The following is a 144179-nucleotide window of genomic DNA, read 5'->3' as shown; positions in this document are numbered from 1 at the left end:
GGTTCATGGCCTGAGGTTTTCCTCTATTGCCTCCCTATGGTGTTCCCGAGCTTCTTCAAGCCTCTGGTTCAGCTCCTTTTGTGCAATCTTTAGTGGTTCTTGTTAGTTGTCACCTCCTTTGTGATGGAAGCTTTCCCAGCTGGCCAGCAGACTCGGCCGTATTCTGGCTGAGTGTCGACTTGCTCGGCTGTGTTCCGGCTCGATGCGGCCAGGTGTGAGACAGATGTAGTTGTTACAGACATGGCCCTTATCTGGCTCCGACATGGCCACCGGGTTTATTGCCAACTGCACTAAAACAGGTTCTGACCCGTTGATGGCTGCCAGACATGGACCGAATCTGGCATTATAGCAACGGGCCTAATCTGGTTGAGACATGGCAGCCGGTTTATCGGCCACCAGCTCTGAAACTGGTTCTTTGTAAGTAAAAGAAGTGTGTTTTTGTGACCTGGAGAGAGCAGATGAGGCAGAACGGCCTGAAACAAAATGCTTTGGTGTAAAGTAACAACGGGGCCGCAGTCACTTTAGGACATTTCGGTCCTCCGTTAGATTTATTTACAGTGTCATTGTAAAGGCTCTTTCAGTTCTCCTGATAATAAACTGTTTACTGAGGCTCTATGTTGTATTCCAGCGTGTACAGTTTACCTCCATTTTAAAACCCACAATTCCTCCACTCCACAATTTAGCTCCCTTTACTAAACTGCCCCTATTCCCTTGATGTGGCATTGATCTGTCTTCTCACAGCATTGTCTCTGCTAGTCTGACCAGCACCAATATTGCATCAGGTTCCTCAGAGTCTTCCAGTCATCCATAGAAAAGTAATACACATCTGGCCTGTCTTCATATCTCGGAGAGGATAGTCACACAGCGGCCAATCTCACCCTACACCTTTATTTTCTACACCAGGGGACAGAAGAAATCAAATCATAGTATTTGGTTGTTTAAAATTTTTTATTAATCACCATTTTGCATTATTAATCACCTCTAACATGAATTAGTCATCCCTGGTAATTAGTGTTTGGTCCTTCAAGAGAGAAGGTGAATATTTACTAACCGGAACTTAAATTGAATTATCTCTCAAACCTCCGAGCAATCTGACGCACCTGAACCGTGTAGGTCACGTTTTGGGCCAGATTGGACCAGATTCTGTCCCAAACGCCATCTTTTGGTTGTTCCCTTCCCTTCTCAGTCTCTCTCCTTATTATGCTGGTTTATCACATAGCAATCTAGGGTAGTTTACGATATTAAATTAAACAAGGAGGACTTAGCCGTGCAGCGGCCATGATGCCCTTTGGGAAATATAGTAAGAGATGGAAGGCGTTTATGGAGGATGATATCTTCTGTGCAGGCAGCTCATTGACCTCAAGCCTTTAGCTAGCCCATTAGCATTTCAGCTATTACTGACCCATAGTTGTGCTTTTGTTTGACCAACCTTCTATTAATGAACTCTCAAACTCAAAACCCACAGTAACAAAGAATGGAATCTGATTAACGCAAAATGATAATGGTGTTTTATTCGAGCCATCTAAAACAATAGAGCTACCAATGGCACGGCCTATTTCTGGAACGTCTGAGCCGTCAAACAATGTCCAATGTATTAACCCCAGCCTGCCATCTTTGACCTCACACTAATTGAGGAAATGTAATTTCACCATTAATTTAAGTAAAGCAAATCTTCTCAATTTGTCTTGTTGTCCATTGTCTTACTGTCTGATGTTACGCACTAACCGCCAAGTCAAATTCCTTGTATGTGTAACATATTTTGGTAATAAATGTTCCTGATTTCTGATTGGTAGACCACACATTTGCATGCCAAACGATTTAAAGGATATATTTCTTTAAAATAAAAAAAGAACCGTCTTATGTAAGCGCTCTTTGAAGTAATGCCCCATAATAATTTAATAAGGCATCACTAATGTACTCTAATTTGTTCTAATTTAATTATACTATGCGATTTGATGAAAGCAGATGTGCAGAGAAATAATACCCTTTTATACCAGCCAATAATTATGGTTTGCAAAGAAATTAGATCTGCAGTATCAGAAAAGAAGTAATTGTTTTATTTTGTGCTGCAGTTTAAATGATGTTTTTGTTAAATATATCCACAGTGGTTAAACCTCATTGCACTGGAAATAATAGATGTGCACTCAGCTATATTGTTTATGGTATGGTTTGACCAATCAGATCTCATCGATGAGTTTCACCAAGAGACAGACATCCTGCGCAGAACCTGCAGTAGCACTGAAGGCCGCGGATCAGTCTTTTGTTAGCCTGACCTCCCTCCTCTGGCAGATGGTGATGCACAGAAATCCATTACTTCTGCCAATTGATTGAACCGAGCAATCAAAGATCAGTGTTGTGGCAGAGGGAGCCGGACGGCTCCGCTGCAAAGGCGCAAGCAGAGGTGTCAGCTGCTGGCCTACTAATCCCCCCGCGTTGTGAGTAATGGCCATGAAAGCAATCTGAGGTTAAATGCATCATCTCTACGGACCCTCAATCAACCTGACTCGCTGTCATGGGACTGAAATGCATGCCAACGGGAAATATGACACTATTTTAATAAACAGAGGGTTCCACGGCTGCAGAAGATAATAATTACACACCCGTATAAAGGCCCATTGCGGTTCATCCATTGACACGTACGTTTCACATATTTGGAGGTGCATAGTTACAATGCTTCACTAGTTTACAGAGCATTACAATGCCGGCCTTCTGCCAATGGGCCGTCCCCCCACGTGCAGCTCCCCTCCTTGAGCTGAAAAAAGATAATATTAGATTATAAAAATTATCAATATTTATAAAAAAAATGTGCAACATACAATTTAGCCAATCAGCGTCCTTGAATAGGGGTTGCAGGTCAAGGCCGGTATCGACAGGTGGATGACATAAAGAGCACAGATTTTATCGCCATTCAAGCAGACGAGACGACCGACAGTGTACAGTACATATTATATCATATTGATTATCATTTGATATACAGTATTATATTATACTCAATTGCTTGTATGGCTGACAAAAGTAAGTTTGTCAAAGTTGTTTTTTTCATATTGAAATAAACATTAAATATTGAACTGCAAAGTAGTTTATTAATTAATTAATTGTTTTGCATTAAATCAACTTGGGATGTTTGCTGAAAATGATTCAATTACCCGACCTAGAACCTTTTCCACTGCCTACTGACAAACATTTTCCACTTCAGTCAGCTTTAAATTCATGACCCACATGATATCAACTGTATAATGCTGGCAGAAGAAAAGAAATGCCTCACTTGCATCCCATTGAAAATACATTAATCAGATAGTTTCATGTAGTTTTTCCCATTCAAGCCACAAGCGAACATCCTCCACTTTTGATTATGAAAGGAAGCAGGGAAATTTCCCTGGTTTGCTTTACAAATCTGGGAGATTTGGCGGTGTTTGTGTTGCAGTTTTGTGTGAAGTGACACTGTATTGGTAAAACGATGGTAAATTAGGGTTGTAGCTGGTTGTCGACATCATCGGCACAACATTTTATCTCATACTATTTTTTGTCCAGAAATGGGTTTGGATTCTGGGAATGCACAATGCTCAATAGAGATGAAATCCAGCCAATCAGACCAGTTAGATGTAGAGATACCACGATGACTCCGCCCCCTTACGGTCAGAAAGAACACTGGGCAGAAAACAGACGCACGAGCGAGGAGGTTCAAGTTCCGCCAGTAAGCAAATCGCTCGCGCGAGACGGACGTTTGTTGTGCGAGACGGACGTTGTTGTGCGAGAGGGACGTTTGTTGTGCGGGAGGGACGTTGTTGTACGTGAGGGACCTTGTTGTGCGAGACGGACGTTTGTAGTGGGAATGTTTGATTTGCGCGCACATGGACCTGATTTGCGCTCTCGGATCAATTTGCCTTCATAGAAAACTGAAAATGGACAACAACCTCGAGGCCGGAAAAACCCCCGTAGAGGACACGCTTCATTTTTGGTAAAGCAAAACAACCAACAATGTCCCATTAATCCCATTAAATCGGATGATGATTTATGTTTCTACACATCTAAAGTATGCAATATTTGTCACTTTGCTCCAACATCTCTGGAACTGAAATAGTGATTTCTTCTCAGCGAGAACATTACTCAATTTGATTTTAGGATTGCTCCGTCAGATATCGCCTGGCTTTCCTCAGTCGCTCACATAGAATACTGATTGCTCTGCAGACACTTTAGCTATTTACCTTAAACAATGAATACATGAATACATTTCCACAAACCGAGTCACTGCTTGCAAGAATTCGGAAGACTTTTACAGCTCAATAGAGAATACTGCAATCAAAAATATTACTGTTTCATTAGAAGCACTATCATCTCATGGCCATGATGTTCAAAGGAGTGTCTTCAATTCAATATATATAAATATATATATATAAAATAAATGTTTGGAAAACACTTGTGACGGTATCCTGGTCAACATAGTTGAATGATAACAACCTGTGACACACAGATTGTGTTGTAGTTTTTATGTCTCCCTGTCGTGATTCCTACAACTTCATCATAAACGTTTGTTTCTGTGGGTTTCCTGCTGAAATGACTGGTGGTATTTCATGAGGACAGTCTGGAGTTGCCATAGTTGTCTTGATGTCCTCCCACACTACTCGCCATGCACAATTACTGTGTTTTACGAACGTCCTGTAGTTTTACATCGGTGCCACACTCTTTTCCATCTCTTAACTATTCCTTTAACTGGACTCCAAGAGAGGTTCTTTGGGGGTGTTTGAGAATGAATGAGATCACTGTACGGTACTGGACCTGCCAGCCATGCTTGTGCTAATAGCGTCAGTACACCATTTGTTTGCAATGACAATGCATACACTAATGTTTAGCAGATTTTATATTTACCAGGTTTAACTTTTTAGTTCAGCCTTTTAGCATACTGACTTTTGGTAATTAGCATTAAGCTGATCAGGGAAAATCCTTAGTTTTGTAGGTATTTGGTGAAACTAAAGAACTTCTGTTTTTAGCCTCACGCAAAAACATGATCATCAAAGTCAGGTATTAATAATTCAATCCAGATCTGTTGGATGAAAGATAAACCAAGTAGTAGTAGTGGTAGTAGTAATAGTAGTAGTAGGAGAGTAAGTACTAGTGTTATGGATTGTTGAATTGAAAAAGAAAGCAAATGCCAAAAGGAGAATCTTACTCTCAGTGAGACTCAATCATGATGAAATAATAACATGCCAACAATATGGTGCTGTACACCTCATTCAGGTTAACCAACCCAATTGGCCCCTCCAGTCCAATTTGGAGAGCTATGAAATTAATTACAATTGCTCTGATAATGACTACAAGCTATTTTCTCAAATGTTTATATAGCTATATTGAATTTATTCTCTGAAGGAAGTCTGTAGCCCGTGGCTGCTCACTAAATCAACTTCACTAACTCATTACCAACAGTCACAGTGTTCTGTGCCAACAGCAATTAAGAGACAACTGAAAGGAGAGGTGTCCTTTGGCCTCTGTTCTGCCAGGAGACTGAAAGGCTTTACTAGATTTAGCGGAATGATGACATAGCAATGAGGATTAAAGACTGAACTAAATCGTTTCTTTGTGCTTGAGGCTGTGCAGCATGCTGCCTAAATCACGACCAGGTATATAAGGCGCCTCTTAAGATTCAGTTTGTGAGGTTTCAGGACTGAGACTCAGGCGCAGTGCAATAACACAACCAATATTTCTTTTTGCAGGTTGTCTGGTCTTGACTGACAATATACTGTTCCTTTGCACAAGTAGTTTGAGGAGGATAGGTGTGTGGTAAGAAAATACATCAGGAAGTAACACTATATGATGTTTCTGTGAGTTGTCACATTATTCAAATTTTTATGCTCTAAAAGAATTTGCTTTTTGATTAACAATAATGTATTGATGACCCAGAGGTAGAGAAAAAACATAGATGGTGTGAAAGGTCAAAAAGGTTTCCTGACGCGCAGAAGACTGGTTAAAATTCATACAATCCTTTGTCTTTTTTTTATTCCTCGTTCAGCCGGTAGGTCAGAGGAGACACAAAATACATCACTAATTATGTCAGGGTTTTAATCCAACTATCTCCTCTGTCTTTAGTATAAACTTTTCTACTCATGAAGCCAATCCTCCATAGTCATAACCGTACCTTTTTATATATCTTTTTTACTTAACTCCAGCAAAATGATAATTAAATTGTAACGGTGGGCCTTTGTCCCCCTTTAAGAAGCCTTTATCTTCCTAAATGACTGGCAGTTGATTATGAAAAACCCAACATTTTTCTATATTTTTCTCCTACGTGAAAGCGGTCCACCCACACAGTCGACTTTTGTGCGCGCTATTGTTATGGCTCCATTGTTAATAATTTTAGAATTAACTGGCTGTAATGACTAGAGACTGGATCCCCTGCTGAGCCAGATTGTGCTGTTGAATGGGGAGCTGAAAGAGTAATTTATGGATGGATGTGTGTGAAGGGCTGGAAAAACTGAGACTGTAGCTTTCGAGGACGAACATGCCTCATTATTCGTTACTGCCAAAGAAGACCGCCTAATAAAAACGTTTGTCCCGTGTTAGTTAGATTTTTTAATACAAGGCAGACATCATCTGGTTAAACAGTGGCCACAACGGACCAGCAGGTGAAAAGCTAGCTTTTGACATAGAAACTGACCCAGGTTCTGTTGGACCTCCCTGGAATAAATGGTATAAATGGTATATGTATACATCTGCAGAAAAATGGTACAAGAACCAGAAGAAAATCTGGAAGGTTTTCACTCTACCACACACTACACTACCATTCCACATACAACAGAAGGTTGAGGATGACATTTAAGAGATGACCATCTCCACCATCGGTCTCACCTATTGCACCTCCCAAGCCTACGGACCCTGATATGTTCCAAGTTAGCACAGCTATAGAAAGGGAACTCCCACCATTGACGATGTGATACATAAGTTAAACGGAGCAACTGGGTTTTCCAAACTGCATTTGAGAGCTGGATACCACCAGCTAGAGATTCCTCCAGGCAGCAGGTACATCAATACCTTGGGTTGAGGTACTACAAGATACTGAGTTTTGGTCTATCTTCTGCCACTGAGGTATATTTAAAATGTTATATGACCGACACTGCAGTATCTCCCCGGTGTGAAAAAACTTGAGCGACAACATCATTGCCTACAGAGCCTCCCCGCCCGACCATGACAACAACCTCCGAGCACTGTTTCACAGACTCTAACAAAGCGGTCTCACACTCACACACTTGGGAAAAATGTGGCTTCAGCAAGTCAAGGCTTGAGTTCTTTGAGGTGTTTCTGCGGATACCAAGAAAGTCATTGCAGTTCAGCACGCTGCAGACCCCCAGAACTCAGTGGAAATCCGCAGTCTGCTGGGGATGGCTGAATAATGCTCTAGGTTCATCAAAGACTTCTCCTCCATCTCAGAACTGCTGCGCAAAAAAGATGGGGCTCCAGCCCTACAACTTCAAGGTGGAATACAGAAAGGGAGCTGACAACCCAGCTAACTATATGTCTCGTAATCCCAAGTTGTCTCAGACAGGTGACAGTACTCGTGCAAGTCAAGCCACACCTAGAGCCATGACACTCAGAGATCAAGGCAGATCTTCGGACTATGACTGCTATTTAGTACAAAATCATGACACCGTTTGGTGGTCCGATGTGAGTAGAACTTCCACAACAAGTCGCTGTATCTTCTAGGCTTGATGGAGAGAAAAAACAATGGCGGAAAGTTGATCAGTTTCAGGGCGATAAACCACGCCTCTCTCTGTCGCGTCAGGCGCGAATACGCGATACACGCACATTGACCACAAACGAGAGTCCTGCGGCGCGTTTAGAGCGTTTGAGGCAACGCAAAAAATGTAACGCTAAAGGCTAAAGCCAAAATGAAATCTCATGCAGACTCTCATGCTAATGCTACACTCTGCTCCAGGTGACATTGTGCTTCATTGTCAATCCAAGCACAACAAGCTCACCACATCATAAAACGATAAGCCATACCCCATAAAGCTCCCAAGAATGCTTAGATTTAACAAATATCTGGCGTCCACAGAGTAACCTGTAGTCCTGTACTTACTGCACAAAAAAGACACGTATTATGGGATGTGTGTCTGGATGTTCATACTATAGCTTCCCTAGCGGAGACGCTCTTTTAAGTACATTGTAAAAAAAAACAACGTAATAAGGTCTAAGGACTGACAGCAGTGGCTGCCAAACAAAAAACATAAAATCAAGGTAAAATAACATCATTCAAAAGTGTGAAAACCATAAATGAAAAGGAATTTTCCTTAACAATTTTACAGAGAAACACATTTATTTCATAGATTTTTTATCGGAATTTAGTATTACGGTTAAACACTTAATAAAAGGTATATCACCAAAGGTTTTGCAGTAAAACACTATTATTTTACTGATTTGTCCTGTAACACATTGTCAATTCTCATGAAAGATAAGCTTTTCATAAATCTACAAGATTTTCAATGTTTCAATTAAACTAGGGGTTGGAAGCTTCCATCCATTGTCAAACCGCTTATCCTGCACACAGGGTCGCGGGAGGGCCAGAGTCCATCCCAGCCAACTTCAGGTGAGAGACGGGGTACCACCTTGGATTGGTTGCCAGCCAATCGCAGGGCTGACAAAGAGACAAAAAACCATTCACACTCACATCCACACATCTACAGGCAATTTAGAGTCACTAATTAACCTGATCACCAGAGCATGTATTTGGACTGTGGGAGGAAGCCAGAGTGCCCGGAGAGAACCCACGCAGACATGGGGAGAACATACCGACTCCACACAGAAAGGCCACCGGGAGGAGTCAAACCCAGGACCAGGCTGTGAGGCTACAGGGCTAACCACCACACACATACTGTATATATATACACACACACACACAATCCACACTATACCCTCTATTAAAGGTGTTTCATTGTAATACTACTGGAAAAATCTATGAAATAAATGTGTTTCTCTGTAAAATTGTTAAGGACAATTCCTGTAAATGTATGGTTCCCACACTTCATTCGAATTAAGTTATTTCACCTTAATTTTACGTTTTTTGTTTCGCAGCCGCTGCTGCCAGTCATTTGATCCTTATTTTACATGATTTGAATGTAATTTAAGAAAACAGTAAAATGTTCTAGAATAATTACAGTATTTTTTTCGTAAAAAATGAGAAAAAAAGAGATTTTTCATGTTAGCATAATACCTAAAATTAAAGTTGGACTGTTATTTTACAGATAATATCTTTATTTTTACAGAGATTTGTGAATAATAAAAAAAAAACCCAGAAAAAACCCTGTAAAATACGTTATTTTCCGTAAAAATCTTTTTTCACAGTCTAAAGTTACAAAGGGTTTTATGAATAAGCAGTTTATTTATTGTAATTCTGCAACAAATGGTTATACAAAAAAATTCCAGTTGTAGTCATCTGATGTCAGATAATGTCACGTGAAATATACAGTGGGAGAGCAGTGTTTTCCCGCACACTGGAGAGCTAGTAACGCTAGCAGCACTGCTAACAGCCGATTAACTGAGGCTCTTTTCATTATATTATGATGAGTTCAGGCTATCTTTAGTGAAAATAAGTATTGGGCCAAGGCAGATTATGAGGGTGTCATGATGTGTTCAAGTGTCTTGTGAAATGTATTTTTGGTTAAAAGCTTTAATAAATCCAGTTATTTGAAGGGGATGTTTTCACATAAATTAACATTGATTTTGTAGATGATGTTTGACCTGTTTACTCCACCTCTAAGCAGCTTTCATTACATCATTAAAAGTACTTTGTTTTGTTTTGTAGAAAACCTACGATGGCTAAATAAAAGGATAACATTCAGACAGCGTTCTAGGCAAAACTAAAATAAATTTGACCAGCTGTAAAATCAAAAAACAAAGCGATTGTATCTGCCAATATGGATCTATAAAAGTTATATTTGCTCCCTTTTTGTTCTGTGGTAATCTGATTGGTTACTTACTTAAAAAACTGTTTTCTGCCTTGCATCACACAATGTTAAGACAAGTTTGTGATTTTGGGCTTTACAAAACCAACGTAATTGAATAGAATAAGCTTATTTCTTCAACATATAATAACAATGTCCGTTTCAAATGATGTTTTATTCAAGGTTTGGCCTCTGCTTGGGCAGCACCAGTGGGAAGTTCATCAGGGTTGAAGCAAATGTCACTGTTGCCCATCCACAACACCCACAAAGGGTATAGAAAGGTTAGCTGTACTGAAAAACAAAATTGTATTAAGTTGAATGCAACTAGACAAGCTGTATTTTAGGTTTATCCAATGTGTGCCTTCTGTACTCCTCCTTTACCCTTTTCCCTCTTTGCTGCAGCATTATCCTCCATAATGAGCTTGTGGACAGGGGAAGAGAAATGATTCTTGAAATTATTATTATTATTGAACATAACAGCATTTTCTACTTTGATCACCAAGTAGTGTGTGGAGCACTGGAACAAGACACTCCCTGTCTTCATTGAATCTTTGCTCTCATTTCCCTCCTTTAATGTCTCCCTCCTCTATCAGCTTGGGGGTTGCTTCATGAGATGCAGTTAATGAAGACATTTCTTTTCCTGCCAGAAGCCTGGTAAACTTTTGTTAATCGCATCTCGATCGGCTTTCATTCTTTACTATCCCAACTCCTGATGAATATTTAACGCCTCTTTTAAAGCCACAGAAAAATAGAGCTTCAACCGAAATGAATCTGAACTACTTTTCTGGCCCAACAGCAAAAATCCTCCAATTTTATTCCTTTGCATTCCACACCATCTTGTTCTACTTATTCACAGGCAAGCCAGCAGTCGCACAGCCCTCGCTTTCACACACCCTCATAAGTGGCCACGTCTTCAGAAACCGTAAGTGAGATGCAACATTGTCAAAGCTTGGTGTAAGGTGCTGTGATCTAACGTGGAGGCTGTCGTGGGCGCTTATGTAAGCAGCTTTCTCAGGGACTGATAGCAATCCAACACCCCCAGCAGGGGAGAGGTGCTGTATGTTTGTGTGTGCCAGGTGAAGGCTTTGGGGTGAAACACGCATCCAGTTTGCTAATAGAAGCTTTGAATGCTGCATTTCAAGCTCAGAAATGAGCAAATTACAACATTACATGTGTGGCTATGAATTAAAGAGTAGTTTGTTTGAATGCGCTCAGAGCTGCCGGACTCATGAGCTCAATATATCGGCTGCCTAGAAGAGAGCGACGTGTCTCCCGCAGTCTTTTTGCTGGAATTTGGTTCTGAAAGACAAATCACCTTGCGTTGGCTCTGTGTATATTGTGAACACTTGACACTTTGCAGCTGACATTTTAGTGGGATGAGTCAATATCATTGACTTCAAGAGGCGCTGATTTATCAAGGCCAGTAGGGCTGCGGCTGGCTTGGTTCTTGTAGAACCAGTTACCTTGTGCTGAAATCTGACTGTGCTTCCCCTTCGTAGTGCGCCATCATAGTATAAACTATATGGGTTTAGGGGTAGCAGTGTAAAAGCACAGTCTCTTTTCCAATTATAGCGCATAAGCAATGCTGTTTACACTTTATCTGCTATCTAGATTCTATATTTTTTGGCCCAGCTTTAAACGTCTTATCTCTTAATGTTTCCGACATTGAGAGACAATTTTAAACCTTTCGATTTCCCTCCTCTCTCTTTCTGCATTACAAGAAAATTGCGCATCGAAATAACTGACTACTTTAGTTGGCAACGGTGAAATGAGACAATTATTTTGTCGTGCATCACTGAGGAAAATGCTTCTTCCAGGAGAACTCCTTAGCCTCACGCGTTTACTGCACACACAATAAATATACAGCATAATGAGTCAGGAGAGCTAATGCTTGGGCGTCGAGGCTTCTCGTCTCATTTCAGTTCTAAATAACCACACAGAGACATTTCGCCTTAACAAGAGCAAAGAAGATCCCACTGTTACAGTTCAGGGTTTAGTCTTGAGTTCACTTTGTCCACCAAGACCAACACTACAGGAGGACATCTGCATCGTCCTCATCATCCCCCCTCACCAGGCATACGGACAAAACCCCTGATGCAGGAGGTGACAGAGGGTCCTCTGGAGGAAACACTGCATAAAATGTCAGCCTGGCATTAAATATCTGATGGATTTATCATACCATCAATAATTATTGACTAAAGAATAAATGCTCACGGTCTCTGTGTAGGAATTTCCACTAGTCCTGCTTATCATATAGTAAGTTAATGTCATGGGTGCAATGAGTGCTGATTTAACTTCTTTATGAGGTCTAAACAACAGTATTACATCTAGAAAAGGTTATCAAAATATATGAGTCAGTCAGTCTTAATATCACAACTGCCAATATTAAAATAAAATGAATGTGTTAATCTGATTTACAGTTGAGATTTTTATATTATTAAAATGGAAAATATTAAATAAATCAATCATTGCTTTTTTGTTTTAGAGATATAAAAACAAAGACAGCAAGTTTACAAATCATCACACAGCAAATATGTGATTTATATAATGTTAACGCAATTTGATTTTAATAGAGATAATAAAAATAAATTAAAAAGAAGCAAACTGGAATGCAGAAAACCCAGTATATTATAATATATAATATTAGGAAGCAATCATGTTCTTTATGCCTTGTAATCCCTGTAAAGTGTTTGCTGATAATCGCTCACATTGGCTGCAGGTCATTCCGGGCTGCATGTGGGCTTTGTGGCTTATAAATTCAACTTTTTGTTCATATGAAAGCAGATTTTTAAGCTGTGATTTTAATGTACAAAATATATTCTTGTTTATCTGAAAATAAACAGTGCAAACTACAGTGGATGGAATAAAACATTGCAATGTTCATCTGTGTGCCCTCACTCTGCTGCTACTGATACAACGTGTACTTTAGCATCCTGATACTGACCTGCGATCTGTTTGTGAATTTCTCTCAAAGGGGATTTCCTGTAAATCTGCAGCTGCTATCAGTGCGCTGATGTGTAAACATCTGCAATTCATGCTCATGCGTGTATCTACCACAGCACTGCCTATACTTATCATGAATGTACTCCAAACTATAAAGGTTTATACGGTCTCTGGGTTTGAACTGGTGTGCGTTTTGTTCAGAGCTCTAGCTGGGTAACGCATCCCTGGGGCTTTGTGTAGACGTGTGGGAGGCAGCAGCAATGAAAAGCTTATAGTAAATCAATGGTGATGGATCAAAGTGCTGCATGGCTGGAGTCCTGCGGCATCAGGGTGCAGGAAAAACCTGGGACTTTTCCCCCTTCTTCTCCTCTCCCCTTACTCCAAAACTGCCTGGTTTATCTTCATATTCAAACTCCTCTGACTTATCCCAAACATTTGGAGGCATAGTGTGTGTGTATCTGTGTGTGTGTGTGTGTGTGTGTGTGTGTGTGTGTGTGTGTGTGTGTGTGTGTGTGTGTGTGTGTGTCTGGGGATAGACCCAGAGGGGGACTAGATGCTTTGTGTCAGGTGGCATCAGCCAAAAATATAAAACAATCAATATCCAAACACTAAAAGTCTCTTTCCCAGCAACCTGCTGCAATCTATTGCTGACACATGGGCAATATTTGACTCATAAAATACGTATCATTCATAAACCCAGCGATTGTCAAATATTTAATTGTCATAATTTCCCATTTTCATTTAATATAACAATAACTACAGGTTTCCCTTTGACTGTATTTTTCACTTTTATTACAAATTGAAACAATCTAATAAATAACAACTTGATCCTGTTTTCTTTCTACTGTGTATTTGCCCTTTGACATTTAGCCCTCCTATCTGTGTGATGACAGGTGTCATGCTACACAAAAATAACTGCTAAGTAAAAACGGATTGTTCAGACGAGAGTTGCAGATTTGCTAAGAAATAACACTTGTTGCAATTGGCTCATTCAAAAATACATCCCCATCATGTTCTGATTGCAGTGGCATACAAATCCCCATCTTTATTTTACACAAACACAAAAAGAAATGTGCAAAGAAAACGACAGCAGGCAGCTGTCGTCACATCGATCGATCGATTGGCTCTTATGGAAGAATGAATTACACTATGTCACACACACAAGAGAGCCCCATGCAGAGGACGTTTCCTGGATGATTGAAGCTCTCACTGGTTTTCAGAGCAGTCTCAACGGGTTGACGGATGCGCAGGTTGTGGAGCAGCCCGGTGATGGTCTACTGCCATAGTGAATAGTTCTCAATTCAGTTACACACACACACTTTATTTCCAATCCATTTTGGTTTTTCCAGTGTTGCTGGAGCTTTGTAAGAAACAACGGTCCGACCCTAACCCTTCACAGTGTATCGTCCTCAGCCTAGATGACGCCGTTTGAAGCTTGTTGGACAGTCCACTGAAACAAAGCCTATCTGCTTCTGTTCTAATCAGTGATGTGTAGGTGTGGGAATGGCTTTAAGGAAACGGTGTAAAGAAATGTACCAGAGTTTTGCATTCAAGCAAAAATCCCATTTCATGAGTAGAATGAGTAGCCTTTAATTAATGAAAACCACGCACACCAGGACATACTGACATACCGCCTGCTTGTTTTGTCAGGCCCACATTGATGTTTTTTCATCGTGCCTTGAAAGCAAACTTGTCCCATTTCACTCCTGTTGTAATCCCTGCCCTTTGAAATGTATGTTCTGAAATGTTTCACTGAAGCTTTTTCTGTGTTACCCGTTTCATTAAAATGACTGTCCTGACTTCTATGGTGTGCACAGTCTTCGACTGTATCCGTCTCAATGGAGAGGAGGGCTGGTCTCTAAAGGCATGGATAAAGGCAGTTTTGATGATGTTACTTTTTCTATTTTAAGAAGACATCAGATAAATCTGTGCTTATCCTTGCTTAAGATATACGGACCCTCCTCTTCCTCCTCTACCTCTTCCTCGTCTTCCGCATCCTCTCAAAAGAAGTCTGCTTTTCAACAGCCCACAAATGGACTCGGTTGGTATGCCATTCAACTGTTTGGTGAAATGGCTTTTTTCATTCCTACATCCCATTGAAATGCCCAACTCTTCCACTGTTGATTTTCAGAACAGATTATTACCTTTGAAGCCAGATTGCCTTTGGCTTTGTAGCGAGAGAACAGAGTGATGCCAGATGAGCTCTGTTGGAACGTCATAAAGCATTACTTGAATAAAATGGTCTGTTATTGCCTTTTAGCAAACGGGTCACCATAGACCACGGAGGGTTCACTGTCTATCATGCTTCAAAATGAACGGCAAATGAAGTCCATCTCGACCTCCAGCCCTTTTCTGAGACTATCGCGGCACATTTGTTAAGCGACAGAGGCAGCGACATGTCAAGAAACCACTTGGCCTTTGGTGGCTTGGGGTTGAGATAAAGAGCAATACTCACTGGCAATATAGACAGAAACAGTTTGCACTGGGATTTTATGCACTTATGTGAACAAGGGAAGCTTTAAATCAGCTCCAGTGATTATTGGACGTATCTATTAATGAACAATGACAATATTTTCAGTAGTTCATTGAAAATATTAAGTTTATCAATTTAAAACGTATTCGTTCATTGGTCTTAGCTCATTAGCAGACATGAGCTGTAGAACTATAGAAGATGTGATGACCTCAAACTAAAGGCCGCCAAACTGACCAAAACTGAGCAAAATTCAACTTCCACAAGCTAAATGATTATACATATATATATATATATATATATATACACACACACACACACACACACACACATTAGAGTCTTGGCTACAATATGCACTAATCTGTTTGAAAATACCCCAAACACGACTCCCAAGAAATTATAAAATATGATATGCAAACTAGTCCAGATGTGGAAATATGTACTTCTATGCACAGCGCCGTCTCGGCTTGGGTGTCACTGCCATTTCCTTTGGGGGCCTGTGTGGGTCTTGTGGTCGGGGGCTGTCTTGTGATCACTGGCTTATGTAGCGGATTCTCTCCCTTTGACTGATATTTCCCAAACAATATTTCTCCTCTTGTCTGCCCTCTCTGCCCCCCCCCCCCCCCCCCCTGCCTTTTTAATGTAGAAAGTGTGACCACCCGTGAGACATCGAGGCAACATTCCAGAATTAATAAGTCATTTTGGGAAAAGGGTTAAACGCAATAAAAGCTTCCTCACGCTCTGGGTTTTTGGTCCCCGGGTCCTTGTCTTGTGTGGACAGAGGAAAAAGTGTAAACTTTAGTGTAAAGTGCAAACTTCTTGATGACTATTTTGTGTTGGTCCATTACATAAAGCCCCAACGAAATAAATGTGAGGTTTGGGGTTCCACCATGATAAAATGCAGAAAAGTCCAAGGGGAGTGAATACTTATGCAAGGCACTCTCTGTATATTTGAGAAGGATTTATCTGAGCAAGGATTTACATTTTTAGAAAGGAACAGCCATGCAAAGTCGCTAAATAAAACATGACATTCACCCTGAAATTGAACTTTTTTCAACACTTTTTTCAAGCGTTTGTTTCAGGAACAGCAACTAATGAAGCTTTTGCATCTCAAAATGCTGTTCATTTCACATATTCAGGATACACTCTCTTATTACCATGAATTCTCCCCTTTGAATCATCTCTTTTGTAATAATCACTGTGAAGCTTTTACATGAACCAGAGGAAGTCAGTGAAGCAACACACAGATGACACATCCCATCCATCTCCATAACTTGAGTGAATATTGGAAGCTGTGATTTGTGGGCCTCTCGCACCTCATTCCTTTCTGTGACAGATGTAAATGGATGTTTCAGCAGTTGGCTCTAATGCATTTTTAAACAGGCACAGCAGCAGAGTGCAAATGGAAGTGTTTGTTTACCCACTTTTAGCAGAGCTGTAGCTCCGGCTACTCAAGTGTAAATAAAGAGGCTGTCAGTTGCCGCTCTCGCTCCCGTCTCACGGTCGCTGACTGTTGCCTCGGCCTGTTCCCACGTTAAGCACAGTGCTCTCGCTTCAGCGAACTAGTAGATACCAACTGTCTAGAGCGGCCGTCCTGGTGATGGTAGAGCTCTCGCTACCACGGACTGTTCGCCCGGACTGCTGCCACACTAGTAGGGTGATTTCAAGATTAGTGAGTGTCCTGGTGAAAGTGCTCTTGCTCCCCTCTCATTATTGCGGACCATTTTCTTACCTTATCCCTGCGTCAGCACTATCTATAGGGGCCATGCTGGTGACGGCAGAGCTCTCGCTCCCCTGTCACCATCCTCGACTGCGTCTCTCGACTACTTCTCAGCCGTAGAGTTTAGTGGAGCCTGCTCAGATTGACACTTTAACTAAGGGGACTGAATTCCCCCAGTACCATGAATATGCTTCATTTTTCCTGCTGTGAGGCTTCCCACCAGGAGGACGATGGCCATGACTTGCCTCACGTCGTACGGTCCGCTTGGCCTGCTACGGACACCTGATGGGTGATGCCAACTTCCTCCCATTGGGGCCGCTGAATCCAACCCATCCCACCCGCTTCAAACACTGGTCAAGAGAAGGCCCCCACCACCCCACAAGAACGCTAGGAGCAGTGGGCTGCCTCCGAGAGTAGATCTGCTGACAGTTAGCTTCTCCTTACCCTCCCCCCTAAAGCGGGGAACTGCATCTTCTGAGCCACAGTGGACCTGGTGTCCAGAGTAGGACACAGTCTTTGTGGCAGCATCAACCAATCTCTTTCCCCGTTCCTTAGCTCAGAATTCTTCGGAGGAGGCCGTTCACAGCTGGTTGGAGTCGGTCCTTCGCATGGCACTGGCACGCCTGCAGTTGAATGTATGGCCGCTTGAACCTCCACCTGCTGGTACCGTTTGTGGCTCCCACTCCCGCTGTCTTTTAATTACACCTTCGGAGGAAACTGCAAACATGCTAGAGAGACACCAGGACTCTCTCCGGTCTCCCATTGGATGGCAAAACCGTTGCGGCCAAATTTGGCCTTGCCTATGTCACTGCCCCTGGCGGCCAGTAGGGATGAAATAGAACAGAAGTTATGTGTTTAACTACAGTTCTATGTATTCTGGATGACCTCCATAGTTCTGGGTCACTCAGAATCCTGTGAACTCACCAGTGTCACAGGAGAACAAGTATTAAGACCCAAATGTAACTACAGGGGCCAGTATCGGGCTACCAAATGTATTCGCTGCCCCAAAAAGATAATTCAACCCGTGAGTCGACGTCAAAGGCAAGTGGAGTACCGGAACTCTACAGGCGGAGAAAGACAAAGTCAGTAACGCACAAGGTCAGGCAGCGGACCGACCGGGGAAGAAGACCAAACACACAACCCCGACAAAGCCTGCAGGGCCGGGGTTGATATACAGCCATTGACGGGTCCCCATTGGCCTCAGCTGTGTACTGCCAGGGGGTGTGGCAATGGGTGGCGTCTGGAGGTGGGACCAAGAACACACCCACAACAAGCACATGGCAAAACAAGGGGGATGACAGACACATGGGGGAAAAGCCGAGGCAAAAGACAGAGATCCTGACAGAACAGAACTGATCTCAGGGCGACACCCGAACTCATAGACTGTCAAGGTTCATGTTATACAATATATAACAACCAGACGGAAGATATCCAGTGTAAAACACGACCTCTGGCAGGCATCCAGCACTGATAGAACCGTAGTTAATTACCTCACTTTTGTTTTAAAGGTTGATAGTTATTTGTCAAGCAATACCTATAGTCTATGGTTCTGAACCAAAGCGGAAGGGAGAAGTTAACGTCCCCCAGGGTGCATCTGAATTTAAAAAACATTGAATCAGTTACCTTTAAATTCGGTTTTTGAGTCCTGGATCAACTTTTTGCGGGAAAAATGAGCTTCTTACTTGTTTCTGGCAAAATCTCTACTTGGACTTTACATGAGTCTCCGTGTGCAGTTCATGAGGATTTCACTGCTCTTAAAGATATTTGTTTGTTGTAAAGTTGATAAATGTAAATGTATTTAATTGTCTTTCATTTGGATGTTTACTTGGTTTGTTAAGCTGAATATTTATATTATTTCATGATGAATGTACTTTTTGTGGGGGTTTTCCCCTGTGTGTCCCGGGACATGATGTAACTATTGTTAGCAGACCTGTTTTTTCTCTGTAAGGTTTTTACTGGATTCTCTTTGATTTTAACAGGTTTTGCAGGGTGACTTTCACTCATCCAAAAACATCTCATCTCGTATCATTTCCATTTGCTTTATTGGATTCAATATTAAATTAAAGGGATATTTCACCCACTAATTACTTGAGCAACCGAATGCTAATGTGGCCACGTGACCTGTGTACACTATAATATGTATTTTAAAATGCACAAAATTCTCTACATGAATGTGTTCTATAACTGATATGAAAAGCGTATCTCACACTGTGGACAGTCTGTATTTGATCTGAAACAGAGCTTCCCTCGTGGACACTGATGGGATCCGTCATTGCTTTTTGTCATTGCAGGTACTCATCAGCACAACTATGACCATGTGGCTCTAGGTAGCCCTACACGCACACCTAAGAATGGTAAGATAAACTAGAATTCACTGCTGTGTTCAGAGATGAAAGCTGGACAAGAGCGTTAAGTTCAGTTTATTGGATGACATGGATGTGTGAAATGGCGCTTGACACTGTCCTCCTTTGAATTCGTCGTACCACAAATTCCATTCTCTCATTAGAAAATAAGACTTTTTGTTGAAAATTGAATTGCAGCAGTGTTACTTCCTTCTGTAAGCGGGATCAGACCGGAGTTGCTGGCTTTCTCTTTGTATGAAGGGAATACAATTGCCGTCGAGGTCGTTCAGTCCTCAGTGCTCATCACCGTCAATGGTTCCGTATTACTGATGTCATGCAGCTGTTAGTTTGAGCGCGCCTGAGGTCTGAGACTGGCAGATGTGAAGCGTAGAGGTTGAATAAGGATGCAAGGTGATGGCTGGAGAGATGAAAGGAAAGAAAAGACGCCATAAGCTGAATATACACAGCTTTCTGTAGTTATGGAATCACTCTGATCTTGGCATTTGATTTATATTCTGTTTGTTTCACCTCCAAATTAAAAAAAAGGACTTGCTTGCGCTCAGACATTCAGGGACTCAGCTTGAATGAATGGCCCCTGTTTGTGTGGTCCAAAAACACACACACACACAAGTGCGGCGAGACGGGACTGTGTAGGTTCTGTGGTCGTCATCATCAACGTGTTTCTAAAATCTTTTTTTTTCCACTTGGGTTGGTAGCTCACCGATCGTTGAGACGTGGTAAGTCGTACATACAACTAATGTAAAAGATCATTCATCTTATTCCAGCACACATTGTGTACTGCACCCCAAAACAACCCCTTTGTTTGTGGCTTCCTGTCTTATAATATAATCGCTGTGTTTTCAGACCTGATTTAAGTAGCTTTTGCTCATGATTCCTTGTTTTAAAAAGAAAGTAATGTTAATTTGTCATATGGGGAAAAAAATGGCCGAATCTTTGTCACCCATGAAAGTACATTTAGATTTTTATGTGAAAGATGTATGAAAATCTACTTTGTATTCTACTACAGTTTTCTTATTGCAAACAAATCCCAGAAAAAAGAACAAGCAGCTGACTAAACAAACGATAGTAAATGTGGGTCGGCGGTAGAGAAGAGCTCCTACTGACCGAGGCCGCCGACCGGCGCTCCACAGGTCTGCGCTTCGTGTCGGTTGACTCGGGACGCTGAAGACGTCCGGCTTTCAAATGGACTTTTTTCCATTAGACTTACCTAGCAGCTGTGTGTGTTAATAATGAAGTTATCTGGATCTGAAACTAGATCAGACCATATTGTTGTTTTTGTAATTACACATTTGACCCTATTGAGAATCTTACAATCGTTTATTGAGCTAAAGGACATTTCTAATGAAAACAGGAATAATTCAAACCTCATGCAGATATTGTGGTATTGAAAGAAGATACGTGGGTTGTCGAGGACAACAAAACCAAACTTTTAAAGGTTATTCCTCTAACAAAGGTCACTTTCCTTGATCGGCTAAAGAAGTAAACTCCTCTTGTCAGTCATGACAAACATTAACTGGTCGGAGCGACTCCACCAGAGCACAAGTCAACATTCCCACAGAAAGCAGAATGACAGAAGAGGTGTTTATGGGACTTATTGTGGGAGCGATAGGAACGCGCCCCCCAGTACCAGCTACCAGCAATATTTGTTACTGACTTCAGTGAATCGGCCATTTAGCTCTTTTCATTGTATTAGTTTGCAATAAGAAAATAAGTGCGAAACCCAAAGACTTCTTGAGTCAGGTCTGTGTGAACTGAAGCAGTGGAACGTGTGTCTGGTTGAGATAACAGCATGCCACAGTATGATGCCCTTACTGATGCAGCGCGGCAGACAGTCCAGTCGCTGAGGACCCCCAGCTGTCTCCTGCTTCCCTTCCCTGACCCTCCCTTAACGTTTCTCCCTTGTTTCATTCCTATATTCTTACTTAAATTATACTTCACTCTTCCTTTTTACGTCCATATTTTCTCCTCCTTCTCGTACTTCTCTCCGTCCAGTTACTAAACTCGTATCGCTCCATAGGAGGCCGGTGTGTTGCCACAATGTACAGTGCTGCTGTGTGTCAGACCCACAGAAGCGAGGACAAAATGAGAGAGGGGAATACTGGATGGACCAGAGAGAAGTGAGGAGCGGAGGAATGGCTGGCAGCCTGGTACGACTGATAAGATGGATGGAGCAGGGAAGGCAGCAGTGAATGAGCATGTCGCTGGATGTGAGAGATAAAGCAGAATAAAACAGGGCTTCGGTCCAGTCATCCCCGTGCATTCAACTGGCATCGTATCGCATCAGCTCACCGACGGACCATTGCACAGATCACGTCCCAGCAGCAGGGTCACCGGCTGTCTGCTGTGTCGTCCTGTTTTTGTCCTTTTTTGAACCACTGTTTCCTTCCGTCAAAACACAGCGTCACCTTTCACGTCTGTCCAACAACAACGTTTCATTTTGAATTTAGTTTTAGGGTAAAAGGATGTTTGTTCTTATACAAACGTTGGCAGGCTTCTCGTTTTTTACTTCTGCTTGTCAAAAAGACAAACGCATGTTCTCACTCTGAACTTGTTAAAACCAAACCTGAACCATGTTACTCCCTGCGAGTTAATATTGAAAATAAATTGTATTATAATTAAGGGGGTGCTTGCAAATGGGCAAAACTGGCACTGTGGATAATTAAAGTGTCATAGATGTAAGTGCAGAGTCACTGCCCAAACTACCGTGTCTGACAAGCTACGGGTGAGGCAAATCATTGTTATCTAATTAGAAATAAAATCTCATTCATGGTGACATATAACTCGTCCAAACAACTGGAACCGGAAACAGCTGGCCGGTCTAAAATAGTCCTTTTAAGTTCATTTTTGGGTTCTTCTGCTGCTTCACTTGAATGACACAATAACAACAGTTTCTCCATCCAAAACGTTTCCACGTATTCTGCTAATATGAGTTACATTGTTAGTGAGGAGAAAAGCCAGAAGACCAGGGAGACATTTCAGTGCTGCACAACCTGGACTGAGAAATCTGAACAGCGATGAATATTTCCTTTCATTCCAATAATAAACATTAATACTATAAGGATTCAACTTGTCGTGAGCCTAACATCCTTTTAGAAGATAAAGCAGTCATGTTTTATATCTCAGTGGGATTTGTTAAGTTGATTGAAATCATCTAAATGATCCATCATGGGAAATTCAAACAAGCCTTCTAAACAATGTTATGTTGCTCATGTGAATTTCTCCTCAGGTTGTTACAACACTAGAAACACGACGAGGACTAAACTCTTTAAACCTGAGTTCTCATTACATTCTGACCTCAGTATTTAAAATCATTTCTATCCCAGAAACTTTGTTTTACCTGAGATTTATTCAGATCTCTGCAGGAATTATTTTCCAGCACTAAAGCTCCAGCTGCGATTCGTACCCTCTCTACCTCAACAGGTGGTCTTCGATAGCGGAGAGGGGGGTGCTGGGTCAAGGGAAGCCAGCCTTCCCATTTTCTCTCTTCCCTCTTCTGTGTCTGTATGTGTATGTATGTGTCTCCAGAAAACAATCGGATAAGCGGCATCCTGACCTCACAGACGGAGCCCTACGACTTGTCTTTCTCACGCTCCTTCCAGAGCCTGTCACACCTGCCTCCCTCCTATGAGGCAGCCGTCAAAGCCGACCTCAACCGGTTCTCGTCTCTGAAGAAACTCAGTAGGTCCACGTTAACTGCACTGATGCAATATTAGGCTCCCTGCCCTGATGCCCTGATGCCCTGACGCCCTGCATGACAAACGCCCCGCATTGAGTCTGCTTTCCTGACTCCTGACTGAGACTCTCTGAGCGGCTCGGACGTGTCTCAGGTCTGAAAAGGATTTGCTAGCAGGACGATAAACAGTCCTCATGTACGTTCTTGGGTAGATTGAAGCAGTTCAATCAGTCAGTCAGGGGAAGGAGAGGGCCTAGAATCAGATTCAGGAAACACCTTCATGTCCAGGAACGATGACCATTGATGTCCCACCTTCTGTCCACCTAACGGTCCTCTCGGACTCTATAGGAACATTTAGCCGCTTCTGGCCCGGCTTGGTATTGATTTAGTGGTACTTTCAACCCATGATCTTATCAGAGTGAAACGCATATATTCCTTCAGGTTTGTGTAATTTCATCATGACTGCATGTCAATGCCGACATTGACATGCAGTCAAAATGAAGGAAGACGATCTACAACTTTCACTCGTAGCTGCCAGGCGCCATTTTGATCTAAATGTCAAAACCGGTTTGTACGATGCAGAGTTGTTATTGGTCCTCAGCCGCATTGGTAAAAAATACATTCAAACATTACCGTCATTTTGTGGGAACAATTAATATATCAGTTTAGGCAGCAAAATGAATCAAATCAACGAAATTGTCATAAACTCAATCCCAAAGAAGAGACAGCAAATAGCTAAACGGCAATGCAGTATCTTTTCGTTACTAAACTAAAGTCTGCAGAGGAGAAAAATGTTTAGCTTCTTGCAGCAAAGGCCTGTATACATCACAAGATACACACCATGGTAATATAGTGGATTAGTTTGCATTTCGCCCAAATCCTTAAAACTGTTTTGCTCGAGAAAGGAGCATTTATTTTTAATTATCTCTAATAATGAATCCATTTGCAGAAAGCAGCCATGGTTCGCTGCTGAGGGGGATTTTGGCTGAGTGTAATCTTGACCGGTGGCGTGAACGCTGCAGCACCCATTATTGAAAATGACAAGCTCAGTCATCCACTCATTTTTAGAGGTGGAGAGTTCTGCCTTACAGCCTTATTCCCTCCAAATAAATTTCACCTTGACTTTGTACGATGGTCAAACATTGATGATCGTGTTCAGAAAGAAATAATTTTTTTACGTATTCATAACAATGGAATTCTGAATATGCGTCACTGTGTGTGGTTTTGTACTCAACAGTGTTTGTGCATGTGTTTGTGTTGTTGCATGCACTCAATGTTACTTTCACTCCTACACACTATTGTCTCTGTAAATGTGCTGCTGTCTTTGGGATCTGCTTCTAAATGCATGTTGAATTTGTTGGTACAAAAGAATGTAACAATAAATCATTATCAAGAACGTTAAGACATGTCTGTTTGTGTGGGTTAGGGTTAGTGTACCAATAAGAGTTAAACAATAGAATGAGCTTTCTAGCATATAGATATGAAGTGTCTGTGTCCTTACGATATCATGTTTATAGACGTGACCTTTGAAAAGTTTGCCTCCACAGCAGGAGCCGCCTGTAGAATCCTAAATGTAGCCTGGATGTGTTGATGTGATGTGCCTAGCATGTAATACAATCCGACTGTTCCTCTGTCGCTCTGTTTTCTACTTCCCTTTGTGAGCCTGGGCAGGTGCAAGATGGGTCTGCCAACATTATTCTCTGCATTGTGCGCAATGTTCTCCAATCCCACTTTATCCAACTTCTCCCCTTGCATTCTAAATCCACCAGCGCTTTCTCTCGCTTTCACTCCCACAATCTCTTCTTCACGTCTTGCTTCTGTTTTTTATTCATATCACTCTGCAGCAGATAAAGAAGTCGACGACTACTACACTCGTAAGCGACACCTACCCGATCTAGCAGCAAGAGGAACTCTTCCGTTGCATGTTCTCAAAATTGGTCAAGACCAGGTGGGTAAATAAATGCTTCAGTTAGGTGTGTAAGCCTGAAAAAGTTCATGTTCTTTGCTTTTTACATTCACATTCATCATGTAGCTGACGCTTTTATCCAAAGCCATTTACAATAAGTGCATTCAATCAAGAGGGAGCCGAACCAAAACAGCAAGAATTAAGTTGCGTGCGTTTTCAGTTTGCTTTGGAAGCTCTCTGAGCTTTGTGCTTTCCAGACGTCAGTGGGGAGCCCATTCCTCCATTTTGGAAGGCAGGACAGCAAACATACTGTTTTTTTTTTGAGTGTCCCTATGAGGGACCAACAAGCAGGTGCAAAGCAGAGTGAGTGGGCAGGGGACGTAAGGTTTGACCATGTTCTGGATGGAGTTTGGACCTGATCTCTTTGCCGCACAGTGCGTGAGTACCAATGTTTTGAGGCGGTTGCGGGCAGCCACTGCAGCCAGTGAGGCGAGCGGAGGAGGCCCCTAGTGTGCCAGTGTGGGTGAATTTAGCTGCTACATTGGGGATGAGCTGCAGAGGTCCGATGGCTCCCTCCTAGTACTTCTGAATAACCCCGTATTGCTCTTTTTCTCAGCAGCCCTGGGAGCAGCAGCAGCAGCTCCAGAGTCAGCCCCCCCAGGCCTCCATCTCCCACGTCGCTCCCCAGTCACAACCCTCACAGCAACAGTCTCAGCAAAGGCAGAGGCCCCGTCGCGTGCAGAGGGCCATGTCTCAGGACCGCGTCCTGTCCCCACAACGAGCCCCTGAGCAGGATTACAGCATGTCTTCTAATGGTATGTCACCATACGGAGGGAGGATCCTCTCAGACGAACAGCTCCTGTCTGCTGAACGTCTTCGATCACAGGAGCGTCTTCTACCACAGGACCGCCACACCTCCCAAGATCGACTGTACACCAAGGACCGCATATACTCCAAGGACCGGCTCATATCACAGGATCATCTACACTCAAAAGACCGTCACTACTCTCAAGACCGCCTCTATTCACAAGACCGCCTCTACTCACAAGATCGTCTCCTATCCCAGGATCCTCTTCTCTCACCAGACAAGCTCATGATGTCGCTGAAGCGCGGCATGGTGAGCAGCATCTCTGGTGGGTTTCGTGGCAGCGATAAGTCAATATCACGCGCCATCTCGCACACAGACGTGTTCGTACCCACCACACCTCTCATGGATCGCTACAAGATGACCAAAATGCACTCCCACCCCAGTGCCTCTAACAATGGCGGAGGTAGCGGAGCACCGGAAGCAGGAACCACTGGGCACTCCAACACTTTAGGCATGAACCAGACAGCAACAAAGAGGCAAGCGTTTGCCTCGAGACGGACTCACACGATGGAACAGCTCCACTACGTTCCACCACACCACCAGCAACAGCAGCACCCTCAGCACTACCGCACAGGTAGTAAGACGGAGGTCACTGTGTAGGGGCAGCAAAAGGGGGTTTTGGTTGATAGAGGTAAGTGGGAACACTGGCCTTAGAGTAGGATCGTGGAATTATCAATGACGTTGACTGCTCCGGTTTAAAACTGCTCCGGTAGAGTCACAGATTCCAGAACCAAGAACATTCACTAGCTTACAGTGAGAACCACAAAGACGCACCACACTGTACACTGCAAACACCGGCCCAGTTAGATCTGAAGCCAGGGAGGGTCATAGATGAGGGGGCAGGGGGGGGGGTTCTGTTGTTATCCAGCTAGTCTATTTCAACACTGTCTTGATTACCCTATTCATCCATAGGCTACGCCCTAATCTTGTGTATGTTTTAGTGAGGAAACACTAACCGTGTCTGTTAAAGCTTTTACCGCCACACTTTGTCCAAAAAATCTCTCCTGTGACCTTTTCTGGCAAATCCTAATGGGCTTTTGCATGGTCAAATAAACGTGACTCCTCCGTGACTTCTGTTGTGCAACACAACGTTACCACCGAGATGAAGCCGGTTGACCCTGTAATAACTTTATAAATATATAAATACATGAATAAGAAAAGAACCATTTGTACACCCTGTCCTATGCATAGCTGTTGTGAATCTCAATGAGAAAACGTTAAATGGATGTTATTAGCACTTCTTTTTGGTGCCTCAGACAGATGTTCCATTTCTAAAAATCAATTGGGTTTTTTGGGGTTACAAAGCACAACCAATAGAAATGTTCTGTTCTGTTTATGGTTCCCTTTTGAATAGTGACCACTAGCTTGTTTTGTTCAATAGCAGTTTTTTTTGCTTCCAGTAGATTGTAAATAAGCTATTATAGAAGCAGTATTATGGACAAGTATATGCTGGATGGACTTTGTATTAGACTGTCTGTATCCATAGATTCTTATAAAACAACTATAAATCACTTTGTGAGTTCAGAATAGAAACCCACTTAACCCAGTATTTGACAGGATAAATGAATACTATACTGTGTCAAAACTATTTGTAGGAAGAGAAGCAAATGAATGTGTTGTTGATAGCACTGTTCCTATTTGGGTGTACACTGTGGTCCATTGACATCGAAGAAGTTTAACATGGAAATGATTCATGTAAATGAATTATAATGCCTGTTACAGTAGGGTCAAATAAACCAACCATATTTTTTTAAACATTACACATTGTTCCTTGAAAGATGTCTGTGTCTCTTTTTCGTTCAAAAGACTGATACACTACGATGTGTTGCTATAGTGACATTTAGGTTTTGAAGTGGCGGGTAAAATAAACCCACTTACCACTGTCCCATTGGTACAATAAAGACACACAAGCAACCTTGGTCGACAAAAATGGGACTTGTATACGTCATAGAAACATTTTTGTCATTGTTTTGAGTAACCAAAGTTAACTGTTGGTTGGATATAAGATCCAAAGCGTTAAAATAGACTGATTTGACACCTGCAGAAATATAAGCAGACAACGATGGGAGAGAAGAATCCCTAACGTGAATTATGTAATGAGAATGGACTATGGAGAGGAGGAGAGAGGAGATCAGGGCACCGTGGGAAGTCCAAAGGCACTGTACCGCTATCGCTACGTCACTAAGGGATGGTTCAGGGCTCATCTGAGCCAGCCCTAACAAAAAAAAGGAAAGTAGTGTTGGGGCCCGGATTGCATCGCCTCCTCATCATGCTTCTCTGCTAAGACACCAACACGTTATTATTGAGCAAACATCCTCAAATGTCCTAGGGGTAGCTACACACAGCTAACGTTACTATTTATTTACCCTCCATTTTTTCGGATTCGCAACTGCTTACAGGACGTCCGTGACGAGAGGGGCACCTGCTCAATCCCAGTAGGCGTATGCACCATGCCGTCACGCCATTTTTTTGCTAGATTTGAAACGTTTCAATTCTTTCTTTCTTTTTTATTTAGCGTTTGGCCACTTAATGCGGATCAGAATAACTTTGCCTGAATTTATGTGAATTTGCCAGGAATTCTAAGTGACAGATATGCTGCGCTATTGCAAATTCGCGTCACTCCAGTCTCATCACATCGGAGCATAATCTTTGCATGTAATCCTGTGGCGCGAATAATTCGCGTAGCAATTCTATGCAAAGATAACTCCATCCTGTGGGTCATTGCAATACCATATTTACCAAAACAATGCCTGTAAAATAATGTATTGTTGACATGTTGAGAGCCGTTGAGAGGCAATCACAATGAGCCAATCAGATTATCACTGCCTCTCATATTGGTCTGCCTCAGAAAGTTGTGTAATAACCGGTCCCCCCGCCACAGGACTTCACAGCCACAATTTTGAATGACAGTTTCACCATGTGTGCCACCAGTGTGGGGAAGAACTTCAGTTTGACAACTGAATTAATTTGTTTGATTTTCAGATATTCTTGAAATTAATCCAAAAACAAGAGTGCAAACGACAATTCTCAGAGCAACGGCACCTACAATTGCACTCCTCCACAATCACACAAGAAAAAAGCAGCATATGTTTTGGTTTCCAATTTACACTGATCCTCGAGCTCATCAGCATTTATATGAATATATGAGTCTGCAATCAAAAAGAATCTATAGATGGGAGAGTAGCTGATGCATGAGAGGTAAGATGGTTACAGTAGACACGTTGTTCTCCCCTACAGCTTGATGCTGCTTCCTCCTGGCGCCTTAAAACCAAACCAAATGTAAAGCGTTTATAATCACCCGCTGGGGGGGTCCAGTGCGGCCTGCCGGATGACTTTGCTATTGTGAGAATTACAGAAAGACATACATTGTATTTCTATAAAAGTAGCTGCTATTCCTAAAAAGTCCCTCTGTGAGTGAGTGCATGCGTTAGACCCAGAGGTGTCAAAAGTATTCACATTCATTACTCAAGTAGAGGTACAGATACTAGAAACGTCTCTCCGCCATGTTGGATGTTTTGAGGGGGTTAGTATTCTATTCTTACAAGTTAACATAGATTTCTCGTTAAAAACGCAATCATAACACGTTTATTTGACATGGTTAGACTTCACAAAGTGTGTTTACGGGTCGCAGGTCCCCGTTCACTTTGAACAGGGTGACGTCATCAGTTTATTTAGTATGTATCACTACGAATTTGTATCTTCAAGATTTTCGTATACATTTTTACGAACAGGTTTTGGAGATCAGGCTGCCAACGCAGTGCCGGCAGGTCCCCTGCTGTGTTGCTGACTGTGCCCCCCCCCCCCCCCCCCCATCCGCGCAGAACCCCCCTTATGAGTTTGGAGTTTGACTCCCCTCAGTTAACGGTATAACTAAGAGCCGTTTGTTCTCACGTCTTATGAGTATTTGAAACAAGACATTGGTTACAAACGTCCCATGGGACGTGACAAGTGATTTTATAAACTAAGATGTATGGTATATATTATAAAATAACACTTCTACCTGTAGAAATTCAAGTTAATTCTATTATTAATGACTCCTAAATGGCTGACCGGAACCTCTTGTTAGTGAGACACATGCTGACCATGAGCAAATTATCAATTGCTGGCTTGGAATTTCATTTTTTACATTACATGTCATTTAGCTGACGCTTTTATCCAAAGCGACTTACAAAAAGTGCATTTCAACCATAAGGTACAAACTCAGAAGAACAAGAAACAAGTGCAATTTCCTCAAATAAGCCAATTTACAACTTGCTGTAGATAAGAACCATTATAAGTCCAATGTAAGTGCTACAGTTAGTTAGTGTGTTAGTGGAGGTAGAGTCTGAAGAGGTGTGTCTTTAGTCTGAAGATGTGAAGGCTCTCTGTGGTCCTGATGTCTTCAGAGACCTCCTTCCACCATTTAGGAGCAGGACAGCAAAGAGTGGAGATCTAGTCGAGTGTTTTGCTCTCAGTGAGGAGGAACAAGCAGTTTATCACATGCAGAGCGGAGAGTGCGGGTCGGGATGTCGGGTTGGACCAGGTCCTGGATGTAAGCTGGACCCCATCCATTCACAGCACGGTACGTGAGCGCCAGTGTTTAGAACTGGATGAGCCACCGGTACCAGTGAAGAGAGCGGAGGAGTGGAGGAGTGTGGGAGAACTTAGGAAGGTTAAAGACCAGTGGAGCTGCTGCATTCTGGATGAGCTGCAGAGGTGGAATGGTGGTAGCAGGAGACCTGCAGGAGAGAGTTACAGTAGTCCAGGAGGGAGACGACAAGAGCCTGAATCAGTACCTGCGCTGCCTTCTGAGTGAGAAGAGGACGTATTGAACATGATTAGCTTTAACAGATTGAAAATTCAAAATGAATGAATACAATGAATGAGTACAACTTTACTAGTCAGAGAAGATCCCAGTCTGTTGGTACACAAGAACCAGCTTAATTGTGGATGCAAATAATCATTGGCAGAGTGAGACTAAGCCCCTGCCATGTACACAGTAGGTGCTTTTGCTGTGACTAGTTTCTGACAGCTGTCCAATCTCCCACCGGTTTATCTCCCTGCATGCAGGACCCAACCCCACTTATTTGGGATAATCCACAGATTGTAGGCAGCTAACAGGCATTTGTTTTACGACAGATGCTATATCCAGATAAACATTTAATTAGCAACTCATCAGCTCTGTCAAAGCTAATTACCCCAGTCTCGAACAAGAACTGCTGCTCTCACATTTGTTCTGCACAGCAGCCAACTGTCCTGGCTGCAGCGGGACATGAGGCGCCGGCTGCACAGAGAACAGGCCCTCATAGTGTCCCACAAATGAATGCTGACTTTGAGTCACAGCGGTGAACGGGTTGGACAGAAATACAGGCTGATACAACATTGGGCTATCTATTCCATGTTTGCGCCTGTTTTGACAATGACTGCCACTGAGGTGTCTGGGCAGCACATTGGGTTGTCACGACAGTACGTTTGTCAGTGCTCACAGGGATTGCCATCTGAATTTTTGGAGGCTTGGAGGACATATTGTTAGGCGGTCGAGTGATTTCTGGCTAGTAGAGTGCAAAAACAGCACTGCAGTGACTGCTATCAATGTAAGATTCACCTGGGAGGTAGAAAAAAGTCACATCAATTTGTTATAGCAGTTCATCTTCCAGCTATCCAGGTAGATAATCACTGTGTGGGTTTATTAAGTATCTAGAACAACTTGATGTGGTGGATTGCACATGAAGACACAACAAAAAGTGGGATTTCCAGGAATTATCTGCATGGCTATTAATTACTGTTAATTACTGCCATAATGTATGTACATTTGCCAACGCAGCGTTATCAGGAAGCCGTGATACTGCAGTTCATCGGGTAGTCAGCGCCTTTCTCCGCCCACTGTACTGCACATTCTGAGCATTTAAACACGCATTTGAATCTGCCTCCACTTTCGTCTTGACCTTCCTGTGAATGCAAGACACAAAAAAAACACTAGAACTGTAGTTTGTCTGTTATTAGTTGTTGTATTAGTATGTTAATAACTGCAGCATGAAGTATACACAATTTATAGACATTTAAGTAATTGAATTACTGTACATATAACATCCTGCCAAAATAAAGTTAAAGCCTGAGGGAACGGTCTTAATCCTTCCTTGATGAATTTATTACATGTCATGTCTTCATTTTCATGTTTGATTTTGAATTCATACAAACTGAGTTAAACATAATGTTGGAAAGTTCAAATGAACTGTGGTGATTAAGAAAGTAAAACTATTATCTAATAGATAATGATGATATTATGCATGTTATGTTATTTTTATATGAAAAGCCACATAAGGCTGGACCCCCCCCCCCGCAAGATTGGAAAGGCTGAGGTCCATCAGGACTAAGACCTCCCGCCACATGAACAGTTTCTTCCCGTCGGCAGTCGGGCTCATCAACAGAGCCGGTCCCCCACTGCCTGACTATAACACTCCACCGGTCACTCCCCCTCATACTGCACATGTCACTTTAACTGTAATTCATCACTTTGTCACTTGTTCTCTAGTGCACTTATGCTTAATATTTTTAAACTTTTTTAATATTTTGAATTTTTAACTCTAACTTTATTCCCTTGTTTTATACTAACCCTTAGCCTTATTCTACTAACTCATTGCATTAGCATTTCATTTTGCCTTATTTTATTACTTGTGCACTGCTGTCTTGTTGTCTATTGTTACACTGTCTACTGTCACGCACCATCCGCCAAGACAAATTCCTTGTAGGTTTGACATATTTTGGTAATAAATGTTTCCTGATCCTGATCCTGGAGAACAGAACCATTATTGATGGTCATATAAGACTGGACAAGGGGATGAAATAATATACTATTCATACCGTAATTCACTTTGTAATTGTATTGCTTCTGTTACTTTTTAAATTCTTCATCATTTTTAAACTGGAGCCAGTTGACTCTTTTTGCTTCTCGTCCCACGGTGATGGTGAGAGGAGCATTCCTTGAACGAGGCTTGTCATTGCTTTCTAGGAATAAAAGATTTGACCTGATAGTGGAGGTAAATGAAATAGTCATGGAGAGTTGCAGGGCCAGAATATGAGGCTGTGTCGGATTACTATGCTGGTGTAACATGAAAAGCCTGATTCATATGAGCTCTTCAAAGCAATTAATGACGGGTTAAGGCTGACTGCTGCAGATCTCTGAAAGAAACACGTGTGTTGGGCAATCCATTGGTCTTTTTCGTAGCTAATACAAGTGTGCAACTGAGCAGAGGATGCTGGAGTCGAATGGGTGGAGGAAATCTTTCAAAGGGTTCGTCCTCAGAATGAAAAGAAGGTACCTTTAATCGTCTGCTTGGGTGAGACGTCAGGGTGTTGCTAGGTTACGGGTCAGTGCCGAGAAGCTTATTATGTGAGTGCTGTAGAGATCCCCTGGTTCCTTAGCATGCAGAGAACTACTTTCAGCGAGATTAGATAATGTGATTCAGTATTTCCCATACCGTTGAGCAAGGGGGCGCCGCGTCTCCCCCAAGAACGTCTGCATCTTTTTTTTTTCACGTCAAAAATTTTCCACTCTTATCTAACGGGATTAATAATTACGCTTGCCATCCCTACAAATACAATGGATTATTGCTGAGACCGGCAGGTTCCCGTACTATAATGTAATATCAAGCCACACAGGTTTCCATGGATCACGGTTCCATCTGGACCCTGTTCCTGCCTCCTGCTGTGGCCCTGCTGACACCTGCTGCTGCCATCATCATCATCATCATTGTTATTTTAAATATTAATCACATTACTATTATTGTCATCATACACCAACATTACCCTTTGCTAAAGTCTTTGTGCTCCACAGGCTTCTGTGGATGTGGTGGTTCTATCTGATGGTGGTTCTATCGGATGGTGGTTCTATCGGATGGTGGTTCTATCGGATGGTGGTTCTATCGGATGGTGGTTCTATCGGATGGTGGTTCTATCTGATGGTGGTTCTATCGGATGGTGGTTCTATCGGATGGTGGTTCTATCGGATGGTGGTTCTATCTGATGGTGGTTCTATCGGATGGTGGTCCTGTCGTACACCTGGCTTACTACTCGCAATATTTTAATTATTTGTGTCATAGGAATTGAATGTATTGTACATCTTTTACATTGTTTGTGCATTGAGTTTTTCATGTGCTGATGTGAGGGTTTCGGGACAGAGGATGTCGCATGTGTACAGATTGTAAAACCTGCTGAGGCAAATTTGTAATTTCTGATTTTGGGCTTTACAAAATAAAATTAATTGAATAATGTTAGTCTGCCGCAAGCTGTAAGTGATAAGCTGTAGCAAGTTCTGTTGTAACATGCTAATCAAAAGTTAGTTTACATTGTTGATTTTCCTTGGCTGTTCCGCCCTGACACTTTTGGTTTTGGGGGATTGTGGGAAAACAGATGGCAGAAGTTAAATAAAACAGTTGCTTCTCACATCTCCTGTGTGTTCAAGAACACGACATGGTCTCAGAAGTGCTGTTCAACCAACTCAGGATTGAAGACCATCTACGTAGCCGACTCAATTGAGTGACGAGCAAAGCAGGGAAGGAGCTAGAGCTAACAGAATGGCTAACACACCGCTGCTAAGGTTAGCATACAGCCACCGGAGCCCTTTGATACGTTTTTTTTTTACTGATAACTGTCAAGAAGCCATCTTGTGTGTCTCTCAAACATTCCTTCGTCTGCAGATGAGGTTGGAGGGTTTTGGGGGGAAAGCGTCAAAGTTGAGCGTCATCCCTCGCTCTACACGTGTTGGCTTCTGTTCTGTTAAAAGTGAAGATCTTTCCTGGACCGGTCAGAAAAAAATCAGGTGTGCTAATTTTCCTTTTAATCCTGTGACCTGAGAGCAATACAAAGTTGGTAGCAGGATCACAAATATATGTAATTTCAGCAGATTAAATCAACAGCCTTTGGCGGATACAGAAGCTGCTTTGATTACATTTGTGAAGAATCAGACTTGAGTTGTAAATCCACCGACGTTATCATTTTAAACTGTAAATGGCCTGTAAGAACGCCAGTCATACGGCAACAGTATCTAACTACGGGAGTCAGAGCTTAATAACGCTTACGCTAATTTTGCAGTATATGATATAATTTGTGGTCCCACTCCTTTTCCATCATCGTCTGCCTCCTGATTATGTAGTTAGATCTGTAATAGCACAACGAAACACCAAGTTACTAATGTTTCATGTTACCACTGTCATTGGTCATTAACGTTATGTATGTATATATATATATGTTATGTATATATATACTAATGTTATGTTAACTTAAGTTATACTTAAAAGGTTTCTTTACCAATATTAGTAGGTTAATGTAATGAAACATCTGTTGTGTTAATAGTTCAATAGTATGAACACAAATCAATCCTGGAGACATATCGTCTGTTAAATTTAACTTTACCTTGGCTCGGAAAGATTAACTCAAGCTGTGACGTTCAGGAAGTGTCAATCATATCTTCACTCAAATAACTTAGACAATAAGCATTATTCATTTTTATAAGTTATATAATTTATATCGCCTTTAAAGGCATATTAATGTTTATGGATTGCGACTTATTGTATTCATTCACTTATCCAATACTTCATGAGAAATACTGTATTATGCTATTAAATTGCAGTAGTTTGCTGTTAGTTAAATGTCAGCATTAACTGTTAATTTAAAGGAAAGGGATGAACATTTGACTTTACGTTAGTAATTATGAAGTATCACTTAAATCACTTTGTAATACTTAACCCATTACAACATTGAAGCACCCCTTCTGCACGGCAGGCAAGAATACAATCTTTAATGATCATGTGTACACAAGCAGATTCTATTTCTACATAATGGCCTCACCATGCATCATTTCTTTCCTCCTCCTTCTTCCTCTTCTCCTCACCTCTGTCTCTCTGTCATTGTTAAGGCTCTCCAAAAAGTAGAAAAAGGAGACGCTGGGGAACGTGTGCTGAGACAGACAGAAAGAAGAAGAAAGACACAGCTGGCTTACTGTGGGCGTTTGGATACACTGTGGTGTTGCCTGGTTAAATCTGACTCACTACAGAGGGTGTGATTTCAAATGGGGAGGAGGAAAGGAGTGAAGTGGACGGAGAGGGAGAGACTAAGAGGACGCAGCACTGGGAGACTGGAAACGGGAGTTAGGGGACTGACTGCATGTGTCGAAAATGAACAAACTCTGGACGAACAGAGGGGATCAGGCAAACGAGTAGTAGCGGTGACCAAACGAACAACAGCGCTGAATGCCGTCGGCGCAAAACAAATCAATATAAACAAACAGCGAGCCTCTCGTCTGTCAGAAGCGAGGGAACCGTCATAACTATTCCATACATCCTTGGTCATTACCGTTAGCCAGGGTTGCTTTTAAATACAATGTGTCCGTTAGTAAGCAAGGAATGCTAATTACCATTAGCATTAGTTTTTGTTAGCTGCCGTGGTCGACCGTGCCTGCGTGACGTTATTTTTTTAATCAATGGCAGTGTCGATGCCAAGGCAGTGCCAGTGCATTCTCTGCCATTTTAAATGTCTAAAGTATTACACTGCATGCATTTCATTAAACGGCCTAATTTGTAATAATAATACATTTTATTTATAATGCACTCTTCATCAGCATATCTCAGAGTTCAACATAAATGGCAATAACATAGGTAATACATAAAATAATAATTCAAACTAGTAAAAAAATTAAGTAAAAGCTAGTAAAAACATGGAGCTTCATGTAGGGGACCCAGAAGAGCGAGGTGCTTGCAGATCTAAGGGTGCGGGTGGAGATTTGGGGAGTGAGTAGTTCTTGTAGATAGGGAGGTGCATGTCCATATATGCATTCATGAGTGAGTAGTAGAATTTTGTAGTCAGTCCGGAAAGAGACAGGAAGCCAGTGTAGTGAGTGTAGGACGGGTGTTATGTGTTCATATTTCCGGACTCCCATCAGGATCCTGTCAGCGCTGTTTTGGATGAATAGTCATTTCAGGATATTCTTCCCAGTGATTACAGTTAAAAGTGAATTACAGTAGTCCAGTCTTGAGGAGATACAGGCATGGACAAGCTTCTCTGCATCTGACAGGGTAAACGTGGGGCGGAGTTTGGAGATGTTTTTGGACAGGTATTTTACATAGTCATTAAAGGTCAGGTGAGGGTCAAACCTAACTCCCAGATTGGTAACTGTGGAGAGAGGTATGACCTGACTGTCAAAGGTGAGATGGATAATGGAGGATGACTGAACCTGGTGTGGAGTGCCAACAAGAAGGGCTTCGGTTTTGGATTAGCGGTTTAGCTAGAGAAAGTTGTCGTGCCTTTATCTCCCCAAGACAGGCGATGAGACATGACATGGCAGCAGAGGGGCTCGGGACAGTCTTGATGTAGAGCTGTGTGTCGTCAGCATAACAGTGAAAGGACCTTCCATGTTTGCTGATGACACGGCCAAGGGGGAGCATGTTGGTGATAAAGAAGTTGGGGCCAAGGACGGACCCTTGCGGAACACCACAGGAGACAGGGAGCAGTCTGGACTGCATCTTCCCAGTAAGACCTATTCAGTTCGGCCAGAAAAGTAGGACTGAAACCACTAAAGTCTGATTGTCCAATGGTGGTGTGGAGGCACTCTAGGAGGATAGTGTGATCCACTGTATCAAATGCAGCAGTCAGGTCCAGGAGGATGAGAATTGAGGGTGACCCAGCCTCAGCTGTCATCAGCAGGTCATTCGTCACCCTGAGCAAAGCTGTTTCCGTGCTGTGAGCTGAAAGGAATCCTGACTGAATTTTTTCAAACAAGTTGTTGTGCTTGAGGTAGCCCTAAAGTTGAGAACCTCATCTAGCACCTGGTACAGGAAGGGAAGGTTGGAGATCTGTATTGTGGTCTGTTGTTGGCTAGAACCTCCGGTCCAGGGTGGGCTTCTTGAGGAAAGGACGGATGACAGCAACTTTGAGAGCTCTGAAACACTGCTCAGGGATGCATTTTACAGTTCTACTAATTCATCCATTGATGCAGAGGCTGGGCAGGTGATGAGCTCGAGGTTCATAGTCATAGCAGCGGAGTCTATGCTTTTCCAGTTCCGAAAAGACATTTGGCGCTTAGGTCTAACAGTAGGCAGCATGAGAGTCATGGCCATTGAGACAACCTTGTGGTCGGACACACCAAGATCATAAACCTGTAGGTTACTGATGGGAGCCGAGTCAGTGATAACCAGATCCCGAATGTGCCCATTGGTGTGAGTAGAAACCTCAAGCAAAATGACAGGAGGGGTTGTTGACATTAATATTTAAATCACCAGAAAATGACAATATTAGTGGACATAGTGCAGAGTGAAGTAAGGAGATCACTTACCTCAGGTAGAAGAGATGGGTTTGGCTTTGGAGGACGGTATATGACAAGCACTGTCACGCAGTACGGAGATTTGCATTTGGAGGCCAGGTATTCCATAAAGGATCAGGCATTTGCAGAGGAGAACGTTTTAGTTCAACATGATGGCTGGTCCACCACCACGACCAGAGCTGCGGGCTTTCTCCATGTAGTTATAGCCAGGGGGACATGCCTCATTAAGCACAGAGTAGTCCCCTGGTTTTTGCCAGGTTTCTGTTAGGCACATGCAGTGGCGTTTGCCAACGACCACAGGGACAAGCACAGCTTCAGCCGGGGCAGCAATCCTAAATGAATCCGACTGTATTCCAACTGAGGGAAGTAGGAAAAGGTCACATTCCAACTCAAGGAGCAATGGCAATACGTAAAAACGGGGTTGAAAAAATAATAGCTATAAAAGCCATATAAATCACACAAGCACAAAGTGTCAAGAGGAGAGGCAGCCAACGTACCCTATTAGCCGGGTTGTCAGTCTGTTCATAATATTCTGCAGTGCCAAAGATGAAGAAGATTTTTCTATTGCCAAGTATTATTTTACACATACAGGAAATTGTTCTCTGATTTAACCCATCTCACACAGTGTGACCAGTGGGCTGTGAACGCGTCCAGGTTGGGTGTCTTGCTCAGTCGCACACACTCCAATTAATGCGCCACAGTCAACCCAAGATGGTGCCTTTCCTACAGTGGGTGAAAATGAAACTCTTAAAAATGTGATCTTTTTATCATGCCTTAGAAGTGGAGGTACTGGTTTGGATAGAATGTGTGAAATAGTTACATTGTATTGTCTCCTATTCCGGAACCAGCTGCAACTCACTGGATAATGCTAGAATTTCTCCACAAAAAAATACGTCTACAAACTAGTCATGGATGCTTTCAGTTTCATTTCATGAAAATATAGAATCACTGTATGGCAAAACCCAATATGTAAGCACCTCATGAGTAAGGCACAAGATCTTATGCTGGCACAGTTTGGGAATAAATCTGTGCTGAGAGGACCTACTTACCTTCACAACGTCATCGTCAACATCACTTTTGGTTCCATTTACGTGTCTCACTTTTCGCTATAGGTTGGTCCCTATTGAGTCAACATCAAATGCTTCAGTTTGGATTCTTGTATCCAAAAGGGATTAGGAAAAGTTCTTGTACAGATTTATATGCCTAAATATGACAATTCTGGTTTGTACAAATTCAATCAAACACACCAGCAGTGGTCCTTTAAAACAAGGCTAGAGAATATTGCTGTCCTGTCAATAGATCTCAGAGATTAAAGTAGCAGTTAACTCAGATATAATCTGGATTATTTTATATTCAATTGAGTTAATCCTGTATATGTGTGAGATTCACCAAAGTAATCATTTTTATTTTGGGATAGTACCAATTCTCTGAGAGGGATAGAATTATTGTTATTTTCAACCACAGCACAATAAATGTATGAGTCTGAAACTGGCACAATGTTTTCTCTTCATTCCACTACTGGAAACACAGCCAATCCTTTACTCCCTGTTACCCACCCACACGCCCAACTCACATCTGCTGCAGATCGGAACTCTAATGAGCGCATGTTTCCAGTTTCCAGAGGTTTTCTTGAGGCCACTGGTTTAACAGTAGACATAGAATCTTCCTATTTCCCATTTTTTGATTATGAAACAAAGTCATAACGTACAAGCATGTCCAAACTTTTGACCGGTACTCTACATGTGTCCTTTTACATGTCCCTTGAACATGTGCCTTGCAGGTCCGGCCAGTCCTAAAATGTCTGCATTCTGAAATGCAAGCTGTAAACAAGAAAGAAGGTTTTCTGTACATTTACAGTGTTTACGTCTTGTTTTATTTGCGATACAACTTTATCTAACAACAGCACACGAAAAGATGAGTAATAGTAATAGTAAGATTACACTGACTGCATTGAGTAAGGATGCATCTTAATTTATCTGGAAGACTGCATTATTTCTTGTTTCAAAAATTGCATTGTCTCCCTTTTGGAATATTTGGTCCAAAGTGAATTGAACCATTGACCCTGTTGGCACCATCAACACAACAACTCCTGCTAGATCTGCAGCAGCAAAGCCACCCCAGCTAAAGTCCACTTGGAATGATTTTCTTTGGTCTTTAGGTTGAAGGTCCATACATAGGTGGCCCCTCGCTGGCGGGTTTTATAGACAGGACACTGGTACGAATTCCTGATGTCCTGTTTGTCCACAGGAATAGCCTTGATGAAGATGACCGGCACGGTTGGAGAGAGCTCTTTCAGGCGGGCTTCAACAATCATGCCAGTCTGAAAGAAAAAGAAGGTTTGGAGAAGACAGGAGAGGGAAGGGGAAGGTAGGAAGGGTGTTTGGGGATGAGAAGCCGGTCAGCCACAGAGAGAAGTTAGAAATGAGTTTGGTGGGCATGTAGATCCTCATGCCGGCGCTACTTGCTGTTGACGTAAATATTCAACAATGTTCTTTGGTTGAAGAAAAAGTAGACTATCTTGGTTGGCGCAAACATTGTTAGACATCCAGTTTGCATGAAACAATATTGAGAACCACATGAAGTTGTGAAAGTCAGCAGAGTTTGAATCAAAGTCATGCTGCCCTGCCGTCTATAAACACAATGAAACAGAGCGGTCTGTCTCATTAATTAATCGTCCTTTTGTGCCTGACAAACATGCACAGTGACTCTCGGAAAGGAATGTGAATCCGGTTGACTTTGGAAAGGACAAAGCCCCATTTTCCTCTACATTCACTATAAAACTTTAAAGACCCCTTAAACGTTATGTCTGTGATGCTGCGTTCACAAGAAAAAAGGGAATTCTCGCCACTCGCACTCGAGCAAACCATTTGGAAATAACTGATATTCATTGTAAATTTGATTAACAACACTATATACACTCTGACATCTATATTACAGTTGTGTGATGTCACATTATACTGAGAAAATAATAAGAAAATAATTTATTGGTGACACCTCATGAACACACAAGTGTCCCCTGGATCCCCGTGTCTGCATTTCTACCATATTCATTCAGCACACAATGTCTGGACTGGACCCGTCTGGACCCGCGACCCTTAACCAATTGAGAATTGATAATTATTCAATTTTGACGGGATCGCTTCTATTTTGACTGCAGCAACTTTTGTAGACTTTACTGCACTTGTTCAGCGGTCCAAGAAACACACTGACCAATTACATGAGATGCAAACCACGTCACATAATGCTACTCTGGTAATACTAGTTAAATATCAAATATGTGTATTTTGGCAAGCATTGCTGCTGGATTGAGACGTTAACAGACGGAAGAGCAAGAAGAGTTAGATTAGTAAGTGAGTCAGAGAAGGCATCTCACATGCTGTTCTCCAAGAGAACACATGAAATGATGATTATGATGTCAACTGAGAAGAGAGTCGAGCTGAAACAACTGTTCATTCCGAGGTTCACCCTTAAAGGCCGAGCCAGTACCAGGTTCCAACCAAATGTTCTGTAATCATGAACAAGTTTAATAAGAACTGAATTTAAAGCTGCAGGACAGCTAAGTTAAATGTAACATTTGTAACACAGCAAAATGCTTTTCATATAATACAAAATGACTTTCTGTCTATGAAATGACAGTGAGTTGTTCATACAAATGTTAATACAACTTCAGTATAGATGGGACAAAATCAAAGCACAAGTAGGCCATTGGTCCAGACCCATGCACGGGAAAATTCCCTGGGCCTCGTTGAGTTTAGCTGTCTTTTGTGTGTGAAACCCCTCTAAATGCCACCTGTATTATTATAGACAATGTGGTTTATCATAAATCTTTGACTTGTATTGCTGCATAGGGCTATATCCTGAAGGAGGAGGAAGAGGAAGAGGGGGAGAAAGAAACAGAGAAACTCTCCAACTTAAACATTCAAGTGCACACTCACTCCCAATTAAGAAGTCTAAAGGGATGCTCCTTGAAAGATGGGTGCATATACAGTAGCTGTATGTATGCAGATAGATACAGCACTGGGAAGCTGGGAATGCACTGAATTCTGAGTGCAGAAAATGTAGCCACAAGGGGAATGTGGAGGCTCCTCAGGTGTCAAATATCAAAGTTTATTTACTTTACTCAGTTTAATGTGAGCTCACCTTGTGTACATAATTTAATCTGTCATCCATCATTGCAAGTAGTGTATAAAGGAGGACTTCTGGGTGAGCAGTATTTTATTTTCTTTCTTCCCTTAGATGTTACAATCAGCTATTGACCCCTGCTGTGACAGTCAGCTGAACAAAGTGATAGGGTAATAATAGATGTACCTGTGTGTCCCAGCGTGCACCCTCCATGTAGAGTCCGTGAATGTAGGCCCCTTCCCGGGGCGGTAAAGAGAAGTCCTCGCGGTTCTTCTTGGTGACATCACACTGCAGACACATCCTGTCTAGTGGCCACTCGTTCCTGTCATTCAAACACAGGCTGTGTCACACCAAGTTGTTTCTTTTCCATTTATACCCTCAAAGTTGTCATGTAAAACAACCCTACCTTCTAGCCATGGCCTGCATGATGGCTGTGAGGAAGGACTGTGGGTTGAAGAAGCCAGCCAGCCACACCACAGAAGGTAGGACAAAGTCCGTTGACCAGGCCTCCAGCTCCTTGATCCGGGCCAGCAGGTCAGTAAACCACAGGGCCATGCCAGACATGGAGGGGTAAGCCCGCTTCGTCCAACTCAACGGCACCATGTTGAGGAAGATAGCATTCTGAAGGCTCTCCATATCACTGGTCATGGTTAACTCTCCCTGAAGGGTGGGGGCCACAGGAAAAACTGATTTTGAACAACTGAAACCACCCATTTTTGTGGTTAAAATGCTATGATGGCCAGTCGGCAATTAATGGGCGGTCCATAGCACCGGGTCAATTGAGTTCACTACTACTTTCAGTTAATGCAGTGGTTCCCAAACCTTTTCTGTTGAGCCCCCATTTGAAGATATAGGAACAGGGTAGGCCCTGCACCCCAAATGGGTCATACCTTCTTTGTTGGGAATTAATTGTACTATAAACTAAAAAATATTTGTATTTGGTATTTTGTTTTTAAGTGCTGTATTTACGGGGATGTCAACCGGTCATTTCATGTTCAGCATTTAGGCCGTCACCATCTTGGGTTTGGTCTGCAGCTATTTTTATAACCAGTGATCAGAAGTGACTGTATTTGGACTGTAGTAGATTGATGTAGAGAATATTATAAATGGCTCTTTTAGCATCACAAGCCCTTAATAAGCCCTAAGGAGTCGCCCCCTGATGATTAATAGAGAAAATATATTTTTAAGGCACTTCCTCATTTGCAGACTTTTGAAGCCTGCTGCTGACAGATGCTGCATCTTTTGTAAATCAAGTCCTTTATAGGAAGGAAACAAGAGTGGAATGCCTCACTTTCCGTTATCTCAAGAGGTAAACTTTGGATTTAAAACCACCAGACACAGGTGTCGAATTCACAAACAAGGGCTAGCTTAGCAGATAAACACGCTATAAGAGCAATGAGAGAACACTGGGGTCCTTTACCCACTGATACTGGAGCTGAAATATTGGTGTTATATATATATACGTGTGACAATCATAGAAATTCTTTATGATGCTGATAAGATACATGTACTCTTTCTGCATCTGTGTACAAAGAACCCTGATCCCGATCTCAGCATTCTTTAGCACCGTATGGCACTATTCTTCTGGACTAGTACTGTACTTTTATAGTACATCGATTTTTGTCTTAATGCAGCATTGGAAAAGGTCATTTTTTTAACAACTTGATTTACAGGTGGTGTATTCCAGACGTTCTCAACATATCAGAGGTGTCATGAGATGATGAAATGGGAAGGAACAAAGACTTCTATTTGGCGGAGTAGTAGTGGATTCTTTGCCTCCTCACCTTGAGTCCCAGACTGAGTTCGCAGAGCGAGCGTCTGATCTCTTGTGTAAGGAGATTCATGCGCTCGCACTCCTGCAGCGCCACCACCTGGTAGGGAGTCCTCTCTTCTGCCTTCTCCAGCAGCTCAGCCATGTTGAAGTCCTCTGGGAGCTTCTCCAGTATATCCTCCAGCACTGCACGCACCTTGATGTGTCAATGAGTAAGTGAATTAGTCAGAACAATATAGTTTTGTCCATCTTAGTTACAATAAAAGAGGACAAGAAGTAAAAGAGATGAGAGACTGGGGCGTTTGTCAGATAAACACAGTAGTGCAAACCATCACAGCCTGAGAAAATGTTACGGTTTGAAAGATCGTTTCATAAATATTCATGAGGATATATTTTAAAAGACAGCTGTTTGCTTTCAATAGCAGTCTAATTCCTCCGGAAAATCAATGCTGACATCATATTGTTGAGGGTAAGTGATGAAAGCTAATGCCTGTGTCAACACTTTTCCAAAGCAACAAGCATGGCAGTCAGTGAATTAGGTGCCCAGCAAACAATATGAGGTCATCATAGCTATGGAGTTCAAATATCTGATGTGTCGTTTGCAGCCGGTGAACACGCTGAATACTGAGTGAGCTTTGTTGGTAAGCCGTGCATTGGTTGTCATCTGTTAAGACAAGAGCATCCAGCCTTCTTAGCCAGTAAGGTCAAACATCAGAACCACAAGTTGACACACCCACAAAGACAGGTGGGATGTCGGTCACTAGACTAGAGTGGTGGACGTTTAGTAAATCAGGCTCATTTTCAAGAGGATTTTTAAGTTGAAGTCTGACCAAACCTACCAGGGAATTGTGAAACGCCTTCTTAGAGTCGATCAAACTAACTGAAGCAGCGTTCAGCTTAAGTCTTGCTTAACCCTCTATGGCAATGGCTCCCAACATTTTTCTGTCAGGGCCCCTTTGAGGATATAGGGACACCAAGAACTCTGGGGGTCATCCAGGATTCATAGAACCGTAGTTACATACATAACTATTTTTCTATTTCATCCTTACTAACGACAGAGGGAATGCTTCACACTGGATGACTTATATCAACAGTGACAAAGAATAAGAAGTACCTATCTCGTACTTTGGCCAAAAAAACCCTCCCAAGTGGGTGAGGGGTAGCAACGTCCATTACATTACATTACATGTCATTTAGCTGACGCTTTTATCCAAAGCGACTTACAATAAGTGCATTTCAACCGTAAAGATACAAACTCAGAAGAAGAAAGTGCAATTTGTTCAAATAAGCCGATTTACAACTTGCTATAGATTATTAGTACAATTTAAGTGCAACACCAGTTCCAGTCTGAAGAGGTGTGTCTTTAGTCCGAAGATGTGAAGGCTCTCTGTGATCCTGATGTCTTCAGAGACCTCCTTCCACCATTTAGGAGAAGGACAGCAAAGAGTGGAGATCTAGTCGAGTGTTTTGCTCTCAGTGAGGAGGAACAAGCAGTTTGGCAGAGCGGAGTTGGGATGTAGGGTTTGACCATGTCTTCGATATGACAGTTTACACACACGTGTGCAATCCTCTTTGTTTACCCATCCATGGTTTCACTAGTTATACCATTTTTAACATCATATTGCAATGCTCAGAGCCATGACCTCTCCCAGTAAGTGGAAAGCTGACTGACTGAAAGTGATTACATAGGTGTTCGCAATCATCTACAGGTGTAATGTTTGGCTGTCCACATGCTTTAGAACATGTAGTGTAGAATAAATAATAACCTTTTCCTCACGTGTGGGGGCGCCCCCCTCACCGACTCCTCCGTCTCTGGGCTGCATCTCCAGCACTGTGCGAAAGAGCTGCTCAGAGGTCTGTGTGAGGAAGCCAATCTCAGCATTGGGATGAAGGCCGTACAGGTGGGGTGACTCGGCAGGAAGGCTTTGATCAATGTACTGGAGCAGAAGAACATCAGAGATGGGAACTGTGTAAAACCTTTGTGTCATCACAAATCCCAACCCCCATTCATGGAAGGAATTTCTGCCCCGCATCAAATGCAGGATTTACCAATATGAAGTCAATTAAGTATTAAGTATAAGTATTTACTTTTTCATTAGAGAAATGTAAATCGACATTTCACATAAACAGGGATAACATTCAAAAATGTGGCTTTAAGATTATTATGCACGGACACTTTGTTGGGTACAACTGTTCAATTAACAAAAATGGCTAATCAGCCAATCACAAGGACTCAATGCATTTAATGCACATGTAGACGTGGGCAAGACAACTTCTTGCAAAGTTCAAAGCCAGCGTCAGAAGGGGGAGAAGGAGATTTAAGTGACCCTGAACTCGGCATAGTTGTTGGTACAAGACCGGCTGATGCGAGTATATCACAAACTGGGATTTCCATGCACATCTCTAGGGTTCACAGAGAATGGTCCAAAAAGAGAAAATATCCAGTGATTGGTGTGGACGAAAATGTAAGACGTCAGACTGGTTTGAGATGATGGAAAAGCAACGGAAAGTCAAATAACCACTCGTTACAACAAAGGAATGCATGATACCATCTCTGAATGCACATCACCTGATACCTTGAAGAACAGACTAGCAGACCCTCGCAGACAGCCCTGTTCATAGGCCAAATCTTTTTGATGAATAACTTTGACAAAAGAAACACTCAGATTTAAAACTGAAATGACCCCTTCATTCGTTGTTGACTTATATACGTAGTTATTCCCATTATACATATTATCTGAATGAAAGTCAGCAGAAGACCACAGCAGGTGCCAAGAACAGGAAACTTCGGCCATAATGTACGTGCATTTGCAAACGTAACGTTGTCAGCGCCACAGCCAACCCGCAGAAAGCGCACGCTGTGATACTTCAGTTTACGACCTGCAGCTCATCGGGCAAGCAGCGCCTTTTCTCGCCCACTACACTACTACAATATACCACTATACTGGTATGCCACCAAGAATGAGGGCGGTTCTGAAGTCAAAAGGGCTTCCAACCGTTTACTAGCAAGGTGGCAATTACTGCCGGACAAACATGTTTCACTTTCTTCTAATGTTCTGCTGACAAAGGACTGGAAGAAGAATGGAACCATATAAACGAGATATTTCTGGATGAGTTTCAAACACCAGATCATTGATGGACTGTTAATAACCATAAAAGGGAAACATTTTCCATCTGCTGGTTCATAATGAGTATCAACATGCTTTCAAGTTCATAGAGATGAAAGTGGAAGCAGAAGTGAAAAAGGCTCCTCTTTGTGGGAAACCTACACCGTATAGCAAGCTTCCTTTAATCATAATATCCGGATTATATTGGCAGAAAACACTTTGTTGTTTGAACCTTTTTCAGGTTATTTGATCTCTTCTGTACTTGCTGTCTATCTTTTGCAGATTGTATACACCTGTATTTTTTGGAAAGAGGAGTAAAACTGCTGATTCACCTTCCTACTGTGCCTCTCCCCAAAATCTCAACTTGTATTTATACTGTAAGTTTGCTCAGATGGTTTATGGGAGGCAATGGCCTGGCAGACAGCCCTGTTCATAGGCCAAATCTTTTTTATGAATAACTTTGACAAAAGAAACACTCCAGATTTAAAACCGAAATCACCTCAAAGCGCTTGACCTAGGCTTCTTTATTTGTTGTTGACTTATATACGTAGTTATTCTCATTATACATATTATCTGAATGAATGTTGACAGAACAACCTTCCTCATTTCTGAATACATCCATTCAGTATGTCTGTGTTTAATGATCCATAACAACATACAACAAACATTGAGGGTGAATCAATGACCTGATAATACATGAAAGTATGGCCAGGCCTGGGAAACTAACCTGATGACAATTTTAATTTGAAGCTTTTCAATGTTTAACCACCAGGCCAGCTGGGTTTGCCTTACCTGGTGGTAGCCGTTGTAGTCCATGTTTCCAGGTAAAGGGAAGCCAGGTGCCAGGTGCAGCTCTCCCTCCATCATCTCACACCTGATAAATTCCTCCAGATAGGTCCGACACAAACGGCGGTCCCAGCCGTCCGTAATGTGACCCCCGTACATAATCTCGCCAAACAAGTAGCGCAGGTCATCGTATGGCACCTGGAAATCAGAACGGGGTTTCTGCTTTGCAAGAAAGTGGCTTGTGGTGTTTCCATTTAAGATTTAAGAATGTTGATCCTTATAATCTACTGCCCAGAAGTAAAGGAAAAACAGTCTACCTTACCTTAGTATTGGCCTCCAAGTAATTGTAGAGGACATTGATGGAAATGATGAGGTCTCCAGTGTTAAAAGGGTAAGATCTGTTCCAGCCCTGAGGACCAAACTTCCTTCTCTCTGCCACCACCGCGTGGAAGTAGCACAGGGCAAACAAGATGCTCTTAAACTCATTCTCCCGCGCACACATCTCCAGTGTGTCCTGGAACACGAAAGATAAAGAGCCTTCTGAAGTGTACAACTGCATTAAGGAGCTGTTACAGGTTAAACGTTGTGGCAGGCAAACCAGTGAACGTTTTTATTTTGCCTAATCCCCAGTTCTGCAACACACTGACAGACACTACGATGGCTATAAGCCGGAAAACAAGATTCCCTTTTAATTGTCAGAAGATGTCAGGTGCCGTCAGTTTCTGTCTCCTTGGCTCAACATTCCAGAAAAAGAAATGTAAATGGCAACTGTTAAATAAGCAGGCCAGTAACTCCTATGGTAATACAATATCCTAAATTATTCTAGCATTTATCATAAGTGCCATGGTAAATACCCTCTCAGTATCGTTGGGGGGGGCTGACTCCTATGATGCACACAAAAGTCCAGTGAAGTCGGACTACTACACCTCCCCCCCCCCACACACACACACAGATTTAGTTAGTATTCTCCTCGGTACTCTAATGCTCAACCCAGCTGAAATGCATAGCCTCCCTACCCTACTCCTTTGGACCGAAGACAAAAGGCATCCAGTGAGACTGTAGAGACAAGGACACACACACATGTATGTGCATGTGCTGAAAAACCCACCTCAAAATCCCTCAAGAGTGGGAAAGATGAAAATCGCGATACGCATGAGTCTGCCACTCAGTTTTTTGAAAATCCTTTAAAGCTTTTTTTGTTGTAGAAATGTTTCTTTAATAAAAACATTGTGCCAGACTTTAACTTTATCTCTCCCAGACTCCGTTGTAGATATTCTCGGGGTAAAAATGCGCAGTACAGCTGTTTGCTCTCAGTGAAAAGGCCAAGAGGAAAGTTGTGGTTTCTATGGCTTAGCGCTGCCTTTAGCCGTGCAGAGTAAGATGCATTGGCAGCGAACCTCTGAGGTAATGGTCAGGCTTGGATAGAGAGAAGAACTAGACTTAACACTTTCTCCAATAACAGAACCAAAAAGTGTCAAACAGACTTTGTTGTGATCTCAACCCCATGTAAGCTATCAACATCTCCCTGCACAACGCAACCATGCACAGGTATGATGACCTTCACATCACTCCTCTGGGGGCCACAGGCAATTCCACAGTGAGTGAAAGGTGACTCTCCCATCTGCTCGCTCCTACATTTCTTGAAATTGGCTACTTGATGAGAAATCTGAAGTAAAAATTGCCACAAGTTGCTTCAACTGCCACTCATGACAAAAATGAAAATAAGTCCTTGAAGTATTCAAAGTCGTCTCATACTGAAGATTTATCAAATGTGCACTGTAAGTGCTAATGGAATCAGTGAGCATCAGTTGTGACCTTGTGCTACTCTAGTGGGTGTAACTTAACAGTCCATTTAATACAATTATTGCAGATTTTAGTACTATCCCTCCAGAGAGGTCTATCAGATACAACTGGAGATTAAGACTGAATAGATTTAAAAAGGACATATTCATGTGTGGGAAGTCATAATATAATTGGGGGACCTTTACAATCAAATAGCCACTTTTAGACTGGTGTATAGGTACCTAGTATAATTTGGAATTGGAATGTAGTTATGAATCACTTGTCAGTAGCATGTTAAAGTTGTATCCCTCTGAGGTGGGGCTATTTTTAAAGCTATTTATAAATGTCTTTGGCCATTGGGTACATGGTTCTAATTGTTTCCTTTATCACTGTGTTACCTGGGTAAAGTTGTCCAGGGCCTTGTGCAGGTTGGCATGCATGCCAGTAGGCGGTTCATTGGTGATCTTGATGGAGTTCTCCAGAATGCCCTGCGGTATGATGTGGCCCTCGGGGGTGGAGGAGGGTTCTGCGCTGACAAACACCCTGAAGTTATCGTGGCTTCCTTCTGCGTGATGCTCAAGAAGTTTCTCTAATGAACCCAGCCAGCGAGCCACCAAGTGGATATTCTACAGGAAGCAGGATCAACAAGTAAGGGTTAAGTAGGAAAATGGCACATTATCAGTAGGCAACAGGCTAGTCGTGAGGCAAAATTAATTTCCCTAATCTACTACCAGATAAAGTTTTGTGTTTGATATCTGTGAAAGTCTGAGCTTCACTGGATAACACATACACAATAGCTTAATAGGACATTTAATGCTGGAATTGTCCATATTGTTGAAATCGTGAAATGACAACTAGCCAAAAGGAGCAATTAAAATGTTGCATAGTCTTCTTTCTCTTCCGTGACTTTGATGTGGAACCAAATTAAATGGTACATAGCACTTGAAACATAAGCGTCCGTTCGCCGACGTTACTTCAGCTTTTCTGTCCATTCATCTCTCAGTGCTTTGTGAGCCGTGGAGCGGACTAGTACTACCTCACAAGCTTGGATGAGCTCAATTTTCCATCTTAACTGTCCTTACACTTACAGGATGTCCTGTGAATGATAGGGAGTCAGCCCCCATCCCACACACACACACACACACACACACAGATCTCAACATGCAGCAGTGCCCATTCCCTAAATCTAATTACAGCACTAATAACTCAAGTCATTAATTCCTAAGCCTCTTTACTTTCTCATTTCCCTTTGCTCTCCATATTTAATCTTTAAGCTGGTCTTCTTTCCAAATGACGGGACATGTCAGGGAGAGAAACGTCAATTTTCGGGAGAGTTGTTGAAAAAAATGAAAGAGAAAAGTTGTTCACTCTTTGAGAGACGTTTGGGGGGAGCATGAAGCTGAGAAAAGGATGACTTAGTTTCCCTTGAAGCTTTAGAGACAAGTGGATGGAATACAAATTAAAAGTCTCAATTGAAGAGGGTTTCATCAAGCCAGTGAAGCCAAATCCAGGTCAAAAGTTTGGTTTATTTAAAAAACAAATTTTAGTCTCAAACAAAATACGAAAAATACGACAATGTATTCAAAATAAAAATAAGCGTATGAAAAGTATTTTGAATATAGTTTTGACTAGGTAAAGATTGAAAAGTATTTTATTAAATAAATAAGTCAAAACTATATTTAACCCGAAAACATTGTTGTATTTTGTTATTTTGTTCAAGAATTTGTTTTTCAAATGATGACAAAACCTTTAACCTGGATTTGGCTCCATAGTGCAAGCCTTCCTCTTGGCAAATCAATACTTAATTATAATATCAGGATCAGGATCAGGAAACATTTATTTGCCAAAATATGTCAAACATACAAGGAATTTGTCTTGGCGGTTAGTGCGCAACAGTAGACAGACAAGACAACAGTGCACAAGTAATAAAATAAAGTAGAATGAAATGCTAATGCAATGGGTTAGTAGAATAAGGCTAAGGCTATGGGTTGGTATAAAACAAGGGAATAAAGTTAAAAATTTTAAAGTTAAATATTAAAAAGTTAAAAAGAAAAATATTAAGCATAAAGTGCACTAACGAACAAGTAACAGACAAGTGACAAAGTGACGATAATTATAATATATATAACATAATTATTATATTAATTAATTAAGAGAGCCAACAGAGAAAGTCTGAGACTACCGCGAAACATGTGACCGTAATCACACTTTTTAAGTCAGTCTCGTCGACAACAGCCTTCCAGCCCCTCTGATGTCATGCACATCAATATGAAAACAAGCACAGCACTGAGGACAGCTCCACAGCTGGGAGGGAGGCCATGCAGGGGAGGAGCAGTCAGACTCTAGACTGATACGGGAAGCACACAGGACTCAGTGTGAGTCTGAGGGCCTAATGTTATGACACTCAAACGCACACTTGTTTGAAAGGATCCTGATGCCAATAATTGTGATGTAGCGAGGAGTTTAACAACTGCAGGAATGGAGTGTGAACGCTGAGTCAGAGATGCAACATCATCTTAGATTTCTTCCAGTAACTGTAATACTGCTTTATCAGTAAATCGTAATGATTTCCTGTTCACTCAACTGAAAGGGTGTGATCCTTGTGGCAAAAGGCTTTCAGCTTGTCACATGGGCCTATGTGGCCGTCCGGCTCTGATGAAAGTCATTTCACCAGGAGGCATATGAGGAAACCTGCATTCTGGTTTACACCTACATTTAAGAGGTGGACAATTTCCACAGCATAACAGAGGCATGTTTCCACGGGCGGTTTCTGTTCATACCGCAGAATACATAATTAAGCGCACTTTACTTTACCCCATCCCCTCCCTCCTGTGAATGCCATGCCAATTTGCCATCTGCGCTTTTACCTCAGTGCAGCTTGTTTGTACGTACCTCGCCATGCTTTTACGTGCACATTGGGAAACAAATACGCCTGAAGTGGGCGCAAAAGCGATTTACAAAAATAATTCTGGCTTCTATGATTTCAACTCCATTACAAAGACCATCAGATTTTTCCTGAATAGGATATATTCTTTGTCTGCAAGACAAGTCACGCTAATTTCTTACAGGGCGGATGTGAGTATCTGTTGTGGCTTCTAACCAAACAAACATTCAGTTTTGCACGGTTGCAAGGTGGATAGATGCTATAATGAAAAGGTAAGGAGGCGAGGGAGGGGTGGTATGTCCGGTATGTGGAATGAAGAACATATAATATAACAATATGACACCCACCCTCCCTCATTTTTCTCTCCCTGCCTGGCCAGTACCATGGGGGTGGCTCAAGCGGGCAGACGAAGAGACAGCTGATGATAGAGCGAGTGGGAGGTTGGTTGCCAGGGAGACAAGGCCTTTTTAAGCCTATTGATTAAGATTATTATGCAAAGGTAATTAAACAACTGCTTGTCTTTGCTGTTCTGGGTCTGGAGCAAAGAGTGATGGTCTCCAAACTTTTGGAGGGGAGTGGAGAAAACTACCAGCTGTGTGAATTCAATGAAACGGGTGTCCTGACGTGCCCGCTGTACGGTTCACATCTGTCGATACATCCCATTAGAATTCCACCAAGGTTTTCACTTAAAATGCAAACACTGGCCTTGCCCTCCAGATAAAACAGACACCGCGTAGATATACTACTGTATAATTCCCTTTCAGTTAAGACATCTTCGCAGGACACTTAATTCACTTTTTCATGCAGACAAACCTAGGAGGAAAGTCATCATCACATGGAGTGTGCCATGAAGAACAATGTTACAATATACCACATTCACAACATGCAATCCTTCGCACAAAATATGCCCGATATTCATTCTGCTTACTGTGATTTAGATAAACTCTTTATGTCAGGGTCTGTATGCCAATTTTGATTGCAACAGTATAATATTTTTTATGAATTGTCACCTTTTGTCGGAGAAGTAGAGGCAATAAAGATTGAACAGTTCAGTGTCAGAATGTTTAACAATCATACTCATCACAAATTAATTTTAGCGTTGCACTAACTGCAATTGGATCTTCTCTATATTAATGTTCTGGTGAAAACAAATAGGGTGTTGTTAGTGAATAGTAGATTTATTTGATGTGTGTAAGATAAACAGCAATGTTTACTGTGAATTATACTTGTTGTAGTTATAATGTGAGCTACTTTGGACAGTGTTTGCAAGCTGCATGTGTACCGTCATACTGTACCTGTAATATCACCCAGTGGCCGTTTGTAGCTGCCAATTTGAGGGCTTGTTCAGCTATAACCTCCTGGCCCTGACCCAAAGAAACATTATGGAAGTTCTTGTTGTCAAATGTGAAACCCAGCCTTTTCCCTGAAAGAAACAACAACAGAGGTATGAGTAGATGTATCAATAGCATCAGCTCTATCTGGACGGGGTAGTATTACTAAAGTAAGGCTTTTCTCGATTGAAAATGTGTGTTTCTCTTCTCTGGACCAGCTTCAGTCAGTTAGTTTGAGTGATGGTTCATTTAAGTAAGTAAGTGCCTGCCCTTTTCCAAGTAATCTCCAATGATAGCCTCTCAGATGGTTTTGTGTTACTAAGCGGCGGGTCAGTATATTGTTATAGCAATGCATTGAGAGTTACTTTGTGATTCATACCCCTATCATCATTTGTTACTTCCTCGCTGAAAGTTCTACAAAGCATTATAAAAGCCCCATATTTGGGGTGCCTGGTACAACTTTTCACTCTCACATCTACGGGCAATTTAGAGTCCCCAATTAACCTGATCCCCAGCGCATGTCTTTGGACTGTGGGAGGAAGCCGGAGAACCCGGAGAGAACCCACGCAGACAACATGTTCATGTTTCATGTCTTGTACGTTAAAAACGTCTCATTACATTACAGGTCATTTAGCTGACACTTTTATCCAAAGCGACTTACATTGCATTTTTTAACCCATGGCTTTTTTACATTTTTATCCTGGGGAGCCATTAGGGGTTAGGTGTCTTCCTCACTAACACTTCGACATGGGGCAGCCGGGGCTCGAACCACCAACCTTGCGGTTACCGGTGCACCCTCTCCCCTGCGCCACGACGACCCCGCTTGAGTGAAATGAACTTCCTTATTATTCTCCCGTGACTATGAAATGGGAGTCTCTCTTACATGGCTTTGCCCCCCCCTACACTCACCATATACAGATACACCCAAACACCAGCTAGCAGCATGAAGCAAATGCTCAAGATGCACTGTGGTCGCTGCACTGATCCACACAGATCTGTACATCCGTCCCAGCCTCAAGACACAAGATCGAAATGGATTGAATTTATATTGAAGGTAATGTTCTGGAAAGAATAGGCAAAAGTCTGTTGGTATGCGTAAACCATTTTGATTTGGACTGTTTTACCAATCTGGGCCAATAAGCGGGATGGATACTATCTATCCGTCACAGCACAGACGAGGTATACTATTTTGCACCAACACCAATACCTCCATTTTCCGCATGCATGCCATGCAAGGCCCGAACCACGGAGGAGTGTGGATGGTGGAGGAGACAGGAGGGAGGGGACAGGGGCGAGAGGTTAGCTTATTAGCATTAAGACCTCAAACGGCCCGTTATGAGCAGAGCTGTTTTAGACAGTCTGAGAAGGATGCCGTTAATAATGATCCTTGTGGTATTTTGACCAAATTATATTTAAGACATTTCATTCAGACCACAAAGAACCATATAAATGTGTGGTAAGAGGGCATGATATGGCTCCTTCAAGTAAAAAAATAAATAATTTAGTTTAGACTGATTTGATGGACTGATCTAAACTGTAACCTGGAACCTGGTAATCAGGGAGGTTTGAAAATCCAATGGAACATAATACGAATTACAAACCCAATTGTCTACACTGGAAATGCCCCTCTTTGTGGTTCCATGGTGTGACAGCGGCACCGAGTACAAACACTGTTGAAATCTCTTTGTTCCAGTAAACTGGTACAGTAGCTGCTGTCTGTATATCTGACTTCTAAATACTCTCAGACTTAATTATCTGGGAGCAGATTCAGACGTGTCAGGCGGTAATGGAGTAAAAAAACATGGAATTTCTGGCATATGTGGTAGGAAATCAAAACTGTGTGTCCTGCTGCCTTCTGCATTTTTCATACTGTGCAGGTAAGTACCTCTAAAACTATTGACATTTACTTTCTGCTGCTCCTAATACATCAGTGGAGTCGTATTATATATTTGTGACCTTCAGTATAATAGCTTCAATCTACACAGAGTCTGTCGTCCATTGGCAGTGATGGCTGATATCACAGCACAGACATATAACGGATGGGTTCGGAGGAATGCTGGTCTGACTGATAATCAAAGATAAAATGACTTAATACTTGATACTTGACTTAAATAGCCTATTCCACAGAAATCCTGCAAGTTCTCAAGACATGAAGAAAAGACCGATAATTTGGCAATACGTATGCTCTGATAAAAGTCCAGAACACGCTGTGAGGCAGCACTTGTCAGCTAATTAAACATCAAACGGCCGAGCGCCTTACCATGTTTCTCCACATCCTTCAAAGGGTCAACTCCAGGGGAGAGAATGAAGAACATGGGCGTGGCTGGACCTGACTCTTCAAAGGATGCTGCGAAGTCGAGTGATCTGCCAATCACATATTTGCTTCCCAGTTTCTCCTCTACAAAGTCTCTGTGGAGAGAATAAGACTCAGTTCTAAACACCTTATTTTATTATCTGAACAACAAGCTGAATGAGTTGAAGGGTGGGAATCTTCTGTAGTGCACTGCAGACAACGGTTTACAGAACAAAATATAACCTGTGGGTGGTTTTAACCTCTCCTAAATCCTTTAGAACATCATGGATTAGAACAGTTAAATCAAAATTACACCAACTTTAAACTTCATTTTAAAATGCTGTTAGCTATAACGGAGATGGATACTAAGACGAAGATAATAGTCTTTTATGCACAAGTCAAACCACAAATATACAGGTAAATGATATAGAGGTCTGCTGCCAAACCAACATAGTGTTAGTCTTTGCTGCTGAGCGTGTAGTGCACAGAGACTTCATCAGAGCATTTTAGTGGAATAGCTTCCTGTCATGGGACTGTGCATAGCTAATAATAGAGTGAACCAAAATGGTAAAGGTGGGAGTAATAAAACCAAAACAATGTACTAGACCAATCTCTTTTTGGTGTAATATTCAAATATGATGTCCAAGTAGGGATTACATGTTATTACCAGGTGAAAATGCTATTTCATTTCAGTATAATTGTTTTCCAAGACATCAGGTCGATAGCTAATGATAAGGCTCATGAGGCGGGATTTTTAGAATTGTGTAATTTCTCTCTACTAAGCAACGGACCGACCGTAGCAGCAGTGAGCACAGGAGTCCTGCCAGCTCGAACAATAGGAAATAATGTTTAACCTTTCGCAGCAACGGCTCCAGCGCTCACCTGACAGCGTACGTCATGCGGTCAGGCCTCAGGGCCCTCATCATGCACAGTCTCTGGAGGGAGGTTTTGTTCTTCCACTCCTGTGGAAATTTCTCCTTTTCTGGACATTCGGACTCCACAAACTTTTTCCAGCGTTTGGCTGAGCCCTCAATGTCTCGGTCCAGGTTCTTGAACTCCTCCATGGAACACAGTGACTGGCAGTTGGGGAAAGAAAGTGCTGTGATCAGTGAGAAGCATTTTGTAGTTTGATCACCTCAGAGATTTTTTCCAATACACAGCAAAATGACAAACTTTGTTTGCAAGACTGGGTAGAAAAACAGTGACAAAAAGAAGTTATCTTTCCTTACGCCAATACAAATGATATTCATTCAAACAGAAATGCTGAGCAAACACGATCCCATTCATGATGGAAGGAGGGTGGGGGGTATGGGTGGTGGGGGAGGACTTAATATGCATCCGTTGCAGAACCAGTAGGGGCTTCATTGTAAGGCCGCATCTGAATGACACCTTATCTCATCTGTGGCGAACAGCAGAGTCACTTAGTGCAGATGCACACACACTGACAAGTGTAGACACACACGCACACAGGCCCTCATGCACGTACATTTGCAAACGTGACGTTCTCAGCGTCACAGCCGGCGTGCAGAGAGCGCTCGCTGTGACGTCATATTTACAAACCTGCAGCTCATCAGGTGATCAGCGCCTTTCTCCTCCCACTACGCCGCACAGCGCGAGCATTTAAACGCGGCGTGAACGGACCTCCTTCTCTTTCTATCACGGATCAGAGAGAAGTCCATGTGTTATTTGCGTGGTGGGAGACGTGTGCGCTGTAGCAAAGCGTTGTGTACTTGTGCTGAGTGCAGACTGAGATATTCCCCCTCCTGATGCTGTGACTGTCTGAAATGATCCTGGTCCAATCATTGGAATGTGGCTGCAGCGATGGAATGTGGACGCTGAGTAGGAGATGCAATGTCACCTTTGATTTCTTCCAGTAACTGTAATGTTGCTGCTTCATCTGTAACGCGTCTTCAGCTCGTCTCCTCGGCCTCTGTGGCTCTGATGACTGCTGTCATTTCACCAGGAGGCAAATGGGAGGAAATCCCCCATTCTGGTCTACACCTGCTTTTACAAGGCCGATCATTCTCACCGCCAAACGGAGGCGCTTTTCCCCCGCGTTCCCTGGAGATACATAATTAGGTGCACTTTATGCATCCTTTTTATTTTTTATGGGAAAGTCCAACTTTCCTCTTGACCCTCCTATGAATGCATATTCAGGACACGGAAAAGCTCAATTTGGCATTTTTAGTTTTCCGTGACAGGCAGGTGAGGTGAATTCAACTCAGCGAGGAGAATACTGTTGTGTAGATTTATTGAGGGGCCCCTTTGAATGTTCAAACACACGTGGAAAAGGAGCAAAGCCAAGCTCAGAGAACCAGCTGCTGTCACATAGGAGGTCGGTCTACAGAGAAAGCTTTAGGATATTTACATAACCCCGGTCTTGCAAGTGGAACGAATGAGTGTCTTACATGGGGAACGCCTGTGGGGTGACCTCATCAGACGCTCCTAGCTCACTCAGCCAATCATCAGTGTCAAGGAAACTGGAGACCCTCCCTAAAGACATTTCACTGTCAATCATCCAAAAAGCTCTTCTCATTATGAGCAGAAGTCCCAAACCATCTCTGTTACCAACTACATTTCCAGAAACTACATAAACTGACACTCGGGGGGGGTGGGCTCATTCATGCTACTCAAAGTAACAGGTTTACGCAAATAACCTAAACCAGCATCTGCTTTGTGGGTCAGATACTGAACCGTTGTTCCGTAGGCTGTGGCTGTGCCTGCATTGTATGAATGGGTGTTAACGGGTAAATAAAGCACTTTGAGTCGTTTGAGGGTAGAAAAAATAAATACAAGTACAGCTTGTTTACTAATTTCTCAAAATAATTAATATTTGAATCTTTCTTGATGGTGACACTTTATATCTAGACCAGATGGACTGAAAAAAAACAGTATAATGTACAATATAGATGACTAAATAGGACAGGAGGAGCCAATAGGACGACTATTTAACTATTATAGAAAAAGTTAAATAGTCGTCCTATTGGCTCCCTATTGGATTCAACAAATAAAAGGACATTTCTTCATGGCAGTAAGGTATTCTTTATCGCATATGCTGCTGTCATTTTGATTGTTCATTTGCTTTGAGCTCAATTTGACATACTGAATACCAGTCAGTTGCCTATTGTTGTAAAATTGTGAAGAAACTATGAAGGATATTTAACACTAAATAGCTTAAACAATTAATACAATCCTTTCAATTTGACAACAATACATTTAACTAGTGGGAAAAACTCATCCACCTCTGCCTCTCTGTACCTTAATCCCTCCCCAAGACGGGCTGGATAAGAAATCCACTGGTGACATTACATCTGGTTTTACTGGGTATCTCAGAAGAAAGTCCAGCTCTTCAGGATTTATTTCTTTATTCATCAGCAGGACCTGGGGACACGACAAACAGGAATGTCTTTGAATTGTTGGATTTTTAGCACAACAGTCATTTTCCACTAGATGAGATCCAACATGGCGGCTGGTCTCAGGAGCAACTCATTCAAGGGCCAACTCTCAACACAAAACCATCCCTCCTTACCTGGAAGGCGAGTTGAGTGATGTACGTGAGCTTATCACATTCAAACAGGCCTCTGATGGTGTACTGGAAGGCCGAGTAAGTGATGCTCTCAATCAGGTTGGACACTTTGCGCTTAAGATCCTCGTCTGGCTCGGCCATCAGAACCGCTTTATGGAAAACCACACTGAACGACTGAGGAGCAAAAGAGCGGCTCAGTATCTGACCAGTACCAATGGAACAATCTTGTTGACAGAACAGTCACTACAAACATATGATCAAACAATATTCACCAATCGCTGGTTCCTATTGGTCTTTGATTATGAATCAGACATTAATATGTGGTTTGGTAAAGAAATGCAGAACTCAATGCTACTTATAGAAAGCCCATCAATGTCAAGCAAGTCAACTTCAATTCAGTTGATTTGATTTTTTCTTGAATGTGTTATTGTGCTACATTGTTGAACACGGGCGTCTCGGGCCAGTCGCAGCGCGCCCTGCAAAGAGGTTCTCTCACTGGGTCAGCAAGTTCTGATTGACCGAGCCTCTTAACCTGTTCATAATAAACGACACTGACTGTGGGACAGTGTGTTTTTTTCCAAGATCGTATACATTGTGTTTTTGTTGGGTAATATCTGAGCAGCCACCTACGGATTTGGGAGTGATAGCGAACCGTATGTCAGGCAGCCTCCTCACAGCCCTTGCTGGCTGACAATTTGATGAAATGGCACTTTCTTGTTTCTTGTTCTTCTGAGTTTTGTATCCCTATGGTTGAATGGACTTATTGAAAGTCGCTTTGGATAAAAGCGTCAGCTAAATGACATGTAATGTGATATGAAAGACTTTACACTGCCCATTCCCACATTAGGGAGCCTCAGACACAATGACAGCAGGGCACAGTGAGCAAATGGAAGAACGAGGGGAGGAACAGTGACTTTAGGAAACGCAGCATTTTAAGAGGCATGTTACCTTGAGAGAGAACTGGTACATGGGGTGGATTTGGTTGAGGTCGTTCATTATGAAGTACAATAAGGAAGCCCGTGCAGCTGCCGGTCGGTAGTGCTCCCGAGCCTCGTTAATTTTGGCCTCTGTCACCTTGGCTTCTTTTACCTACAGTAAAGACAGTACACACACTCATGACATGACACTCACACATATCTGCAGAGATATGCATACACTCAGGGTTCAGCAATCAGCTACAAATTAAATTGTGCAGAATTCAATACAGTGAAGCTTTTCCAATTTCACGGTTCCAGACAAAACACGACAGTTGTTTGGCCAGACAGTAAATTACCTGATGTTTCCATTGACTTATATTAGGAAAGAGAAGTTGATTTTAAGGTAAATCAAATGATCAATGGCCCTTAAATGCTCCTTTTTTGTTTCCAATTGTGACATACAATTATACAATTATGCACCAGAACCAGATACCATGTGTTTAGTGTTTGTAGCGAAATGATAATTTGCATAATGATGCACACTTTACGCATCTACTGCCATCTTTTTATGGGAAACTGCCACTTTCCCCTTAACCTTCCTCTGAATGCATTTGCATGACACGGAAAGCGCAATGTGCCTTTTTCAGTTTCCGCGACAGGCAGTCGGTGCTTTCACTTCAGTGCAGCATGTTTGTGCAAACCTCACCATATGCTTTCACGCGAACGTTGCGAAACAAAGACACCTGAAGTGGGCGCAAAAGTGTTCGTACACGAGACCCTGATTGTCCGAATATGGTCTTGCGCATAGCACTACGCCAGTTGCCGTTCACTGAGACCCATGTCTTCACTCTACTGGTGTGCTGCTGTCTGGTAACAAACTCATTAAGCGGTGAAGCAGCATGACCGGGTATGCATTTAAAAATAAGCTTTAAGCTGGACTATAAAGCTTTCAAAGCTGAACATATTGTGTTTTTGCAAGATCAGCAGCCTTTGCTAGATGTTTTGGCTGATGTACAAATAACTGTATCATCGGCATAGATTAGATAACACTTGGGTAGGTTGTTGATGTACATGCTAAATAGCAGGGGTGTCAACAGTAATGCATTAATCTATGAGATTGATGAGAACGTAGTTAACGTTCGTTTGTTTACTTCTCGTCCCGGAGGTAAACCGGAAGTGGACCGCGGAAACGAAACGGCCGCTAGCTGAAGTTTGTTACATCTAGATGGAGAGACGTCCTATTATGATCTGATAGGCCTGAGATCAGGCAGGGCTAAAAGAAACTAATTGTTGCTTTACAATGTGGAAGATCCCTGGAAGATGTTGGACTGAAGGGACACCTCCAACGCTGTATCCTGTTCTCTTTAACATTCAAGGCCTTAGCTAGCACATATCTGTCGTAGATGTCAATACAGTATAAAAGCTGTGGACAAGGGACAATTCAAATAATTCCTAAATCCCTCCTAAACACAAAATGATGCCAGTGCTCCGCCCCGCCCATGTACGTATATATATTTGTTCATGTATAGGCGCTTTCCTTTTGAATCGAGGGATGTGAGAATAAAAGAAAGAATAGGACCTTCTCTTGGATTTCAGCTGCAGTGCGTTTGGTCTTCTCCAGATTTTCCACCACCTCTGTGTCACCCAGGAACTTTCCTGAAGCTGAGGACAAACGGGAGAGCAGGTTGTCCTCCAGCGTCTTCAGAGTGATCTTGAAACCATTTTGCTGCTTGGTCAGGTCTGACTAATAAACACACAAACACACAAAAACATCAGTCACGTGCTTGTTGCAGGGTTCCTTTTTGCCTCCTCATAATTGGAGGCGGTGGGAGATGTTCAAGGTATGCGTCAATACAGGGACACTGAAGGGCGTCTCAAAGGCAGAACTAATCAATATGCTTTGGAGGGATTAGCCAGCTTCCGTCTGGTTGCGAACATCAAGCTGCTGGGTCTCCTAAGCCTGGATGTGATGAGACAGTGGATTACAGCAGCAGCGCAATCAGCTTTGATGGTGAACGCACACATCATCACCCTCTTTTAGGATTCAATTACGACGGAATATCAAGTGTCCAATTAATAACCAGTACAAACCATTATAGAACCATCAGCCATACGCACAGCTGATATTTCTGTCTTTCTTTGCCTGACAAAAGCAGAAGTGCATGACAGAAACTTTCCCTTTTCAAAGTCTGCAAACCGGTGAAGGTTACTTCTCTTCATGGCTTCATTACAGTGTGTCGTAGGTCCTCGTTTCTGCTTGATGCTGACTCGGCTTTATTGCACTTTACCTACATAGAGGCCTCTGTGACCTATGACCCTCTGTGACTGTTGTGAGATCTACCAACTTGAATGTTGCCGCTGACCCGTTACAGCGGAGGCTTTTTTCAGTGGCAGAGTGCTGGGGCAGTTTGGGCGAAGCATAATGTTTCCATGAAAAATGACTTGAGAGAAGAGAAAAGTGTTTAGCAATAGTTTTAAACCAGAATGGACTCATTTCTGTTCACACTTTCCCTGGGAGCGCTAAACATTCTACTATCTTTACATAATACTTAATAATACTAAGTTAATTACATTATTTATTATTAGAGTTGCAGTCATACATATATGTTCACTTTGTTACGTGACGTGAAAAGAGATTGTCAAAGAGTTTTTGAATCGTACTGAATTCATTTAATTCGTCAGTCGTGTGTTGATTAAATGCAGATGTTAATACGACTCCATCCCTCTATTTAATAACTCAAAATGGTAACATTATAATCTGGATCTTGGATTCTAGAAATGTTCTCTAACTGGGTCTACAAAGAAATTCACTTTTAGTTGAATACCCCTGGTTTAGGTGATCAGACTGCTTGATTGCTCCCTTTATGACAGTAGTTCCCATTGCAGTGAACTTAAAGCTAATTAAGCATCTGCCTTGTTATGTTGTACGTGCTCGGAATTTTACGCCGTTAACACCTCTGCGGTTTTGCCTAAACCGAACAGGAGAAAGAAAGCATGGCCTTTTGAAGAAAGACCCGACGTACGTCATGGTGCAGAGAGAAAAATCCCAGACTGGTGGACGTTTGGCTGTGTGAGTCAACTGTGACCTTCTACTTGCCCACACTCCGTGCTCCTGGGGGGAAAAGCTACGCACACTAAAACATTCCGACTGGACGCCGTAATGAGGCCGTCTTAAACGATTAGCTTTCCTCTGGCAAATTGTACTTGTAATTACCCTTGCTTGGGAAAAACAAACAATTAACCAGACAGCAGAACACTCTAATTGGAATTAAAATGAGATATTACATCCATCATTTTTTAGGCAAATGATTACTGAGTTCCACAGAGCAGCCCTGTCAAGGTAATTTGGGAAGTGGAGCATCTTGGTTCTCATTAATCCTGAAGGTCGGGTAAGCAAAGAAGAAACAGAAGGATGTAGCGTGCACACTCATATGTGCAAAGGGAGGAAGATGTTGTGGTAAGAGGTTGGGGGCCTGTCCCCCCCCTGCTCTCTCCATAAAGGGGAGTTGACTTCTTAAACCCGGCCTTCATCTTACAGCTGAGTAGCAACGCTAACCTCATTAAAAGGTATAATGACAGCGAGTCATTCCAAGAATAGAAACAGGAATATATTCTTCTGATCGTATCAGTGTGGGTTGTTTACTGGCAACAAAAGCCGCCCTCCACCACACAAACACACACATCCCACATTCAACTTTCAGTCTTAATTAACTCATGTTTTATCCTCTCCCACTTCTGGTAAAATGCTAATTAAACAAGCTTCATTATATCACAATTTACAATTTGCTGAACATGAGGCCTCCATTTATCGGTCGATTTGTCGGTCTGAGTAGCGCCTACTCAGGCCATGTGCAAACCAGGACCCATCTGGAAAACCATCCAAATGCAAATATTGTTGTGTGAGAGTAAGTGTGTCTGTCCCGTTATCACATTATCCTCCACTTGTGAGTACAGAGGGACTTCTGATGGTCCTTTCCCCGTGACTCACAAGACACACATTTAAGGAACAGTGTCTCAGCTTGTTGTCTAATGGCTGCGGTACAGTTGCACCACCAGCTAATCCATTTCAAACAGCCGACATGAAAAGCACAGATTGTCAAAGAGACGAGCGTGAAGCATCATTAGACGCTGGAGCTTTGATCCAAGAGAATTTTCACATAATGAGGAACATTTACATTCAAACTATACTGGATCTCCTAACTATGTGCTGCTCGTTAGCGCTCGACAGCCGGCTGCACTGCACACAGTTTACCCCCAAACACTGACCAGCATGACAGCTTACAGCTGGTGACAGGTCCTCCTCCCCGCCGATGGTCCTCACAGCGAAGACAGTCATTATATTCAAAAGGGAAACACGCGTCAAAAAGCCTTTGTTTGTGCAGAGGATGTATGAACATAAGTGAACGATTAAACAAGAAGATGAAACTCCTTTGAGGACAGGATGAAGACACAATTACACATTCCTGGAGTTTGATGATGGATGGTGTCAGTATCCAGGGCAACTGTGACATAATGGTGAATTGTTTGTTTGAAATGCTCATACTTTATCTTTTCGTATTATCAAACAATATTGAAGATGTTAATGCTTCAAACTTCAAAAATGATCACTGTTGGATTTCCTATTTGTTACGTTTGACGTGCACAGGCTTTGACTATCTGAATAATGTATTTTCGGTACAATAAAGGGGAACCGCTGTGAGTGCTATGATGTGTAAAAATCAGTTTAGATCTTACTGGTGAAGAAATATATCAATATTACACACAATAAAATCTCTAATCCCTAACAGCCCTATAGATTCTAAAAAACATAGAGATACCGGCTAAATGTCTTCTACATGTTAGCCCAGTGTGTGGACAGTATATATCAACAGTTTGATAGTGAGGATAAACCACTCTAGTTCATCCTGACTCACTCACTCACGGCCCAGAAAGGGAAGCAGTCAAAATGTGGATTTTTTTCTAATGGTACGTTCACACGGAATGCATCGTGTGCGGGGGGCACATGAGATAGTGACAGGGGCACATGACAGGGGCACATGAGATAGTGACAGGGGCACATAACAGGGGCACTTGAGATAGTGACAGACTTCCAGTCTGCCACCATTGTGCCCCTCCCAAAGAGCAACACTGTCCTGCCTGAATGACTATCGTCCCATTGCACTCACCCCAAGTGTTTCGAGGGGATAGTCATGGCCCACGTCAAGACGATGATCCCAGACAATGTGGACCTGCTGCAGTTTGCATATCGTCAGAAAGGGTCGACTGATGACAAAGTGAACAGCGCCTTCCACACAACCCTCACGCACTTAGAGGGCAAGGACACCTCCGCAAGACTCCTCTTCATAGACTTCACCTCAGCTTTTAATACATCCCACAAATCTGAGTAAAACCTCTCTGACACCTGCTCTGTGCAACTGGGTTCTGAACATCAGGTCAGGTAGACCCCAATCAGTCAGAGTTGGCAAGCGCACCTCTGTGTCCCTGTGCACACCGAGTGTGAGCACGGGGACCCCCCAAGGCTGTGTATGAGTCCCCTGCAGTACACCCTCTTACAAGACAACTGGGTGGCCTCCCGGGGAAACACCAGTATCAGCAGAGATCGGTGTGTGCTGTTCTGAAAAGGGAAGGTGCCTGCGAGAGGGGATCAATCTGCCCTATGAACAGGGAGTGTGTCGTACTGAGAAGGGAACCCGCCACCTGCCACTTTTCGCTCTCGCCATCACTCGAAGGTGCCGCACAAGGTGGAAAGGGCGAAAACAAATTTCTTGGAACTCACATCGGCGAGGACCTCACCTGGTCTCACAACACACTACAGATTCCTAAGGAGGAAAGGAAATTTGGCAGCCTCACGAGAATTCTCAGCAACTACAGAGATACGGTGGAGAGCGTCCTCATCACATCCATCACCGTGTGGTACACTGCACTGCCCAGGACAGGAAGGCTCCCCAGTGTGTGATAAAAAACAGCACAGTTCATCCCAGGAGCAGCCTTCCGTTCACTACAGGACATTTACACCACCAGGGTCTCCAGAGCCCGCAAACATCACCAAGGACAGAACACACTTCCAGCAGACTCTTCTCCTGCCATCAGGCGGACGACAGGAGTCTGAAGTCAAGAACAAAGAGACTGGCAAGCAATTTCTACCCGCAGGCCATTAGACGGGTGAACAGCTCTTTCACAAGACACCCCCCCACCCCCTCCACACCACTGATAACACACACACACACACACATACTGATCTGTGAGCGACTGCTTGCTGCTGTGACTTCATGTGCAATGGTGCACTTCAGCGTATGCCCTTTAGTGTGTGTGTATAGTCTTTCAGCAAAATAGATGAATCGTCGGGGGTCGGGGGTCGTCGTGGCGCAGGGGCTAGAGAAGGTGTGCTGGGAAGCACAAGGTTGGTGGTTCGAGTCCAGTCTTTCCCATGTTCCATGTCGAAGTGTCCCTGAGCAAGACACCTGACCCCTAATTGCTCCCCGGGCAAAAATGTGAAAAAGCCCTGGGTTTAAAGTGTAATGTAAGTCGCTTTGGATAAAAGCGTCTGCTAAATGACCTGTAATGTAATGTAATGTAAAATAATAATGATTTTCAATGTCATTGTACAGAGTAACTTGTGCACATGTACATGTACAATGTACATAAATAGCTTGATTTGAACGAATCAGGGTATTTCCGGTACGATTTTGTAAGACCTTGGTAGTTAGTCAGCTTCAACCCAAATTCAACCCAGTAAAAAGCTAAACAATAAAGTTAGTAATGAACTTGTAATGAATGCTGTAGCCACATGTCAGAGAACGATTACCTATTAATATAGATTGTTGACGATGGCTCCCTGTGAAATGTTAATCTAACTAATATCAATGAGGAAGAGAGCTGCCCATTTCTCCCAGGGGAGTGGAGAGCATATCCAGCTAACTGAAATTATCCTGCGCAGGTTTTTGGACATGTTACCATGGTGATTTTTCATATCTTGCTTCGTGGAACCAAACATCCTGACTCATGTAATATTAATCCAGAGAATTATGCAGCTAAGTCAGTTAGCCACGTACGAGGAACGAGGCCCAAATCTCATCCCAGATCCAGACAAGAAAGAACACCGAATGAACGCAACTCTTCGGAGGAAAGCTTGATCTTCCCTCCAGTATATTTGTCTTGTCCCAGGATCTTTTGGGAGGTTATGATGTCACCCTGACTTGTTACTGCTACCGACAGACCATTGGACTAATGTGGAACTATAGGACTCAAATTTAAGAATTCAGAGGCCAACCTCATTCTCCTCAGCTGTGCCAGTGCCACAACTCACACTATTCATTAATTAATATACTACCATGTTACACATCCATATGCCATATAAAGACACAGAAACCAACATACACAGTGACAGTCAGAAGCCCCTAATGAGGCCAGACTGTTGTTGTTTCATCTTACCAGCCTGCATAAAAGATAAGGAGGAGGACTGGGGGGGAGGAGAAGGGGGAGAGTAGTTCAATCGCTAATCTATTAGCAGGGGTAGCCACACAGCCGAACCGATGTCTGTGTAAACCTACAGCCGGCACAGCAGGCACGAGACGCCAACGCGTTGGGGTTGGCTATGCAACTCCAGCTCTCCATCTATAATTTGTTTCAGTGTAAAAAGCAAAGAAGGCGTAAGGGTGATTGTCTTTGCAGCAGCTATGCAGTATGTCTCCGTAGAAAGGGCTTGACCAACATGCACACACAGTCTTGCAGGGTCCCAAGCTCCTTAAGGGTGGGACCCAACGCCCGTAATTATTACGCATCCATTTAGTTATTTAGTTTAGTACTTTTTAGAGGGATGATGTTTTCTTGCAGACGTGCATTGTTAAAGTTGGGCAATGAGAGAGTTACGGCCGCCTGCTGGAGGCTCCAGACTCCGCTCACTGTGTCTTACCTGCATAGTGGAACTCCGAAGAGTGCCGTGGTTCTATGGGATGGTTGTTTGTTCTGATAGCAGGTTCACTTTTACATTCCTGTGACATCGGGCATCAGGCAATTCATCTTTCTGCCTCCACTGATACTCCAGTGACTTCCTCACCTTGAGCTGCTCCAGGTCAGGTCTCTCCATGCTGACCACAGCGGCCAGCAGCTGGTCTTCTAGACCAGCTCTGGTCACTGTGAAATCTATCAAGGTGCACTGGGCCTGCAGCTCCGGCTGGTAATGAGGGCTGGCGAGCTTGGTGTGTAGGATGAGACGGAAACTTGGGTTGTACTCGCACTCCTTGTCTCCAATCTTTATGTACCTGGCAAACGAGAGCAAGGAAGCTTCTGACCATCGAGAGACACTAAATGAAGGCATGCATTTCGAAATAGGAACACGTTATCAATGTAGACACAAGATAAGGGGATTCATCTATAACTTTATACTTTAAGACTAAGCTTAAACTTTTTCCTGTATTAAAAATGTCAGGTCACCATCAAATGAACCAGGATGTTATATTCTATGTTTCTTATTGTTAGCAAATCCCCGCGAAACACAAAACTAATCTCAACACTTTCTGATTTCATTATTCTGTGTGTGACTGGTGCCTACTAAAGAAAACAAATCACAAACATCCGTTCATGTTTTAACAGGAGGGCTGGCTGCTCGTGGTCCACAAATCCATTTTGGGAACGCTAACTGCTGTACTTCTGATCGGCCCTCACATCTCGCTTCCATTCTAGAGAACTTCCAGTCAGTTGGTGTACGACGTTTGTGTAATTTCCTCGACAAGTACAGAGCATAAATAGTGTTTATTTCCATGGTGGACAGAGGGAATGTTTACGGTCTTTCTGGAGACAAGCCACGCCCCCTTTCCGGCAGATATGAAGCGAATGATGGAGACGCATATGAATTACTAGTCGGATAAGTAAACGCGCGGGAGTGGAAAAAGACCTTTAGGTCCTGTCAGACTGCACTAATGAGCTAATACGGATTCACATAGAATCCACACTTCAAACTAATCAACGTGGCCACGATCCCGGCGCTGCCAACATACACATCCATTATAAACGCAGAAACGGTTAAAATAAAGTCCTTTCCTATGTTTGAAGCTTCGTTTTTCTATGTTGAAGTATAGCGAGTCAGTATCGTTGCAAAGTTCCGTTTCTTTTGCCTTTTTTAAACTCAACATTTTGCTCAGTTTTGGGGGATTTGGGGCAAACGGCCAATTTCACGTGGTTCTTTTTAATTCCATCTTCCATCCTTAATGTAGATTTAATATGAAAGGTTGAATACCGGTTTGCCATCCCCTTCTTTACGTTCCCTTTTTAATGTCACGTTGCAATGCTTTGTGGGTAATTCCATTAGGCAAAGACAGCATCTAATGCTGACGAACGGGAGGGTTCCTCGACGATGTGACAGTGGAACAGAACAAAACGCTGACGCAGTAAGTGGGAGCGCCCCTCGCAGTCTCTGAGTCCAAAAGGGGGGAGATTGGGAGGGGATTTAAAGCCTTATTTACCTGCCCTTTTTAATGGTTTCTCTGCCCAGCAGAGGACCGAGAACAGGATCTGATGTTTCCTCCAAGTTCTCTATCAGAACTGCATCACCGGCTGCCAGTGCTCTCTCTACAGCATCCAGGTACCTGAGGAAAAAAGGCAGAATTTCTCTGTCAGGACCTTCTTCCAAAGATGAGCAAGTCTAACCGTAAAGCCTCTTACCCTCTCTGCCCCATGCGGATAACTCGTAGATTCTCGCCGTATTTGGCCTTGATCCACTTGAGGCCTTGCAGCTGGGGGTCCACCATGAGGGGCCAGCGCTGGCAAGAAGTGAGAATTGTGGCGTTCTCGGTGGACATCCTGTCAGCGGGCAGCCCCTCGTTCTGCCACGCCGCGATGTCGGCACCATCTGTCAGCATGGTCAGAGGGTCGAGGTCGGGGGTCACTGGGATGGGAACCTGACAGGTGATAGCGACAAGTACATTAAACACTACTACTCATCAAACATAAGTTGCTGGTGTTGTCAGCTGTTCAGCTCTACTTTCCTCTCCGATGACATCATTGTTCGACAATCATTTCATGTTTTAGGATTCTGATCATATTGGATTCATGTGTCGTAGTGGCGCTTTGCACAATTGAGAAATAGTGGTTTGGAACTGCCTGAAGGATGAATGAAGATAGTCCGTCCTTTCTGGGTTACGGCTCTGGTTCTTTTCTGGGAGAATGTGAATAACTATCTGACTCACTCACAAAATGTCATAATTCTCTATTATATATGGGTTTTACGTCTCGGTCCAGACACAAAAGCGCCTGGGTTCTGACCCTGACCGAGGTCTGTCTACTAGTGACTCCTGTTATAAATATACATACAGAGCTCGAGGAGTAGAATTTAACCATAGACCACGTTTAAAAGATGCCTTCAAACTAGTTCAATTATTAGTAATTAGTAATAAATATTGAATATATAATACAGGTATTGCATTTATATCAATGAAGTAAATCTTTTCATCCTATATGATGCCTGTAAGCTGAGAAGCAGAAACAGAACCGAGCAGTGGGCTATAAAATGTTCCTGCATGGCCAGCAGTGACTTTCCCGTGACCTCGTTGTTAGAGTGAATCCCAGCGTGAGCTGTGTCGGACAGTCTGCAAAATACTGTCCCCTTAGATCAGAATCTTAGGAATCACTTTGGTAAATAAACTTACAAACTGACGCAAACTAAAAACTCACCTCTATGTCTGGGCTATTAGCACTTTATTAGCACTTACTTCTAGCACATTGTAGTTTGGTTGTTCTCGGCGTGTACCCTCTTATTGTAAGTCGCTTTGGATGAAAGCGTCACTCAATTAAAGACAGAGAATGTATGAGCAGCGTTAGATTAAAGCACAGAAAGAGTGTTGTCTTCACGCTCAGAGATCTCCTCTCTGCCAGATGTCAGAGCTCCATGTGGCATCTCTGTGTACTTCTGACACCTAGTGAGTTGTTAGGTCGGCCGTCACAGCTCAATGAGTCCACGCACCTCCAGCTGACTGAGGTAGGGCTTCCAGGTGTTGTCCATGAGCTGGAGCCGGTAGCGTTTGGTGAAGTAGCCCAGGTAGGAGATGAATGCCGTGATGAGGAGGACGTCCCCACACAGAGTCCTCTCCTGTTTCTTGAAAGTTTCGACAGCCTGTGCCCAGCGAACGTTCTCTGAAGCTAGACCCCCCACCTGCAGCACCGGGACAGATTACTGTGACGTATTCTTCACAGGCAGGAGCTCAGCCCCAAGAGCATCAACAATATCTTGCAAACATCAAGTCCTTTTTGTCAGGTCATTTATCAGCGATTGTGGAAGTAATTCAAATGTATTTTTACAAACACTTGGTGAAAGCTGTATGAGCCATATTAGACTTAGTAGGATGTGCCCGGTGATGGAGTTACAAATATGCTGAATTGCTCGACTTTGCTTCCTTTTCGTTCCAAGTTGACCACAGGACTTTTTATTTTATGTAGAGGAATTACAAAACTTAAGCCCCTCGATATCTTGTGTCATGTGATATTTATACACTGACGTCACAGAGACACTGTACCCTACAGCTAGGTCTGACTGACAGCCTTTTGAAGTCGTCTTCTGCATCATTTACATTATCACACTAACATTGTCAACGCTCAGCGACGTTGGGATTGATATATGTGTGCGTGTGTGCATCTGTGTAAACATGTGCTGGGTTTGGATTTGAGTCCAAGTTGTGGGACGTTTCTTAATTGTGTCACATCTGCAGACATTTTACAGTCACTAATCAAATTGCAGGTCATAACATATTGTTTTTATCCAATCTGTGGGTATAAATCTCTATCACATCAAGTTTGGAATCATCTGTATCTAAGGAGAGGAGCAAGTGGGACAGATGGGCGAGTGTGTGTGTGTGTGTGTGTGAGATGCTGGTGCCCCGTGTGCCCCCGGTGTTGCCCTCCTCACCAGGCGGTTGGCCAGGGAAATGGTGCGCGCCGTTGACTCTGCTTCCTGTTGGCACTTCAGCTTGTCTGCGGTGGCTTTCTCAAACTTGGCTGTCAGGGTGGCCAGGTTCTCATTAAGGTGCTGATAGGACACACACACACACACACACACACACACACACACACACACACAGGAATAGAGACGGATTGGCACTTGATAACATACAGTAGAAACACCGTAGACAAACAGTGAAAGCTAAAGTTTCACAGTGTGCCCAGTTGGGTAAAAGTCATCATTCCCTCTGCTACGTATTTATTTGGCATATGGAAGCAATTAGCAGAAGGACAAACAGGATTAATGGGTGGAGCGGCGCACAGGTTCAGGAGATTAGTCTGAGCTTAGCTAATTCCCCTTGGCTCCAAGCACACTCTCCACTCATAAATGTTACTGAGGCCTGAAAAATGACTGGAGGTGTCACGCTGGCTCTTATTACGGGTCGTCAGTAGCACCGCTGGGACGGATGGGCTGAATGTCAAACGCCACAGAGAAACAATTACTTACCCTTGCTGTCATCGAGAGGGTTTTTGGTTGGTGGGTTTGGTTTTAGATTAGTGAATAGTGGCACTCACACCAGCGTTTATCACTTCTGGCAGAGCTGATGTGTCACAGAACTGTCACTCAAACCTTGATAAAATAATTCATATCCTGACTTGAGGTGGTTATCTTTATTCTATTTCTTTGGCGTTATATTCTTATTGCATAGCGTACCTTCTGGGTCTATTGGGAGGTGGAGAGTCATTGCTCTAAAGTTTATAGACAGCCCTTAAGGTTTCTGTCAGTGACCTCAAGTCCATTCATGTTATGTCCTCAGGATCTTAGATATTGAAGTGGCCTCTTTTTGAAACTGCTACCTGGCTTGTAGCAAATCTAGCTTTCATTTCCTGTATCCTCATTCCAATGTGATGGCTTACATTGATCTTGCCCTTGATGGCGGCGAGCTTTTCCTGTGCAGCAGCCAGCTCTGCATTGGCCCTGCTCAGAGCCTGCCGCTTGGGCTCCACCTCGCAGTACACCTCATAGAACCGGACAATGTTTATGACCCAGGAGCACAGGCCGGCCGCCGCGTTCGACTTGGAGGCCACTAGTTCTGGCTGGAACTCAGGATCCTGAGATTGAGATGAACAAATACAAAACATATCAGCAAGGATGATAAACATAATTTAACGTTTGCTTTTGACCACCACTGTGGAAAATATCGCAGACGTATAAAAACATGTTACATCCATGGTTCTGTAAATGAAATCTGTGTGATTCACATTTGTTTGGCCCTCAAGCACGATGCCAGAAACCGAGGAAAGGACAGGAACATGCAGGAAGACATTTGACCAGGCGAGCCTGTAATCACAGCCCCCCCGCTGGGCATAGAAGGGAGGTGGACAGAGCCGCGTCACGTGACCGAACCCCCGGGTCTCACACGGGTCTCATACGGGTCTCATACGGGTCTCATACCAGCAAGCGGCAGATATCGATCTCTTGGTCGACAGACCTGGTCAGCCAGCCCCTGAACTTTGCTGGACAAGCAATTGTTCATATTGTTTGTTTTGGTTTGCTTTTATTTTGTTTTGTTTGGATCTTGGTTGATCAGAGAAAAGACCGGCTGATTTTTTGGTTGATCAGAGAGTATCAGGACACAAATACCCCTTTGGTCAATGATTTCAGCAAGAAGACCGGCTCCAAACGGGAGCACCAAGTCGGCTGTCATCGTGTACTCCTTTATGTTTGATTGTGTGGAGTAGAGAGGGTGCGCCGCCGAGAACCACTGGGTTGTTGGTTCGAACCTTGGTTGCTCCATGTCGGAGTGTCCCTGAGCAAGACATCCAACCTCTACCGGCTCCCCGGGCGCCTTAACAGCAGCACACTGCTCCCATTGTGTTGGCCGGGTTAACTGCAGAGAATAATTCCCCAACAGGGATCAATAAAGGATTCTTTCTTTCTTGATTGTGTTCGTGCTGTAATCTCACCTGACGAATTCATACTGTGATTGTTCTGCCTGAGATTCCAAAATGATTACGCTAGAACAGATTATTGCTGCTGGATTATATTTTATGGGCAGAATAGCTATTATTATCTTAGATGGTTTACTCAGAGTCACACTCGCACCTCTATTAACATCGTGGAGCCCATGTGATGGTGACCAGCTCTGGACTTTGCAGTGAGATTTCTTTTGTTACTTTTTCTCTTATTTTTACCCGTATTGTCTTGATAACCAATGACCCACAGCCACATACGCATAGGTCCAAACATATTGATGCATATTGATCTTGTCTAGAAGTACCCCCCTTCTTCACCGTTGGGGTTGCCACCTTTAGTACAGAAAAATAAGACTCTGCGATCCTCATTCTCGTCGGTACTTTTGCATCCGCTTTCGCTCCAGAGCTGGCGGGGAGGTATCGGGAGCTGCCTCCGCCATTCTTTCAAATTGACAATCCGCCAAGAGACCGGCCCTTATTGTCATTCTCGTCCTTCTCTGCAGGTGATATTGGGTCCTACCACTAGTTTCATATTTCTGTCTTGATCTTGATCAGTGTTTCTAGAAGGCAATAAGCTCTGTTAAACTTAAAAGAAGGTTTTTTCCTATTTTCTTGTGCGTCTGTATGTTGTTAACAGTTGGTATTCATAGTCTATTGCTCAAACTTAAACCTTCAAAATTCTTTGATCTTTATTCTCGATTGATTTATTATTTGGTTATTAGTTCGTGTTCGCTCAGGGTGGTGCCCCGTTATTTGTTAATTTTGTGATTATTAATAATTTAGTTTGACACCAGCTATTACCAAATATGCCCCCTGCTGTTCCCAATGCGTAGTATTGTTTAACCAATTAAGGTTCTCTGTTTATCATCAAGATGCTCAGCAGCCATAATGTGCCCCTGACATGGTAGTCTGGGCCCTTCTTAACTAAGGACTAATTAATGCATATTCGCCTTCACACTGCATGCTGTTAGCACGGACGTTAATGAATGAGGCTGATGGAGATGCTCACCTGCAGATACGGCTGAATAGCTTTGAGACAAGCCTCTGGGATCTCAATCTTGTTGAAGTTTATCAGAGAGTCCAGGAACGCGTCCACTTTTGCCATCATCACCTTTGCTGCCTTCCAGCTACGATCTTTTGGCACTTTGCCGCCAGGCGCTGTCAGGACCATGACTGCCGCTGTGACATTGGTCACCGCCACCACCGGAGAGCCGAATGACTTCAACTCTGTCAGGTTGTTCTGCGGTAGGCCAAATGGAGAAGGAGTCAATACAAGGGATGAGGGATAGGATTAGACTGACCAAAGATGAACCTGGGCCAACTTTGGAAAGACAAATGAGAATTCTAATTCGGGCATCTTTACAGAGCTGTGAGCAGTGATTGAACTGTCTGATCTGCTTCTTTAAACAGGGACCACCTTTAAACACAGAGGATGTTTTTAGAAATCCCAGAGGCTGCTCATAAATCTTCATCGGATGCAAGAATGAATTTAAATACCTACAGAACATACATCATTTAAAATACTACATTCAATACTCTTCTGTTCAAGGCCTTTTGTGAACGTATTCCAATGAAGCTGGAAATGAAATCTAACAAGTAGAAAAGAACGAAAACCATTTTTAAAACGTGGAGAAAAAGACGGTGCGATGGAGCAAATCAATACAATATTCCGGGCGGTGTGAGAGTAACTGACCTTATTGAGGATGTTCAGGGCATCCTGAGCAGCGAGCAGGGCCGGTTCAGCCTTCGCCAAGTCCTCCTCACAGTCTCTCTGTTTGCCGCTGACCACCACAGCAATGGCCGCCACCTTTTGCTCTTCCTCATCAGCGACTGCCTTCTCCTTGGACACTTTCTCAGTTTCTATCCCAACAACCTGGGGAACGCACACAGGGCATTTATATATAGATACACTAAAGGAGATAACAAACAGGTAGTGTAGTTTCATCTGGAAGAAGATCAAAAAGAGAACATTTGATTCATTGTGCTAACAGCAATAATTTGCTCTGTGTGACTTGCTGACAAACTTCAAGAGGCAGCAACAAAACCTTTACAGATATAAACCAGCGCACATAGAGGCAAACTATCTGCACGGCTGGATACCACCAGACTCACAACAGTCTTCTTTTTGCCATCGGTCTAATAACTAACACATGTTCTTGCCTGGATTAGTTTGTCAGCGTCCTCGTTCTTCTGCTTGAGTTCCACTTCCTGAGCAGCCAACTTGACCTTGAGGTCATCCACCTTTCAGAGCATGACACATGGAGACAAAGGTCAGGAATATGTGACTGAATGATACTACGAACCAGACTGAATCAAGTTCACTTCACCCTCTCTCCATCCATGTCTGTCTATATAGAAAGATATAGATACAATGGATATAAAAGGTCTAACTTCCCCTGTTAAAGTAAAAAAATAAAACCAAGACAAATCATGCCAGAACTTTTCTACCATTTATGTGACCTGTACCGTGAACTATTCAATGGAAACAAATTACACAAAAAATCAAAAACTTAATAATGTGATTGCATAAGTGAGCACACCCTCTCATAAAATGTGTGTTCAGAATGAATGAGTCATATTCAAACTCATGTTAAATAGTGGTCAGTACACACTTGTCATCATTTAAAGTGATACTGATTCATTCCAAATAAAGGTCAGCTCTTCTAGTATGATTTTCTTAGTTGCATCTTACAACATACACCATCTGAGAGGTTCCAAGACATTACACAACGGTGACTTTACCAATAACTGGACGTCCCTCCGAGCTCGATGAAAAGACGAGAAGGAAACTGGTCAAGGAAGCGTCCAAGAGGCCTAAAGCCACATTAAAGGAGCTGCAGGAACGTCTGGCAAGTACTGGCTGTGCACAGTGTGTGTGCAATCTCCCGTATCCTTCATAGATGTGGGCAAAGGGGGAGGGGGGCAAGACGGCTTAGGGCTGTTTTTCTTCAGCTTGAACCTTTGTCAAGGTGGGGGAGGTTATGAACGGCTCCAAATACCCGTCCAAGCACAAAAACGTCAGGCTTCCGTTAGAAAGGTGAAGATGAAGAGGACTCTCACCTCAGAGCATGGCTTCACCACAAGAGGTTTACCGTTTTGGAATGGACCAGAATCCAACTGAACATCTGTGGGTGATCTGAAGAGGGCTATGGACGGGAGATGACCTCGGAATCTTACTCACCAAGAGTGGGCGAATATTACCAAGTCAACTTGTCCCATGCCTATAGACCCCCCCAAAAGACTAGTAAAACCAAAAGGTGCTTCAACAAAGTATTAGTTTAAGGGTGTGCAGATGTATGCAACCATTCTTTTGAATTGAATTGATTATGTTATTGGTCACAGGCCTTTTCCTCTCTGAGGCTGTTTTTTGGCCACTACTTAAAAAATGGCGAACCGATGATACAATTGTAATTACTCTGGAAATACTATGTGGAAAAGTTGTTTTGTCAGGGGGGAACCCCTGTGAGTGTTCTGATTTGTACAGCCCCCCCACAGCCAACAAATGGAGTCAGAATCTGGATGTCTGTCCAAGTCCGGCTCAAGTTGGCCGATTCACGCCTTTCAACCACTTTGTTGAATCGTCTTATCCTATTGGATCCAACTAAGCTCAGGGGGAAATTACCGACAGCTTCATTAGCCACTCAGAAGCAGTATATGGAGGGACTTAGGAGCCAGGGGGGAGAAATAAATAAGTTAAAATTAAGAGACATTCGTTGGCTTGAGGAACAGGTCACCTTTTAGATTCATTTAAGAAATATCTTTGATATTTGTTGGTTTTTCTGAGCAGTGCAGCTGAGTTCAGTTATTTAAATGACGTATCATCAATCAGTGTGTACATCATGGGAAACAATGAATCTATAATTTTATCATCTAATCAAATCTCTCAAGTTTGGGTCTTATTGGTAATACAATCGAGCCAATGGCAATTGCTTTGAAACCTAAACATCTTTCCAATCCAATTCTTTGAAAACCACAAAGAGTAACCTGTGACTTATGGGAAGTTGAACCGATAAGCTTTACAAAGGGCCTAAACCTTTGTGGAAATCGTTATGGCCTGCTGGGCCTTGACTCAATTACTAGAAGAAAATCCTAGTCTGTTCAAGTAGATAAAGGGCAAAAAGAAAATATTGGGAAAAAAAGCTTTAGGATCAAGAGCTGCTATCAGCACACACACACAAGTCATAAAGTGAAATTAAAGCAGTTTCAAACTCCTCATAACTACCCCAAAAATGTGGCTCTGCATCACCACTTCAACACGTTGCACACAGAAAACAAAACAGACAGTTTTTCATGCTTGTCTTTCTGCTAATTAACAAACAGGAAATCAGGCCAGAGATGAAAACGCTCTTTTGGGTTGAGCCGATTCTCTGCAAAATATTTGATCATTAGACGAGCACCAAGTGAGCCATCAATATGATAAATAGGCAGAGGGTATACGGGGAGATGGGGGGGGGGGGGGGGGGGGGGGACAAACTAATTGATGGGAGACATGGCGGATATTCATTACATCTGAGTGGCTTCTGTGTTTATCCACTGCTGCCAAATGCACAAGAAGCCCTTTCACCGCCTGCTGCCGATTACAACCATTTGAATATAGAAGTATAGAAGACACAAAGAGCAAAATGAGGCCATTTATTATACTTTCAGAGAAACCTGCTATTTTTCTTATTTCCAAAGCAAAGAGCTTTCAGTGGAGATTCTATATAAACTACAACTTACACTATGTCTAGTATTACCAGCACTACTTATTTTACTAACGTTATCACAAGACTGTAAAGGACACAGCCTCCACAAATGAAAGCCGACAAAAACATGGAACCAATGTGTCCTCTAGGAAGCAGATGACTCATCCAGTTACACACAGCATCTCCAAAGCCCCCATCGCAAGCACACTCACACGCCTGCACCCACACACACATGCACACACACGCACGCACAACCAACACACACAAGATTTCGCTTCTTTTGTTGATCAGGACACAGCAGCCTCTGGTGACCCCCGAATGTTAAGTAACAGCTCTCAGTGTGGATCGATATTGATGCGCTAACAAACACCGGGAGCATTAATGGCTTCACTGTTATACAGGCAGTGGGAAACGTGTGACATATGCAGGTGGGTGCATGTGGGCATGTTAATGCAATGGAGATGCACAGTGTGTAGGCGGTGGAATGATGTGTGTGTGTGTTGGTGATGTTACATTCCCTTGCACTGTGTAGTTAAGCCACTATAATTAGGACTACTTTACACACAAATCCTGCATTATTCATGCTTCTCTTTTCTGCAAAAGTGTGCACATGGTAAACATTTGGACAAAAGGATCCAGGTGTAGATATTTAAGATGCAAACATCAAATACTTCAAATAAACATTTATCATGATAAAACAGGGAAAAGGAAAGATTGTCAAGCTTTGGTTCTACTCTACTCTGTATGGTTTAGTAAGGTGAGTAGCTTTGGGTAGCATAAAGTATGCAGAAGGACAGATTACATTTACTGCGTTACATGTACTCAAGTACTTTTCAAAAGTAAATTGATTTAATTGCAACATACTTCTTATTCTTACTTGAGTCTTTCATTGTACTCTGTTACATTTGGATACATTCATCAAACTATTCATATAAAACTGTCTGATGATATTTCTTTATTATAAACAAAACGCTGTAAAATTACAGACATTATCTGTAAATGAATAACCCAACTGTTAATCTATTTTCTATCTATATCTATAAGTAATATGCTAATAGTGCAAACAGAATACAATACAGTATTTTTATTCCTTTCTTAAATTATATATAAGTTCATGTAAAATACAATTTCATGATTTTATTAGTAATTTTAGGGTAAATCCTATTATTTTTATTATTAATATGTACTTTTATATTACACTTTTTTAAAAGAGTACAAAGCTGGACTGCTCATGTTGAAACTTTCAGGCAGGTTGTGCCTCTGGCCACACCCCCACCCAGTGATGTCACATATTTGCCAATGAATCTGAAAAAACTATATTGAAGACAATACATAGTCCAGGTAGAAAGTGGGAACCAGAGTGATAACTATAAGTCCTTTGGAGTGGCAACACGAGGCGACCGTGTTGCAGTGCAAAGAGACTGCAGGGTTTACTGTATCGGGCTGATACGTGTCATTGTGTCCCTGAGCAAGACACCTGTCCTCTCACTGCTGATTGTAAATCACGAAAAATCTGTACCATAACAGCCTACCTAACCATGCCTTTACCTTTTCTCTGCAGAGGTTTTAGTTGTATCCCTGTTTTCAAGGTGTTTGATTTGAATAATACAGGAACAATCTGTAAAAACAATGTATCCCTGCAAAACCTTAAATGACAATATCCATGAACATTTTTTTTTCTAATTTTAATTTTTACTTTATTTGAATCAGGATTTTGCACTTTAATTTTATGTTTTTTGTTTGGCAACCATTGCAGCCAGTCATTTTACCGTTTCTTTTACAGGGTTGCTTTTATTCATATGAAACATGGGTGGAGTTTTAAATGGCAACTGTACCTGAGCGGAGGTGCTGTTAAGCTTCTGCAGGCCGTTCTCCAGCCGCTGCATCTTGGTGGTGAGGTCTTGGCTCTTTTGGCCCAGGAGGCTGCAGTACAACTTGATCTGCTCCAGGAAGGACTTGGGCGTGGTGTAATTGTAGCGGCGCTCGTTGGCTAAGTACTCCCGTGACGTCTGATTGACACTCATATGGACGTATGCCATGAACTTACTGGCCGACTCCTTCACTTGGGGCTGTAAGAGTATCGTACACCACAACTTGTTACTTCACAACAAAGAAAGATGAATGGTAAATCACTCACCCATTCACATCCATTCATACACTGATGACAGGAGTTACCGTACACCAGGGGTACCCAATAGGTTGCAAAGGCAGTACCGGTCGATTGCGTGCCATTGATTAAAACAAATGACGTCACACGTGTGCCGTCTACCGCTAGAGATGACCGAAACTAATGCTAATGCTAACGGAGACGTTTAATGTCATTCCAAAGCAACCCAGGCTGACTCCAGTAAGGAAATAACCAAGAATGTGACTTGGTTTTTTGTGACTACATTATTTGTGGCCTCTGGTTATAAACAGGGTCCCTGACATTTGAAATTATATTTGTGTAGCGTTTACATCCTAGCTTTTGAAATATCAGCTGTTCTCACATCAATATGGTGCACCTCCTGGAGGAGCTTGAAGCTGACCGACTCCATCGCCTCCTGTGGCCACTCGTGGAACCAGTCGATCGCTGTACAGTTCACCAGTGCAGGAAACCTCCTGCTGCGAACCCTCAGTTTACTGCCCACCGGCGAGAAACACAGTGACACCTGCAATACAAGTACACACTCACCAAGGTCAAATACACCGAGTACAACTGGAGTCGGTCCGAATGAGAAAAGAAAGGCAGGGAAGACCTGCTCTGACTGGCACTTCTTTGCGGTCAAGAGTGGCAATGGAGAACTGTGAATTTATTATTTGCAGCTACATCATTAAACAAATAAAGCCTCCAGCAAGCACGTGCATTAAAAGAATGTTCCGAGCTGCTGAACAGCTGGCTGCTTGAACAGCTCAGCCAGATGCTCGATACTATTAGAAACAAACATGTCATACCCGAAGGCACTGCTGATGATAATCAAGTCTGGAAAGGAAGTAGCCGCATACTAATCTTACATTTCTTGGGAGAATGGATCTACTCACCATGTCGGCCAGTGACCCTTTCTATGAAGCCATATCTACATGTGACTACACCCTAATGGGAGCATGTACAATTCTCACAATACAGACTACTGTATGTACACGTTCTCCACACTACTGCTTCACAGTATACGTCATATTGTTGTGGATATATGAAAGCATTGGTTTGGGAAAGAGCACTTATTTTAAAAAATGAAGTTTTATGAAGTGAACAATTAAGATATCTGGCTTCTCTGGAAGAAAGGTACCCAATATAATGCAGAACCCATCGTGAGAATTATGCAACCAAGTTAAAATCATCACAAACAGACTCTCGCATCGGGGCCCTGAATCCTCCTAGTTATCAGTAGCTTATTTAATGATTGTTTCCCCCTTTTCATTAGAGTTGGGAATGTTTAACATATATCATATTTTAAAGTATAAAGGCCTAAAAGAGTCCAGAAATACATGTGGGTAGCACAAAGCCTTTTCCGAATTCTTTTTAATAATCAAATACTATTAGTAACTACTAGTCCAAAGCCATGTGCTCCGAGGTCTGAGTGTAATAATGATGTACATGTATGGATCAGGATTTAAACTCTCAATCATATTACCAACATTACCCGGTCCATCCAAACAGCTACACAGTCCAATACTCTGTGCCTTCCCAACTGATTCACTCTCCAACCCAGGGAGTCTTAGCTGGGGGCGAGGTGGGGTGAAGGATGTCTGTAGTGGGGGTGGACACTGGCATCCCTCTCTCCCCAGGCAGGGCTTCTATGCTCATGTCGGTGAGTGACTTCATCACAACCCAAATGCTTTCATTTGTCCTTTACACTGAGTGTGAGGCGACATCATGCTCTGCTTCACGGGTCCCCGACCTTTTTTGCCTCACAGTTTTCATGTTAGACAATATTTCGTGAACCAGTCTTAGAGGTGTGCAGGATAAACACAACAAAATAAGCGGCCGTCAGGGGGGCGTTTGGGGGGGCAGAACAGACGTACGCACCAAGGAGCGGGCAATTGTGAAAAGAAAACGCTTGGTGACGCTTGGGGAATATGTCAAGGGGACGAGCGCACGTAATTAGGAGAGAATCCGGTCAATTTAAAAAAAAAAAAAAATTCAGAATAGAATGACAAATGTCAAAAAGATATATATTTATTCTTTCTGTGCTGGGGCCCGCGGGTGGGGACCTCTGCTCTCCATCTCTATATACTGTGTATAGATGGTGATGATTGGTAGTGAAGTTCTGAAAACAGAATGCAGCTTTTTGCGCTGCACTCTTTAGATAATCGGACTACTTCACCTTGAGCTGTCGGCGAACCCGGTCAATGAAGAACCTCCAGCAGTTTTCCCTTGAATCCATCAACCCTGAGGTGCGAACCATTGGCCTCACCCTGCCAATGATGTCCTCCATCTCGTCATCCAGGAACAGGTCAGGAATCTCTCCTTGAATGAGTCAAATCAGCATCACATTACCACTCTGAACGCAAAACTACCCCAAAAAAAGTGGGAAGCAGTCGAGACTCTCCAGAACTTTCTTATCTTAAGAACTGACACTGAGATTTCTTATCAAATGTAGCTGTATTAATAGAGGTGGTGGAAGCAGCAGTTCATCCAGAGGGATCATGCAAATGCAAAGCTGATTTCTATCAAAGCCCCACGGAGCTGTTGACACATTCACTACGTGAAAATTGAGTACAGACATTCTATTAAAAAAAACATGCGCTTCCAGTCATTTGAGCTTTACCCCAATGCCCCTCGAGGCCTGATCTGGTGTGACATCGGGCTAAAAGATAAACCCTCATCGTTTCTGGACTAGTCTGATAACCAGATCCATTGAGTATCGAGTCAGACGAAAAACTTATATCCAGTTAACAAAGCCATCGAGTTCCCACGAGCAGTCAACTCCATCACAATCAGGTAAAATTCAATTATTGATATCACAACAACATGAGGCACATTGGAATGACCAACCTATTGCTTATCAGGCCAATAATATTCTGTAAGGTTGGTTGTTGGTTCAAGCTGTCGACAATGAGTTTAGATGGTTACATCACTGCTATCGCTAGCTTTGCTGGTTCTGCTGACCACAAACAGGAAACAACACTTGTGATAACTGATGTAGTATCTATTGTACTAGTAAGAAAGAGTTCAGTATTGTCAGTCACAGAAATTGTCATCAGGAGATTAGGCCATATGGCTGTGAACATCGGTTTGTTTTATTGATTTCACCATGGTTTGTCTCATTTGTGTTTTTATAACCTACAATTTTACCAAGCGTTTGTTGGACACTAATTTAACCTCAAAATAGAACTGAGAACCAGCCAACAGGCCGGATGGAGGGAAGGGAGTTAAAGGCCAGGCAAAGGAGTGAGGCAAGGAGAGCCCCTGCAGTGTCCATAGGCGCTGGTGTCCATACGGATAAACCTGAACCAGCTGGAGCCCAACAAAGCTCCCTGTGGCCGCCTCCTGACCTGTTTTTGAACTCTCTGTAATTATTTACTAGATCCTTTTTTGGCTCAACTTTTAACAATAGAATAGCAGTTATTTTATAGCATTTTGTGGGTTTTAGCTCATAAATGAAAGCATTTTTTAAGTTATGTCTTTGTGATCCATGCTGCTCTCCCCTCGACAAAGAAGAAAGACCAAAGAACCTAAACTGGAGACCTAGACTCCCCAAACTTTATTTTCTGTTTGTGTAAAGTTATATTGAATTCAAATCATTGGATTTTAAATCCCTGCCTTACAGGGCTAACACGATACACAAATACTACAAGCCCCATGTCTTATCAGTCCAAGTAAGACTGGACTGCATTTTATTCCAAAGAATTCAAGTATTTATTTGTAGGGAAAGAAATACATTTTCCTTTTCATGGTCTCATTTTATGTCTTCACATTAATGTTCAAGTTGGTGTTTGTGTAGTTGTTGTTCTGTGGTCCCAGTATTGGTTGGTGTATGACATCTTTTCCAAATGATAAACTACCTCTGTGTTTACAAACTGCCAAACTGTGCACGTCAGCATTAACATTTTGATAAAAAGTCTAACTTCATGTGATCATTATCATACATATCGCACTCCTGATGTAAAACCAGCCTGATATTAATCTGCACAAATGGCTCCACGGTGATTTGCTGCTGCGATAAAGCAGATTATTTATTTCTTGCAAAACATGGAGCAGAGTAATGAGCAAAGTCTGTTACCCGATGCCAACAGGTCGTTGATCAGAACCAGGAACTTCTCGTCTGCAACTTGGGCGTCAGTCATCAGGAACACAGTGCCAATATTCTTCAGGCCGGCTTTCATGTAGAGGGACGCGAGGTCACTCTGGTTGACAGAGGAAAGACGTAATGAGATTGGGCAGTGAGAGGGTTAAATAGTCCATCGGCACACCTACACATATGGAATACTTAATATGTGACTAATTGAGTTGAGTTGAGATCATCAAACCTTCAGGTCGGCCACACTGTATCCTTTTCTCAAGGTGATCTGGAACACCTCCAGGTTGGAGATGAAGGCAGCCAGTCGGGTCAGACTCTGCTTGCCGCTGCCGCCCACGCCGACCAGCAGCGCGTTCCCCCGCCGAGACTCAAGGATTCGGTTTATACGACAGCTACATCGGAGGCGAAGACAGTCAGGGGGGAGGAAGGTAAGAGGGAGGAATCAGTGGAAGGGTTAGATGTCGTGAGACGTAGAAGGAAGCAAGCTGTATGAAGACAGTTTATGACTCATAGTACAAACAAACACACTGTTTCCATTCTGCCGGTTTCATTCACATCGAGCATCAGAGACAAGTAGAGAAGACCAGTGTGTCCACGTCTACAGTGAATTGACTTCTTTGTCCTTTTTGCTGCTTCGTTTGCAGACTTCCAGCAGCATTTCAACTGCCTTTACATACCGACTGACATTTGCCTTGATATTTGATTGTTCAAGATATACATCAACTGCTTTCAGAGCTCATTCATGTTTATGAATGGGGATTTATGAATAGGAAAACGTTAAAATAGTATCTGCTGTAGTCAAGTTTGTCTTTAGAATACAAAGCAAGCAAGAAAAAGTCAATATACAAATCATTTCTGTCGCATTAAAGGCATTGTTCATTTTGCACAGATGACTTCTATCACTCTTCTGGTCATCCTGGTAGTGGGATCTTCCCTATTGGGCTAATTCTTTTTTTGTGATATTACCAATAAATGAAGAACCTTTTTATTAAGCTACAATCCCCATGTTGACCAAAAGTCCACCAGTGCAACCGTGTGACTCAATCATGTGTTTGAAACACACACTCATGCTGCGCACAGTTCAAACCCACCAAACCTGGTTTGGATTTGTAAGAGAACTTTAGAGGTGATGATCCCTCACAAAGTCACGAGGAGACACACTCCATTTACTTTTGATAAAAAGGTTCAATCATAAAAAAAACATGTCTTGGGTTTGAATCGTTAAATCAGTAAAAATATCAAATAGCTTAACGGTGTCAAACAATTAGCACAACTTTGGGGCAGTAAGACGATTCAGTTTTTCAGACTGAAGCAAAACCTGGTTTTGTGCATTTTGCTTGCCGTCATTATGTATCCTGGATTACTTTGCCTGTTGGTGCTTATCCCAGTCTGTAAGATAGAACCATGAATCCTAAAGTATATGTGGGACACTGGTTCAGTTCCTTGACAGGCGATGGAGTTTAGTCCACAGGGTACCAAAGCCTCCACTCACATGTGAGCCATGGCGTCCTCAAACAGGACCAGGTTGAGTGTGGCGTTGACCTCGTTGTAGCTGTCCAGTGCCTCCAGCAGGGTTTTATTAAGGCAGCTCCAGGACTCCACGGCCATGTAGCGGGCCTCCCCCAGCCCATGGGCAAAATGCCAGTAGAGGTTCATCTCCCTGGTCTGCTTTAGAGTCTCCTCCACGTCCTTGGGGAGGGATATGCACACACACACACACACACACACACATTGTGCAGCAGTAAACAACCCCTCTCAGTATAATAGAAGTGAAGAGCTTAAACAGTGTCATTTACCCTGTTGGGCACCAAATATTTCACTGGAGAGATGAGAGATGTTTGTGCCTTTTACAGATGCTGGTTTGTATTCTCAGTTTTACTGGTTCGAAGCTAAATGTGTGATGGAAGAAGTTGTTTGTTTTTTAAATTCGCATCTTTTTATCTTCTGTGCTCATCGTCCTGGTATTAAGAGGACTTTCCCGTTTGTATGTAAAAATAGCAAGATGTTGCTGTGTGGCGCAAGGGGAGGTCTGAATAATCTATTGCAGAGTGGTTAGTGTTATTCATTCTGCCTCTCTCTGGGTATCGGTACACACATACTTTGCTGTGTTGGGGGAGGGAAGGAGAGGGGGGGGGCAGTGGACAGAAAAAAGCTGAGCTGAGTGCAGACCCAGACAGCCAGACGTACCATGCTGATTTATATTCTCCCCCCTCCGCCCCCCTCTACAGACAGAGCAGGCAACCTCACGATGCCCCCCACCCAGCGGCTGAAAAGGTCTCACCTCGTAGAACTTAGTCACTGTGTCCGCCTGCAGCTTATCGAAGGCCTGGAAGTCCCCCTCCTCCACCAGCTTGTCCCTGTAGACCCGGTTGGACTCGTGCAGATAGACTTTCAGCAGGTCCGAAGGGGCTCTCAGACACTCGGCGGTGCAGAAGAGAAGGCCCTGGGCAGGGAGGGGAGAGAAGGCGGATTTACACAATAAGGAGGAAAGTCACTGCAGGTGGATGGATGGATATGGAGGCAGAAAGCTGCAGGTTGGTCAGAGAAACAACATGTTTCTTTCATCTCACTGGAGATTGGCTTTGTTGGGCTGGATGGAAGAATGAGGAATAATAAAGGTGGGACTGAGTGTGACTGTTGCTTACAGTGTTTATTTTCAAAGAAAAACATGTCTGCATGTGGAATGTGGCTGTCGGCCATGTTCACTGAGGATCCTTTTTGCACGCTTGTATAATGTGTAATTTGAGTAGCTGGGACATGGGATCTGAAGGATTCTATCAAAAGCAAAGCAGGTGAAAGCGAGAGACTGTTTTCTGATGTTTTCTGACCAATCAGTGGTCTGCAGTGTCTCTTTAACAGGGCTACAGGGCTACGGCCAATGGAGGACCGAAACCAAACGTCTCCAAGCAAATGTGTCCCAGTGGAGGTTCTTCTCCTGCTTCATTTTGTATTTTCCTGTTTATTAATTAAATTGATTTGATTTCCAATTGAAGGTATGTATTTAAATCAAACGTCTTTCAGGGTCTTTCTCTCTTTGCTGTGTAACCAAATGTTTCCTCAGGTCACCTGCACCTTCCCCGTGTAGTCCACACCACGTGTGTCCCACCCTCTGTCCCCCAGAAGACAGAGGCAAGCAGATGTTGTGTGTTTCCAGCCCTAGAAGTTATTCCGATCGACGGCGCCTTCTTTGGGCCGTCAGCTGAGTCTGATCTGCCTTCATACGTGAGCCTGTGACGGTCGGTGGGCCCGTGTGGGAGGATGTGCACTGAAGGTTCAGACTGAGAAAGAATAATCGCTGCTACTCCACATCTACAAAAGTCAAGATGTTTACGAGAGCGTGTGTGAACACTAATCCTTTCACTTTTAATAGATCTGTATTTTTCACTCCATTTCATGCTTAATGGTGTCAATCAGGACCCTGTAAATGTGTGCCAGAGCAAAACAAAACACCATATGGCATCTGTAGATAACAGCCATACTGTTAGCTGTAGCTTAGCGGTTCGCTGTACCAATGCACTCTGCTAACAAACCGAGAAGGAGACAAAACTTTTTTCACTCCATCCAGCCAACTTTGGCGGGCCGTCTTCATTGGTGTGTCTGGCTCAGAGGGATCAGAGATTCCTTGAGCCTGAGCCCCAAACAATGCACCCATGGAACATGGTACAGACATCTGCTCCGTCAGCCCGGCTCTCTCCTCCCTTCTTCAGCTGTGAGGAGCTCATTTAGGATGATATGGGAGAGACCAGCACTCAGATATATAACGGGGAAATGTGGTTGAGAACAAGACTATGCAGCTGGTTGGGAACATCGTCTGCCAGAAACCTAAACGTAAAACGTTGTGTTGTTTTTCATCGTCACCTCGTATATTGATTACTTGGTATACTGAACCGTTGGGAAGTACACATCTTCAGCCTGACGTAGGGAGGTTTAAGAACCAATGGACACTTAGGACTTACTATAAAATTATAAAACAGCAGGGGGAATGCAAACAGCGGCTACATTCGCCGCCTGGTTCAACCATCGACTTTGTTATCTAAGCGGACACACATCAGAAGAGCGTATCTGAAAAGTACCTGACATCTCGTGAGGCCAGGCAAGGAGTAAAAAAACATAAAATAGAAACTGACAATTCTCCATGAAGTTCTTTGGGGTCACCGCGGTAACGTGATTGGTTGCTACAACATGCTGACCCATTCCTATTTAAAAGATGTTGAGCCCTTACAGTCTCTTTGCGTTAGTGGGGGGAACAGAGTGCGTGCTTCAGCCTTTTTTAACCTGTGCTTGTTTATGCTCCTTTGGGTGCATTTGCTCATTGTCATCTTGTTGTCAATCTCAGCCTGCATATTTGTGCTTTTTACTCATAACCAACTCATTTTTCATTACACATAATGATGTGATCCATTGTAGCATAAAATAATAGGAATTTCTGCTGCCTCACAAAGCTGAATCTAAATGTAATTTCAGTACACCCCTGTGTATATAGGTTGTGTAATAGTTTGCTATAGAAAGAACTCACGGATGGAATTATGACATATGTTAATGCGCATTGTATTTAAGCACTGATCCTAACGTAGTGAGTTAAAGAGAGAGCTTCCCTCTATGATACCCAGGAGGTGTTGGCCACCAAAGTCTCCCTTGACAGCCTATGCATTCTAATATTATATTAATTTACATATACATACATGCATTCACTCATACCCGGTACCTGTGGAAGTACAAATCCATCCTATTTGCAGACTTATTTCTGGCTTCAGATCCAGCAGAAAGGTAAAAACAGAGAATGAAGACAAAACATGTTTAGAAAGGAAAAGAGCGGGATATGAAAAAGCACACAACTTTCTCATTTAATTGCAAATATATCTTGTCATTCTAAAAGTCTGTATAGATAAATCCTTCCTATTTCCTTTTTTTTAGCAATATATCACCTGGAATATGTTGGAAAGGTCCCGCAGGTTGAAGATGTAGTGGAACTTGAGCGCAGTGGGAAGGAAGGTGGAGGAGATCCGCTGGTGCATGGCCAAGGCCAACTGGACCAGGGTGGGGCAGCTCTTCTGCAGTGTGCCGGCGAAGCCCTCTCCTCTCAGGTGGTGAGACAGGATGGAGCTGTAGATGGTGTTCAGAGCCTCGGCTCCAGGAAAGGACAGGGCGAAGACAGAGAAGTGGCGCTGTGGAGAGAGATGCAGCATGTCAACTTGTTGGTCCACACTTAAGTAAAAGAAGGACGGTGCCTTCAATCTGAAATATAATCAAATGGAACTTTGGTCAGGTAGTTGTGTGTGCTGCATATCCAAGGTAGAAGTTGATGTGCTGCATACTTGGTAATAATATTTTCCCATATCTGATCAAACTCCGCTATCTGTAATTTGGAGATTTAAGCATTTCTTTGTTGCTGCTCCCTTCATATCGTTCACTCTGTGATTATTTTAACTCTCCTTCGTCTCTCGAATTTGGATAATAAACAGGATTTTTGACTCTTGGTTAAAATGAGATGTGACCACTCTAAAGTGCATCTCCACCTCCTTCCTCTTCCTGTAACGTCCTGTTCTGACCCGGCCTCTTACTAAAGCGCCAATTGCAAATTTAATCAGCCACTGAAAATTGTCCCCTGCAAATGCAAATGTACTTCTCGTTTGAGTAGCATTTGCTAAAACTTTGATGGCAAGCTCTTGTAAATTATTCCAATTTCCATAAGGAACGTATGAACTAGTGATCAAGTGACAAGTTGGGGACAAATTTTTGTCAATATAATGAGCTGATTTAAAGGTCAAGCGTTGCGATTGCTTGCAGTGGAAGACAGGTTTAGTTTTAGTTAATTTCCTTCCACTTTCCTTCCACTCAGAATGAAGTCAACCAGTCAACTAAGCCTGTCTTAACTCGGTGTAAGAAAGAAAATTGCTTGTGTACTTTTGTTGATTTTGTGAGTTTCTTTTCTTTTATTCATCAGACATATCAAACTCTCCGCTTGAGCGCAATGCACCCTGGTACATGTAGGCACAGCCGAGTAGCAGCAGAGAAAAGATTTCCCTCTCTTTTCTTATGTTTAAAGGTTTTACAAGATCAGATCAATTTGAGATATTACACAAATCCATGAACATCTCTTATGCTGAAACATAATGTTCCATTCAGAGGTTCTAAGTTAAATCAAGCTAAACCAAAATGAATAAAGTACTCACGTAACCTCTGCAGTGTGTTACATAACCAGTATTGCACACACCGAGCAGTGTGTGTGTGTGTGTGTGTGTGTGTGCGTACCTGCAGCCGGGGGTTGATGGTGAAGCTGCCGGCCGTCGGGTTCATGCAGGACACATATTGAACACTGTGTATTTCCTTCAAAAGCAGCTTACTACGGTCATACCTGGAAGTGCACACACACAAACACACACGAGGAATATAAATCATCGTTTTTATGGTCTGGCATTCACATAAACACCCAACCGCACCGATATGGCCCCCCCAGCTGCACTTCAGCTGACGTGCCTCAGTAGCATCTTCCTCCCGCATATGTGTAATGGGCTGACCGTGTCCAATCATGTGCAACCATGTTGAGAATGGCCTCGCTGTGTCAGAGGGATAAGCAAAGGGAGCCCTTGAAGGGGAATCAGAGCCCTGCCCTTACATTTGCCTTTGGGCTTATTCCAGGTGTACCATATTGATACTGGGAACGGGAGCCTGCTGAATACTAAAGAGCTTCTCAGTATAGTTATTAGGGTCTCTCACAGCTCAGACCTTCCCTCATGTTTGCTCATGTACAATAATAGAACATAGCTAACTGACACCTACCAGTGGTTGTAGTCCATGTGTTGGCGAATGAGCGTGTGAGGTTGCACCGTTCCATATGTATCCACCTCGGGCATATTCATGTCGTCTATGAAGTAGATCAGTCTTCTGCCGTTTGGGGGACCGTAGTTACGCCCAGCTTTCTTCTCGAGAGGTTTTTCCAGCACAGCTGTATGGGAGAGGAGCGGAGGAGTAAAGAGCAGCCGTGTAGGAATAACAGGCATCATTTAAAAGCAATATATATTTATTAAGTAGTTTAGAGTCACAAATGAGTTGTAGACATTTGATATAACTGGAAAGTACATCAACCAAGACACAATTGAAATATTTTCCATTGCACGGTTTCTTACCTTGGAGCATAGTCGATGTGGTGTAATAGTTAAAAGGGACATTTTTAATCATGTATTTCTCTGAATCCAACATTGCCAGTTTGTCCCCGACCACTACAGACTTCCCTGTCCCGGCATTCCCGACCAGCATGACAGGCCGCCGACGTTCAAGGAGGCGGTCCATGAAGTAACAAACTCGAATGGTTTCTGTAGTGTGGACCAGACACGCCTGCATGAATAGATATTATTATTATAGTTTATATATATATATATATATATATATATATATACATATTCTTTCTTTGTTGCAACAAATCCTGTACCGTTGGAAGGTCTTTTTTCCCCTTTACTGGTGCCTACATTTTGGGTTTCAGGTCAGGACGGCTGACAGGCCATTCCCTCCTCTCCTCTCCCAAATCGTGGAGGTGATGTATTTTAGATTAATAATCAGGCTATTCATTAGCCCCCCCCCCCCCCCCCCCCCCTGAAAAAGTCTACGATCTAAAAAATGGCACTGAGGACCCACCCTCCCCTCCCTGGTCGGCAGAACCACTTGCCCGACTACTACAACCCCTCCCCAAGTTGTAAACCTAGGGTAAACTCTGGAGAAATCTCGGACTTAAGCTACTTAATAAGGAAGGTACGTATTTAGGTTTGACCAATAGGTTTGACCAATTGTTAATACCCCAAATTATTTAATTGAAGAATACGTCCAGCATATGAAACTGAAGCTTGGAACAACCGACCGTACCTGAAGAGATGTATCAGAATCCATCTCAAACTTGGGCACCATCTTGGACCATGGTTCAAACTTCTTGCTCTCCGGGTCGATGTAGTAATCAAACACGGTGCCCTGGGATGGGAACTTGATGGTTTTGAACTTGGCCACCCACCACTTGCTGAACTCCACTCTATAGTCCACCAGCTACACTTACAGAGAACACACACGCAGACACACAGACGAAGGCAAGCGGTCAAAACTCCAAAAAGACTTCCTGTCCACGCTTTCCATCCCTACAGTAGCTATGGATGTGTGAACGAGAGGACAAATAGATGGCAACAACATAGAGATGGGGACAGCAGTTGAAGAGCAGAAAATGAGATGGAGGGCCTTTCTTTCCATCTGTCTGACTCAGACAGGGAAGCCGCCTCATCAGCTGCTGGTTGGCAGTTTGCTTTCTTCCCCAGTCTCCCACCCCTTGGTACCGGTCTCCGCTACTCACTAACAACTCCAGTCAATGAAACCACTTAGCATTTAAATGCATCTTTAATGGGAAAAAAGGGGGAGAACATCTTTACAAAGGGAAGAGCAGTTTCATCCCATAACTTAGATGGACGCGCTTACTGTGCGGTGTTGACTGGATTGCTTAGCAACTGCTGGCCACGGCTCTCCTGCTCATTTACATTCAGCCAGCCTGTATTTGTGTAGCGGGAATTGAGCCCACTTCATTTTCAGATGGAAACCTCTGACCACTAAACTGAAAATAACTTTTCTTAACAAGAGACACAAAGTTGAGCTGCATAAGAGCCATCAGGGGTTGAATTTAACTAAGGAATAGTTATGATGCAAGTGAAAAAAACTCTTTCAGAAGGGACATGATGGGACAGAAAAAATCATTCAGCTATTCAGGAGTGTCCTCTTTCTTTCCTCTCTGCAAGCACTTTGTAAGCGGCCCAAAGGCCCACGTAGTACCTGGTCCTGGAACAAGGCTCCCCCGAAGGCCCAGACCGCAGCAAAGACGAAATAGAGCTCGTAAAGTTCCTTGGCAGAGTCCAGCGGAGTGTTTTCTGGAGTTAGCAGACATTCCAGCAAGTAGCAGAGCATCTGGACCATACTCTGCTCAGGGATAGGGATGATCTTCTTGAACCTGAGCAAAGACAGACACATTGTATCCCTGGATTCAAGTTGCTGATGTGGGTTTCTCATTCAGCGCTTATTCAGACTTATTTCATTTAGAATGAACAGAATTTGTGTTGTTTATAACGCTGTATGCATACACTATGTGGCGTATGCATACAGTAGCATGGGACTGCACAGTGGTGCATTTTCTGCATTGGTTGGCTCAAAATGAGAACCAAATATTCCTCCTGTCTGTCTTCCTCCCTCTGCCTTCTGTTGTGGCTGTTTGGCCTTTAAGCAGGAGTGATGCAGGAGTTGAAGGAGGCAAGTGGTCCTGTACAATAGAAGGCAGGATAGCATCCAGTCCCTGTTTGCTTTGGGTCAACGTGGCCACTTTAACACAGTTCCTCCCTGTGCTACGCGCCAAGCTGAACATGACTGTAAGAATGGAATTACTTCGGTGCAGATGATGAGCGCTGTGATACCTTGATCTGAGGCCATCCAGGCAAGAGGGGAGGTACTTGTCGAACAGTATGGTCAGATTTGCCTTCTCTGATTGAACCTCCCTTCTCTCAATCCAGCTGGACACCGGTGGGTTCCAACCAAGGTCTGCCGGGTTTATGTACAGGATACCTGAACAGAGATATGGAATACAACACATTTGGTGTTAAAATACCCTGGGGCTAAAATGTGAACTCCTTTGACCCCCAACACCAGGTAGAAATTAGAAAGCCACTTATACCTGGCTTCAAAATGAGGCTGAATACAATTAGTGTGAACAAATTTGTCAAATAGCAACAAGTCACCGAGCCCACTTTGTCCAGTTTCTAACTCTGGCTTGCTGCAAAAAAATATGTATAAAATACAACAATGTTGTCAGGAAAGCCAAAGAAAGGTGGGTGGCGACTACCTGCTCGAGATACTGTAGCCGGGGTCGCAGTGCAAAGGTGGCTGATCTCAAACACCAGCCTCATGGTGGGGTTCAGAGGGATCCGCTCATTACTGGCCAGAGTCAGCACCTCACAGGAGCACAAAGCATGTTTAAACTAAATGCACTGGCGATTCAGCATTTGACCTCATTTGTATATGTAACATTGTATTTATAGTGTTAATATTAATATGGCCAATCATTTCTGACTGAGGCAGAGTTAGACCTTTCCCTGGACAGTGTGTTGCTGCTTCCATAACAGAAAATTATTGCCTAATAATTCCCTCTTCTCAGCGTCACATGCATACACTTTTATTTTCATCACATTATTTTATCTCATTTACTCCTCTCTCACGTCAGCGATGATTCAACCACATGATCAAATCTGAATGCAGATTCAATCAGATAGTCAAAGTGTGTAAACGTTGTTGTTTTAAAGCTGAATAAAAGACTAATTGACTCTCACCTTGTTATCATCCATGACTGTGTTGAGTGACTCGATCCACATCGGGTCAATGTCTCCGTCCAAAACGATCCACTTAGGTCCGTTGTGAGTGACATTGGCCAGGTCACGCATTATATTGGAGAACAAGCCTTAAGGAAAAAGGAGTTTACATTTTGCATATTTGACCCAGGTCATGAAACACTTTGGACTGATCAAAATTTCCGCAGGAGTTTGTTATCACCATCTTTCCACTCCCTGGTTGCTGGATTGATGATCCCAAAAAGCTCATCATTGGTCACAGCCTTTGGATTAAGGTCGGCCCAAACAGGTCTGCGCTTCATCTTCTGATAGGTCCGTTGGAGTGACCTCATCACCTGACTCTTTCCCGTACCAGCGTTCCCGATCACAAACACCGAGTGACGCACTGCAAGCAGCTCCTCCAGCTGCACTATCTAACAAACACACACAGCATTAAAATACGATGTTTGTTCACATCATTTGAAGAACATTGTTGACATAGTTTACATGTTCACGCTGTCCCTTTTCTAGCATTTCATGGGCTACTACACAGGACTGCTCCCTCTCAATGCTGTGTTTTATAGGGGAGTACAATGATGTGTAGCTGGACAGGGTAGCACACTGCAGGGAACGCCATTCAAAGGCTACAATGAAAGAAAGCATTGGTCTTCTGGGGGGACAGATATCTGCACCCTCATCAGTCAGTGCTCAGTGCAAAAGGGCCCCTCCAGCTACTTTAGCTAACAGACATGCGTTTATCTTTCATGGTGTCAAGTCGTCACTAGTTGTTTAACGTCTTCTAATGTCTCCTTCTGTTTTCATGGAGACGTGGTATTTCACTTTTAGTTCAATTTGACCTTTTCCTCACAATGTCATGATGTCGGTGTCAGAGACCGTAGAGTGATTGGCTGTGGCTTTGGTCTGAATGAGACAACGACCAATCACATCAAAGATCAATGGTCGCCAGCGCTGTTGGATTTGACTGAGAGACCAAAACTGACTCAATTCCATATTGCAGCTGCATAAAACTAAAATAATAATATATAAAATAATATTAAAATATAAAAAGGTTGAATATTTTATTTATAATTCATATTGTGTTTGTGTATGTAAGTGTGAGCAGAAAAGGGACACATTTTCTAGCTGCTGCAGAGAAGTCTGGCTCCCCCAGTCCTCGCTTCCAGCCCAAGCAGCTCAAGAAGGAAAACTTCCTCCAGCCCTTTTGATCCAGCTTCCGTGTTAGAGAGCGACAACAAACCAACAGTTCACAAGATCCCCAATCGACCCCCCCAACCAAGGACAGAGCGGACACTGAGTTTAACAAGACTGGAGGAAACACAGCAAACCCTATCAATGCACAGTAAGGCTGGACAGAAGTTGTCCCTGCAGTGGGCCTGCGGTGCGCCCAGCTTACTACTGGCAATTATTGAATCATTTCTGTTATAGGAATTGAATGTATTGTACATACATGGCACATTACATGTGCTGTATTGTATCTTTTACATTGTTCATTCTGTACACATGGCATCATTGTAGTCTGTCCATCAGGAGACGGATCCTCCTCTGACGTTCTCACTGAGGTTTCTTCCCTTTTTTCCCCATGAAGGGTTTTCATTGTTTGGGCAGTTGTTCCTGTGCCGATGGAGGGTTTCAGGACAGAGGATGTCGCATGTGTACAGACTGTAAAGCCCTCTGAGGCCAATTTGTCATTTTTGATTTTGTGGTATACAAAATAAAATGAATTGAAGTGAAATTGAAGTTAGATTAGCATGTCGTTATTTTTGTTGTGATGTGTACTGCATTGTGAGCAATGTGTGTGTTTACGAGCGTGGCTGTGCGATAAAGTTATGCTATCGTGTCTCACTGCTCCACATAAGATCTGCTTTGCTTTGAGTCTCTCCTTCTTTCATTTGATTTATAATTTCACTCACTCACTCACACGCTCACACACACCCACACCACCACCTCGACATGCATGAATGAATGTTTAAATTAGTTCCTTAGATATTAGGATATCATACAATAGCTGTATAATAAGTGTATTGGTCTGATCAGTTTTGTTAGACGTTAATAAACCCTGTTATACTTTAAGCGGCGGTTTTCTGTGATTTTGTTGTGATACTGGCTGCAAACTCAAACCTTCAATTCCTCGCTCTTAATGAATGAATATCAATTATTAGACTTGTTTTTAAACTTTGGTTATTTTGTTATTACTTTCATTGATGCTAATGATTTCCTTTCACACTAGCTTTAAAACATCACATTACCCCTACATGACATGACATTACCCCTACCGACCGTGACCAATACATTGAACAAAGGGGACGGCCCCCCCAAAATGACATTCGCACTGGTGGACAGAAAGCATGTGTCCGCCTGCTGGTCTATTTGTGCGACTACACCTCCCCGAGATGTTCAATACGTTCTAATAAGGGTTAGTAAAATATTCATTAGTGTGACATTACATTAACAGTTCACTATTTTTATTGACCAGTGTAAACTGTTTCCTGCCCGATTGTCCGGTGTGTTTGCCATCCAGTGGTTTCCCATTAGCCTGATATACGTTTCTTTGGACCTAGCCTGTCTTTTGACCACGGATTCCCTGCCTGCCTGCTCCTTTTTGTATTTGATCGCCTGTCTTATTGGTAGTGATGGCAAGATGAGGCCTGAAACGATCCATCCAATCGGTTTACCCATGGAGCCGAAGCTTCGTGGGGCCTCATTGGCTGTCCCTTATATTTCGAATGTCATGCCAAACCCCTGAACCATTTCCTGAATCAGCCACGTGCGGCGGCTCACGAGGCTTCCAACGCATACGTCAGCGATACAAGCCTCGACACTGAAAGATATATCACTACTTATTGCCATCCCGGTTCCAACCCTGCCTGCCCCTCTGGATTTGTTTGCCTTCCGACGGATCTCCCCTTTTTTAAACTGCCTGAAACTTTGAGTATAGCTACCGGTCTCTTTCATTAGTGTCCGACTCGTGCTTTTGGGTTCCAGTATGCATCGGTACCAGTAATAGACAAACTGGTTTTGATAACCTAAATTTAGTATTAAGAGTTTGCTTTTCTAACAAGTTCTTCCACTATGAAAAATGTACGTTGGTGGTCCAGAGGGAACCCCTCAAAAGTCAAATATACTTTTTCCTTGACATTTTCTGACAATCCATACATGTTGGGTGACGTTACAAAGTGTTTAACAAAGAAAAAAAGGGGGGAGAAGTGATTTCCACTCAACCACACAGATGGCAAGCTCAATCAATGCCATCGACCAAGCTCCTCGGGGCTCCTGCTCCTCATCCATTGAGCCGGTGCCCGGGCAGCTTTACACTCCTAAAGGCCTCGGCTGATTACGGCTTTGATATGAGGAGGACTAATGCCAGCCCACACTATAGGCTTCAGGTATGCAGTCTCTCTCACTTCCCCTGCTCCCCCCTCATTGTCTAGAATCAAAAGGTTGGCCGCACAGACAAAGACAGTAAAAGTTCAGGCTCAGGGGGTGGATGGTTGTTATTGACCGCTACGCCATTTGCTCTCTAGCCCGCAATGTTTCTCCTACTCTTTGTTTATTTCCTTCTTGCACAATGTCAGGGTTAAGTGGCATAGTGCAGCTCCAGCATCCATTGATGGAGTGTTATTATGTGGTTCCCGTGTCTATTTGACCTGAGGCAGATTGCACTTATTTCCCCTGGTCGTGCGTGCATCTAACTCTGACACATAACAGCTTCTATTGGGCATGTGTGTGTATCTGTATGAATGTAATGCCTTGAATTAGGTTCAGCAGTTAGGGCACCTGACCTCATATCAACCGTGGGCTTTCTGCTATATTGGGCCGATTCATCCAGATCCTGCAGACGTGTTTGACACTAATGTGTATTTCCCAGCGGAAAATTACGACGTGAGGTAAATAGTTTTTGGAAAGAACTACGATAAGAAAGTGTTACAGCTGTAATATCCGTCTCAGTTGTTAAAGATGAAACCCCATTTGGGGACTTAGCTCCTACCTCACAGACAACGTCCATGATTGCATTTGCTTTCGTCTTTGTTAACATTGGTGAATCCAATAAATGCAACCGAAAGCCATGTCAACAAACTATCAAGGATTCGTGTTGATCTTACCTTGAGGACAAAATTTTCCTCAGCCTGTAAATTCAAGTCCAAAATGGCGTCCTTAACGTGCTTTTCAAAGTCTGGGTCTCTCTGCCTGGGGACGTCCAGAGAAGGAAACAGGTCTCCTATCAGCCCCATGAACACAGGCATGTCCTCCGTCACAATCTTGGGGATATTGAAGTCTCTCAGAGCTCGCATCAGCACCTGGTCCTCCGCTCGGCTGGGTTCTCCTCTCTTTAAAGAGCCGGCCACCACCAGGACTGACTTGATGGCTCGGAGGCCCCAGTCGTAGTGGTCCTTTTGGAAAGACCAGAGAGACTTTGACCAGAGCAGAATACACAGGTTTCTCTATTATAGCAGGGACAAATAAAATATATATATTTTTCCACTTTTTTTTGGCTTCTCTTCCAAAAATGGCATACCATGAGAAAAAGTGTAATAACTCTAACTACCTCGTTAATCTGGACAATTCATTTTTGTCAGGATACAGGTTGGAACCCCTGTGAGGGTTGAACATCTATTTATATGTTACTGGGGAAGAAATACATCAATATAACACACAAATAAAACCTTTTGAATGTTGTGACTGTTAAACTGTTATTTCGTCAACTTCACTTCGTGCCCTGGTGTGTTTTCCCTTGTGGTTGTGATTGTCTGCCGTATCCCTGATGGTTTCCCTTCATTTGCCAATGACCTGCGCCTTCCCAGCATATTTAAATCATGTGTCTCTCTTGTCACTTTGTAGCTTCATTGTAGTTCTATTTCATCCTTACTGACTGCCAGAAGCAGTGCTTCACACTGGATTATCTTCTGTCTCTAACCGCTGTAAATTCTATCACAGTTAGCAAGATGTTCTCGCCCAGAGAACACAGAGAGAGTTCGTAGACTACGAACTCTCTCCAGGATTCATAGATTTCGCCCCCAGACATTATTAATATTCTGTTTGAATAAAGCATTTTTTGTTTTGGCAACCCTGCGAGTCTCCGTGTGAGTCCTGACCCATGGTCACGATCGTGACAGAAATAAATCACTAACAGCCCTAAAAGTCCTTTAAAATATGGAGATACTTGGCTAATGTGTAACCCAGTGTGTGGACAGTAAGAATGGAAAGTTCCACGTTAAAGATAAAGTACTCTAGGGAAAGGCTTTTGTGTAGGCTTCACGGCAGAGAATCGGGAAGGCTCAATATTGGGATTTTCAAAGAATGTCAAAGGAAGTTGGCAATTATGATTCACAAGCTTGGTGGTTATTTTGCTGTAGCCAAGAATAATATTTTGAATGGTATGAAGCATTCATATATTTGTGACGAGTACAGAATATTTGTGTTGGAAAAAATGTTCTTTCTCCGGTACAACAGGCCTGTTATAAGGTCATGAACATGGAGGGTAACTTCTTTTTTAATAACAATCCAGATCAAATATGAATGCCATGGCAGTTTCATATATATTTCTAAAATTGAATTAAGTCCAAGTTGGGATTCACAAGAACTATTAACTGCTACTTTGCAAAGGGAATACTGTTAAGTCTTGAACTCATGTTTAAATTTTGTGCAATGCGATTAATCGCAGTTTTGCATTGCATCATTGCACGAGAAAAAAGTTCAGTTTTACATTAAAATTGATTTGGCTTTTTTAAACAAAGAACATCTAGGACCGCAGATATTACCTGTTTGGACAACAGCTCTTTACATAGCGTGTAGAGGGTGATAAACTTCCTCGCCAATACCCGGGCATTCAGGAACCCTTCAGCCACAAGCATAATTTCACAGATGAGCTCGAAGTCTGGCACCACCATGGCACATGGTCTGTGGAAAAATGGTCATCACATAAATGAGATCATTGATAGTCCTTAATTACCCTGGATGAATATGTCTTGTCAAATGCCGTTTATTATTACTATGTTTTCCATGCCGTCACGCAGGGGGGCTCAACCTTTTCAGAGTGTATTTACTAATACAACACACATGCATGAACGCACCCCCCTCAAAACTGAGCTCTTATTGTCAAAAGATTTGCCTTCATATACTGCGGCTTGGATCATGCTTTATTTGCTTCAAGTGTTTGCCAAATGTAAATTGAAAGTTAAAGTTTTACTCAGATGCAGGGATATTTTGGCAATGGTCAGCAATATGTGTTTCCACAATTAGGTGAATGTTTTACAAATACATACATTTGTAGTTTCTTGCCTCTGTTCTCCCTGGGTCACGTCACTTCCTGCCTTGTCCTGTCGTCCCCTGTGATTGTCTGTCATGTCATGATTGTTTCCAGCTGTTTCCAATCACCTGCACCTCCCTAGCGTATTTAAGCCATGTGTGTCTGTTGTCACTTCGCGTCATTACTAATTGTTGGTGGGCCGAAGCGCATGTCCATGTCCATGTCCATGTCCACTTTATTTTATTACTTGTGCACTGTTGTCTTGTCTGTCTACTGTCGCGCACTAACCGCCAAGACAAATTCCTTGTATGTTTGACATATTCTGGCCAATAAATGTTTCCTGATTCCTGATTCCTGATGTTGCAGTTCCCTATCCATGGTTTTGCCTTTTTGGAGTTTTGATTTTTGGAAGTTTTGACAACTAAAGTCCTTTTTTGTTTCCTGAAAAACTTTGAGATTGTGCTCTACCTATCACCATCTGTATTGGAACCAATCTGAAGTAGAAATATTTGCTATTGTACACAACATTAGGGTTAGGGTTATTTATTAAATTAAATTTTTATTTTATTTTATTTTTAAATTCCCATGACTCTCCCTCCCCACAGGCTTCTGTGGATGGTGGTTCTATCTGATGGTGGTTCCCCTGCAGTGGTCCTGCTGTGCGCCTGGCTTACTACTCAGTTACTTGAATCATTTCTATCATAGGAGTTGCATGTATTATACATTGTTCATTCTGTACACATGGCATCCATTGTAGTCTGTCCATCCCGGGAGTGGGATCCTCCTCTGACGTTCTCCCTAAGGTTTCTTCCCTTTTTTTTCACTCATGGAAGGTTTTTTTTCATTTTTTGGGGAGTTGTTCCTGTGCCGATGGTGGGTTTCAGGACAGAGGATGTCGTATGTGTACAGACTGTAAAGCCCTCTGAGGAAAATTTGTGATTTTGGGCTAAACAAAATAAAATGAATTGAATGACAAGTAGATGGATTAATGCTTGGCTGCTGGATCAAAATATTTGAGGAATGGTATTTTGAGTTACAGCAGTGTTCTGATGGTCCCTTGAGTTACCTGAACAGAGCCTTGAGGTTCTCAGGGAGCTCAGTCCTGCCAGCGTAGCCTGGATTCATTGTGATGAAGATGCCAACAGAGGGGCAAAGATTAACTTCCTCTCCCATGAAGTTAAACCTCTGCTTCTTTTCTCGAATGGCGTCCTGGATACTTTTAACCTGCAAATACACAGAACCACAAGACAAGACAGCCATGCGGCTCCATGAGGCTGTTCTGTTGTTTTCTAACGAAAATGCTAACACGCTCACAATAAAATAACTAACATGCTAAGACAAACATTGCTATGTATATTTACCATGCCATCTTTTCCCTTGTGCTTGAACTAAATTCAAACTACAGCTTATGGTTTAAACCTGCTGTCTACATTACCAACATTGCAACTAAACCGCCCTCCGTTTGGTCTGAGATTCACGTGTTATGCAAGTAGCGGTAAGTGGAGTTTGTAGTGTATGCCCACTGGCTTTCTCCCAGGAAGTATATGTGGGTACAGCTTAAACCTTTTTAGGGTCTCCAAATTTGGGTCTGTGGGGCCCAGAGTTCAACAGCGTCTTACAAAAAACTAATCACGAAAGAATATAACTAGTGATGTTGTAAGTAATAAGTATATGCACGCCATATTGACATGTTCCAACGCAACTCAGAAACATCCAATAACTGAATGACCAAATATCATAACTCATGTGACGAGAATTGAACAACGGATTCAGTGCAGATTCAATTGATACGGTAGTATCAATGTCCCTTATCGTAGCAGTTTGCCATGAAACCCTTTTGTTCTTTGGTGGAAAGTTCAAAGGTTAAGCGTTGGCCGATCGTTCGCCAGCTCGACTTCCCCATGAAGCTGCTCTCCTGATCCTGGCTGCCTAACAGTCCGGTCAATATCATGGAGACGGATCAACTCTGTAGCCTCTAACCATTCCAATGAGGTGTCAAAATCCTTTGCCGAGGACTCGCCCCGGGTACTGACAGCCAATTTGTCTAGGCTATATTGGATTTTTTTTGTCTTTTTTAATGGTAAAATAAATAAATACATTTTGAAAAAAAAGCCTTACACCTATGTATGAGATATATTGAACACTATTAGAGATATACAAGTGAAATAACTAGTTTGGTACATGACAAAATGCAAAAATGTATAGTTTGGCACGTACTGATCCGAAAACCCAAATTATGGAGATCTCGTCCTAAACGGTCTAAACCTTCACAAGAAGGTTAACATATTGGACTATGATTTGGTAGTGGTTTAGAGCTATACTAGTATAATTGCAAAGGGATAATCATCCTGAGGGCCCTTTTTATTTAATGTGAACCGGAAAGGTTTTGATTTGTGTACTGCGCCATCTTAATTTTGTCTTAAACTGCAACATAAATACTGATATTTTGCATCCGGACAAAATCTCAAAAGTGTTCCCTTTATTATGACACACAGATTATTTGATTAACAGACCTTATGGTTGCAGAGATATAACCTTTTCTATCATGGGTATGCAATTCTCGAGCAAAATGGTGCTAGCTACCAGGAGGTCTGGAAAATCTGTTCTCTGACTCCACACCTGAGGCCATTTAACCCTAACAAGACTCAGCATTATACCATTTTTAGTACATGCAATCCTTCTCCCAACAAACTTACTGTTATCCATCAAAAGAGTTGCTCCCAACTAACCCTAACCCTCACATCTGAGAAGGTTGCGCTTTCACTTATTGGCAAATCATCAATATCCTTTAGCTACGGTGGCCCTGGAGTGCAAAACACAACGGCAAATAAGAACGCACAACGAAATTAGCTTCTTACGGAAAGGGTAGGGCCTCATAGCAGATAGCAGAGGACGGACTGTCTGTCTTTTAACCCTCTTAATTCAAAGCCTTTTGCCCGGTGACGGAAAGTGACATGGAGGATTCAAATTATCGTGACTTTAACTATTTGCACAATCGGATTCTTAAAGCTGAGAAATGCCGCTTTCTAGATATTATGGCAATGAATAAATCAGTGGGGGGACTGAGAGCCTGTGATGGGGGGCAGAAAGTCACAGAGAGATGGCGATGTGTTGTGTCTTAAAAGTGTCCTACTAGGGTTTCACCATTGTTTTACCGGTGTTTTGTTGTTCAATTATATTTAGGTGTAAATAAAAGGGGGGAGTGCCGCAGACGCTACGGCCGGTGGACGCCGCGGGCGCTATGGCCGACGCGGCTCGGGGACCGGAGTCCGATTCCATGGCGTGAGAAATTGGATGTGTGGCGGGAGTGCGTGACTGTCTCGCTCAATGCGTGACACTTGAGAGCCCTGAATCATTTCCTGTTAGAAGACAGACCGTCTGTCCAATCAGAAGGGTCCGTCCTCTGCTATAAGGCCCTACCCTTTCCGTAAGGAGTTAATTTCGTTCCTATTTCCCATTGTGTTTTGCACTTCAGGGCCACCGTATTAAGCACATATCACAGTAAAAGTATAAGAGCTCAAATGGTATGCAATGCCCCTTTTCTTTTCAGGCACACAATGTCATCAATACTGACAACATGCTATCAGCTTTGACCTAAAAGAGTCCCAGTCTGTAGGAGGCTTTATGAATTTATATGCGTGTGGTAAAAGAGAGTAGCATGTCGGCAGCTGGAGAGAGGAGGAACATCTCCTCATGGATGAGTATTCGGCTACAGGTCTTTCAGTCACACTAACCCAACAGGGAGAGGAAAGTAGGGGGAAATGCAACAACAAACAGTGCAACTGCAGCACACAAAAAGGGTTTCATGAGGAGATGAGAGGGGCTTGTTTTCTTATGTGAAACAGCAGTGGGTAACCCTGCTACCCTGCAGGGACACAAAAGCAGGTAAACGGCCCAAAAGAACAGACAGCCTTCTGACAGGTGTGATCCAGTCGGGTCTGGCTCCACTATTTTCTGTCTGGGGCAGGCTTGTCTCGGCTGTAACAGAGGCAGAACCTCACCAATGTATCTCCATGTTGTTCTGTCTTCCAGCCTTCTGTTTGTCTCCGCTTCATCTAATATGGAAGGACTCCCGCCACATGTGTTAGCGGACCAAAACAGCAGCCATGTATGCCACCATGTGATGCTAGACGCACTCAAGATGATGGATTGGATGTTTGTGCTATGGGAAGAGACGGCTCATCGAAAGCAAAGAGAACTCTGGAGAAGGATGCCAGCTGTCACAGCGGGAGTTTGATGCTCCTCTGTTCTCAATGTCTACTTTTCCATGTGTAAGCCTCTATATTGTACTATTTATTACACAACACCTATTCATTCTTCTAAGTATCATAGGCTGCTTAATAGAGAAGGAAGGAAGGGCAGAGAAGTGAGTGTTACTTCTAGCAATGAATAATTATCCTTGAGTAGCTCAATCTTCATTATCATTATAACCATTATCAGTGTCTTTATCAACTCCATTGCACATGCAAGATGATATTGACTGAGGCGGCGACGATTTGAATACGACAGAGAAACGAATGAAGCCACAGGGAGAGGATTAGTTTGGTCTAGGATAACAGAAAGATAAGATGCTGGAGCCGAAAAACAAGCACCAGCTGAAACACGCAGGATACAGTTCAGTCCTTAAAGTCATTAAAGCGCTAGCTGCTGAAGTTCACTCATATATATATATATATATATATGTAAAATAAGAGAGTAAATCAACGTTATTTGTTAAAAAAAATCATGTAAACATAAATGAGGACAATGAAAGTCATAATGATTCATTCAGTTTAGTGAAAGAGCTCCAAGAAGTCCAAAAGGGTCTAAGGGATTCATTCACTGGCAAGGACCATGAGACATGAGAGATGAGACATGAGACATGAGCAATAGGACTGTAAGTCGATCTGGCGGTTTTGGGGATCTACGTCGGAGGATCCGCCACGGCAGGAGGGGATGGGATACCACAATAAGCATGTTGGAGGCGTGGTCCTGCTCCCGAAATTACGCCAATCAGCTTCAATTCACTTACAAGTGACCACGGCATTAATGCATTTAACAATTTTATTTGTGAGACGTGAGCGCTATGATTGTGAGTCATTTGTCTGGGTGGTCGGATGGGTTGTGGCGGATCTTCCGACGTAGCTGCCGGGCACGGCAAACCCCCCAAAACTCCCAAGATCTGCCGTCCCTCCAGGACTTGTTCGCTTCTAGGACCCTGAAGCAGCTAGAAAGATCGTAGCCGATCCCTCTCACCACGGACAAAACCTGTTTGTGGTCTATCAGGACTAAGACTTCCCACCACACCAACAGTTTCTTCCCGTCGGCAGTCGGGCTCATCAACAGAGCCGGTCGCCCACTGACTCTGACATCGGTTCCTCACTTCACACTCTACATGCACACACACATGTCACTTTCACATACACTCACAACGCAGTTGTGTAGAGTATGGTTATCTGCTCGCCAGTTTTTACCTTTTTATTTAATTTAAATTTTATTCTATATGCCCCCAGCCCATATCCTTCTATTTTATACTGTGGAGTTAAATTCTGAATTTGTAAATTGTGTTATTGGTCTTGTTGTCCATCGTCTCATTGTCTTACTGTCCAATGTTATGCAACGACTGCCACGTCAAATTCCTTGTATGTCTAACATATTTTGTCAATTAATGTTCCTATTTTAAATATTCCTAATTTAAAGAGCCACGCATTGGTTCAATAATGATTTTTAGAATTTGGTAGCAATCGAATATGATAAATCACCCTTTCAATTCATTTGAAAGACGACGTTGTCCGCGGTCAGGTCCTAATAAGAAATGCGCTATTTGTACACATATAAATCACGATTGTCCTAGCACTGAGCAAATTCACCATATTATCGTAACACATCTTTTGAGAGTTGTGGTTGTAATGCTTGGCCATTCCGATTTGCTCTTGTTGGTGTTGAAAGAGGTGAGCAACGGTGAAGTTTTCTATCCTTCACTCTTCAGAGAACGCTCCAATTATTAAGAAGCACTTTGATGCAAAGATGCAAGTCTGGGTTAATTGGTCTTCTAGCTGAAGCAATTTACACTTGAAATCAATGATAAAGAGGTTATTTACTTGAGTAGAGCTGTTATTAAGCTTTATTTGACCATCATTTGACTTAGATCGAGCTTTTTGCTGATAAGATGACAACTCAAACATTTAGCTCCATCACGTGAGGGTAAATACACACAATGACCTGTCGACCTGAATGAGATAAGACGAGTACCTCAGGGAGAGGAACTGGACTTGTTCTTACCTGTACAGCCACCACAGACAGCACCTCCACCGAGATCCTGTTAAATTCATCAAAGCAGCCCCATGCCCCCGTCTGAGCCAGGCCTTTGTAGATGTTCCCACAGGACTTAGTGACAGACACAGGAAGAGACACATTTTCACATCAGGATAGGCAGTCAGTCAGGTGGGCTCACAGATAAAAGACACAGCAGGCTGAAGGTAAGCGCAGAACAACTTAATGGTACGTACACAGAGGCTCAGACTAACAAAACAGGTAGAAATAGAAATATCATTAACCCACATTTTAGTTCCCAACATCAACTTGTGAGCAGGTGAACAACATCCCTCGAGACAGACTAGGATGACCGAGGAAACCTTCTGACTGCTGGATTGATCCAGCTTGTGTGTGTGTGTGTGTGTGTGTGTGTGTGTGTGTGTGTGTGTGTGTTTGTGAGAGAGAGAGCATAATGGAATATGAGTGACGGTGTGGGCTCTGAAGCCAGCTTCTCGTGCCTGTGTTCCTCCTGGAGTAAATTAGCACTTCTCTCTGCTGCCTTTCTGCAGTGTGTATAGCCGGGGGGGCTGTCGGCCGCTACACTGTAATGATGCCCCTGTATGAGGGAGCAGGAGAGAGTCGGATCACAAGATTATTTTTATGTCTCCCTTGAGCACTCAATATGCAGAGGGTATGTTTGGATGTTGGGTAGAGAGAGGTCTATTTTGACAAGGTGTAATTAAGAAAAAAACTCAGGGTATGGCAAATCTTTCAAGAAGGAAGCGATGAAACAAATGATGAAAAGAAAACTGGAGTGCATTTCCTGCAGAAAATACGTTGGTATGCTGTAAGCTTGAAGCTGAAAGCTAAAAGCTGAAATGAATTTTTAAAAAAGGCTACGTATTCATAATAGTATTGATTGCGGTACAAATGCTAGTAGTTCTTTTTTATAGTAGCAAGAGTAGTAATATCAGAAGCAGTGTCATTACTACTTTTAGTGTAGTAGCAGTACTAGTAGGAGTCATTTTATTATTAATCGCAGTAGAAATACTATTATGAGTTTTAGTAATTGTAGTATCAGCTGTAGTGGTAGTACTAGTAGGAGTGGTTGTAGTTGTATTTGAGCAATAAGTATTTCAACAAAACAGGTACAGATAATCATTGAGGCTTTTATTTTGAAATGATGGGATTGGGTGAGGGGGAGAAGGGGTTGGGAGACATATGGGAGAGTATTTGTCCTTTAAACTATGAAGGTATTAATTGATAGCATTACAGGCGTCATGTGACTACACTACTCAGGTAATGCCAATCACCTGCGTGAGAGGCGGAGCAAGTGCGTCTGTGTGGTTGCCACGGTGATCGTTACAGAGTTGATCAAAAGGAAGAGAGAATACCATTGATTTAAATGTTTAGAATAACATAATAGGAATATTTTTCGAGAATCAATATCCGCGTCTGTGTGGTCAGAAATACTTCCCCTATGGCAGTTTCAAATACTTGTATCTGTAAATCTGTCACCACATGTATAGTGGTCCCTATGGGAAGCAGCATTCGAACACTAAAGATTCAAAGAACACAGGTTGGAATGCTTAAGCAGCATCCAACAATAAGAGGAAAGATGAAGAGACAAGGCCACTAAGGAAGTTTAATGAAGTATGTATAGCATTTTGCTCACGAGGGTGAAGGTACGTGCAGAATTTAGGCGGCCGCCAAAGCCCATTAGCTACATGTGTGCTTACTCACCTTGTAGTCCATCTGCTCAGAGCAGTTGAATACATAGACCATGATGCCAAGGGCTCTACCCAAGTCTTTGGTAGTCTCAGTCTTCCCTGTGCCTGCAGGGCCGGCCGGCGCTCCACTCATGGTCAGGTGCAGGGACTGGGTCAGGGTGATGTAGCATCTAAATATAGTGGCGATACCCACACATGTAATACTGATGAGGAACATCTAGAAATGAAAAAATGCTTTCTAATGATTTGTGTGCTTTTCCATCTTTTTATTTATTGGCTGTATTGCCAAACAATTAACGGCTCTGATATGTAAAGCAAACACACGGCCACATTTCAGTGTTGCGGGTGGAACTCAAAGCCAGGCAAGATGATTCCCTTTCTTGCACAAGCTTTGCTTCTTGACACTTGCCCTATGCTCACTGTGCAGGCGTGAGAGTGATATTGGCCTATTTGACTGGTTTGGAGTGAATTCACTTTGATAAGATTTATAGGTGAACAGCTACAGTCTGTAGAACTTGTAATAGCCTTCTAACCCTATATTATTACAAAATAACTACATCATCCAATACATGAGCGAAGACGGGGTACGTTACAAACGTGATTCAAACTCGCAAAGCAAACATGTTTCAGCCGTTCTCTCGAGTCCTGGATTAAAGGACCTGACACGCGGCCCCCCTGTGCGTGGTCTATTGTGGAAATGAAAGCCGGTGGCAATCTGTCAGTCTCAGCAAAGGCCTGCACCATATGCTGGAGTATTGCAACATGATCCGGCCATCAAAGCCCGTTGTTCACGATTGTTCAGGCTTCAAAAAGAATACTGGTCAGTCTAAAAAAGTGTACAGTCAAAAGCTGTTGTTCCACAAAGAGCTGGAGGAGGCAGGTATTCATGTTTGTGGAGGTAAAGCTTCATCAGGGATGCTGCAGAAGAATGTGCATGTGAGCAAAGTGCAGTGATGTAAAGCCGTTCTCCGGTCTGTGGTGTACATGATGATTCAAATGAGCTTTCTTACACGCGCCCCCTCACCGTTTCACATCACGAGGCGCTCGTATCTTCTAGTTCAATGGTTTTTAACCGTAAGACTGCGGCCCCCCATCGGGCCGCAAGCGCCGCCTGGAGGGGCGCAAAAACGTTCGATTTCATCTCTGGTTTCTTTAAATTGAAGAACCAGAGATTTTGTCCCTTTCTCTTTCATTATGTGTTCTCGTCATAATACCCGGATGTGACTCCCCGCCCGTATTACCGAGAATGCATCAGAGCAGACTTGTCTGGTTTGTGAGAGCCAATTATCCCAGAATGCATTTCACCTGAGCAACACTGGCAGGGGAACGTAAATGTTTCAATTTATTTTATTGTTTGTCAATGTCAGACTTCAGCTTTCTATCTGTAGCCAGCGGTTGAGGTTCAGTTTCAACCGCTGCTATCTAGGTCTGACAGTCATGGATAAGTATTTAAATAGAGAGAAATTAAGAGGAAACTGGTGCCAAACCTCCCCAAAAGTCTGCGTAAATACAATCTTTACTTTCTAAAGTAAGTTTGTTAACGAACCCGACAGCCGAGTCTGTGCAGTGCTGACTAACGCTCTCCAACGACAAAATGAAAGCACCATATGGAAACCAAACGTCCAACGCTTGCGGTAAAGCCGGTGGAATTTAAAAGTAAGGATAACGGGCTCGAGATGCACAAACAATCTGTCATCTCGCTGACTGGCAACTTCAAATGTGCCTTGAAAGCCAGACGTGTGGCACAATGCAAGAAACATTTGACGGCAGCGGAGGAGTTGATTCTGCGTGCCAGAAGCTGCTGACCATCCCACTGTCAAACGACACGGTGAGTCACTGTATGGCTGACATGGCCTCCGACACACAGCAGCAAAAAGTAGCTCTCTCATTGCAACTAGACGAGGTGCTGCTGTTGGTTTTTGTTTGTTTGCATGAGGACATACTGTTTTGTGGAGAGCTACCAACACAAGCTACGGCTCAGTAATAGAAGAAACTTCTTCACAGAGAACTGCCCGGACTGGCAGAACGTGAGCACGCTTCCACCAGAGGACTTCAAAACTATATTCATGTCTGGATGGCAGCACATGCTGTGTTTCTTTTGCAAAGGATGCACTTTCTTTACCAGGTCGTTGACCAATAAAGTGCCGCTAGATCACCACGCACACACGCCCCCCCCGTCGACCGGACCAGCCGCGCCGCACCCCCCCTATGATTTTTAATGGTCTGGCCCACTTGAAATCAAAGTGGGCAGTATCTGGCCCGGACCTAAAATGAGAGACACCCCTGCCCTGATGGTAGGAGACCTGGGAAAAACCCAGAATAGGGTGCAGGGATCTTGAGAACGCCTCAGGATCCTCTAGAATGAGCTGGAAAATGTTGCCACCGCGACCCGACCCCAGATAAGTGTGTATGGATGTAATCGCTGGCATGTCTGGCTGCCCTGTTAACTGCAGCAGCCTAAGAAAGCCTCACAACAACACAAGGAACAAGAAAATTACATTTTGTGTGCTGCCAAAAAGTCTACAGAACAAATAGCAAAAACACTCTATGTACTGCTTAGTTTTAATCTATCAATCTAGCCAAGCTTGTTCTTTGAGTCAGTGTTTCTCTTATCACACATATCTGTCAGTCCTCATTGTACAAGAGCAATAAAACATTAAGTCCAAATATGTACGGAAAGGAGCCGGACCGATACAAGAATAAATTACATTGTTTCTGTCCAGAAATCATACTTTCCATGTCCTCTACATTCTTCAAGTGGTAAGGGATTTTTTGTGGACATATAGCTTCAGCCCATTAGTGTGTATCCAACCATCAAATCCATATTTCATTGCCTACTTTCATGGAAATTATTTTTAAACCACTAAAAGGTTATCCATTTTTTCATCCAACTTGTGGTTTCCTTTGGCTTAGTTGGCCGTCTGTTGCTGATCAAATCTGCCTGTGACTGTCTTTGTTACAATAAGATTAAGGGTTGGCAGCTATAAAGATGCCTGCTAAATTACATAGCTTTACTCATCAATCTGTTCACAAGCAATTATGATGTTTTAAGACACCAGGAATGACCTCCGTACCTGTCTGTTAGAGGAGTGATGACTAATCGTGGTGTGTTGCCCAGATATTCGTAGGAGTAGAGAAACTGGGCATCGCAAATGTTTGCAAAACAATGCTTCTCCTTCTCATCCCAACGGTGCCTCAGCTGGGAGAGCCACACAAAGGCCTGAGAGTTCTCCACCTAATGAAAAGAGAGCGCATGAGAGTGCCAAGGATTGCAATAAAGGCAAAAATAATCTGAGCTTCCCCACCCTCTCTTTAGGGTAAAGACATGCCTTACTTGAATGTATTAAGTGCATTACTCACTGGCTCAAAAGTACAGCGTCAATCATGCGGTCTGCACAAGAATCAGTGCAGGTTCTTGGCTAGATTTATCCACTGTGCCCCCCTCACCTTCTGAGCAATCATCTTGGCCACCACGTCCCTGGCGTGGACATCGATGGTGCAGATGGTCATGACCTTCTGTCGATCGCCGGGGGAAAGCTGCCCAATCAGCATGGAGATGAGGGTGTTGAGCTGAGACACCTGTTTCTTGTAGTACTCTTTCATGGCGTTGTCATAGCCCTCCTCTAGACGGACAAACGCCATGCAGACGTCCAACGTCCACCAGATCTGAGTGCAGGTCAACGCTACCTGAGAAGTAATAAATGGAATTCTGTAGAAAATTACAGTGGATTTCTGTGGATGGATTTGGTGTATTTAATGTTGCCTTATGTCCGTGTGTGACTGAGTAAAGCCACATGGAACATATGTTTATACAGTACCTATGTTCATATGTTTTTAGACTTCTTTCCAGCTGGGAGAAGTTAGACTTAATGCAGAGTTTACATTTTTCTGACATGGCTATTTTTGAGTGGAAAGTCAGCTTCAAAGGAAACATGATGGCTGCACAGGTTTTATATGGTGTGGGTACACCACATTAATGGGCAGGTATTTAAAAAAAAACGTCAATAGGCTGTTTTTTTGTCCTCCATCTTTTAAAACACAGCTCTTTAGACCTAAATGGTTTTCAGACACTAGAATCTGACAGGCACAACATTTTAATAATAATAATGATAATGTGTTTTATTTTTATAGCACTTAACATGGTTAAGGAGCATCACAGGTTAAAAGCAGATTTAAAATTCCAGTTCCAGAGGGCATTGACAACAGCCTGTCGCCCGATAAAGGATAGGGATATTAATAAAGTGGTCAGCAGAGGATGAGGTTGTGACTTTACTGAGAAATGTTCATAGGATTCATTGGAGGATTGAAATGGTCCATAGACTTGGTTGGCCTTAATAGTGCATGGTCTACTGATACTAAAAAGGTATCGTAGTGTTAACGATATGATATTGCATATTTCTAGTACCGCAAACATATCTGCAAAAAAATATCAGCGCTCACTCTCTGCTCCGCTCCCTGTCATCCTGTGCCCTGCACCCACTCACAGCGCGGGATCGCATGTGAGACATCCCAAGTCTGATCTGATTTAGCCCAAGTCAAAATTTATTCAGCTATCCATGAAATATCAAATTTTGTCAACGCAGCTCATTTTATGAGGAAAGAGCCTGAATGCTGTTCAGATCCAAGAGCAAAAAGTATTTATTAAATACCCTCAATTGTAAATCACAGCTGGGCAGGAAAACGCTGGTAAAAAGGGAACCATACTGCTGTTTACTTTATTTATTACTGTTATAGATAAATATACCCGTATCGTATTGTATTTGTGACATTGTATCAAATTCTGGTATCGTAAGTATTGGGTATTTGGATATTTATGGCAGGTGTCACAACGGACTCATCATTTTTGTGCCGTGAGAAGCCTAGTTCTAGTCCAGGTGGGTTTTGAGTTGGTGGCCAACTGTTCATTTCAGTATTTTGGACAGAAATGGACATTGGAGATGCGTCTGTAGTTGTTGTAGATGTCAGGATCCAGGACAGGCTTCTTGAGGTGTATAGGTGTGACTGAGGAGAGTTTAACAGCAGGGAAAATGGCTCCAGCAGACAGGGAGGAGTTGTTGACAGAGAGGAGCGGCTGAAGGGCTGGAGGACAAGCTGACCAAAGTGTAAAGGCTGGGGTCCAGGTGGCAGGTTGGGGTTTTCATCGCAATAAGTGATTTGGTTAGACTGGAGCCGGAGAAGGGGTAGAGGGAGAGTGACCAGTCGGTTAGTGGGGGAATACAGATGCAGGGTTGTGTGCAGGAAGTTGCCAGTTGGTTGTAGATGTTTGAGAAGTTTATATATTGTGGAGAACAGGGACCTTGGGATTGGCCAAACCAGAATGGTTGCTGGAGGAGTAGGTGCAGCGTGCAGTATTGAGAACCAGTTGGTATTGCTGTATGTAATCTTTGTAAGCCAAGGGTCTGTACCGTGAATCCGGTTTTCAGAGTCAATCTTGTCGGCGTTTCTGGGATTTCATCCAGCAGAGTTCAGGTGTGAACGAGGGAGCAGTGGAGGTGGCTGGCAGTGTGTTGTTGTAAGGGGTTGACCAGGTCTGTGGTGAAGGGAGCAGACGAGGCCTGGAGGTTGGGAAGTTTACCAGTGAGGTAGATAATTGCGGAGAGCTTGAATGTCAGGTGCTTAAATAAGGATGGAGTGATTGTAATTCTCCGAGTGGTTTGGTTTAGTCCATTTGTAGTCCAGGTGTTTTTGCCAGGTTTTAGTGAGATAGAGGATATCAAGGTTCTTGTTGGTGATGAACTCATTGATGATTAGACGTTTGTTGCTTAGCGACCGGGTGTTGAACAGAGAAGAAGTGCTATGTAGTTGGTCATGTAGTGAGGGTGGCTGAATTCACCCGCTGTTTGTTTCAATGACGTTTCGAGGTAAGTGAGCTCGGGCCGGTGCTGGTTTCACAGAGACGGGATTAGGCTCAAGGAAGTGGGTTTGCAGATGATGAATTTGCACTGGGAGCCGATAACTGTGGCGGATGTGGGAGAGGTTGTTTTGTTTTGTGAATGTGATTTTTTACAGCGTGCTGCAGGTTAGTGTCTCTGTTCCCAGGTGTGGAAACTGAAGAACCTGCTGTGCCGATGCGATCTATGAGCGTGTGTGGGGGTCAAACCATTAATAAAAACGAAGAGCCCACAGCTTTTTAAGATGTGTAAATATTTTTTTTAATCAACTCATACTGTTGGAGGGCTGTGTCATTGATTCCCAAGTGAACTATAATTCCCTGACAGTTGGTCACCAGTGTGACTGTCGCTCCGGGGAAACAGTGAGTGGCTGCGTTGAAGAAAGGGATATTCCTGATTATGGAGTCCCTGCCTGTCAGTGTGGTCGGGAAGAACAGGGGACGAGGAGGTAGCACTGAGCGTTTAGTGCGGCTGGATGATGGAGGTGAAGGTTTGGTGGAGTGGGCAGAGGAGGACTCAGAGAACGGTGGATAGGATCGCGTTGCATTGCAGGTGTAGAGCGCTATAGAGCGCGAGTCCTGGTGTAGGAGGGGCCCTCGGGAATGGCTGCCATAGGGATCACAGGGCACACAGAGCCACGGGGCAACGAGGTGGGAATGTGGAGGGTGCTGGGAGTTCCCAGAGGAGGGAAGCCCTTGAGGGCTAGGAAGAAGGGGCGGTGGTATCATCAACAAGGCCACTGGTTGTGTTGTTTGGTACTGGGCAGAAGTCCATGAGTTGCTTGGCTTCCTCGATCTTGTAGAGTGTGGAGGTTCTTCCTTTCAGCTGTTATTTTGTTGGCCAAGCAGGAGCAGCTGATACCATCGGATGGAGGGGTGGGTGGAGCCATAGTAGATGAATATCAGGTTGTACTGCTGATATAACTACTGCTACTCGTAGCTGTTTTACCATTCATACTTACCTACTTACATATTACAGAAAAACAGGAGCATTTCATTATCATAGACCCATATTTGTTCTCACTTCCTACGCCAACAGAACGTGGGTGAAAACTGTATTCAAAGCCTTAGTGCGAGTGTGCACTGTACTGAAATACGACATGATTATGGTACTAATCCAGCAGTTGTTGGATAAAGTGACTAATTGGGAAAAATCCCAAGTTTTCCCATTTTTACCTGAGCTGGATAGTCGAACAGCCACTGATCCCTGGGTTTGTCCTCATAGGCCATCACTGCTTCAGTCATCTCATGTCGAACCGTGGAGTGCATGCGGTCCAGAACCCGGTTCAGCCACACCTCCACCTTAAGAAAATTAAGAAAAACCTTTCAACGTGTGTCACGTGACCACCAACAGGCTTTCTTATCAATGGATTTTAATGAGGTCATTAAAAAGCATTAGAGTCAGGCAAATACTATGGGATTTAATGGAAAATGTATGGGCTTTGATATGCAAAACCCCAGGGGCAACGACAGACCCAATTTCATTTATCTGATTTATTGTTATATCTATAGTTTCTTCCATTACAGAAAAAGGCAGCTAAGTGAATCTCCTCATCTATTACATCCATCTACAGACAGCCGTAGGACCACTGTTGGCAGTCCAATGAAGAGAGTAGATTGATTCACCATCTAGCTCAACTGAATGGTACTACAATTGCAGAGACATTAATAAATGATGGTGGGTGTGATTTACCTGTCCGGTGCAGTCACAGGGCTGATTAAAGGGGACATATTCTCCTTCTTTGCTGTACATGCCCAGACCAGTCTGAGAAGGATTCCCCTCTTCATCTGCTTCAAATTGCATCTTAGCCATGTTGTCAAACAGCTTAGACAGATGCTTCTGGACCTGAGCAAACGGGCACATTCAGCTCAGGCTCAATTTACTCAACTCACTGTCTGACTGGTGATTACTGCATGCAAATGAATAATATTTCAACACAGCTATTTTGAATCAATCAATGGTGACCCTCATGTTCTGCAGCATGCCTGTTAAATTCCTTCCTCTTTAGGGAACTTTAGAAGTTTAGAAGCTTAACAAAGATGTATTTCTCTATGCTAATAATGCCTGACAATATGTCCTGGTGATGGACGTTGGAGCAGGCGGCCAAACTCGAAGCAATATTGCCTCTTAGTGGACACTGTGCGTACTACAACAGTCAAATAGCACAATAGTCAATAGCACTGATCAGAAGAGCGAAATGCTGCAGTTAAACATTGTTTGACAAAGCTGTGAAAATAATTAAAAAATAAATATTCTGACAAGGAACAGACTGAAGCACTAAATGCATTGTTACACCTCTAGCACAAAGTTGTGGAGGCACCTGGTGTGGGTTGGTCCCATTAGACAGGATGTCCAGCAAATCAGCTGAAGAGATGAAGTAAAATCTTGGGAAGGCCAGGCGCTTGGTGTCCAGGTATTCTGCCAGAGCTTTTTCACATAAAGAGAGCCTGCAGAGAAACACACGGAGGCAGTGTGTGTGCATCCAAGTGAAATAAGTATAATCCCAGTGAAAGAGTGCTACTGACAACGTACAGGAGTATGAAAAGAGGGAACTCTTACCTGCTCTTGATGTCCTCCAGTTTACCAAACAGGCCAGGTATATTGGTGGCATCCACTACATTGGGTGTTTGGTGCATGCCGTTTGCCAGCTCTTTGAAAGCTGCATCAATTCCTTCAAAACGTCTGGAGTCCTGCAGAGGAGTTCAAGACGGAGCACAGTCAGGGGATGTCGCTTCCCAAAAGAATAAGAGCGGAATCAGAGTTTTAATAGCAAACATCTGGGATTTTAGCAAAACTCTGACGCCGTGGGCGTAATTACATAGATGTGAACTCGGAATTTACATATTATTAATTCTGGGTTCAATAGGCAACGATAAGGTCGCAAGTTAAGGTCGGCATTCCTATGGGTTTGTCAGTGATGTAATGTATACCGATAGAGCTGTAATTATTTCTGCACGCATAAATGTGATTCTATCAGTGTGTAACCTCTGGCAGCTGTGAACGGATGTCGTCTGAGCCAATGAAGATGCTTTCCAGGTGGGTCCATGCTCGCTGCACCTCAAACCAGATGGAGATGACCGAGTCGGCCACAGAAAGCTTGATCTGCCATGATGACACTTCATCCAGGAAGTGGCCGATGTACTTGGATGACATGAGGTTCTGTAGCTGCACCTGGTTGTCTTCCAGCGTGTCAATCAGCTCCTGGTCTGAGCGCACCAGAGGCACCTGGGTCCGGTGGTGGGGCTCATACTGGAACTGCATACCTGACCGGGATCAAGAAACTTTGTCAGTCTTCGGGCAGAACCTCCTGATGCCAGGATCTCCAAAGACATAAGAAGAGTTTAGTACTTCCTGTACCTGTCCATGTGGAGTTGAGCTCAGAGAGGACTTTTTCCATTCCCATCTCTTTCACAGCCTTGTCCACAATCCTCCTCACCTCCTCCTCAAAGCAGTGCAGGTTTAGCTGCAGCAAGTCGTCAAGCGTGGTCTCCTGCTCAGAGAAACAGACACTTCAGGTCAGTTGCGCGGGCTCATTAACGTGAATGTTCTTTTAAGTTTTTTATTCAGGGAACATCGTCTGATTAATGTGAAGTTGTAGAAAGCATCCTTTCAGATCTAACTGCAGTGCTGCTCACCGTGCATCCTCTATAAGCACAGACAGCTGTTGCAGCAATGACATCCACTGCCTGCAAGGAGCTGTTATACTGATACTAAAAGTCCCAGAAGGCACTGCAAAAAAGCTAATAATCGACAAAGCTGGCGACTTCTCTGGTGTTGTAACTCTTTAAGCACGGTTCATTCTCTAGCTACTGTAGTAACGAACAGCCTGAAGCATCGCAGACAGGTGTTGTCACGTAGTCTCGCTCAGTCAGCAGTCTTGCTGCAGTAAGAGCAGAGCGTGCACTCGCTGCTACTGCTTTGCTGGCTGCAAGAACTGAGTGCGAGGAGACGGGGCTGTCCAGCGGCATCGCAGGGGAGACGTGGCCTCGGGTGCACAAGCTCTTGCCGATCGTCCTCGCCAGAAATTGGCTACATGCTGGCGGAGCCCGAGGGTGGATCTTTCCTGTACCCATCCCACATAGCTTTAGGGCTCTACAATTGCTCATACTTGTTGGAAGAAATAGTAGTCATCTGGTCAGATACGGACAATAGGCCCAAATAGCCGTGTATAAATACTGCTATGATGGCACCATTTCATTCATATCTACGCTGATACCAATATTAATGTCCTGTGTTCAAAAAGCTGGGGAGGAACCCGCTGGTAAAAATGGAACCATGCTATACCTGTCGCGTATGAGGCCAAAAATAGAAACACGTTTGGACCGAGCATATACAAAAGTATATTGTTACTACAGGAATTGTATCAGACTGGATGAACACAGCTGATAATACAACTGTGCAGTAGGGCTGTGCGATGTACCGGTATGAATTCTTCTCGTACTGTTCATACCGGTGTCACGCCTTCAGCAGGCGTCACATGTTTTATCAACACGTCATGGAGGGGCAGCCAGCGGTGGAGCCACTTGTCTTACGTGTGTTGAGATTGAGTCATGGTTATAACTTTATAACAACAATTAATAACCCACAACACACGACACAGCAGCTTGTGACACATGAACAATGTATAACATTAATAATTGTACATTTATAAAAAAATTCAATCAAATAGCTTGATGACTACGAACAGTACAAACCACAATTATCTGATCTCCTCTTATCTAAAAAAACTGTAGCAAATGTCTTGCCCATTAACACTGAACAATATATGCAGTATGTTGTTGCTTATTTCAGAATTACATTGAATACCTGGTCCATGGTGAAGCGGGTTCCAGTGGCAGCCATCAGCTGATGCCAGTGTCTGTCTCGCATAGCCGGGTTCTGGAGTTCTGCTACGGACCGCAGGGAGGTGAGCAGGTTCTTTACCCTGCAGTCCAAACCGGTGAAGGCATCCCACGACCGAACCTGTCAGATACAAAGACCAGGACCACTACACCATGGAGCTGCAGCCTAAGATATGTTCATTCCAATCAAGTCCCCTACCATTATATCGGGGGGGATAACAGCAACCCCCTCCTCCCCCCAAGAGAGCCCCAGATTACAGAAGTAATTTAAGGTTACCTTTCCAATAGAACACGTCTATACCCTGTTCTTTTATTAAACGTCATTTATCTTGGTTGGTTTCTGTTTCTACACGGTCGCTCCTCCATTCTTTGTAACGCGCATGGAGAAGTTCTGCCCTGATTGGTGGGCAACACGGACACACATGCGCACACACAGGTGAGTCCACTCCCACCAGCGGACAGAGAGCGCGCTTCAGAAAATGTTGGTGTTCGTCTGTCACCACCCACCTCAAAGGGAAACACTAGTTGTTCATGTGTTTGCAGACATTTACAGTAGTGCCTCCCAGACTTGCTCAGGGGCCTGTAGCCTGTAGCTCTTATTTCTCGCACAAACTCCCGGCCTTTGAGCACGGCACTTCACAACCAATTGGCTGTTTGCTAGGCCGAGGCCTCTTTGCAACACTTCACGTTCTGGCAGAGCACAAATGCAGCTTTCAATGATTAGTGGGACAGATCTGTTGCTGGAGAAATACAAGTTACTTCTCAAACCGTTGATTTTAGAGGGAGGTGGACAAAAGCATTTTGTTTCTAGTTATTCCTCTGCACAGTTCTCTGCTGTATGTCGCACCACGGTTTGTTTTACTTGCAAAAAGCTCTCTCCATCTTGATGTAACTGACTGCAGCTAGCGGCCGTTTCGTTTCCGCGGTCCAGTAAACAAACGAATGGTAACTAGGTTAAAATATTTTGTTGCATTGATCGCATAGATTAATGCGTTAATGTTGACAGCTCTAGCACAGGGTAATAATCAATCTTGCATAGTGCTGAAAGACTTCCACATGATCTTCTATCATGAGCAGTGCTTTAAACAAATGTAGTTAATGAATGATGCACTTCTTTGCTGTAAATAATGCTATGTTACTACTGTTGAGGCAATAAAATGTTGCAGGTTATAGCAACATGTGAGCAGATTCGTTTGATACAGACAACAGCACACGTCTTCAACATGTGGAGGTTGGTTGGCCTGATCCACCTGCGCCAATGTACTTTTTAGATATGCTGATCCTCATCCCCTTCCACGATCTCTTGCCTCACCTCTTTATCCAGCCCTCGGATATCTTTAGAAAAGCTTTTGCACTCTAGCTCCATGTCCTCCACTTGGATGTCTCTCCATGGGGTCATCCTCCATGCCGCCATGCTGGATTCCACCACGGTGACCATGTCCCAGAGCTCCTTCAGCAGGCCGACCTCACGCCTAGGGAATGGAGAAGAGTGGACAGGGGGAATTGCTCTAGCATAAAAACTGACTGTGAATGTAATGGAGCATCTCAGCTTTAATGACTCTTTGGTTTGGGATTTGGCAAAGGCTTGTGGTATTTTCTACCGTAATGTAATGTAATTTTGTCCTTGCAGTTTTGGGCTTTACCTGCATTGTCCGAGCTGTTTGTACCCAGAGACGGTGACCTCGAATAGGCCGGCAGACTCCACCAGGGAGGCCATAGCCGCCTCCCTCTCCTGGATCTGCCGGTGGAAGACATCCAACATCTGGTGGGGATTTGCGTCGTCAAACCTGGACCAATCACACACACACACACACACACACACACACACCGTATAAATGAAGCTGTTTATAGGGAATGAAAGGATCCAGATTGCCAAGCCTGACTTGGCTGCATTACCAGACTCCAGCGCTAACTGCGCACTGTGAAGATTAACGATGATCTCCATGGCATTGATGGAAAAATAATCACCAGGTTATTAAGAGACCAATTACACACATAACTAATCTGACAATAAGACATTGCATTCAAGCATCTCTGTAAATGAATCCATTTTCTTCAAGTTAAAAATCAATTAGCCTTTTTGGATGTGAGTGCCTCAATATAACATATATAAATATATACAGACGGTTCCCCATGAAAAACAAATACGCATCCATCCGTCTCCTCCGCAGCGTTTCATCCCTCAGGACAGCGCACATAACTACTCCTTATGAAAACGGTAAATGATGATTGGACTTTATTTGTATCTCTTTTCAAGTCCTCCAACCCCTCATAACTCTTTAGCACAACATGTCACGATTCACACACTGATAGCACAGCACAGCTGCCAAACTCATCAACACTGTGCAACAAGCATACAACATTCACACACTGTAGTCAGAGCTACTGGAGCAATTTGAGGTCAACTTCCTTGACCAAGAACACATCGACACAGGCCAGCGGAGCCGTGGATTGAACCGCCGATCTTTACTACAGAGCCATAGTTGCTTCATTTCAATATATTATACATTAATATACACTTAAATCCGAGTAAGTAAATTGATTGTACCTGAAGGGCCCACTCTTGCGAAAATGATCCCTGTAAGTGTGTTGCTCCACATCGAATGAAGCACACCTGCGACGCAGGCTGGCCACCTCAATGGCCTGCAAAGGCGCCACCTGCTGTTTCACTAACACAGCCTGCTTTTTCACATTATCCCACTTTTCTGGCAGCTCCTGCAGATTAATAGACAGGTACAGAGGGAAATAAAGAGTAGGAGGGACAGATGACGCATAGCCAGGAGGAAGACACAAAAAACAGTAAGAAATGGCTGTTTCAACCAAAATACAATGGAAGAGAGAATGTGTGCTGGTAAAAATGATGTAACGAGTGACTGAACATCAGTCCTTACCGCCAGCTGTTTGAACACCTCATCAGGCAGTTCCTGTTCGTAAACCTTTAGTAGAGCAATAGTTTGCTGAAGGGGCTCAAACATGACATCTGTAGTGTTTTGTCTTCCCTTAACAGCCACCAGGTGACCCAGGACCCTGACCAGTCCATTGTAGTCACCCTCCTCCACCTGCTGGCCCAGACCAGCCTTTGCCACACAAATGAACTCCTCCAAATCCAACAGACTGGTGAGAGATGAAAATAATCAGACTATTAAGGCACAAATGTAATGTCTATATAATGTAATCTGAGGGGTTAGTCACTGAAGCTGGCCTACACCTGTGCTTATAAACTACAATTGTCTCGCAGCTAGCTGGCTCCTTTGTTGAGAATATACAGACATATTTTACCATTATCATGTAGTGGCAAGTTATACAAATATAAAAAAACATGCACAGCACTTTGACTAAAGCCTGCAAAAAGAGAAAATACAAACAGGCACAGAAATGTGCTGTGGAAGCAAACAGTCAAACATGATTCAGATATCATTGAGTATATCTGCTTTTAACCAAGTGTTAGCCTTTTGTTTCTCATAGAATTGCTCTTCACCTGTTGGTTACATGGTCAACGAGGTGCTGTTTGAACATTAAGCTCCACTTTTTGATGATGTTGAGCAAGGCGCTCTTCATTCTACGGCCATCCACTCTCATCCAGCCGAGGAAAACATGCCCCGGCTCCAGACCCTGCACCTCCTCGTATATCTCCTCATACCTGTAGTATGCAGACAAAACAGCTTCAGTCATAAAAGGGGAAGCTCAACCTAACCCTATGTTTATTTTGACGGTCCTTTAACCTAAACTTAAAAAGTCAGAAACAAAATGACTAATTGCAAAACCTAAAACAACTTTATATAGGGATTACCAGAAAAATGACCTCACAAACTACTAGCCACTCCCCACTCAACCAATACCCACCTGTCCACCTGCTCTCTAAAGTTTTCCAGAGTTGGTCGGCTCGCAGGGACGCCGTTTTCACCAGAAACCTTCTGGTTGGTGACCATGTGGCCGTACAGAAGGAACTGATGCATGAACTCCTTCCTGTCATCCACATACAGGTAGCTGTAGTGCTCCAGAGAGTTACGAAACTCGCAGCAAGTTGTTATGACGCCCCGCACGCGGTCCATTAGGAGGTGACGCATGTCAGCCAAGTCAGCCATGTTCTCCATGTCAGCCTGAGGGGAAGGTTTCATCATTTACTTGTGGCATGTTGATGGAAGTGAACTGCATTTCAGACACTGACTTTCTAGATGATGAAGGGGAATCCGAGCATCAGTACCTGGTAGTGTAGGAAGGGACTATGCTGGGCAAGCCGTGGCACCAGTGAGGACATTCTGAACACATCATTGATGAGGCTCTCCACCAGCTCAAAGAAACCATCTGCTGCCCCAAACTCCAGAGATGGAGTGAACGCCATATTAGGAACCTTCAGATCCAGTTGAGCTTCAAATAGAGGTGCTGCAACAGCTTTCTGATCTGGACACAAAGGATTTGAAAACATTTGAAGCTGCAGTGGAACCACAACTACAATAAGACATATGGATTTCTCATGGCTAAAATGACTGTGTTACTTTGACAACCGCACCAAATATTTATTAAATATATTTATTTTTTAGTGTCAAAACATTTACCAAAACAGTTTCCCAGAACTGAAAACATAGAACTTCTGACGAGAACTTTTTAATATGACCGAAAGCGTCTGACAGAGGAATTTGGCTATTTTTATTATATTTTTTATACAGTGAACAAAAAAAGACATCTCTTATTTTGGAGTTTGAGGTGATAATGTGTCACTGAAAATAAAAAACCTTTTAGTATTTTGTCAACGGACATGTGCCTCACATTACTTACGCTCCTTTGAATAGCATTTCCCTGCAAGCGGCTAATCATGATTTGCAAACCCCCCCACAGTAAAATATCGATGTCGAATCCTACAAAAATTATTTCGTAGAGTTTAGTTCATTTAGTTTCTGGCTTACCTGTATGCTTTATATGTGGCGAGCACACAAAAAACATGTAGTTTAAGACACTTTCAGAAAAAAGCTCACAGCATTTACTGAAAAGGTTGGAGATGATTAGCAAAAAAGACGGATTAAGTAAATGTCATGGTGTGGGTTCATGTTGTGATTTATTTTGTAGTTTCCTGTAGTGGATCTTTTCTCCAGAGGACCGTATCAGACTGTAAAACCTGTTAAGCCTCTCGGCCCTGTCGTCCAGGCAGAGCAGTGCATCTTTTTTCCCCTCCTTTCTGTCAAACATGGGGCTGTTCCAGGATCTTGTAGTTTCCTGCCTCTCGTGTCCCTGAGTTAACTTCACTTCCTGCACTGGTTGTTTTCTCCGCACTCTGCGATTGTCTTCTGTATCCCTGATTGTTTCCTGCTGTGTGTTCGATACACCCGCTTGGCCGCAGCAAACTCCTGTTCCTGCTCACTGCAACTGACTCTTGTTTCTCGCCAATACCGGCCTCTCGTCTCCTGGCACCAGAACCACCAATTCCGGACCTCTTGATTCCCCGGCCGCCTATCTGCAGTACAGGCCGGGATTGGTCACACTTCCCAACACGTAAAGTTTTACCAGCATGTGGCGCTCCAAGCTTTAGCGCTATAGAGGACTAAGAGAAGTACTGACAGTACAAGCATATTTAACATCCAAAGCTAACCCTATTTGAGGATGTAAACTCCACGAAAAGATTTAATGACATAGTGAAAGTTTGGACCAGTTTGTGACTGAGCTACCCTAAAGGTGATGAGATGATTAGAGAGCATATTTTTTGGGGTACAAAATTGATGTGGCAAGGCAAGTTAAACAGCGGCTCACTATTAGTACCCAGGTTAAGGGGCAGAGCCTATAAAACCAGGTGGAAGCTCACCTGGGCAATTCATCCTGGTGATTCACAGACCTGAGAGCAGCTGAGGCCAGCTTTTTTGGGGGGACTGATTGGAAATCACTTCAATCACCTGTTCCAACTGGGGAAAGCGACCGTGAGTCCAGACAGGAAGCTCTTCCGTGTAGAATATTACCGGGTCACAATTGGAGTTTCTGGCAGGACCTATTTTATTATGAAAGAGACTACTTGCCATACGTTTTTTGGTGTTTTTGTATTTGGCCCTGCTTTGTATTGTAATCGGTATCGGTAAGAATAGGGGGTTACAGCAGCAGAAGACCACACTGGGTGACACTCCTGTCCGCTAAGAATAAGAAACTGAGACTACAATTCGCACAGTCACCACATCTCAATCCAACAGAGCGCCTTTGGGATGTGGTAGAATGGGAGATCGATCCCATCATAGATGCACAGCCGACAAATCTGCTGCAACTGTGTGATTCTATGTTTCCAGCACCTTGTTAAAAGTATGCCACGAAGAATTAAGGCAGTTCTGAGGGCAAAAGGCGTCCAACCTTTTAGTAGCAAGGTGCACCAAGTGGCTGGTGGGTGTAATTGTATTATTGATATTATATATTTTTAAGTTGTGAAATAGCTTTTGCAGCTCGAGACAAATTCTTTTTGGTGAAAACCGGGTGAAATGTTTTTTGGGTAGTAAAGGTGCCGACCCCTGACCCAGGCGAAGCTTGAGTGAGGGATGTTTTGTAAAGGTTGTCAGGTTATATCTGTAAACTCAGATGACCGTTTATAAGAACATAGACGTCATTCCTGTTGTGCCTTTCATCTATTTTAAGGATAAAGGGAATCCTACATAGAGAGACAAACTAATAATGATGACTAATAATCTTGCAGGCGTAATGTAATATGGCAAGAACAAGTGCAAGAACATGGAGTCAAGGGAATCTACTTTGAGTTATTTTTTCATTTTAAACCAATGTCAAACTAATACATCCAGATCAACGAATTCAAATAAATATATTCAATAATACATTACAAAACAATGGACCCTACTTGTATATCTCTTTTCTACTTTTTAAAACACCTCATGTCACTCATTCACAACCATTTATATGTGATCACATGAAGTAACAGAGTGACACCTGGCCTTCAGGAACTAACATTCACACACTCTAGTCACAGCATCGGGAGCAATGTTGTGGTAAACGGTCTTGAACTTATGGACATGGAGACAAGTGCGGCCAGCGATATATAAGCCACAGTGGAATAAAAGAAAAGGACTTTTTGAACCCAGACAAGGAGAGACAAGGAAGAATAAGGAGGGACGAAGAACTGGAAACAGTAGGAATCTGGCAACAATCTACCAAATCTTGAAACAAATTCCTATCTAAACTGTTGAAACTCATCCCAGCAACCGTGCAGATCTTTTCTATGTCTAGAGCCAACACAAACTGACACACAATGACACTATAATCCCAGAAGATGTGCTTCTGGGAAACTGTCCAAGTCAGTTCTGGCTGATACTGATGTCTTTTTTGGATGTTACATGTTTGTTTTCCGGCATGTTATGGCTTAGAGACAACAGAGGTAACACCACACCACAACACCAAAATGGTGCTTTTGTGGTTTTACTCTGTATTGTTTGCTTATTACACTCCTTCCTACCCGTGTTATCCAGGAAGAACTTGAGAGAGCACTCAATGCTGTTGAAGAATCCATCTACGACCATGTCGTCGACGTACCCGACGTAGGCTTTCCACTCCTCAGAGGTCGGTTCGCATCTGAACAGCAGCAGGTTGCTCTAAGACATGAAAAATCCTTACATTTAAACCAAATCATAATTTCTACACCATTGTTTGACATTTGCAAAGACAGAGTCATAGAAAATCTACGGGGAAACCTGTTTTAAATACCTTCAGAAGGAAGTGGATCTTTTCTCCAGAGGACCGTATCAGACTGTAAAACCTGTTAAGCCTCTCGGCCCTGTCGTCCAGACAGAGCAGTGCGTCTTTTTTCCCCTCCTTTCTGTCAAACATGGGGCTGTTCCAGGACCTCAAGCAGGCTTGGATCTCCTCCACGTTTTCTTTGGTCCTCCAGAGTCGTCTCTCCAGATCACAGATAGAGTCTCGCATCTCCTGAATATACTGCCAAACACCTGGAGGGTAATAGATGATGAAAATGGTCAACCAAAGGCCCAAAGAATAGACCATTTTTAATGGATGAATATGAAATGTGTGTCAGAGTATGCAACCAGGGCAAGACTAATGACAGTCCGCAGTAGTAAGAGGGGAGCAAAATGATAAATGGACTGTACTTCCAACCACTCAAAGCGCTTTAACACTACATATTCACCCATTCACACCCATTCATACACTGATGACAGGCAGGAGCCACCACACACAGAGCCACCGGCCATCAGTAACTAAACTAACACTCACACAATGTAGTCGCAGCTACAGGAGCAATGTTGGGTTAAGTGACTTGCCCAAGGACACATCAACATGCGAGTTAGCAGATCCTGGGATGGAACCGACAACCCTCTGATTGGAGGACGACCTGCTCCCCACTCACCCAGAAAAAAACCCAACAGTCATCGATCCTATCGGTTGCTGTTTTGGTGGGTTGGAGTGTGTGCCAGTCTGAGTTCCAATGGTCCTGATGCCGAAACACCCCACACACACATGGGAAACTCACAGAAAATCACAGTCCTATTCTGTACGCAGCTGCATGCAGGATGCATGTCATACAACGGTGTTTCCCCCACCATTATATGAGGGGTGCGCCCCCAACCCCTAAACCTGGCCCGGCCCTAAAGAAGCGTGCATGTGGCGCTAACAGCGGTCAAAGAGCACCAGACAGACAATTATCCCCCCCTCCACCTGTCGGCCAAACCGTTCGCCCCCCCTCCAGCATTGGATCTGATGAGAGGTGTGTATCAGATGTATCAGACGGTATTTCAGCATTGCTTACATGCTTACATGGTAATGGTTTCTATGTACTGTACCGTTACAGCCACACTTGTCTCGTACTAATTTGTTTGATCCAGAAGATATAATACTGATCAGGGTTCCAACCTTGGCTGTTCCAGGTCAGACTCTCCTCTGCTCTTTTGAGCTGAGCGTTGATGTCGCTGAGCTGACCCTGAATCAGAGGATGCTCCACGCCAAGCACGGAGTTCATCACCTGCAGCCAGAGAACAGAGAAAATTTACAGAAATATCAGTTTAATATCACGTCTGTGTGGTTTTTCAAGCCCAAAGCATCAAGATGAGATGCAATCCTCATCAAAGTCATTGTTTCTGTATCTCTACATGTTACCACGACTTAATTACACTTGAATTTTAAGCTACCTGAAGTAATGAAGTGATGAAGTTGAATGAAGTTTTTTTGCCATGTAATCATCTCGTTGACGCAGCTGCAATACCTGTGCTTGAGCTTTTTGGCAGCAATAAAATGATGTAACCGTGACAAAAAGATGCCTATATAATGCACGAATTCTAGTAATGAAACAATTCTTTAAATTTCATATACAATCCACATCATCATTAGCATAATCTCTGAACAACATTCAAATGTGTCTCCTCTTTACAATGCACAGTAATACCCGTATTTCATTTGTGTAAAATGTAACCAATTTTGTGATTTTGACATCTTTGGTATCAAGCAGCCCTGTATTGAGAAGAAGGGGTGTAGTGTAGTAATTTCATGAGGCCACTCGTCTGGGTGCAGGAGAAGATCCTGAGTCTTTGCGTGAGGTTCCCGTTTATTACTGTTGAAAATTCACGTCTGCGTTGACTTTGCATGGAATCTACCAGTACAAATAATTTGCTTCGCTTTTGGTGGGAAGGCAGCATTAGGAATAAATAGAAAACACTCTCGACAAAGCATTTTTTCCAGTAGGATAATGTCGACAGGGTCATTGGATTAAAAAAAAACAAGAGTAAAGCGAAACTGAGAATAAACATTGCACACACACAGAAGCAGCCTTAGTGTACGGAGGGCTGAAGCTGCAGCACAACAATCAGATCTCAGCCTAACAGCCAACCTTGTTGTATCGGCCGGCGGCGAGCTCCAGGTTAGCCGTGTACTGCCACAGCTGCCCCCTGGTGGTGTAGATCTGCACCGCAGGTTCAGGGATGGCGACCTCTGTTTGTGTGGCCTCCAAGTACTTCACTTCCCTCAACACAGACACCAACTAGACAGAGGTAGAGAGACATCTACAACCAATTGGGACTTTCTGTTTTCATCAGGCAAGGCAGCTGATAACGTTTGCCAAAATTCAACATATTTAATTTAATAATTTAATTTCGCACAAAAGAAAGTTCCGCTGAAAACGTTCCTCTACGAGTCAGATGGATTTCCCACCTTACTGTCCTATAAATGTATATAATAACACAACTATTTAAAGAGACTGACAATTAACTTTATTTAAAGATGTAGTCTCTTTTGCAGCTGTAGGACATATCATGATTCATCACAAAACTAATAAATAAAAACCTGTCCTGTTATTGAAACAAGAAGCCTGTGGATCAGTTCTAATTCTTCAGACCTGTGGATTGAAGTTGACGGAGATCAGTTGAGTGTCCGGGTCCCTGCTGATTAATGGAAGGCTGAGGTTGAACCGGGAACTCTCCCCCACCGACGCCGTCCATGCCTTATAGAGGCCAGTGGAGTATCTGGAATAAAAAACCCAGGGAACACAATCTGCAATGACAATCAAACTAAATATCATCTGTTGTTTATTTAGAAATATTTGTAACTTTTTCCCACCACGGTATAAACTAAATAACTGGGACTGTAATTTCAGTAGGCACAGGTGTGATAAAAGGTTCACAATGTGGAATCAAAATAAATAAAATAAAAGTGCATCTGGAGGGCATACAATTGAGACATTTCCCCAATCCCTTAGGTTGGAGGTGGGTGTGACTTGTCCATAAGGTGGGGAAGCAGGGTTAGATAGGTGGGGGGGGGGGGGGTATGAGGATGAACAGTGATTCGTCTCTGGGAACAGACAATATGTCAGGGCTCGGTACCATACATCCATCTGTAAATAGCCACGATTATGATGAGAACTGTGCGCGCTGTGGCTCCTTATTGGATTTCTGCTGTGAGCTTCATCTCCTGATAGGGGCACCGCAGACGCAGAGGCAATCAAACGCGTGGGTCATGGCGATGATTCACTGTTCCTGACTAGAATGTGTTGGGATTTAAGTAGAAGAGCTCACCCAATGGTGGATACAATTATAATACATGTAGTAATGTTTAGTGTTAGAAGTTTGTGTGATGTTAGATAGTAGTTATTGCATTTGTATGTTAGATGAAGTGAATTCAATACAATCAAATAACAATTTATAGTCACGTGAGTCATATAAACACTTTACACATTAACATTCTGCCACAATGTAACGTTAAAACCTGGGGACGGATGCTATTGCCGTCCTATGGATTTCCCCCAATTGGGAGTTTTCTCTCCTGTCAGGTAGTAAACTGCAACTGGACACAAGACAGCCAAGTGAGGCAAATGTCTTGAGTGTTGGACCACATCAATTAAGGTGTGCTAGTTATAAGATGAAGACAAACTATGCAATGCTTTGTTAAATTCACTCATTGAGGCATGAAGCCGTATGTATTTACATTGAATGCATTGGAATGTGAGGGACAGAGAGGACAGAGAATGTCTCAGATTGCAGCAGCAGCTTCACACCTGGATGTGAAGGGGACAATCCAGGAGGAGACATGTTTGAAGGAGAAGCCAATGACATTCAAATGCACCCAAAAGACACCTCAGAGTTGTCAAAGGACCAAAGCGGGGAAAGGACTGTTAGAATTGCATCTATGAGTGCAGCCATAAAAGACCTCGGCACTTAGCATACTTGCTTTATTGATTAGCTCACCATTAGCCTTTGTTAATTTGAACAGATGTTTTCTGCTACTCATTGTTGAATGCAATGCCTCTTCAACCTGGGGGGTCCTGCTTGGGTGGCAAAGGCCAGTGATCCCCGACAATTCTAATCTTCACCGATAACACACTTGTTACACACACATCTTTTACATTTCTCTCAGGAAGATTTTCAACCACAAATACTCGTTTCATTATCAAAACAGCCCAGCTGTAAATTAACAGGGTCAAAAAAGAGACAAAATCTGAATCCTGTTGGCTTTTATGATAATTACAGTCCAGAATATTCTGTCAGTGTTTATTCTGTTTAATCTTTCTGTCTATTATTTTATTCAGTAACACATATATTGAAGAACGGTAAGATTATGTGAAATACCCTGAGAGAAGATCCACACACACCTGTCCAGCAGTTGCATCATTTCCTCGTACTTGGCGATGACTCTGGCTCCGTCTGTAGACTCCAGCAAGCTGCACAGTGTTCAGCCCATGCAAAAGGATTTATTAGTTAATACTTCATCACATTGTTTTAACGAGAGCTTTAAAGCACCACGCAGAGCAATTCATTCATTCACTGGAAACACAACAAAAGTCTTTAATCTGCTGTGTGGGAGAAAAGGAGGAGACGTACGGGGGAGACAGGTGTCTCATCTTGGAGAAGGGGACCTGGATGCGCTGCTGGAGCTCCTTGGCCCATCTCAGTCCCCCCGCTACTGCTGGCATGTTCTTATTCACTGGGCTCCATCCTGGGCAGGTCAACCATCAGTGGGAACCGTTAATACAAAGTCAGTGACATGAAGCGTTCCCAGTCAAGTTACAGATACGTACGTGTAGGCCATCACATTGCCCCGCCCCCTTCCACTCAAAGGTAGTTTTTGTGACCCCACCCCAAACAGTGAATGGAAAAAATACCAAAAAAAAGGAAATAGACAAAAGGTATCTATGTATGTCTAACGTTGTATGACATGCCCAAGCGCCCTGTATAGAAGCTCTGTGAAGTATTGTTCTCACCCAGCTCCTCCGCTGTTTGGACCTGCTTGTTGTACAGGTGTTTACAGCAGTCCAGCTCTTTGTCAAACATGGAGACAAGGAGCGGGTATCTGTCCAGCGCTGCTGCGGCTACTAGGCGTCGCTCCAGCAAGCCCCCAAACATATCCAGAACCTGCAGGCGTCAGATGAAAGGCTTTCAATAAATATGTCTGCATGTATGTGAGAGAAGCAAAGAGAGTTTAAGTTCTCGGACCTTGAAGGCGTGTTCCAGCTCGGGGGCGTCGTCAAAGGCCTGACAGAAGATGGCTCCTAGTTGTCGGTCTGTGTCGTCCACCTTAAGTTTGAACTCCCTCACATCTTCTTCATACTCCTGCAGGGCAGATAGCTCAGCTAGACCGGCAGACAAAACACCAAGTCCTGTTCACATCTCGCTCACTCAGAGCCATCAAGCACAGAGCACTGGCTGGGTCGTACACGATGGGGTCATTGCTTCTCCTGCTGGACAGTCAGGAACATCTTGCTAAAGCAACTAGATTGCACTGAAAAAAACGTCATCCCATTTAGGCAGAGACACAGTTGGATCCACAAGCGCTGGTGGAACCAGGCGCTGGGTAAAACAAAAGAACGACTTGCCTGTTCCTCATATTTAAAAATAACCTTTGTAAAGATGCACTGACTGCAAACGTTGGTTGACAAAACAAAAACCGAGCAGGCAGCTGAACAAAGCCGCCATGATCCGACGTTCCTCACCCTGTTGTTGACGTCCAAGCAGTCGTTGGACTTCTTTGTGAACATTTGATACGTTTCTAAAAACTCTTGGTGCAGCAACTGGACCTGCTGACTGAGTCCTGGGCCTCGCACGCCCCCAATCCCCAATTTGTCGAGCTTCAGCAGGTCGACGGCAGTCAACAGGATGTCCTGTGGGGAAAATGGAGGCTGATGGAGCTGAACTGCAGTAGGAATTTAATGAAAGGTCTGACGTTTTACCTCAGCCTAGCTTTGCCATTTCTATCCTCACACTGTACCAAATATGATATACTGTAACTATTCTCCAGCTTTTGAGGAAGGCATAATGCTTTCATACTCACCTCAATGGTTCTGATTCTATTGATAAAGCGCTCAAGTCCGGAGAAGGCCAACAGTGGGGAAAAGTCCCAAGGCCTCACAAACACCCCGTTCCTCTGGTACTGGCTTAGATTGGCCCTCCGGTCCTCATAAGTGCTTCTGAAGAGCTGCAGGATCTCCAAGCTGGTCTGCACCTTCAGGAGACTTTCTAGAATTTCTCCTCTCAGAACCTCCTCTTGGACTAAATACACCCGGGCCTGGTGTTGGGGAGCAGTAAGGTTAGTGAGGTCAGTTGGGGCTCCCGATTTTTAAACTTTGTGAAACTCTATAGCTTATAAGAGTGAAGAAAAGCTCGACCCACAAAAGTAAATGTCTGTACCACCCGCCCCGTGCTGACAGGTGATGTTCAGAAACCCCATCCATGACTACTTAGCAGCAAAGATGCTAACACAAGAAATAGAAATAAAGGGTAACAAGCTGTTGAAATTGATTGAGAACGCAATGGACCTGCTGTATGAGGAGGTTTGAGGTTTCCTGCAGCAGAACCAGGAGGCGTGCTGGCGTGTTGTAGTATCTGGAGTTGGCCCAGACCAGGCAGACCGTGTGCATCAGAGGCCCGATATGACGCCTCACATCGGGAAACTGTGCGTCCTCCATGTCCTCAAACAGACGCTGCAGGGGCCTCAGGTAGGTGCAGATGTCCTTTGCCTCCTCCATTGCTGAAGAGTGGAGAAGTGATTACAGTCAATGAAAGTCCACCATACTACTTAAAAGTAAATAACCAAACATGTGCTGCACGTCAGAAATGAGTCGGGTGCATAAATGGTGTTGTTACCTGCTAGCACATCCTGTTGCATGTTAATAAAAGCGGGGGCATAGCTGCTCTCCACAGCCTCCAACAGCATCGCCATCGCCTCCACCTTGGAGGCTTTGAGCTGGGAGTGGATGCACTCCAGGTCTGCATATCTTCAAGGGCAAAACACATGATGCAGTCACACTTGTAGAAGCTCACTGGGTTGTGTAGTGACACCCTAATGTCCAGCAGTTCGTAGGGAAAGTCTTTCCTATGTGCTTAACCTTCTTCGGCCTGGGACACCTACTGTCAGGATGCCCCCCCCCCCATGCATGAACAGGTCTCATGTCGGGGCTCCAAATCCAATATCATTTTCACACTGAGTCTCTGCCCATCAGGTTTCCTTCAACATTAGTCCATACCTTCAGTATCGTTTAGAGAGTTTTTAACTTTTTGATGTCTTCACCAACTCAATGTTATTTGTGCTTTTTCCAAAATATTGATGGGCCCCTTGTTACAGCGGCCTTTAGGATCCGTCCCTCAGAGCTGACAAAATATCTGTCGTACAGCAGCAGGGCCGATAAGAGCATCTCCATAACGGCACCAAAGCAGGAAGCTCCTTTGTTATTTATAATCACTGATTATTCCTGACATGTGAACGGGGTCTGTCAGGATCTAAGTGTATACATATTACATATTATTACACTTTATAGTCGGCAGTCAAATCATCTGGCAGACAGAGGTCAGTGGATATTTTACATTTATTTCCAGTAAATGTTTGGTCTGCTTACTCTGGTTTGTCAAAAATATATTTTTCTGGAATTATTTTTTTATAATTCCAGACAATAAGATTATTATTATTATTATCACCGGGAGGTTTCACAGTTGAGTTATCCCAGTAACACAGATTAACAATTAGCTGTTATAATAAAATATGGCAACAGTGTGAAACATCAAAAACATTTAGTAGCAGTTTCTGTGAATTAAATGATTACTTCATCCAGTAAAAAAACACACACAGCGTATTTGTGTTAATGCATTTCCATTATTTGAGGGACTGTATTATGCCTTCCTCCTCCAGGTCATTCAAAGGGTTCACACATATTACGAGTGAAATGTATTTCTTTATGTGTAGTGTTTGTTGTACATGAATGATAATTCATTCGGGGGCCTCACAGCGCGTTCAGAGAGTATCTCCAATGCATCATCTCTCTCAGCCCAAAACACTCAGTCTGCGTGGAGAATCCAAAGAGGAGGACTGACCTGTTCTTCCAGAAGAGCAGCTCCGTGTGCGGTGTCGGGTTCCTGCCCTCCAGCAAAGCCTCGGAGGAGTCCTTCTCCAGGACGGCGCGGATCTGATGGCTCCATCCAATCACTGCCGACTCCACCGAGTGGATGATGCTCTTATCTGTTACTTCCCCCCTCTCGACTTTCGATGTGGGATGAAGTGATGCGTCTCCGTGACCATTCGTGTCCCTTGTGCTTCTTTGCCTTTCTTCTGTCTCCACGCTGTCGGAGCCTGCAGGGGGAGGCAGCAGCGTGTGGCCCTGGACTCGGCCTGACACCACAAACACGTTGGTCTGCAGCGAGTGGACGTGGCGTCGGACGTCCTGAGACACAACCTGGGGCCATTCCGAGTGGTTCCTACTATTGGACAAAAGTGGGGCCACGACCTGGACGAGTGAACGGAAATAAGTGGAGTATAAAGTGTGCACATCACTTCAGTAAAGGTTATCTAAGAATACCCAAGAGAATTAAAGTAAAAGTTACAAACTATTAGTTTATAAAACTATAGTAAAAACCACAATGCAAAATCTGTGTAATCATCAGAATATGGCCTGTTAATGTATCACAGTGCGTACATGTACACACTTATTCTAACGCTCAATAATGTGCTGTCTGAGATGTAGTGAAGTGGTGTAAAGTATAAAAGACCATTCCACCACTTTAGGCCTCATACAATCATCAGAGGGGTCACGGCTAATTCAGCTACGGGCAGGGTGGAAGTAACGAATTATAAATACTCACCTTACTGTAATTAAGTAGATTTCTTGGGTACTTGTACTTTTAGGAGTTTTATTAAAGTGTGTAATTTTACTCCTACTTGAGAACAATTTACACCATGTGATCGATCTACTTTGCTACTTTTAAAATCAAAAGTCACTATTGAGTGCCCACAATTTAAAATAATATTCAAACCGTCAGATTTTTTTTTTTTCAATGCAAATCCTTATTGGCTGTCAGATCCAATTATTCTAAGACGTAATATAAGCAGAGGCCAACTCGCTGCTGCTGCTGCAGGCAAATGTTCCTGGAGGTAAAACACACAGCGTGTGAAGAGGACTGAGAATTTGAGAAAGAAAGTTATGCAAAGAAAGAATGATGATCATGATTACGGCCAAGAGTTTGAAAAAGTCATAAAGGACATTAACTTTCTTCTCCGTCGTTACTGTGATCGATCTCCCACAGGTCCAGACCCCCTCTGGTGAACTTCCGTTGTGTTTTGAGTGAACTTTTTACTGTGGATTTGTTTTGCCGTTTGCACGTGTCGGCCACCGTAAAACTGCCTGTAAATGTTCTACATACTTGAGTACATATTTTCAGTACTCTTTCCACCTGTGGCTGTGGGTGAGTAGTAAGTATGAGTAAGTCCTCAGAGACTCTTTGCATCCAGCAATAATTAACACGGTGCCCTGCTGCTTACCTCCTCAACTAGAGCAGAAAACTGATGCAGTGGAGCGTGAGACAAGGTCCCGTACAACAGGTCCTCCCTCATGGAGTCCTGCCGCAGTGCTGTCCTGCTGGGTTTGACAAAGTACACCGCCTTGTTGCTGGAGCTGGCGGGGAAGACGGCGGCTGGCTGCAGCAGCCCGGACGCCGTCTCAGACACCACCAGAGTGCTCTGCTCGGCTCGCTCCAGGAACTCCTGCAGCACCTGCCGGTTGTCCTCGATGGACACGCACTTCTGCCATTTGTCCTCTTTCAGTTTCAGAGTCCGCAGCACATACTCCGCTATGAAGTCCAGTCTCGAGTCCTCGGCAGGGGACTCCTCCATGTCTGCAGGTTGCTTTGCTGTCCCGGGTCAGTGTGCAGGCTGAACTGATTGTGTCTCTGCCTCCATAGTAACGCAGTGTTTGCATTAATCAGCCGGTTGCTTAGGGGACGTGAGCGACCAGGAGCTGACCCGGGACGAGGGCATCCTCCAGTCTGACACCCACTGTCCCCCTGCAGTCTTTTGTTTGACTGTCAGGGGGATGTTGATTTCAGCCATTATGTTCCCATTACAGTGAGATGTAGAGCTGCGTCCTCATACTGTCTAATCTTATTTGAATAAATGTCCCCCGGTGATGACATGGGCTCTGCTTGGCGAGGAAACATAGGTGGAATAACAGTAAAAAAACAAGCAAATGGATGTGATTTTGTTTGAAAACAATAAAACTGTGGCTTCCATGCAGCTACAGCACATCTGTATGACTTTGATAAAGATTTACTGAGCTGATTGGAGTGTGTGCAGGATGCAGCTACATGCTTGAATGAATTTACTGGCACTGTGACATCTTTTATCAAAACCATCTGCACTTCTAAAAACAATAAACCCAAGTTTACTGCAACACTCAGGCAGCTTTGTCCACCTCGGCCCCCAAAAGTAAGAACGGACTCTTGTAAAAAGAAGCCCCAGCTCACGGACAGACAGAGGAGCAAAGAGCAGCAGGGTTCAGTCCAGGGTGAGTGGAGAGACGGTTTGATTCCAGGCGCTGTGTCTTTGGGCAACAGTGTGGATGGTAGTTACTCAGGGCAGGCGGGTCTCTGCGCGTGCTGCCTTCTGTCATCAGAATGATGACATGACGGGTTAAAGAAATTGGAATTTGGGAGTCTAGAAAAGCTCCTTACGATTACGCTCCATTTAGCATTGGTGTCCAACCTGTGTCCATGTGGAGACGCCTACAGGGGACCATCACCTCACCTGGCTGATGCGTTTACCTGCAGGTTGATAAACCCACACAAACAGCCCCCCCCCACGTCTTTGTTTCATTTAGGCTCCATTCACTGGACGACCAGCAAACATCCATCCATTTTCCTCCACTTATCTGCGGTCAGGTCAGCAGGCCGACCCAGACTTCCCCTCCCCCGCATCCCTCCCCCGCATCCCTCCCCAGCTCATTCTCCTGAGGCCAGCTGGGACATAGAATCCCTGCTGCATGTCCTGCGCCGTCCCCTGGATGAGAAGAGATGTGACTTGAACAGGGAAAGCTAAGATGCCTTAACTATCAGCACACTGGGCAAGATGATTGGACAACAACGTTGTTGGTGTTACTATTTGTCAAGTATATTTGGCATTTGATCAATGTAGTTTTGGGTTATTTGTAAATATTGAAATGCCATAAATGGCCACCAGATGACACTGTGACACACTCGCTCCATCGAGCAGCAGTTTCTTTTCTTCATTCAAGAGGTTCTTTCTCAACAAACACATGCAGCATTGTGGGTTCACCTGCCTCACCTGAGTCCCTGAGAGCTCTGATCAAATCCCACTCATGAACAACTGGACTCAGTGCACTTAAAGGCTTTCGTTCAGTCACTTAAATGCTGCCTGTGAACTTTATCTTGTTCTGATGGATGTGACGTGGACTGGCATTTGTGTCCCGCCTCTCTAGTCCTCTGCCTACTCTGAGAGTCTTGCACTAAATGTCAACATTCATTCAGCTATTTGGGATCCGGTATCTTGCCCAGGGACACTTTGACATGCGGACTGGAGGAGCTGGGGATCGGTGCTCCACCATGTAATAACGTCTGCTGGTCATGTGTCTGATGCTGATATCTGACACTGTTTTATTGGTTTTACCCAACATGCACATTCCACCAGTCTAAGGTAGTTAATAAGCAACAGACCAAAGAGAATCATCTCAAGCAGACTTTCCGTTTCAGACCCAAACAAGCTGCCTGGTCACTGGTATGAAGCCGAGGCTGGACACTGAATACATGAACCAGGAATGTCTGCATTACAGCCCGACAATACGACTTTATCATTGGAGTTCTCCAAACCGCTTCAGCGTAGTCGGTCTTTATGCCTCAGTGGTGGCGTTCTAATATTTTGTACACCCAAATAATATCAAGTGAACAATATATTAGACATATGTCTTTACTTACTCTTACCAGTAGATGTCAGTAAAGTTCTTTAATGAATCATTCTTCTGTGAGACCTCGTACACATCATGAAAGCACCGATCACGGGAAAGTCTTATTAGTATATTGTTAAAGGTGAAACATTGATTTTCCTTATTTGGGATTTAATTCCTCTTCACAAAAGGGACCATGACACAAGTCAGTCTTCCTCAGGTCCTGAGGTCCATGTCATCTGTGTCCAAGTGAGCTCAAAGCATAAACATTAGTGTATCACCCTAAAAAGTCCCTGGAGGAGTCACAAAGCTTTCCTTTTTGTGTTGCATCCGTTCATGGAGAAGAGAATTCCCTCATTCAGCTTTGCATACAAACGTGTAAATATATACAGCGAGGTATTTTGTAACTTGTTCAAATGATTTATTCACAATGTTAAATATGCCTGTCCCTCTCTTTTCCTCATCGTATTAGTTTCAGATGTCTAACAACACTAGAATGAGGTGATCTGTCAACACACCCTCATACCTCTAAAATAAAGCTGAACGGAGTCCAGAGGCTGGAACACGTTCTGGCATAAAAAGAGTCAACATGAAGGAAATGTGAGTCACTTATGTATTACCAAAAGTTAGCTTACTCATGCAATTGCCAGAATCTGGCACTTCAGACATTCCTCCATGTCTAATGGAAATTTCTAAATGATCGATGTCCAAAACTCTCCTCTCATCTGCCTTTATGATTCCAAGTATGAAAGACAGCAGATCGGCGACGTCCAATAAACATGGAGGTCTTCATGCTGGACCTTAACCACCTCATCAAACGTGTTGAAGATCATTTAGTAGTTTTTCAACCGTTGTTTCTGGGGTTGCGTTGTCACCATTGGTGGTTTAAATAACTAAGACACACGATTGGTTATGACCTGTGGATTTAATAATGCAGCCTTCTCCCACATCCATTTACACTTGTTCTCCTTCAGACTACCGTCTAATAATATGTGGGCTCTGGTTGAACCATAGTCTAATGGTGTTTTATGGGTTAATATGGATGCTTTGCCTCTGGCGAGCTGGCTACCTGGGGGACCTCGTATCTGTATTTTCAAAGACCATCTTTCAATGATGTGCAGATTATCCGTACGCGAACCATCAGCCCTACAGAACAAGCTCACACACAAATTAGTCGATATCAGAGAAAGACATTTCAATGACCAGCCACCGAATACCAAAACCACATGGGGAACACAAGAGGACGTAGAAAACGTCATTTTGCATCTGTTTTCCATTTGAACACTTGATAGCTTTCATACATCACTTCCACATCAAGTTCGAAGTTTGGCACGGCTGTTTGACCAAGAAATGTGACGCAAAGTCTGGTACTGAGGATCAGTCAACCATGTGTTTGAGTAAAAGCCTGCTCCCTGGTGCGGTGCCAGTTGCAGCTCCACGCTGGGCATTCTTAACCATCCTAACCTGGCACTGGCACCTGGCACCTGACACCTGCCACCTGACGCTGTTGGTGCATAAATGTATTTGAGGAATCTGGCGAATACCTCGCAGGAATGCCAGTAATCCCGTCTGCATCTGAATCATGCCTTTCCTTAGAGCTCGCTTCGTTTTTTCCCTTCAGGCCAACAGCAGCAGCAATAATAATGCTGAACTCCAGAACTACATAATTACTCTTTTGCTCTTTTTCTTGGTCAGCGAGGCGGTGTTGTAAGCCTTTCTGACCTTTTGTTATGCATCACGCAATGCACAATTGGTACTGCTGTACCTGTCTGAGGTTACACGCTTTAATACCACCAGAGCGATGGTACTATACTAGCGGCATAGAAGTCACATCCTAACAAAAAGACAGGGAGAGCACACCCAGAGACAACATGTCAAGCTATTCCTGGGTCCGATAATCAGATGGTTGTGACACGTTGAGCGGGGAAGAGCTCAAGCCAGGCAGCGTATGAGAGCGCTGATAGCAAGTCGAGAGGAAGCCAACACACTTTATCTGGGCTGTCCGCAGAGCAATAATTGCCAGGCCTTGTGGTTGTTGAATTATGTGGCCTCACAAACGGTTTGAAATGACCCTGCTTACTTGCTTGGTGGGGGAGGGGGGTTGCGGTTGGTAATAGCAGGGGGCAGAGTTGTGTTCTGCCAGTCAGGTCTGGTTTCTCAGCCGGGTGGCGGTTTGTCAAAAGGCTGATGGCGTTAAAGAGCTGCAGGCTATGAATGGATGGGTCATTTTCATACTTTTGGGATTTGGTGGGGGGCCAAAAGAAACATGCTGGAGGCTCACTCTCTCTGAAACAAGATATTGGGTTAGTGATGGCTGTCAGGGGACCGCAGGATGACCTAAATCTAACACATCTCTCACACATATGCATCACGTAGGACAGTCAGTGTGGGATTGAACACATTCATCATATTTCACCTTGCACAGCATCAAATATCTAGAAAGTATTTCAATTACTTTTTTAACACAAATATCCAGAAATTCTGCAAAATGAATGTGAATGAAGGTGAATCTCCATCCACTATTTGTCCTGACGATGGTACGAGTTGGTGCATTGAGATGAGAAGTGTTTGGCACTGATCCTTTAGTCATAGGCTTACAGAAGAACGCACCTTACAGATCATTATCACCAGTCTGCAGCTTTACGGAGCTTTATAGCGTGTTTTATTGTCTTGGATGGAAAAGTATTTCTTGACTAATATTACCACCTATAGAGCGAATGACTCTAAAGACTAAAGACTGTGGGTTCATGTGTCTTTCGTACGGTATATGAAAGACATTTAGTTACGAAGACAATGAAAATAGTCCACAGAGTTACAGACAACTGTTATACAATATGAGGTAGTTCTCTGTGACCAATCCTTCAAGAGCATTATTTTTATTAAGTGATTATTATTCTTTGTCTGTATCTTAATTGCACACATTTGTACTCATGAATAGCAGCAGCAACGTAATAGCCCCATTTTCAGCTCTAACTGTGGGCCCACTGGGTTTTAGCCCTGCGTTGACACCTTACCTGGGCTTCACAACAGTATCTGGCAGCAGTGTGACCCCACCACGGGGCTCGGCCATGTCGGGTTCACAAAACTCTTTCCAATAGCCGCATAATCAAGTCCAATTAGGAGCTAATCAGAGGCAAGTTTTCACCTATGAGGTCAGCTCCTACATGGGTCCTCGATGTTTACCACATTATGGTGGTTATTATGGTTTTTAGAACTCATTTCTGGGCTTGCAACAAGCTCATTGTAGTGAAAAAGGTTTTCAACATTTTTCTGTGCTGTTGAACTTTCTGCCGAAAACATGGTGGAAGATGGTTGTAAACGCGCCCCGGACCGATAGCTGGGGTTTCTTCTTATGTCATGCTTTGGCCCCCACTCAGCTCTAAGGCCAACCAGGCATACAGTAGAGACTTTATACGAGGCTAACAGTAAAACTGCGCTGTTGATGAAAGGACATGCCATGGCATTAGAAGATACTGTCTCAGGCATGGCTGCTGAGTGTCCTGTGCCTCACAGATTCCTGTGATACGACTAAAGTAAATGTGGGCCTTGTTGTATATGCCTCAGAGAAGTATACTGTTTATTTAACATCCCCAGTGTGCTGAATTATGACTAGTAATGATAACTCAAATGCCCAGTGTTTGGGTTATTGTACCACGAGTGCCTCCAAACAGACCCACTGGTGTTTATTTGAATTTTCCATTTTATATTGCCACGTGTCATTAGGCTGTTTAGAGTTTACTCAGAGTGATGGATCATTTCC

At 43.3% G+C, this 144179-nt stretch overlaps 2 protein-coding genes across 21 annotated transcripts in view; one reads left to right on the top strand and one right to left on the bottom strand.

Moving 5' to 3' along the window:
- shisa6b (shisa family member 6b) overlaps positions 1-27632 on the top strand; it is a 52968-nt gene extending 25336 nt beyond the window's left edge. For 2 of the 18 annotated variants that reach the window (XM_040176432.2, XM_078103194.1), the window contains 6 exons: positions 10786-10851; positions 19354-19416; positions 20121-20141; positions 22951-23103; positions 24943-25046; positions 25621-27632. In XM_040176432.2, coding sequence (XP_040032366.2) covers positions 10786-10851; positions 19354-19416; positions 20121-20141; positions 22951-23103; positions 24943-25046; positions 25621-26472 — 1259 coding nt within the window. In that variant the 3' untranslated portion in view covers positions 26473-27632. The remainder of the gene's footprint in view (positions 1-10785; positions 10852-19353; positions 19417-20120; positions 20142-22950; positions 23104-24942; positions 25047-25620) is intronic. The other 16 variants (XM_040176433.2, XM_078103195.1, XM_040176436.2 and 13 more) reach the window with 16 other exon arrangements.
- Positions 27633-40014: 12382 nt separating this feature from the next.
- On the bottom strand, positions 40015-138412 carry dnah9 (dynein, axonemal, heavy chain 9). Of its 3 annotated transcripts, XM_040177371.2 has the most exons (77): positions 138007-138412; positions 136566-136975; positions 135345-135475; positions 135017-135228; positions 134533-134766; positions 134195-134362; positions 133698-133814; positions 133466-133616; positions 133086-133200; positions 132857-132925; positions 131108-131234; positions 130604-130753; positions 129634-129742; positions 128473-128714; positions 128225-128360; positions 124997-125193; positions 124636-124892; positions 124271-124432; positions 123684-123906; positions 123341-123507; positions 122436-122579; positions 122105-122264; positions 120758-120913; positions 119309-119441; positions 118937-119214; positions 118511-118641; positions 118272-118398; positions 117644-117796; positions 117127-117252; positions 113508-113747; positions 113135-113295; positions 110074-110230; positions 108358-108462; positions 103163-103320; positions 101609-101747; positions 99953-100240; positions 96055-96265; positions 95835-95962; positions 95351-95459; positions 94926-95073; positions 94294-94468; positions 93352-93525; positions 92622-92829; positions 92275-92440; positions 91747-91849; positions 90420-90659; positions 87776-87937; positions 86987-87183; positions 85724-85886; positions 85477-85600; positions 83578-83720; positions 81763-81924; positions 81109-81342; positions 76749-76829; positions 76282-76461; positions 75598-75828; positions 73530-73724; positions 72580-72699; positions 71641-71829; positions 70344-70579; positions 70145-70267; positions 68740-68944; positions 62263-62427; positions 60715-60855; positions 59770-59940; positions 59499-59621; positions 57123-57316; positions 56208-56356; positions 53912-54039; positions 50131-50358; positions 48273-48464; positions 47957-48148; positions 45824-45994; positions 44071-44253; positions 42693-42946; positions 42473-42608; positions 40015-40484 (listed from the first exon to the last, which is right to left on the bottom strand). In XM_040177371.2, exons 1-77 carry the CDS (start codon positions 138355-138357, stop codon positions 40257-40259), a joined length of 13446 nt encoding a protein of 4481 aa, XP_040033305.2. In that variant the 5' UTR covers positions 138358-138412; the 3' UTR covers positions 40015-40256. The 3 variants fall into 3 exon arrangements, with proteins under 3 accessions (XP_040033305.2, XP_077959338.1, XP_077959339.1); XM_078103212.1 differs by lacking the exon at positions 59770-59940; XM_078103213.1 differs by lacking the exon at positions 138007-138412 and having other exon boundaries at positions 132834-132925; positions 136566-136872.
- Positions 138413-144179: the final 5767 nt, after the last annotated feature.

Source organism: Gasterosteus aculeatus, chromosome 5, assembly GCF_964276395.1.
Source record: "Gasterosteus aculeatus chromosome 5, fGasAcu3.hap1.1, whole genome shotgun sequence".
Taxonomy (NCBI): Eukaryota; Metazoa; Chordata; class Actinopteri; order Perciformes; family Gasterosteidae; genus Gasterosteus; species Gasterosteus aculeatus.
This window is presented reverse-complemented; position numbering and strand designations above follow the sequence as displayed.

Bases quoted from the DNA above. Each gene is read 5' to 3' on its own strand.
- dnah9 (XM_040177371.2), bottom strand. From the start codon at position 138,357: ATGGAGGAGTCCCCTGCCGAGGACTCGAGACTGGACTTCATAGCGGAG. The intron at 81,925-83,577 runs GTGAAGTAGTCC...CTTGTATTGCAG, and splicing joins GGGTTCGCCGACAGCTCAAG to GTGTCACTGTGTTTCTCGCC. The intron at 60,856-62,262 runs GTCCTATTCTTT...TCTTTACTGTAG, and splicing joins CAGCTGAAATCCAAGAGAAG to GTAAAAGAAGCCAAGGTGAC.